General features: G+C 33.6%; 13 protein-coding genes, 1 long non-coding RNA gene and 1 other non-coding gene across 26 annotated transcripts; 7 read left to right on the plus strand and 8 right to left on the minus strand.

Annotated features, from left to right (window-relative positions):
* Positions 1-7,202: 7,202 nt before the first annotated feature.
* On the minus strand, positions 7,203-12,393 carry LOC105198624 (putative peptidyl-prolyl cis-trans isomerase dodo). 2 transcript variants are annotated; one of them, XM_011165397.3, is made up of 3 exons: positions 11,955-12,120; positions 10,665-10,877; positions 7,203-9,866 (listed from the first exon to the last, which is right to left on the minus strand). In XM_011165397.3, exons 1-3 carry the CDS (start codon positions 12,007-12,009, stop codon positions 9,646-9,648), a joined length of 489 nt encoding a protein of 162 aa, XP_011163699.1. In that variant the 5' UTR covers positions 12,010-12,120; the 3' UTR covers positions 7,203-9,645. The 2 variants fall into 2 exon arrangements, with proteins under 2 accessions (XP_011163699.1, XP_039310858.1); XM_039454924.1 differs by lacking the exon at positions 7,203-9,866 and having other exon boundaries at positions 10,665-10,845; positions 11,955-12,393.
* LOC105198623 (presenilins-associated rhomboid-like protein, mitochondrial) lies at positions 12,237-16,006 on the plus strand. Of its 2 annotated transcripts, none has more exons than XM_011165396.3 (8): positions 12,237-12,442; positions 13,467-13,647; positions 13,952-14,053; positions 14,123-14,288; positions 14,389-14,609; positions 14,888-14,989; positions 15,085-15,182; positions 15,424-16,006. In XM_011165396.3, the coding sequence occupies exons 1-8, from the start codon at positions 12,396-12,398 to the stop codon at positions 15,518-15,520; spliced, it is 1,014 nt and encodes a 337-aa protein (XP_011163698.1). In that variant the 5' UTR covers positions 12,237-12,395; the 3' UTR covers positions 15,521-16,006. The 2 variants fall into 2 exon arrangements, with proteins under 2 accessions (XP_011163698.1, XP_039310838.1); XM_039454904.1 differs by having other exon boundaries at positions 12,336-12,467.
* On the minus strand, positions 15,943-17,003 carry LOC105198622 (S-formylglutathione hydrolase). Its single transcript, XM_039453298.1, has 3 exons — positions 16,760-17,003; positions 16,340-16,575; positions 15,943-16,125 (listed from the first exon to the last, which is right to left on the minus strand). Exons 1-3 carry the CDS (start codon positions 17,001-17,003, stop codon positions 15,943-15,945), a joined length of 663 nt encoding a protein of 220 aa, XP_039309232.1.
* Positions 16,812-26,267, minus strand: LOC105198625 (coiled-coil domain-containing protein 39). The gene is made up of 13 exons (XM_011165398.2): positions 25,848-26,267; positions 24,552-24,977; positions 23,867-24,088; positions 23,116-23,307; positions 22,037-22,252; positions 21,460-21,858; positions 21,072-21,326; positions 20,434-20,916; positions 19,751-19,963; positions 19,386-19,677; positions 19,002-19,190; positions 17,326-17,396; positions 16,812-17,054 (listed from the first exon to the last, which is right to left on the minus strand). The coding sequence occupies exons 1-11, from the start codon at positions 25,947-25,949 to the stop codon at positions 19,072-19,074; spliced, it is 2,919 nt and encodes a 972-aa protein (XP_011163700.2). The 5' UTR covers positions 25,950-26,267; the 3' UTR covers positions 16,812-17,054; positions 17,326-17,396; positions 19,002-19,071.
* A 140-nt stretch (positions 26,268-26,407) lies between these two features.
* LOC105198626 (transmembrane 9 superfamily member 3) lies at positions 26,408-31,596 on the plus strand. The gene is made up of 11 exons (XM_011165399.3): positions 26,408-26,772; positions 27,197-27,392; positions 27,525-27,647; positions 27,722-27,757; positions 27,902-28,107; positions 28,206-28,445; positions 28,535-28,819; positions 28,907-29,115; positions 29,188-29,334; positions 29,856-29,939; positions 30,024-31,596. Exons 1-11 carry the CDS (start codon positions 26,689-26,691, stop codon positions 30,166-30,168), a joined length of 1,755 nt encoding a protein of 584 aa, XP_011163701.1. The 5' UTR covers positions 26,408-26,688; the 3' UTR covers positions 30,169-31,596.
* Positions 31,597-32,726: 1,130 nt separating this feature from the next.
* Positions 32,727-35,429, plus strand: LOC105198627 (stress-associated endoplasmic reticulum protein 2). Its single transcript, XM_011165400.3, has 3 exons — positions 32,727-33,045; positions 33,805-33,877; positions 34,588-35,429. Exons 1-3 carry the CDS (start codon positions 32,962-32,964, stop codon positions 34,623-34,625), a joined length of 195 nt encoding a protein of 64 aa, XP_011163702.1. The 5' UTR covers positions 32,727-32,961; the 3' UTR covers positions 34,626-35,429.
* A 1,125-nt stretch (positions 35,430-36,554) lies between these two features.
* On the plus strand, positions 36,555-38,678 carry LOC105198628. The gene is made up of 5 exons (XM_011165401.3): positions 36,555-36,832; positions 37,280-37,524; positions 37,852-38,029; positions 38,115-38,213; positions 38,280-38,678. Exons 1-5 carry the CDS (start codon positions 36,784-36,786, stop codon positions 38,408-38,410), a joined length of 702 nt encoding a protein of 233 aa, XP_011163703.1. The 5' UTR covers positions 36,555-36,783; the 3' UTR covers positions 38,411-38,678.
* A 663-nt stretch (positions 38,679-39,341) lies between these two features.
* On the plus strand, positions 39,342-42,298 carry LOC105196416 (protein AAR2 homolog). Its single transcript, XM_026134401.2, has 5 exons — positions 39,342-39,986; positions 40,108-40,223; positions 40,291-40,444; positions 41,418-41,693; positions 41,795-42,298. The coding sequence occupies exons 1-5, from the start codon at positions 39,814-39,816 to the stop codon at positions 42,201-42,203; spliced, it is 1,128 nt and encodes a 375-aa protein (XP_025990186.1). The 5' UTR covers positions 39,342-39,813; the 3' UTR covers positions 42,204-42,298.
* A 316-nt stretch (positions 42,299-42,614) lies between these two features.
* Trnav-aac lies at positions 42,615-42,687 on the minus strand. Its single transcript has one exon. It is a non-coding gene; the product is annotated as a tRNA-Val (tRNA).
* A 388-nt stretch (positions 42,688-43,075) lies between these two features.
* Positions 43,076-48,665, minus strand: LOC105198629 (leucine-rich repeat and coiled-coil domain-containing protein 1). 2 transcript variants are annotated; one of them, XR_005575827.1, is made up of 9 exons: positions 48,377-48,665; positions 47,346-47,789; positions 47,126-47,266; positions 46,520-46,831; positions 44,679-45,702; positions 44,327-44,462; positions 44,103-44,135; positions 43,682-43,855; positions 43,076-43,201 (listed from the first exon to the last, which is right to left on the minus strand). XR_005575827.1 is itself a non-coding variant. In XM_011165404.3 (4 exons), exons 1-4 carry the CDS (start codon positions 47,769-47,771, stop codon positions 45,478-45,480), a joined length of 1,035 nt encoding a protein of 344 aa, XP_011163706.1. In that variant the 5' UTR covers positions 47,772-47,805; the 3' UTR covers positions 45,358-45,477. The 2 variants fall into 2 exon arrangements, 1 of the variants encoding a protein (XP_011163706.1); XM_011165404.3 differs by lacking the exons at positions 43,076-43,201; positions 43,682-43,855; positions 44,103-44,135; positions 44,327-44,462; positions 48,377-48,665 and having other exon boundaries at positions 45,358-45,702; positions 47,195-47,266; positions 47,346-47,805.
* Positions 45,655-48,110, plus strand: LOC113003736. Its single transcript, XR_005575851.1, has 4 exons — positions 45,655-45,793; positions 47,029-47,221; positions 47,363-47,542; positions 47,636-48,110. It is a non-coding gene; the product is annotated as an uncharacterized LOC113003736 (long non-coding RNA).
* Positions 48,666-54,017: 5,352 nt separating the features above from the next.
* Positions 54,018-59,977, minus strand: LOC120356768. 3 transcript variants are annotated; one of them, XM_039454802.1, is made up of 5 exons: positions 59,836-59,977; positions 59,268-59,533; positions 57,440-57,608; positions 54,817-57,140; positions 54,018-54,738 (listed from the first exon to the last, which is right to left on the minus strand). In XM_039454802.1, the coding sequence occupies exon 4, from the start codon at positions 56,984-56,986 to the stop codon at positions 54,968-54,970; it is 2,019 nt and encodes a 672-aa protein (XP_039310736.1). In that variant the 5' UTR covers positions 56,987-57,140; positions 57,440-57,608; positions 59,268-59,533; positions 59,836-59,977; the 3' UTR covers positions 54,018-54,738; positions 54,817-54,967. The 3 variants fall into 3 exon arrangements, with proteins under 3 accessions (XP_039310736.1, XP_039310738.1, XP_039310733.1); XM_039454804.1 differs by lacking the exon at positions 59,836-59,977 and having other exon boundaries at positions 54,817-55,749; positions 55,828-57,140; positions 59,268-59,406; XM_039454799.1 differs by lacking the exon at positions 59,836-59,977 and having other exon boundaries at positions 57,440-57,605; positions 59,268-59,396.
* Positions 59,819-63,533, minus strand: LOC105198630 (histone PARylation factor 1). The gene is made up of 5 exons (XM_011165405.3): positions 63,164-63,533; positions 62,034-62,594; positions 61,801-61,949; positions 61,436-61,674; positions 59,819-60,410 (listed from the first exon to the last, which is right to left on the minus strand). The coding sequence occupies exons 1-5, from the start codon at positions 63,296-63,298 to the stop codon at positions 60,103-60,105; spliced, it is 1,392 nt and encodes a 463-aa protein (XP_011163707.2). The 5' UTR covers positions 63,299-63,533; the 3' UTR covers positions 59,819-60,102.
* Positions 63,534-65,617: 2,084 nt separating this feature from the next.
* Positions 65,618-69,503, minus strand: LOC105198631 (sorting nexin-2). Of its 3 annotated transcripts, none has more exons than XM_026134439.2 (8): positions 69,150-69,503; positions 68,417-68,668; positions 67,598-67,844; positions 67,345-67,509; positions 67,129-67,250; positions 67,032-67,040; positions 66,486-66,785; positions 65,618-66,417 (listed from the first exon to the last, which is right to left on the minus strand). In XM_026134439.2, the coding sequence occupies exons 1-8, from the start codon at positions 69,249-69,251 to the stop codon at positions 66,070-66,072; spliced, it is 1,545 nt and encodes a 514-aa protein (XP_025990224.1). In that variant the 5' UTR covers positions 69,252-69,503; the 3' UTR covers positions 65,618-66,069. The 3 variants fall into 3 exon arrangements, with proteins under 3 accessions (XP_025990224.1, XP_039310758.1, XP_039310762.1); XM_039454824.1 differs by having other exon boundaries at positions 67,598-67,846; positions 68,419-68,668; positions 69,080-69,498; XM_039454828.1 differs by lacking the exon at positions 67,032-67,040 and having other exon boundaries at positions 67,598-67,846; positions 68,419-68,668.
* Positions 69,504-71,045: 1,542 nt separating this feature from the next.
* LOC105198632 (phospholipid phosphatase 1) lies at positions 71,046-105,457 on the plus strand. Of its 5 annotated transcripts, none has more exons than XM_026134436.2 (6): positions 71,046-71,364; positions 85,465-85,627; positions 99,426-99,580; positions 99,876-100,096; positions 101,068-101,188; positions 101,714-105,457. In XM_026134436.2, the coding sequence occupies exons 1-6, from the start codon at positions 71,359-71,361 to the stop codon at positions 102,104-102,106; spliced, it is 1,059 nt and encodes a 352-aa protein (XP_025990221.1). In that variant the 5' UTR covers positions 71,046-71,358; the 3' UTR covers positions 102,107-105,457. The 5 variants fall into 5 exon arrangements, with proteins under 5 accessions (XP_025990221.1, XP_039310831.1, XP_025990222.1 ...); XM_039454897.1 differs by having other exon boundaries at positions 71,047-71,368; XM_026134437.2 differs by lacking the exon at positions 71,046-71,364 and adding an exon at positions 77,828-78,175.
* The last annotated feature ends 38,722 nt before the right edge of the window (positions 105,458-144,179 follow it).

Below are 144,179 nucleotides of genomic sequence, written 5' to 3' on the forward strand. Positions count from 1 at the left end.
ATAGCTCTACTTTTGCAATTTTTTAAACTGTTGTATAATAAAATAATTTAAAAAATTTTTTATTTAAAATAATTTTATTATAGATGAGATTAATTACTATTTAATTTATTAATTTTTAAAAATTAACAATTTTAGAAAACAATTTTATATTCTGTATAAATTTAGTATAAGAATTTAATGTAAAAATCTTTTAAATTTTGTGCTTATTAAAATGTTAATATTAGCAAACGTAATAAGAGAAGAAAATTAGTTTAGAAAATATGCTAACTAAAGACTTGAGTATAAAATATTATATAAAATATATTAAAAAATTAAAGAAATTTTATTTAAAACAGTTTTTGATGTAATAGTGAATAATTACACATAATTTATAAAAATATAATAATCTGAATTTTGTTTAACTTGTTTAACTTTTATTGCTTTTTTTAATAAGAAATTGTATGTTGTTTTGCAATAATCTATCAATTTACATTAATGTTGCATAATATATCCAAATATAATTGAATATATTGTTTAATATACACATAAAAAATTGGTACCAAAATACTATCTAGACTAAATAACACGATCTAAATAACACGATGACGTCAATTTAAGATAAAACAAATTTTAATGTATCACTCGGAATATATACTTACCTTATGCAAGTTAACTAAAACATTTTAAGTATCTCTGAGATTGCAAGAAAATGTTAACACGTGCAAAAGATAAGTAAACCATTAACATGCACGCGCGGAAAAAATGGTTTTGTTAAAATACCCAAAATTGTAGCTGGAGTTGTGGAAATAATTTTTTGTTGAATCATCAAAATAATTACGGACGTTCAAGCATGATGAGCAAAAACATTTTGACATTCTCGCGATTAGCTCGAACATTTTACATAATAATTTTTATGATGTAACAAAATTATTTTCAGATTATGTATTTAAATTTGCAAACACCGTTCTTTTCGTGTCGTAACAATCGTAACGAAGATCGTGCCCGCCCATTGTAAAAATAGAACTTCAATAATAAATATTGAATAACGTATGTTTCTAATAGAATTGTATCATCGGATATAGTATTGCTTACGTAAATCGAAATGTTGTGTTTTATTCGGTTGCATAATGTTCGTAGCACTGTCACGATCAGTGATTGATATCGTTCGCAACGATGTTTTTACATGTTTTCAATGATCTGCGTATTCCTGTGATTCCTTTTACGAAGCTTATCTCCTTTCTACGCGTACAAGATTTATCGAGATGCTTAATAAAAATTAGTATTACATGTGCATCCGACCCCGTATTTTGCTGGCTGAAGATGCTGCGCTTGCTAAAAATTGAAAGATAAGCTTCCCGTATCGCTTGTAATGCAAGTAACGCTTTCGCGATTTACTCGCTGCAAAATAACTGTGCTGTCGCAGTCAACAAAATTCTGTGAAATGCCATTGTCTTATTTTGGATCGGCGATACAGGTCTATCAACAGTCTTTCACCAAAATTCTTTTTTAAGCGTGAAGGAGGTGAATTTATAAATGCAAAACAAGATATTCCATTCGCAGTAATTCTGTATAATGAAGAGCTGATCTCTCACTGATTCGTGATATATATTTTATATATTGCGAAAGGATCGTGTGAATCCAACCGCAACAGCGTGATCGTACTGCAAAATGTTGTTGTTTATTCTTCAAGGAGAACCGGCGCATATATCGATGTATTACAGCTCACTATCCAGCTCGTTTATGGAAAAATCTATTCGCTTTAGGAAAAAAAAAACCGCACGTTTTAGACACACAAGAGAAGAAAAATTCGTTACACGTACGTGAATACGATGAGCGTTTTCTCCTCACGTTTGCGTGAAATGCGTGTTTTTTCATATACATGTAATTATGTAAATATGTTTTAGTAAAAAAAAGATAAACAATGGCAAGAACGATTCAAATTATAAAGGAATAAACGGGGAATTACCTCTGACTTTAGTACAAAAAGTTCTCCGTTGGAAAAAATACGAAATAATTTTGATACACTTAACGTGTAACGAATCGTAAAATATGAGAGGCAAGGAGAAAGAGTAAAAGGGCGAAGGCGGAAAGAAATTAATTAATTGGATTCGACGCATCCATAAAGTCATTTTCATCGTTGCGTGCTACGATTTTTTATAGGTTCGAATGTCGTGACCAATTTGCAGTAACCGATGGCAGAGGGTCGGTCGCGGACGAAAAATTGAAGTTTGCGCAACCACCGTTGATCGTTAATGATCGCAATCTCGCCAGGGTCGTACGGAGTACCATCCTAATGCGGAGATGCACGCACGCGAGTAATACAAGCGCAGTTTCGTCGCACTCCCGCGTGTCCGGAACGGACGCTGCAACCAACAGTTGCATCGCGCGCTAAATCACCGATTAATTAAGCGATTTGTGCATTTGACGTCACGAATGTCTTTAGCCTTTTTGCCAGGTGAAACATCAAATCGTAATAAGATCAAGGTGACACAAGGTAGAAGTCATTTTTGAAAAAATTATGATGCACTTTTTCTCACTCGATACATTTTTGACGATAATTTTGATGTGATAAAATCTCGATATAATGATTTTTTTAACTACAACTTAAAAAATTTCTACAATACCAGCTAAAGATTATTGAAATTTAAAACCTGCTGCTTAAGTTTATTTTTTCTTTTTTTAATTAATGACAAAAAATTGTAGTCGTAAATACCTGAGATTTAGAACCAATTGCAAAGAAGAAAGCAACGAAAAATTTAACTTAAAGATATATGGGTCATATCTCAAAACATTACCAAGAATATAAACATTTCATATATAGAATATTCTAAGTCCCAGATAGCACAAAATATTTATAAAATATTTACTAAATATTTATAATATTTATTTTAATCTTTTATAAACATTTATGAAAACATTTAATAAATGTTTTTATGGCCGTAGATTGGACTGATCATAAATATTTATCATAAATGTTTCAAAAATATTTATGATTTATGATAATTATTTTGAAAATGTTCGAAATATCCGCATAAATTATATTACACCACATAATCCCACTGAGTAAAACAATATTTCTATATTTTAAAAAACAATTTTCGCAAAAAAATTCCATTCTTAGAAATTTTTTTCGGAAATTCCGAAGCGGTCACCCATCCAAGTCGCGACCAATATTTTAGAAAATATTTTAATAATATTTTTGATAAAAATTTTTATAATCTTTTTCCGTCATATATATAAAATATGTATACAATATTTCTATAATACATATAAAAAATATTTATGATAAATATTTATTAATATTTATCATAAATATTGTGTGCTATCTGAATTATTACGTTTGAGTATCTAAAAATTGACCACAATTCACTTATTAGTTTAAAAGTTATTAAATTTTTTTGTTTACTTTTAATTTTTGTATAAAATCGCATTTTGCAATACTTATTTGCAAATTTGAAGCAGTCAGTCCTTAAGTTTTGTGTCCACGATGCTAGAAATCGGTCCAAAATCTCGAACAGAGAGAAAATTGATTAATCATATTAGGTAATCAGATGATTGAATTGTTCAAATGCAATTGGTCAATTCTTTCTCTCTGTGCGCGATCTCGACCGATTTCCAGCATCGTAAAGGCTTTCTAATAGCTTATGCAGCAAAAATTACCCTATTTTATTTTTAAAGGATTAAGGATCTAAGAAAACTTTTGCACGAATATTTCTTAGAGTTTTATTACTTTATGTATAAAAAAAATATGATCTGATTCGTTAACGTTACTTCGTCATTAAATTTGCAAGTGTTATAAAACGCGATTTTTATACAAGAGTAAATAAAACGTTAAATAACTTTTAAACCAATAAAGGAATTATGCTCAACGATACACAGATACACAAACGTAACAATAAAATACTTAATAAAATTTTTACATGTTTGATAATACATTGAGATGCGACACATACATCCTTAAAACTGTTGCTTATCGAAAATTCATCATCAAATCATCAAAATCGTCCAAAATGTATCACGTGAGATCACAATAATTTTTAAACAATAATTAGATTAGGGGAAAAAATGAAACAAGTTGCACTGAATCTAAATGCAAATTTATAAATTCTGATTACGTAACGTCACAATTGAATCAAAATTGCTACATAAAATACGGCAAACAATTCGACTTATCTCATGAAGTCATGTTCAATGCAATAATAAAATTTCCTCCAAAATTACTTCTACTTGATGCCATCTTAATCTTATCATGATTTTGTATTCTATCTGGATCGCGAATAGATATTTGCGAATGTTCGTGATTTAAAAAATATATACACGGTGTACCGTAATTAAAAATATATATATATACGGTGTACCAAAATTTGCGAATCAAAATACTGAAACAAGAAAATTCTTAAAAATTAAGTAAAAAGTACCTATTCGTAGATTTTTATTTCAAGTATATAGTTTTTGAGTTATAAATATTTAAAGCTGACCAATCACAAACTACGTTTAGACAGTCGCACATTAGTGATCGCATATAACAGGCAATCGCTAATCTAAAGTTTGATTAGCCAGCTTTAAATCTTTACACTTATCTCAAAAACTATTTGAAATAAAAATATACAAATAACTTTTCTTTTTCTTTTAATTTTTCGAGAATTTTCTCGTTATAGTATTCCGATTCACAAATTTCGAAACACCCTATATGAAAAACAGAAACAATTGCATGGATATAATCTTAAATATATCTGTAAAACAAAGAAACGATTGTGTGAACGTAATCTCAAACGAGCGACCGACCGAGGCATCGCGCAATATCGTACCGTACGTCTTTCTCGTTTCAGCTGCAGATGAAGTTTGAAGCCTATCCTCAAACAAAACGTTCCACGTGTACCGCGCATTCGTGTTCGCGCGAAGATGAAAAGGAAGGCGAGCAGAGATAAGTGTAACTAAACGTTTCCGTCAACGTAATGTCTCGCGAGCTTCGGGGAATAAAATTGCAATTGTCGCACAGTTTTGCAAGTCGCCGAAGTCAGCGATAAGAAAGACGGAATTGCAAAAATTATCTAAACGGCTGGGACGAGATGCTCCACGTAGAGCGTCAGCTGTTTATAGGGGATGAATACGTGTTCAATTCAATTAAACGATCGATCCTGTGTCAACCCGTGCTGTCTATCCATTTTGATAGATGGACTTCTTTAAGGTCACACATATCGAATTAAACGTTAATGGGCGCTCTGTACACGCCGCGCGTTAACTACGTATATCGCCCCACAGTCGGAGGAAATCCGCCATTCAAGGACCCCTCAGCTGGGAACATCGCGCGAAATTTGCTCCAAATTATTATGTAATCGCGCGTATCAACACACACATACACACTCGAGCGACCTGGGGACGCGATTGACGTAATACGCAGTGATACGTCGTGTTCGCAGTTCCATGTAATGATAGAGCGTAACATCAATCACCGCGTTCGGCCCGGTTTAAGGGACCGCTATTTGGGAAACCATAGAGATCTTCCGTGCATTGAAAATCAGGCTCAAATGGGATTATTTGTAAAAATTTTCCTACAGAAATAAATCTGTTTCAAAGCTAAAAAGAAAGTTTTTTTTTCATGTACAAGTAAATGTATTTATTTTTAAACTTAAAAAATATTGTTTTAAATTAAAGAAATTGTGTTAAAATAAATATAATATAAATAATATACCAGTAATTTTTCCGTATTCTTGTAGTTTTTTCTACAAGAGGGTACAATTAATTGAAACATACTTATGTTTGAAAGTAATTTGTTGTCCTAAAAAGATTTCGGTTTTCGATAAAAAATTTTCCATGAATTCAAATATCGAATTTTTCAATTACCGATTGATAATAATGCAACGTAATGCAATTAATATAAAAATAAATTTAAATACGCAAAAAATGTAAAAATGCATTTTTCGCCTCGATAAAAACGTAAACTTCGCCGGCGTGATTATGCTTGATACAGCATTATTACGTGCGTAGGTATGCACTAGAGAATCACTCGAGTAATCAGTGTACCGCGCATTACTGTCGATCGAGATAGCGTGAACAGTTTAACCCTTTCGCGTTTAATGGGAGTCATTTTACAAGGCGGCCTCGATTATTTTTACGAAGAGTTATAGGTCATAAAAAAAAATATAATAGTTAATTAAAACTTATTAAAGCAAATTGCTGAAATATTTTGAGAATTCAAAGAATTCTTAAAAAAAAAGTTTATAAGAATCCTCTTTTAAATCTGATGAATCTTGAAAATATCAAAGAATATATCCCAGACAGCACATATTTATAGAAAATTTACAAAATATTTATAATAATTATTTAAATATTTTATAAATATATTTACGACAATATTTCATAAATATTTGTCTGATCTTAAATTAAATAGATTATAAAGATTCGTCATATTATAATATAAATATATATATACATGTACTCTATATTTTATTAACATTTTCTACAAAGATTTTATAATTTCTTTTTTTCGTGTATATAAAATATATATAAAATATTTATAATAAATATATAAAAAAATAGTAATATTTATTAATATTTATCATAAATATCGTGTGCTGTTTGGGAAGATAATAATGAATGTTAATTGGACGCAATGATGATCTAAATTATGACACAATAAAGGTTTATAATTGTTAATTAATTGTTTTTTTCCTAAGATTAAGTAAAAGATAAGATGAATAAACTGAGATAAAAGATAAAAATAATTTACATTGGTAAAAATAGACACGCATTAGACAAAGTAAACAATAATCGTAACAAAGAATAATGAGATCAAAACTCTAAAAAAGGTGAAAGATAAATTGTTGAAGGATACATTACATGCCATTTGTCGATACTGCGATAAATTGTAATAACAACCTCCATTATCAATTATATTAATTTTTCAAAAATAAAAATTTTGTAAGGATCGAGCCACACTTTTTAAATTAAACTGTTATATAAAACTGTTAAATTCTATTATCTTAATCCATTAATTATGCAAAACTTTAATCTCATTTCTTTCTTAAAGAGAACAGTCTGCTGTAAACAAAAATCATTTATAACTTTTCACGGTGCAATAACAAATGTTTAAAATTAAAAATAACAGTAATTAATCGTAAAACAACCAAAAACACAAAGTACATACCTATGACATCACTTTCCAATTATTAAACATAGAATTTTTTTCTTTAATAGAAGTAAAATCAACAAATGCACAGTATATTGACTCAGCTTTAAGTAGCAGTTTATTTGGTGATCGTATGTTTCATCAATCATCACAATTCATATACCTATAATAAAATTAGATGTATAATTAATGATTAATGATTAACGATAGTAATTATAATTATCCACACCTCAATGTCGTGTTATGCTTGAATCGTTAAATCATAATTCAATTAACATCAACGGTAACATTTATTTCCTACAAGAAAACACGACTGATTTGATAAACCCAAGAATCATGAATTATCATAATAGTCGCGCATATTTGTCAATGTGCGATAATATTGCAAATAATTTCAATTCAAATCTTCTACTTTTCTTGCATTTTTTTATATTCCTCGGTAACGTCCCACATTAAAGCTAAAAAAACCAGAATTACCCTAACTTTTACTAACAAATGTCAAAAAATTGCTCCTTCGTTATATTTAATTAACTGTACTTTGTTCTCGCATAGAATCTTACACTTTATGATTTTTTGTCCAGCATACGTAAATAAAGAAAGCAAATAAATTAAGGGAAACTTTTATATTGTAATTGCATTTCTATCTAAATGGGCAATTATGATATACATATATGTATAAATATGTCGGTCATTTCAGAATTAATATATTAATAATCAAATGTACTTGAAAATATTCCAGCAGCTTTAATGGGTACAAAAATCTTATCTTAAATCTGTATGTTAAAAACAAGATGCAAATATTTTCTTGTAATTTGTATTTTTTATATACAAATCAATTAAACAGAGTATTATCGTTAAAATATTAGAGATACTTTCAAGGAAGAAAATGATGAAACGAGTCATTAAAATAAATCAAATTATCGTAAAATTCTAGCGTGTAAAATTACAAGCAAATCTCAGAATTATAATCAAAGTCTTGCTGGAGTGAGAGTTTAACACATATACATTATTCCTCTGCTACATGTACGTTTAATGTCCATTTGAATATAAATCACTTGTAAAATCATATAATAAATATAATAAAATTCACACGTAATATTAATTCATGCAAGAAAGCTGTTTTTCTGAAATCGCACCGATTCATATTTTGTGCTAGACTTACATATTTTACGTTACTAACGTAAATTATGTTCCTTTTCGTAATATGACATTACAAGTTACATGTAACAAGGTTACATTTGAATTATCTATTTCCAAAATTGACTACCTCCAAAAGATCTATGTCTTTCAGAATGTGGAAACATATGTATAGATACGATGGAAACACTTCAAAATATTTCTTTAATTTATTATTCTCGCCTGCACAGTTATTTGAAGAAGATGGGCACTGGATCCCATAATACTATATTAACGACAATAAATTCAAATTAGTCTTGGAAGTATTTTTTTTGGAAATATGTGATTTTCATCCCTTCAATCTGCAATATTTTCAGCTGCTCGTGATTTCTCTTTCCCCCAACATTATATACGTAAAATGCATACATATCTATGATTTCCTAAGTAAGACAAAGTAATGAAAATCCTTATTAAAATAAAGTACGTATCATATTGTAAATGCATACTTAGAATTAAAACGATAAAAAATTGACAAAAAGCAATAAAAACTTATCACATATCATAGTTCATACAACTTATTTAAAGTTTAAACATAAGTAATATCTTTTCACAATATTGATACCGACGATACATTTCAAAGTTTGTGTAAAAACGAAATATACTTTTGGCTTCATCACGAGTTTTCTGTAGTCATGTAATAAAATATATGTAGATTAACTCTGTTATAACTAATCTTTATCATTTGCTTGAATGAGTAAGTATAAAAAATAAAATAAGAAGCTTCACTATTAGATTAAGAGTTGACAAGTCAACGTACAATCAATGTTACAATATAATTTAATTGCTAAAAATATACCACACTGATATCTTTTAAATGATTTTGACTTCACCTCAATTACAAACAGAATTGAGCAATAATCTTATCGTGTAGCTAGTATTTTAATTTCAATTGGGTCAGGGAAGACATTTAATATTAACATATTAGTAGAATCATACACTTGCTACATCCTGTGATAAGATAACATTTCAAGGAATATGTCAAGGAACGTATATTCAAATATTTCTTCTAATATTGAGAATATAATATCATCGCTCTTATATGACAACATTGTAACATGCAATTTATCTTTAAAATGTTAATGATGCCTCCAAGTTTTCTCGATTGCACGATTAATTTATTTTATTGCAAAACGGAAATTTTTTTTAAAAATACTAAAAATATGCCTACAAAATGTCTTTTAAAAAATTATCATTTAAAATAAAGTTAGTTGAATCCCGACTTAAATAAGTATAACGCAACAGCCAGTATATAGAATGTTGGGAGAACACCATGGTGTGAATTTGTGAATAGTAAGATTGAAAGACAGAAATAGAAAGAAGAGATTTCTCGCAAAGTATCGGCAATCCGTTTCAGACTGAGCTTATGCAATTCGTTGAATGATGTGAATTCCGCTATCTGTGTGCACAGGCGACGACAATTCGCCAACTTTCAGCGCAAACGCCGCCTGTTCGAAGGGTTTCTGCATCGCACCTCGACTGAAAGGTCCGAGATCCCCACCACGCTTTGCCGAACTGCAATCGCTGTACTTTGTAGCAAGTTCAGCGAACGTCGCTTGACCAGACGCAATTTGTTCTCTATAAGCTATTAACAAAATATTTTTCATAGTAATTACAATGAAAGGTGTCAAATAACACAGTGCTAGAGTAGTTGCTTATCGAAAAAAAAAATCCAAATTCAAGATTTATCACCTTGCATTTACAACATTAAAAATTTTAAGTAGAAAAATATTCCACTTTGATAGAGCCAAAATCTATACAAATTTAATCCTATGGTAACTGAGGCTAAATAAATCCACTTGCATTGTTTCTTAAAAGACAAAAATTTCTATATAGTATTAACAATAAATAAAAATCAAACAATAAAAATTATAATTGTGTAGGTTCAGTAGATTTAAAAATTAGTACACTACACAAAACGTAATACATAATTAGACCAAATTGAAAAAATAAAATTTAAATTGTATGTGACAAAGATATCTATGTGAAAAACAAATATCAAGTCTTTACAAGGTGTTACAATTTAAATTTAACTTTTTTGGTTCCTTTTAATTATGTATTATTTTCACTAAAGATAAACTTACAGAAATGTCTGAATTTTCTTTTATGTAATTTTATTTATCATGGCTTGTTAACTCTTAACATATTATATTAAACAATAAATAACTTTTAAGAACCAGCCTACAAAATTGAAGTTGAACAAGAAACCCACAATCATTTCTTCTACAAAAAATGCAATTATAATAAATATAATTTAGAAATTGCTTTACTTAGAACTGTGAACAGCACTGAAACAAATGTAGCAACAATAAAAATATTCCACCTGAACAATGCAACAATAAATACTTAGCTACGATAGAATATTGCAAAACTGTAAGCTTACATTTAACCAACTCAAGAGCTTCCTCCTTTGACCTAGTAATATTCTCCTCTCGCCAGGAAGAAGGTCGTCGAGAACCTGAATGTTTCACAAGTAGATGAGAGCATTGCACTTCTTCAGGTCCTTCAGGCTTGCCATTGCCAGATGGATCTGCAGGTTTATCTGGCCTATCCCATTGACTTTCCTTGGTATAAATATTTAAATAATAATTTTGACCTATAAAAATTTTATTAGTTTGAAAAAATCTAAATACTAATATTAATTAAATATGTTATTATACATTACATAAAACATTAAATATAATATTGTACTAATATCAACCAAATATTATTATTATCAAACCTAAATAGAGTTATTAACAATCATCAGTAAACGACTGTTTAAGAAAGATATTAGAATAAGACTTTGAAATAATAATTTAATAAAATCTTTAAATAATTTAAGAAATTGTAAGAAAATCTACAAAAAAGGCTATCGTTAGAACACTTTTATTAATTTTAGTAATTATTATTTCTAAAAAAAAAAAAAAATATTTCTACATAAACAAAACTAATTTCTACAAATTTCTATTATTAGTACAACTTTATACTTATTCATAGAAAACTTTTTCGCTAGTAAACTGCTTAGAAGTGTGTAGAATATTGTAGATCGTTGTAATTTCATGTAGTAATTTCATCAAGAAATTTATAGAAATCATAGAAACGACATACTACAAAATTACAAAAATTTACAAGTATTTTGTAGGATTTTTTCCGCCAGAGTATTTACATTTATACATAAATAAAGTAAAAGTAACCGCGTATTAATTTTTGGAAACTACGTGATTTAAGTAAACAATCAACGTAACATCTCCGATATTTGCTACAAGTTAAAATTAACGAATCGACAGAGTATCATCAGCAAAAAGTCAACCGAAAACGATTGTGCGGGATACTTCTCCAAGTTTTCCGATCGTATCCCGGAGGAGTTGCGACAGCGACCGTCCGTAACTGCCGTACTCTGCACGCTATTCGATCATTTGTCGTCTAAAAATTCCCATTGACCACGATCAAAGGACAGAATTGTAAAGAGTCGCGTCGTGGGCAACCCTCGGCGAGTTTTGAACGCGTCTGCCGCAACCACGGTGAATTGATCGGCGGTCGCGGCGAAATGCCATACGCCACGGGAGCCATGCCGGCGAGAAGGTAACACGGTCGTGGGAACGCGGACCACGCGCGGTTCCGAGTCTCGCGACTCGAGGAGATCATCGTTCGCACGGTGGCGACCACGAGCTTGAGATCCGCCTCAACGTACCGGTCGACCTGCTGAGACGTTTCTCCCAGCCCGCTGGTAGCTCCTCGTCCGCCATTACCGCCGCAGTACTTTCGGACTGTTTTGCTGCTCTCTTCTCCGGCACTTGCTGTATTGTACGTCAAACGACGCACGCCGCCATCGCACTGAACATCGCGCGGAACGGAACGCCGGCGCACGCTGCGCGCGCAACCTGCCAATCGCGGCTGCCAACCTCTGGCGATCGAATGGTCGCATAAGTCGCATTGGTCGCCACTCGCCACTGTCGGCAGAAACTTTATGCGGCGGCGAAACCGCACTGACGCGGAAACGCAGCGAACGTCACTTCGGTCTGTCAGACGTGTGACATGGGAGGTTATCTGAACCCTGCGTGACAAAATTTCGCCGATCTCGCGTATATGGAACATTTATGCATTCTGCAGACGCACAGGAAATTCCGATAGCATGACGGTCAGGACGCTTTTACGTTTGGGCGACGCGACGAACAGATGGTGCGACGGATTTTCAGTTTCTATTGTAACACACTTTTTTAAATTTCTCCCTTATTTCATGTATCTTTCCCTTGTTCCTGAAAGAAAAACTAACGTTTCTAAACGTTCCTTAAAGATTAAGAAATCTAAGATTCCTTATCCATGTTAGAAAAGTTATGATGAAACTTTTTGCAAGATTGACTAAAAGATTATCTTAGAAAGGAGCACATTATCTTTTGATATAAAATTATCTTATTTCTTACATTTGCTGCTACAGAAGCATATCTACACTTGGAGAGATAAACTTAGAATATAAGTCTAACACATAAAATAGAAATCTATACTTTCTTATTGAATTTATAATGAATTGTAAAGTGTTTTAGCCACAGCTGCAGTAGATAAACATCTTTCCCCTCTGTTGATGACAAATCATTTGGCTTGTATAATTTGGCTGTTTTCCAACAAGATGCATAAATGACACAGTGTTACACTGCTCGACAATGTAAAAAGCTAAGTACGAGTGTGTAAAATATGTTACTGTCATCAATTTTCCCAAATATTTTATATTAAACATGCAATAATTATGTTCATAACATGAATATAATTTAAGTTGTATAGAGGAAGAAGATTATTGTTCGCTCATTAATGTATTAGAAATTGAGTCTAAAATTTTAATCATGTTCCAACAAAAATTTTACACAATGGGATAGTGTAACATTAATGTGTTTTAGCTGGAAAACAGCCTTTATAATTCATTAATGTCACTTATGTTTAAAATAATGAAACAGCTAAAAATGTAGCTTTGCTAAAATGATGGATATGTTTTACATAATGTACATATAAAAATTGTAAATTATTAGATTAGATAATAACATTTCCTATTTCCATTTATATTTAATATTCCCTCTTTTTATTTCCTGCTTTAGATTATCTCCTAAAGAAAAAATAAATTAAAAATTACATTATATAAGTATATTGTAATTTTTTTATACTAAACTGAAATATATACTATTTCAAATTGTAATGTGTTTTTATCAAATCTTAGTGTCTTTACAACTGCGCAATACTACAGGCCCAAAATGCAAGTACTACAGTACAGACAAATAAGAAACTTAAAGAGACAGCAGATCTCCTTCAAACCAGAGTCTCCTTTTCCTAATATTCATATCGAGACTGGAACTATACAGCCTGCGAAACTGTGGAAACATTTTGGTTTCACCGTCATGGTAAATAAATAAAACTGACAAAGCATTATTTTCACCTTTTTTTAAAGAATTAACAAATTGTACAATTGTAACAATATTCCATTTCATTTGTGTATGAAAAAAAGTAAATTAAAACAATAATAAAAAAGAAGCACTGCTATTTCTCAATTCCTTTTACTTTACTTTAAAATGGATGATATTAGAATTAAGATTTAATTCAATATTTATAGATATTTTATAAATTCCTATGTATATTTCTTCTATATATTTCTAAAGTGCTTTCAAGTAAACAATCTATAAATATTTTGCACTTTTGTTTCATTAGTTTACTGGAGCCTCCATAGTGGGTGCTGCAATTTGGGAGTATGAACGCATCAGAAGGCAGACGTACAGATTAATTCATCGTTATAGACAGTTTCGAGTTAACGTATGTATTGTTTGAAGAAGCATTTAGCAGATACTTTAATATATATATACACAATAATGCATTGATTAGCGATCAGGATGGAGAGGCGAAATGGAGACGTGGTGGCGGAACTTGACCGAAGGACAGAAAATGTTTGCACCTATATGTTTTATAAACGCGGTTATATTCCTGGCTTGGCGAGTGCCGGCATTGCAGAAAACAATGGTGCGCTATTTTTGCGCCAATCCAGCTTCTAGTAAGTAATACTCGTCGTTTCGAGTAACTGATGCAGAAGCTTGCAGCAGTTTTGTTTTTTGAATTATTCGTAACGTTGATTAGGACAATTCTCATGTAAGGTGTGTCGTGCTGGTCTATGGTGCTCTCCACCTTTTCACATTACTCCATATTCCATCTGGCTGCGAACATGTACGTGCTGCACAGCTTCAGCACGATAGCTGTATCAACATTAGGGAAGGAACAATTTTTGGCTCTGTATTTATCAAGTGGAGTGATTTCCAGCTTCGCTAGTCACGTGTACAAAACTGTGTTTAAAGTGCCAGGCCTTTCTCTAGGAGCGGTAACTATATTTTGAACAATAATAAACATTTTATATATTATTTATATGTATTATGTAAAATTCTCTAAAAATACGTGATTTGCGTTTTTTATGTATGTTTACATGACCATTTTTAATTGAACTTTTTGCACAGTTCATCTTTCTATTCTTTTCCTGTGGGAAGAAAAACAAAAATAGGCTGTGCAAGAAACTTGGCTAAAAAAAACCTTATATATATATTTTCTATTTAGATCTATTGTTATATAAGTTTTAACTTTCAACGGTTGTTTTTATTCTAGTCAGGAGCGATTATGGGTGTTCTCGGATTTGTCTGCACACAATATCCTGATATACGACTCAATATCATTTTCCTTCCTATGTTCACATTTACAGCAGGCATGGTAAGCACCTCATTCTATCTAAATTTTAATAATAAAACCAAACATATAAAAATAGTATTGTACATATTTTTTGTTATATAATCATATTTTTTTAGGCAATCAAAGGAATAATGATCTTGGATACTGTTGGCTGCATCTTAGGATGGAAATATTTTGATCATGCTGCACATTTGGGTGGCGCGTTATTTGGAATGTGAGTTTTATCACACTTGTATATAATTCAAAATACGATTTCTATGAAATATGCAATTTATGAAAGTATAGTAAATTTAAAAAAAAAAGAATATCAACATAAATACTTTCATTATTTTATAAATTTAAATAACACTAAATAAATTTACTAATAAAATAATTTCATTGTTTGTCAAGAGATATATAGTGATATAAATCAATAAATCAGTGATACCAAATACATTTTTTTCTGATAATTGCAGATTCTGGCAAATGTGGGGCAACGCTAATATTTGGCAAAAACGGGAGCCCCTTCTAACTTTCTGGCATGGATTCCGAGAACCTCGAAGGTCACAATGATATTTTCTCTTTTTCTAAATTTAAATTTTGTAAATTTATTATATTGTTTATGGTAAAATAATATTTTACACAGATTGTAAAATTTTAATTATCGTGCAAAGATTTGCTTAAAAAAAATTATGCTATATCTGATATATATATTTTTATTATTATTTATAGTTTTTTTTTTACATGTGTGATAAAATATTAATTCACCATTCCTTGAAGAAACAATATGAAAGATATAGAAGTTATATTAATATCATCCATGCAATGTTTTGTTAACTCGTTTGATAATTACAAATATTTTTTTAAGTATCTTAAATTTATTTCAATATCTCGATTATATATAAGCATAAAAAATAAACTTTGTAAAAATGTAAATTATAATTATCAAATTGCCAAGGTTTTTACAATGGAACAGTAATCTTGGACTCAAACCTTTAACTTTTAAGATATTTCATATGATGCTTGAAGTGATCTTCAATAAATGTGGTTATAAAGAAATAACTGTGATCATAACCATCCTGAAATCGGAGAGTAAGTCCGATGCCGTTATCCTTGGCAGCATTTAGTAGATTCTCTGGTAATAATTGGCCTTCTTTTAAGAATTTGTCCTCCTTGCCCTGTATACATTTTTGTTATAGAATGAAACATTATTGTATAAATTTTCATTACAGAATTACGTTTAAATTAAAAGATTAAAAATAAAAAAGTCAAATGTACTGAAGGAAATTAAATACGAACATATGTTAGAGATAAAAGAAAATATATATAGTTATATATAGATAATTATATAGGTATATAGAACATATGTTAGAGATTAAAAATTATCAGAACCTGATCGATTAAGATGTCCAAAGGTGGGCCATTATATTTTTTTGCGAGTTCCGTAGCGTCCCATTCCTTCCATGCCACATTATCTTCTGATCCTCCCAAATATCCTGAGAAAGCTTTCTTTCCCCATGGGCACAAGATTGGATTACATATGGGTGCAAAAGCTGAAACTGTTTTGAACTGGCCAGGATTTTTAAGGGCACAAATTAAAGCACCGTGTCCTCCCGTGTCCTCCCATACTGAACAAAAGAAAACATGAATTTTATAGATCATATTTCAAAACGTTCCTGCAAATTATTTTTTTATACCTATGGCCCATTATGGACTGTTTGGATGGCAAAATTGGAAATTCTTTGTTGATCAAGGTTGATAATTCTTTGGTGATGTAGCTGTACATCCTGTAGTTCTCTTTCCATGGCTCACAAGTCGCATCCACGTAGAATCCTGCGCCAGTACCAAAATCATAACTGTCATCCTCGCCAGGAATATTCAAACCTCTTGGACTAGTATCAGGTATGACGAGAAACACGCCGTGATCCGCAGCATATTTCTGCGCGCCGGCTTTCTGACTAAAATTATCCACGTTACACGTGAGACCAGACAACCAGTAGATGACTGGCACTGACTCCTTTTCAGCCTGGGGTGGTATGTAGACTGCAAATTTCATCTTGCATCCCAATTCTGTGCTGTCAAACCATCGTTTTTTTTTCAGTATGTGCTAAATATTTTAAGATAAATTCAAAAACACAAATCCTTGTAGATTCCTAATAACTACACATCAAATTCTTATACAAACTGCCTATTAAAAAAAAAACTGATTAAAAAGTAAAATCAAAATAGAAATTTGTTTTATTAAAAAAGCATTCTAAAAATGCATATTTTTTCCATGTTGTGCATACTTGCATATTTTATACATATTCACAATAAATATTTACATAAAACATCAGATGCCTACTGATAACTATCCTTTACGTAAATAATATATTTACCTGTTATGTGTGTACACCTTCTGCCATCCTCCAAAAACTTTATTACTCTCAATTTCTGTTAATTCAGACATCTGAAAATTATATTGAAACTTCAATGAGCAATCTCTCTTTTTACTCAATTAAATATTTCATTTGCCGACAAATCTTGGATATATAGGTTACAAAGGTTAGAATCAGGTAGGATTAGGTTAGAGATAGTTAAGATAGTTAATTAGATAGAAAATGAATATCTCTTGGATATATTCTTGCAAATGTAAAATAATTAACTTTTTACATAATTTAATAACGTATTTGCACAAAAAATAAAAATAGTACTTATACAGCAAGTATAAATAAAATTGACAGATTATACTTAAAAAAAGATTAATTATTTAAATAGAAAAGCAAAAAAATATGTAAAATCTTTTTGTATAAAGTTACTGTTTTAGTGCAAAGGATCTTCTAATCTTTCTGAAAGATTTCACCTACTTTACAACTATCTCCGAAATATGCGGACGACACTTGTGGCTTGGACAGTTTGGACCGAACGATTTAAATTGCGAACTTACGCAACGTTACGTGAAACGGATTCATAAAAGATATGTAGAGTATTTTAAACGTTATTTTGAAAACTTTATGTTCACGGGTTCACAACGTGGTGCGATAACGTAACTCTCTTGATACGATAGTTACATATTATCACATGTCTGATTTTTTTTGTTATAAATGAAATAACAAAACAGCAATAGCAAAAATTCGTCTTTCTAAAAATAAATAGTGATAACAACATACTAAATACAACGAAATTATTCGTCAAAGGTTGAAAAGAAAGAGAAAAAATAAATTTATCTTTGAACAATATTAAATTTATTATTAAAATGTAATATTGGTTTATTATATTTGCAATTGTAATTATTAGTTTTATTAAAAGTATATATATATATATACATACATACATACATATATACATATATATATATATATATATATATATATATATATATATATAGAAACTAGAAAAAAAATACTAATTATTCCAAATTTCTATTTTAAGCATAATTACATTTTCGGTTTATTTATTTAAAAAATTGGTAAATAAAAATGATAAAAGGGACAAAAATACTTTTGCCAAGACAAGAGTGAAAAATCCCATAATACTACTAGGCTTCTATTCTATTCTTCTTTTTTTATTTACGAAATACAAAACTCTCGTGTCCACCGGGTGGCAGTGCCGCGCACTTGGTCGAATATGTTTTTCTTAAGTTTCTCTACAAATAGATTTTGCAAAAAAAAATTTCTTTTCAAATACCTCTTATATTTCTTTGCATTTATTCTGTTATTGCACTAAAGTTTGCTATTACTTTCGTCTCAATTTCTTTACAGATAGGTTTTGTGGAAAAAATACTGAGAAATTTCTCAACAATATTCTCTACAAATTCTCCGAAAATTTCTTTGTGATTCTTAGTTTCTCTTCAATTTTTTTGCAAATAGATTTTACAGAAAAAATGCATAGAAATGTCTTCCAACTTTTCTATAATACTACCTGCAAATTTATCAGTATTTTTTATGCAATTTTGTCAGTAGTTTTTTTATTGATTTCTCTGCTAATATGACTTACGGATAAATTTCTTTGATATTTTTTTCACAAACCTCTTTTGCAAAAAAATAATATAAAAACAATAGAAAAATATTTTTGCCTGGATTGATAGTCACGTAGATGTAAGCTGTCGGTACCCAATCCTAATTATTGAAATGAAAATTATTATATCACGATTTCTTCTGTGATTGTTGCTTTTCGTATACAAAAACGGATCGCTTCGACAAAGCGAGGGATTCTTTGGATGCGGTATTGCGTTTTACAATTTTCCTCGATGCGTTACTTGTTGCTAAAATTAAATGAAATATGAATTAGTAATTAAGATATGATAAAAATATTCGATATTTAAAAAACCAATTGTATCGGAAATTAATTAATAAATTAACATTTTTCTTTTTCTCTTTCCAATTATCTTAACAATCTAAATTTGAGAAAAATATGTGGATATTTAAATCTCAATAGTTTTTAATTTTAATGTACGTACGTTCTTCAAATTGCGGCTCCATTTTAACTATAGTGCCGATGCTTTCTTTCGATGAAGTAAAGGCACTCAAACGACTCGTGCTTTTTAAAGGCTGATCCAGCGATCCTGCTGAACTACCGCAAGGACTGAGAGGCGATCTAATCGATGGAGGAAAGCTTGGTAATTCGATGTTCTTGGCCATCAACAATTTCTTAACGTATGCTTCAGCTTCTACGTGACGAATCGTAAACTCCGCGATGTCTTGAAGAACCAACGCGTTCTGCTCTTGAAGCTCTCGCAGTTCCACTTCTTTCTGAAAGAAATCGTCGAAATAAAATCGTCAAAGGGCATGATTTAACAGCAGATTTTTATCATTTGTTACCGACTTGTTGCAAAAGCACAATGTCATCCCTTTTAGAGATATATAAATTTTGTATATCCTTCTGTGCCTTACGAAGGCTTTTGTCGGCTCTGGATATCTTCTCTCCTTGTTCCGCCGTCTGTTTCTCAATGCCCGATAAGTAACGTTCTTTATTTTCCTTTTCTTCCTTCGTCTTCTCAATAACATCGAGCAATTGAGTATAATCATTCTGCGTTTTCTGTTCAACAAAATTGAATTATTGATTCTCTATATCGCTATTAATTTTATATTATTCTAAATTTATTCATTACACTTGCTTTAATATTTGCTACAAGATATTTAATAGAAATAATTATTTCTATAGTACAAATGACCTCTATTAAATATAAAGGAACAAAACAATAAAGGAATAAAATAACAAAAAAACAATAAAAAAATATAAAAAGCGAAAATTGCTATGTTTATGTTGCTGTTTTAATTGTATATTAATATTAAAGTAATATATACATAAATTGTATATAAATATACAACAATTAAATACATTTTTGTCACAATTTTCATTTTTTATATTTTTCTATTATCATTTCTTTGTTCAAACGCGTATACTTCTACTTCTCATTATCCTAATAAATACTACTTTATTTTTTAATTTTCTATCGTGTCGATGTTTTGACAAGTATAAGAAGGCTCTTATACATGCGAAAATACCTGCAGGTCATCGAACAATCGTTGCAGCTGAGTTTGTTTTTGTAATAGCTTTTGTCGCGCATTATGCATCTGCTCGTCAAGTCTCCTCTGTTCCATCCATTCAGGCCCATCTTGATCAACCGCGCTTATACTGTCCTTATATTTGTCGTTGCACATGTTCACCACTCGCAGCGTGTTCTCCATGCTGCGTATTTCCTGTTCCGTTCGTCTAATAGCTTCGTCCAGCTTGTCACCTTGTTCCCGCAGCATGTATCGCTCTTGTGCACTCTGTATCTTCAAGTACGCGGTGCTCATCGCTACCCCATCCGAAGTAGTACCCATTGTCGCGACGCCGCTGTCGAATCGCGCCTGCAACTGCCGTACCCTGCTTTTTCTCTCGGCAATAGCAGTGCGCAGTTCTGAGCACTCATTGCCGGCGATCCTCTTCTGCACAGCGAGCGCTTCTTTCTGTGCCGTGATTTCTGTTGCACGTTCCTTAAGCGCCTACAAAGGTAAATGAATATATCCAATGGAAGATGGGTCTTAGTAATTTACCATTGCATCGAATAAAATCAACTTTATATTACAGAATCTTCTGTGATTAGATTAACGTTCTTATTTTCATTAATTCTAACGAAATAAGTCAGAAAATGACTTACAGCTTCGAGATGAAGACGATACTTCTCCAAATCATAGACTTTATCGCTCACGTTCGATGTCATTCGCTCAAGCTGCGATACCCGAAGGCGCATTATATTTTCTTCCACTTGTCTTTCCTCGTTTTTGGCTTGCGCGATTTTCAATCGCTTTTCGCCTCCATCTAACAGCAGCAATAGATCCTGCTTTTTGCTCCGTAGCCGTTCGAGTTCGTCATTTTCGCTTGATAGACAGCTAGATACTTTTCTCATATCGTGCTGCAGAGAAATAAACCAATTAAGAGATCAAGTTTTACTCAAGTAAATTTTCTTACTAATTTTTTTGGCCAGCGCATAAAAAATTAATTTTTTATACGCTGTAGAAGAAATGCAAAATGTTATGAGTTTTCACCTCCAAACTGACGATCTGATTTTTGACGATCTGATTTTGTAACAATTTAGATGTGGCCGTTTTTTCTTTCAATGCAGCTTGCAAATCTTCGATTCTCGTCTGTTTCCTTTCGACTTCACTCTTGTCGTGTTCGTGTCCTCTGACCCGTTCGAGCTTCATCTCGCACTTCTGCAGATTGAAATCCACTTGATAAAGAGCTTCCTTCTTCTCTGCCAGAAGTTTGTTTTCCTTCGTGAATAAGGCATTAAATAGATCAACTTTCTTATGCTCGCTCTGAATTTCTATCTGCAGAATCTTTCTTTCATTCTCTAATTCTACAATCCTCTTCGTTGTACGTAAAATCGCGGCTTGCAACCGATTCAATTCTTTGATGATCGCGGATTTTCGTTTCTCGTCATGCTGAAAGGAATTAAAATGAGTTGTTACTCTTTCAAACAAAATTCTTATTATATTGAAATTGATTTTCTTTTTACGATTTATTAGTAACTTGAGAATTGATTTCTCTTTTTTCGTAATGGTAATATGTAAAGAAATATATCTCTCATAATAGTTAAATGTACAATGGAAATTCATATACCTCGATCATTTTCTCCAAACGTTTCGTTCGCTCCTCGACGTTTAACTTTTGATTCTCAATCTCTTCCAAAGTCGATGTTAAATCATTGATTCGCTTTTTGCAATCGTCCACTTTTATACGTTTATTCTCGATCTCGATCCTCTTGCGCTTCGTGTTAGCTCGGATTTGCTGTATACGACGTGCCAATTCTCCTACTAACTTCTTCTGAGTGTGAAGCTGTCTCGATAATTTTCGACAAATGTATGATCATTCAGTAAAGTAAAGAAAATTAAGTAAGGTAGCTGTCCCAATTATGGATCAAATTTGCAAAATTAGATATTTTCTACAGACATACATTCATTAATATTATTAAAAAAATTTATTACAAAAAATTTTTTGTTTTTTAATTCCTTTCTAATTATTGCAATATGAAATCATTTTCTAACTGCTGATATTTAAGGAAAAAAGCGGAACTACTTCTTTAATAACCTTTTAATAAATTCTGTAAATTCTCTAAATACTTCATTAATAATTCTTGAAATTATTATGCTTTTAATAGATTATATTTAATACATTGTTTAACATATAAATAATACAATTATAAAAACGTACATTAACATACATTAAATAAATTATACATTTAATTATACTGACCAATAATTGAAATTATATTTTTAAATATTTTTCCAAAATTTACAATTGGTTTATTGAATATGTAATATCTTTTTAAAAGTATAATATTTATTGCTTATATCTCAACATTACAAACATTATTAACATTAACAACTTTTTAAATGTTTGATCGTTAACTTTACAAGAATTAAAATCATTTTAACTTTGAATGGGACCGTCACCTTAATCAATACAGCAGTTATATTTAAATTAGCACGAAATAATTTACAAAACTAAGACAGATATTTACAGTCCGTTCTTATATTCAAAATTATCTTAAATACAATATCATAAACCAATCAGAACCATTAACATTTTAAGAATGTTCTTAAAAATTCTTGAAAGAGACTGGTCTTAAGAATGGACTATGAATACCAGTTACAATTTTATGGAAAATGTAATTTCATTCTTTTTTCAACTGCCTTTACCTCGATGTTATACACATCAATCGTCTCTGTGATTTTACGCTGTTTTTCTTGGACTTCAGCAAGTTCCCTCTCCGAATGTTTAATCAACTCCTCCAGTTGCTTGTTGTTTACAATTTGATCCTTTAAAAATTGTTCTACTTCTTCGAGATTGTTTTTTTTCTCTTTGTCAATCTCTCGCAATGTTTCGATTTCCTGCAGCAAATTGTACCTTATACTAAGAGTTTGGGGTACGTTTTATATTGTTTTAATTAAATTAAAGTTAACGGCTTATAAATTAATTTAGTTACATTAAAAGTTGCCTAAACAAAAAATTAACTCAATTAAGTTAAAATTAAATTAATTTCGATTAAATTAAAAGTTAATTTTGAAAAGCAATATTCATATTAAATTAGAATATTATAATTTTTCAAGATTAGATATTACTCTAAATATTAAAACAATTGCAATATAAATTATCAAATAAATTTTATATTTTATTTATAAATTAAGTTTATAAAATAATAAAGAAATATTGTTTATTACCTGGTAATGTATTTTTTCTGTTATAATTTTTTTTTAAATAGGTAAATTTTTTAGTTCACAAAAAAATTTATAAACTACAGTTTATGTGTTTTAAAAATAACTAATTAAAGTTAAAAAATAACCCATTTTACAGTTAATTAACTTCATTACTTGATTTTTAATGTTTTAATTAGTTACTATCTAATCCTGCTTATACTCAATGCAAAATTGGAGGAAACATTTTTCGTACTTTTAGACTATTTTGTATATCGTTGTCTCTCTGGCGCAGAATGTTGACGCTTTGCGTCCACTGATTTATCATCTGTCTGCGTTCTTTTAACGCTTCCATGTACAGTTTCGTTGTGCGGTCCAAAACGATCTCCATCTCTTGTAGTTCGCCAACAGTTTTGATAATAGCTTGATGATAAGTCTCAAATTCTATGCTAAGTTTCTGCCGCTTTTGCTCCAATTCCTATAAATAATAATTTCTTAATTCTCATACAGAGAAATCTGATTCATGAAACTATCTTTCACTTATTTTTATTAAATCCCAACTTTATATTTTTTAACTTCTAATATATAGTATTATTTAGTATTAAATTTAATATTAGTTACACAAATATTTTTGAGAATGCTAGAAAACTTTATATCTTAAAACTCATAAAAATAAATATATGACTCAATAAGAATTATATAAATATAAATATTTAAGGAAACTTATTATTGCTAAAAAAAATTCTAATATTTTTTAGTATTTCTATTCTAAATTTTATGTTTTCATCTTATATGAAAAATAAAATGATTAAAAAGCATTACATTTGTACTAGAGTTAACCAGAATAGTTTCTGATAGCACTACTGTAAAAATATTTATATGCATTTCTATTACTGACACATTGTTATTTTTAAATCATATACCCTGCAATCGTTATATACCTTATATTTCTGCGTATCCTGCTTCATATAATCCTCTATCAACTGATTATCCTCCTCCTTCTGCGCAAGCATCTCCTCCCATTTGCGTAAGCTGTCCTCATCAAACTGGACCAACTGTTTCGTCTCGACCAGTTTCTTCGTCATCCTAAGCAGCTCCTTCTCCACGTTCGATACTCTACGATTCACGTCCGCCCATTCATTCTCAAATTCGCGCGCTTCTTGGCGCAGCGACGATTCGGTGTTGCCGCTTAATCGATACAAATGATCCTCTGTCTCCAGCTGAATCGAATGTTCAGTAAGCAGTTTTTGATTAAAATCACGTCGCGCAGCCAAGTCGCCGGTATGTTTCTTGATCATTTTTAGTCGTTCCTCGAGACTCTCCAACTTTGCATTTAATAAGATTTTGTGCTTTGTCTTCCTAGCAATCTGTCCAGATAATGCACATTTTTAGAATGTTTATGACTTTAAAATTTTTTTAATTAACTTTTATTCATTATCACATAATGTAATTACTTGATAATTATCACATTATAAATGACAGATATAATGTTTGCCTTAATAATTAAGTATAAAGATATACTTAATCTTTATACTTAATTTTTGTCCTTTTTTTATTTTTGCCTTAACTAAGAATAAAGATATTTCATATTCAACTGTGAAAAATATATAAGATCAAAAAATCATAAAATGATTTCTTATGATTTCTGTAAAACAATTCAAAAATAATTCTTGCTTATTTAGAATAATTATGCAAATCAAAGTTGTCTTAAAATAAAATCTTTACACATTAATAAAAATTGATGGTCATGGTCATCTCATGTTATATTTAGCTCTTACAAGATCACAACTTATAAGATCACACAATTTTCTATTCTAACAATTAGAAGGATGATTTTCTCAAATATATTTTATGCACTTGTTTATTATTGCCAAAATTATTTAATTCTGAAAATATTAAATTAAAATTTTATATTGTTTTCACTGGAAAATTATTTCAGTGGCAGATAATTTCTAATAAGTTGAGGCAACAATTATTTTCATAAGGGCTAAGGATAACTTCGACCAAGCTCCAACTTAAACAGCAATTCAACTTATCAAATAGCATTTTGCTAACACAAAAAAAAAATTGCTAATGTTTTGTTTGACATGAAAAAAATTATGATTAATGTATATATATATAGTCAAATTTTGCTGCGAGTAATTCTGTCGATTGAATTGTCAATCGAGGCGATAGCAGTCCAATCGAAGTTGATCGAGCTGGTCTAATTGAGCTGAATCTCTAGATCGTGTCTTTACTTCTTCCTCCAGACGTTTGTTCTCCTCGTTAGCTACGGGAATTCGGAAGCCATCCTGCCATCCCAGCTGGTTTAAAATCACGTCTATGTTACTCGTCGCCATGTGTGTCGAAATATCGTCGATCGTTCGTGACAATTTATGACCATTTATGATAGACCCGGTGAGATCCTCGACAACCTCGACGCGGCGACGTTTATATTTGGTAGCTATAGTGACCGACGACACATGCGCAAAAAGAAAAACCCATCTTTCAGTTGAAAATAAGAAAACAGCAAAGAAAAGAATTAATAATTTTCAATTCTGGATCCGTCTAATCACACCAGAGAATTTATCGCTTATACGACATATCTCTTTCTTTCTCTAAATTATTAATTAATCGGTTAATGCATTTTCTAAAGCGACTTTTTTTTGGGATAAACCTGTCGCCCGCGCCGCTAGTGGAAAGGACAAGGCTGAAACTGGAAACGTCGCGAAAAAAGAGTCCCTAGATAATTACTTGTAGGGATTTTATCGCGAGAACGATACGAGTGTCATCTGGCGACGTGGCAGGCGAGACGAATAGCCCCTCGGTCGACAGCGCGTATCTACGGCCGCAGTGTGCATAATACATCTGAATACATCGTTCCGGCATTGCTGATACGTGTCCGTCCGTCGCCGTGTGTGTCCCCGCCTGTGTTGTCAACTGCTAGCAGCCGCTTACGCGCACGGCACATTACGAAATCTATATGGGGATTGTCCGTCGTCGACGCGTCTCGCTGGTGGGATCTCCTCTCGTTCGTGCGTACGCGTAAAGGGCGCCCGGCCGGTCGGCGCGCCTCGCCGTTCACAGGAACAGACGAACATGCGTCGGGGACGGCAGTTGCTCTGCTTTCTGGCGCTCGGCCTCCTCGCGCCGTTGGCCTGCGCCGACGAGCACAACCACGTCGTGAGTATACCCCCGCTGACGACGTCGTCGTCGCCGCCGCCACCACCGCCGTCGCTCACTCCGGAAACGGCCTCCGGAATGTCAGGTTGCCGCGACCTGCTGTTGGCATTTAAAGGCCAAATGTTGCGCCGCGGACACATCCCTTTTTTTTTACGCCGCTATCTTTCTCCGTCTCTCCGTCTGTTTGCGTTTAGATGAATATTCGATGATATCAGTTCTCTTTGATATTTATAGGGAAAAAATCGTTTATCATTGCACTTTGTCACCAATGAATCTTGACGAGTGTCCACAATGTAGCTTCGTACCAATCGCATTGCAACTCTTCGATTCTTTTCCTTAACGAAATGCTATGGCTCGAAATGCAACGTGGATTAGCTCGAATGTTCAGAATATCTTAAATATAGATGTATTATTTGTTTTCCAGTACGAGGATGGTGACGAAGTTGTACTATGGATGAGCACCGTAGGGCCCTATCACAATCGTCAGGAGACGTACTCCTATTATTCCTTACCCTTTTGTACAGGCACCAAGAATGTCATCAATCATTATCACGAGACTCTAGCAGAGGCATTGCAGGGCATCGAGTTGAAGTTTAGTGGTTTAGATATCGAATTCAAAGGTACATATTTATGTACCTAATATATAAAGTATATATTTATAACTGATGATTTGGATATAATTACTTAATCAATATTGTTCAATGAAATGTATATAAAGTACAAAATTGTGAAAGTTTAATGACATGTTTCAGAGGATATCTCGAAGACAGAATACTGCCAGATAAGTTTAAACGAAGAAAGCCAGAAAGCATTTGCATATGCGATAAAGAATCAGTATTGGTATCAAATGTACATTGATGATTTACCAATATGGGGTAATTAACACAAATGCTTCTCATTTGCAGGTATTTATTCAGCAAAACCTGACATTTTAATCATTGTGTTACAGGTGTTGTGGGAGAAGTGGAAAGTGATGAAATTCCAGGTTTGTTCTTTTTGCACATTTTAAAACTAAACTTTTTGCATGGTTTATCTTTTCTTTTTTTTTCTTCAACGTGAAAAAAAGAAAAGATGAACCATACCAGAAGTTCAATCCTGGAGTATGGAGAAAGAACAATTTTGTTGACAGATTATTACATCTGGGCACATAAAAAGTTTGATATTGGATACAACGGTAAACAAATAGTGGATGTTAATCTGACCAGTGACAACAGAGTGAAGCTGCAGCTGGGCGCACGTATATCTTTTAGCTATGAAGTCAATTGGAAGAAGAGTAATATTAAATTTGAGGATAGATTTGATAAATATCTAGATCCCAACTTCTTTCAACATAGAGTAAGTTTTACAGCAACTTTGCTTCTTAAAATAACGAATAAAAATATAAACAGTGATGGTGCGTATATGTGTATATTACATAAACTAAATTTTTTCAGATACACTGGTTTAGCATTTTTAACAGCTTCATGATGGTGATTTTCCTCGTTGGACTCGTTTCAATGATTTTAATGCGCACTTTGAGAAAGGATTATGCCAGATATAGCAGAGATGAAGAAATGGACGATATGGAAAGAGATTTGGGTGATGAGTACGGTTGGAAGCAAGTACATGGAGATGTATTTAGGCCTGCGAGTCATGCTATGCTCTTCTCAGCTCTCATAGGTGCAGGCTACCAGGTATATACATCTCATATAACGGTTCAACATCTTAATTCCTTGAAGTAAAAGAATAAAAATTACAAGTAGCTTTATTTTTGTACGTAAAGGTCACAGTGGTAGTGTTGAGCGTAATTGTCTTCGCTATCCTGGGCGAGCTTTATACCGAGCGAGGTTCAATGTTATCAACAGCGATATTTGTATATGCCGCCACGTCGCCAATCAACGGTTATGCGGGTGGCGGACTGTACGCTCGGATGGGCGGACGCGTATGGATCAAACAAATGATCCTCAGCGCTTTTATGCTACCGCTCATGGTCTGCGGTACCGCTTTCTTCATCAATTTTATCGCCATGTATTACCATGCCAGTAGAGCGATACCTTTCGGATCCATGGTTCGTAACCGCATATTTGATCGTTTCCGCTGCGTGTAATTGCATTCAATTTATGTTAACATGGTTACATCAATTGTATCTGCGCAGGTTGCGGTAACATGTATCTGCATATTTGTGATATTACCGCTGACACTGGTAGGTACCATTCTAGGCCGTAATCTCGCTGGGACACCGGACGCACCGTGCCGCGTAAACGCAGTGCCTCGACCAATACCCGAGAAGAAATGGTTCATGGAACCATTAGTAATCATAATGCTCGGCGGAATCCTACCCTTCGGTTCGATCTTCATTGAGATGTACGAAATTACTTTATTGGTATCTTAAATTACTTATTTGATGTCATTTATCACGTTCGTTAACGCTTTTAGGTACTTCGTCTTTACCTCATTTTGGGCGTACAAGATCTATTACGTCTACGGTTTTATGTTATTAGTATTCGTTATTCTCATGATAGTAACAGTATGCGTTACTATCGTATGTACATATTTCTTACTGAATGCCGAAGACTATCGATGGTAAGTTCATATATACATATGGAAAAATACGATTGGAAGTGAAAACTCTTGCCAGGGTATTTTTATCAAAAGTATGCCTTTGATGTGTAATATAAAGTAAACGCCCAATATCTTATATGTTCAGACAATTAGTTTCGTGATTATATATAAGATCATCTTACTTATTTAATATTATTCCATCACAATTTTACACATATTTTCAGACTTAAGTAAGAACAAGTAAAAATAGAAATAAAGTAAAATTGGTGCTTTGTTGTAATTTTATTTAAATCTACATCTTTCAATCTGATTTTGTTAATAACACATCAGAGAATTTTTTTAACACAAAATTTGTTTCTGATGGATATGTGTCACTAGCAAGAGTTTTCACTTCTAATCGAGTTTTTTCAGTAAGATTATAATATTTAGTGTGAATTTGAGCAAAATAATCTCTCAATAATCTATATCCGAACAATTATTTTTGTGAGTATATATTTATCTATATCCTGCCTTTGTTAATGTAACATAAATATAATCCGTAGGCAATGGACGAGTTTTCTTGCAGCGGCTTCGACGGCCGGCTACGTTTACATTTATTCTTTTTACTACTTCTTCTTCAAGACTAAGTGAGTAGATGCTTCTTATGTAAATATTTCGATAGCGAATATATAAAATTCCACCTACATTTGTTTGATGTTTTATTTTCACAGAATGTATGGTCTCTTCCAAACGGCGTTTTATTTCGGCTACATGGCATTGTTTAGCTTGGCCCTGGGTATTATGTGCGGAACGGTTGGATACATCGGCACCAACGCATTCGTGCGAAAGATATATTCTACGGTCAAGATAGATTAAGAGTCACTGATTGAAGTATTCGCATCGTGGATTGTACGATGTAATTCCTAAAATTGCGCGCGCGACACTAGCTGCTCTTGACAAAATGAAGCGTATGCTTCATTTCGTACATGAAATACTTTATTTCGCTACAAAGCGGCTGTCCGTCACGTCGCTCGAAAGTGCGATTCTTATTTTTCAGCTTGACTTAATGTCCGTTCTAGAAACGGAACGACGTGTGTCCTTGAACGTATCATTACTCTTCCAACGGAACTCACGCCGTCACGTGTCTACCGTTATTCGAACGACGACTCCATCTTATATTCATTCATTTGTCCTTTTCTTTTTCCAATTGTGTATTTCGCTATTACGCAAGATAAAGATACGCTGTAAACGGATCCTACTGTACTAAAACACGTGCGCGTGTCGCAAATGCAGTCATCTGTCAATAATAAAGTAATAATTGTAAGTGTTAGTCGAATCCTATTATGAGTCCGAGCTATTATAAACAAAACTTCTGCAATCGTGTAAATTTAACGTTGTAGTACATTTTTTTATTGATCCAAGTATGTCGATAAATTGTAATAATCATGCATATATATACATATATATTTATATGTACATACCATACATAAAATATAATTGCATGGTCGCAATCATTTTTTATCGCATATGTGTCTCGCTTGCGAATGGCACAGAAAATTGATCGAATTGTACAAAAATCAAGAAACTTTGGTTTGTTTTTCTTTTATCTAGACACTTCAGCTCGGACAATGAAGCATAAAAAGATTATGATGTAAAATAATTTTTCCTGACTCTTGAAGACTCGAAGTAGAATGTTGCAATAATTGAAAATTATAATTAAACTTGCGATAAATTAGACGTGAAAGCATTAATACATTATAATTTATTAAATTCATAGTTTTACGAGACTCTTTCGTTGATATACGCAAACTGTGAATTGAACTGTGACTTAGATAATTTTCTGATTCTGTGATTGTCGAGTCAGTTTGCCAATTACACGTTTCGTTATCAACGGAAAGCCCTTATCCTTAAGCTAAATGGTTCAAAGAGAAAGGAGTAAGAATCGTGAAGTACAATGCCAATGTAAGATCTTGCTTGCGATACGACAATCGCATCATGATCTCGTCCGCATTGTGCTTTCTTTACATTTGAATTTTTGTTTGTAGGATTCGCGAATGAATCCACGCTCACGATTCTCTTCCACAGGCGGGCATTCACCCGCACCATACAAAAAATCACCGTTGAGAGACGAGAAGTTAATTCCGCAAACACAATTAGAAATAGGTACTCGAGTAAAAGATATAACGATGAGAGTATTACGTTTCAGTGAGACTAATGTTGGTGGGAGTCTTCGAAAATAAACGATTTGTTGTTAGATGTAGTGATTCTGAAAAAAATATAAAATTTCTACGTATACAACAACGATCGCAGCTTCGCTTTTCTTTTTCTGCACTCCAAGCACAGATTTGTCATTGAAATTTTATTTTATGCATTCTGTTAAATTCTCAATATTAAAACAAGTTTTTATAACATTTATCAATGTTAAAAGAATTTCACGCTATTTTGTATATTTTATATATTAGACAGTTCTTGATACTTTCAAATGTATTTATTCTTTAAAGTACGTAGATCAGATAAAAGATTATATCTCGCTCGTAATTTTCGTATATTTTAATAAACAATAAAAGACGCAAAAGACATTTTTTTTCTTGCATTGCATGTTCAAAATATCAAACTATTCTACTACATATCATGAACTATTTTAAAAATCAAAATTATTAACGAATTATTTTAACAATAGTGATAAGTTTTGATCTCGTATATTTAAAAAATTAAAATAAACATTAAATTAATTCTAAGGTAAAGTAAATTGTTTTAATAGTAATAATGTCTGGTTTTCATGTATTTAAAAAATAAAACTTTAATTAATTTTTTAAACTGAAACGAATTATCTCAACGATAATAATACATGCTTCGTTCTCTATTTAAAAGAAATTAAATTCTAATCAATTCTTTAATTGTAAACGAAAATGATTATCATAACAATGACATTTCACTTTTGTGTATCAAAAGCCAAACTTTTGATCAATATTTTAATTCTACGATAAAACAAATTATTTTAACAATAATAATGCATACCTCATCCTCTATTAAAAAAATCGAATTTTAATTAATTCTTCAATTATAAATTAACACGATTATTTTAACAATAATGATATCTTGTGTATTAAAAGTCCAAATTTTGATCAATATTTCAATTCTGAAAGTAAAACAAACTATCTTTTAACAATGACACCCATCTCGTCCTCTAATAAAAAAATCAAAATTTTCCCGCCGTGATATGGCGGATGCTCATCCTCCAACTCAAATAAACGTTTAATATATTTTTATTTGTTTTCTCATCTGTTATTTTCTTACATTTGCATGGTAACGCGTGAAAATAAATATCGCGGTTGTTATCGAGAGGAAAAAGAGGTCAACTGCAAAGGCGAGCGCAAAGAACTCGCTCAATTGAGCACGGTGGTGACAGTGTGGCACGAGGGAGCGGGCTGTCGACTGTCGCGCAGCTTCACGTGTCACACACCGCGCATACGTCGGCGAACGTCGCTGAACGTCGCGGGGGATACGGGGATGTACGGGGATACGTAACAACGCGCGTGGACGCCGCGGACGCAGCTTCTCGGACGTGCTCGGACGTACACGTACGCTCGCATACGGTGTGCTGTCGGGCAGCTCTTCCTTCATCTCCTCTGTTGTACTCTCGCCGAGGGAATCGCACGGGCGGTGACGATGGCACCGAAGCAGCGGATGCGCATCGCGAACGAGAAGGCGACGAAGAACATCACGTTACGCGGAAACGTGCCCAAATCGACGGTGAGTTCTCGCCGCCTTAGTCGCCGCGCCGGTCGCGATTTTCCAAATCTCCGGGCCTCCTGCGAGAGTAGCGGTCTCGTGGCTCTCGCTGCGAGCGTAAAATCGCCGCGGATCGCGTCTCGTCGCGGTCTGGACGTTTGACAGGGACATTTTTACGGAGGTCCGTCACACTTTTCGATGACGTTTGAGGAAATGACATATGGACGAGGCTCGAAATAAATGAAACAGAAAGATTTGACGTACTTATATCGGGGATAAAAAGTCGCGACGATTCGATTTGACCGTGAGAACAATTACGTGACTATCACTTCGACATATTGAGGTTATAGACGGTCGCTTACTCCTGGCAGACCGGTGTCAGATGGAACGTTGAACGTTTATTCGAACGTCCGTCCTCCCGTCGTCTTTGCAGAACTGTCGGTTACCTAGCGTCTCGCAACGAACGATCGAACCTTGTGACGAAAGAATCTCGCATGTGTTAACAGGTCAAAAGGTCTACCATATGTAAAGAATATAAAGTTTTAACGTGAAAATGTATCTGTAATAAATGTTGAATTAGTATTGACAACGTTTTTGCCATAACGTTCATTAAACAAAAATATTGCTGACAAGTATCCGATACACATTTATCCATGTGTCCATTCTGTTTACTCAAGGAGATACATTTGGCGCATATCCGATACTTCCTTCCGTATATGCGTTCCATCTGTCACCTGATACTCATGTTTGTAGCTAAACATCAACTTTTGTTATTGCTAGAAATCGCAAGAGGAGGGATCTCCAGTTGGACCTTGGCTCTTAGCTCTCTTCCTCTTTGTCGTGTGTGGGTCTGGTAAGTTGTCACAATCTAGATGCGTCAATGGAAAAATTGAGTTTTCCTATCCTTGACATATGAGATCAAACAAACATCCTATTCTTTATGTTTATTTTTTACTCTTCACTCTGTTATAATGAAATGTAGTAAAATAAGCTAAAAGTAGGCCAAAAATATTTTTATTCTATGTATGCACATGCCAGAGCAGCAGATGTGACATAACTGAAGCAGAAAAGAAGCCACACACAGGAAACTATCGATTTTGCTAGAAAAAGCAATTACTTAATTTACTTTTCTGCTTTTAAGTAACAACTATTTTTAACAAATAATATTCTTTTGATAATAGTTTTAAAATGGACTTATGATAAATTTTTAGAACTTATATATTTAAAAAATAATTTATACTCTTATAAAAAATATATAATTTTATCAAAGAAAAGTTAGACTAATGAGCAAATCAAATTTTCAACTCAATATTCTTCATTGTAGTATTAAATTATTAAGATTCAGAATATAATTTAAATAAATTTGATGCTTATGATAGATTTGCAGATGTATAAACTTCCGAAATATTTGAAATAAGTAACATGTACTAAATTTCAGTAATTTATAGTATTTTTTTTGTATAAAAACAAAAATGTACTGAGAAGAGTTTAGTTGAAAATTTATATATTTTTATTGTTCCATAAAGTACACTTCAATTAAGAACATGACATTGTTTGTTGCAGCCGTGTTTCAAATTATCCAGAGTATCAGAATGGCTTGAACAAAGCTGAAAAGGGAAAGGAGGCGCTACTGTTGATCTTCATACCTAAGAAACTATCTACAATTCGGCGATATGCGAAAGAGACTGACAAACCGTTTTAATATAGATTATAAAAAAGATTGGAGATTACGGGAAACGAAACGTGAACAAAAAATTTAGACAGTAGCTAAAAAAAAATCATTTCTCTTTTGCGGAAAAAGCTCAAAGATTTATTTATAATAACTTAGCATTTATAAGCGTTTAACTTAATTGCGCTACGCATAGACGAAAGGAGAAAGTGCTCGAATCAGACAGAGTGTCTCCAACAATCTATCATTCTTGTGAATCGGAAAAGAAAAAATTAATTTGTTTATATTTAAATTTTTATTGCGTTTCAAACGATGTTTTGGTTTATGCAGTTGTCTACACTATTTTTTCCGAAATGTATTCTTTCGTCTATGTGTATGTAGTAAACAATTGTATATATATATACACATAAATGATTTATCATGCAGATTTCTCCTCAAGCAGATCTATCCAATTGGCAGCACGTAAGCTCGACTCCGATAATTGGACAGATCTGTCTTAAAGCATTCCAATGTAAGCAGTTGGTAGCTTTCTGTTATTATAATGGCCTTTGTATGATGCTTATATGTTACATAGGCAACACATGCGCAGTAGGTCATTATATTCATATACAAATATATAGTATACATCTCAAAGAATGATTTGTCTATATGAAATATTTGCTACTGACAGTGCACACATTGTCTCTTTTAATAAAGTATATTATCAATAAAGATATATATATTGTTTTACATGAGACTTATGTTAAAGCGATCGTTTTTCTAAAAGTAATCCTTCCACACGATTGACAGCTCATTCAATTGCGATCTGTTTTTCAGTCTGAGAAGAAAATACATTTATCTTGTATTTATTATCGCTAATGAATAACTCCCGAATGTTGCAAATTCAGTTGTGTAAACATTGAGAGTTTTTTTTTTGGTTCCTCAATCATTAATTATTTTTCTCTCTTGCATTTTTAAAATATAATTTAATTTTTTAATTATATATATATATATATATATATAATTAAAAAATTAAAATTATATATATATATAATTTTTTTATAAGAAAATTGATTTTACAATTGCTATTTATTATTGTTGAAAAATTTCTAAAGCTTTTAAATTTAGTTGCGTATGTAAAAATTTATATTTTATCCACTTTGCTTATCATTTGTTAATTTTTTTTTAAACATAAAATATAATTTTTTTATCTTACGTATACAGTTTAATCTTTTTTTAGAAATTGCAAAACAATTTACATTTTAGAACTGTCATATATCTGTTATCATTGGAAAATTTCCTTGAATCTTTTTAAATTCCAGTTACGTAAACATTATGTTTTATCAATTTGATTAAACTGTTTATATTAAGTAAAATACATAAAAAATAAAAACTACATTTTGAAAATGTTTGAGAGAAATATAACTAACAAATAACAAAGCGGATAATCAAAAAATCAATCAAATATGCCTTAACATTTTGATTGACTTAATGTTGGAATTCTTGATTTATTTAATTAACGAATTACACTATAGAGAATATAAAAGAACGTATACAGAACACGCACGATCTTGATGACAGACATAAGACAAGTGACACATATGTAATACATAGCAACGATATAGAAATCATATTGAACATGTATCGTTAGCTTATTTCATACAGCACCAACACTCTTTTATATTTACTAGATTAAATTATTAATTCTAACACTTAATTATAATTATAAATATATATTTATACATATTTAGTATGAAAACATTAATTTTATAATTATCAGATTGTAGAACAGATTATTTTAAAATGGCGCCATTCGTAGTTGATTTCTCTGACGGATGGTGGCCAAAATGGCTGTTTTTCTTTAGGTTTTGCGACCTATCTATCCTTTTAGTGAACATAGCGCAAACAAATCAAACGGTTGCTGCTATTGCGCGTGCGGAAATAAACGGTTGTTTTTGTTTTTAAATGTTGAGCACAGAACGACTTGAGGCAAGTTGAGGTTACTTCGCGCCCATTCGCGCCTACATCTTTGATTAAAAGATTGAGTGCACGGATTTATAAAATAATTGCAAGTGAGAATTGCTGATAATAGATATTGACACAGTCGCAAAATGTCCAACATATTTAATTTGTTGGGCGGATTCGCCGAGTCTGATGGAGGTAAATATGTATTTCTGCAATTGCTATTTTTTACACTGCAAAATATATATTGGTCTCTATATTTTTATTTTGGATACAGTTTACATAAATTAGATTAAAAATATTAAATATAATCACATAATATGATTTTGGTACATGTGAATAGACAAAGAAAGAAAAAGAGAATTATTGTACAAAATTGAGGAACATTCTAACAAACATTAATCTTACGATTAGTTTAAATAAGAAAATTGTTTTACTATAATATGTAAGAAATACAAATTTTCTTATTGCTGTACTGGACTGCACTAAAACTTTTTGCTTTTGCCAAACATATATTTATATATTTAACTTTAAATATATAGAGCGTATAATAGTCCAGTTATAAAAGCAGACCACCTATCATTATATTTGACAACAAATATAAATGTTCACAAATGTGTATAATGTATTGAGTTGTATTTGTAGGTCAAATAAAACCTATTGCACGATCTAAAACATCTCATGAGATTAGATTAAATTCCGTTAAGACAATGGGAGGCACAAAACCAAAGGGACTATCAATAAGATCTAACTCTGATATGAATATATCTAGTATACATTCAATCAAGAAAAATGTTCATGATAAAGAACAGGATAGTTCAAAGTTGAAAGTAACGCAAATTGATAGCAGTGGACGTCCAATATCTCCAGGAAAAGAAACACCAGCAAAGGTAGTAAAATTTATTTTTATTAATGTATTTTATTTTATTTTTAGTGTATATTAAATGTATGTTCAATATATATTGAAAACATACATATGTTATAACATCCATTTATAACAAATTTTCTTTCAAGTTTTAAAAAATTTTTAGAAGATTAATGTCGATTTCCACCATTGTAGATTAATTTTGATTTTAGTTTAACTTTATCTTTTTAGTTTTAAACATTAAAAAATAAATAGTAAATTATATTAAAATTAATCTACACAGGTGGAAATAAGCATAAAAGTATTTAAAATTTTTATCCACTACAAATTATTGATTTCTCTTTTTTTGTAGAAGCTGATTGCACAGTCATCTAAATTTAAAGAGTCTGTTCTAAAGGATACGACTAATAAATGTACAAAAAAGGAATTAAATGATGGTATTTTTAAGAAGCCATTGCCTCCTAAGAATATCAAAAAGCTTCCTATACCAGAAAAATTGTTACATTGGCATGACGATCAGCATGATTTTGGTATGTGAATATTTATCTTTATTTGATAAAAATAATTTATGCTGTTAAGATCTGTAATAAACCCTTTTATAAATTTTTTATACAGATTATGGATACATTGAGACTGTAGAAAAAGAATTTAAAGATCTGCTCTCTAAAGAGAAAGAAAACATAAAGCCTTGCGAAGAGAATGTGATTGTATCAGGTATGAAGCTTAATATTACTTGATATTTATAAGTTTGCTTATCAACTATTTGTTTTTTTTCTCTAGCTTCAAAAACCTTGCTCTTGCCAGAAGTCCCAAAACTTATTTTCGATGAAACTCTCGATGAAGATTACAAGAATTTTTTGCCTCTCGCCTTACCTAAAGTATCTGATATATCTGACGATGAAAATTTGTAGTGATAATTATCATAAGAATTGTTTTAATACTGTTTCATATAATTCTTTTTATAAGAGTGAATATTTTAAGAGATTACTAGTAGTATAATAATTTATTTTTCTGTAATTGATATGTATTTTTATATTAACAAATATCGTTAGAACATTAATAATTTAAACATTCAATTACTCTAGATTTAAAGAAGAGATTCGATATAAATATAGTTTATATTACGTTTTACATTTCTGTAACAAAAGCAACATACAAGTATGTGTTTTTTGAAACTTATAATACCGACCTCAGTCATTTTAATAATTTTAATTAAGGTGTTCTTTTCTTATTAGTATATTTTAAAATATTTGTAAATTTATATAAAAATAAATCATTAAAAAATATAAAATAAAACTCGTGAAACTGGCAAAGAAAAATAATTAAAAAGTGTACGAGTCAAGCATGATTTGCGCAAAAATAATATACTCATTACTTTTTGAAATTAAAATGTATTATGAACGTTTTTGCTCTTCTTTCAAGCCATCTTTAACTTATGTTAGCAGTGATTGTGATACGAAAAAATGTATTACTGCACGACCTCAGAGAACTGGTGGATAATTAAAAAAAATTGAATAAAACCATTGAAAAATTATTTTTTAATTATATTTTTTGTTTTAGCTTTTCTATATATAAAACAATGTCATGTTTATGTGAATACATGAAATGACTACATATTATATCAACGTGACTATCAAAAATGTCGAAAAAAGTATTTTATCATTAATATAGGAATTATGGATAATTTATTATTTTATTTCAGTGCGCACTTTGTGCTTTATTATTGTAAATTTTTAGAATATTGTCAAATTTCCATTTCCGAAAAAAAATTGTAAAGATAGGCGAGTTTTTTTAATTTACTGATTAATCAATCGCATTATGCGCAAGTACAGCTTTTACTGAACAAAATTGTATTTGCGCCTAATGATTAATTGATTAATTAAAAAATTCACTTGATGTCGCAGATTAGAAGATACAGACCGTACAGACTAAAGAAATATCGCGCCAAAGAAGTTCGAAATGTGGCCACAGGTATCGCTGCTCGCGAAAAATATTTGTCAATCACTAGATTCTGTTTGAATGTATTATTCAAGATGTTATTTATGGGAATTAATTAATAATACGTAATGACGAAGAATTGCTGCGTTTCATTCGAGGTTCAGTGCACCGTGTTAAACATTTGTCTTTAATACAAATTAATATTTTGTGTCTCGAAATGCTTGTGCATTAAGGACATTGAGGACGAGTGAAAAAGGTTACGTATTAACGTGGCTGTCACTGAATCTTATTGTTATGTCAACAATACGGTGTTTACTCGGAGGATTTATGCTGACTGTATAAACGCGTTTGTAATAAACATATTGTGAGACGCAAAATGGAAATGGATCAAAACGTAGCGCAAGCTCTATTGACACAAGGTGCCACGCTGATCTTGCTAGATGTACCATCGGGCACTGACATCGGCATTGACATAAAGTCCTGGACTGTAGGACCGAATTTTAAGGGGATCAAGATGATACCCCCTGGAATCCACTTTGTACATTATTGGTAATACATGAGTCCCAGTAACTCCAAATTTTACACTGTGATATCAAATTGTAAAGATGCTTCTCGTATATGCAAATACATGTGTTGGATTCATTGAATAATCCAGTATTTATTTTTATAGTGCGGTGAACGAATTTGGCGAATTGGCGCCTAGAGTTGGTTTTTTCCACAACTTCCAGAAGAGTGAATTCTTAGTGAAAAGATGGGATAGCAAGGAAGAAGATATCAGTTCTGAATGTAAGTGATCAAAATTATTAATAGTGCAAAAACCTGTATTCATACTTTACATGAGATCTTTGAACAGCTGTACCTGAAGAGACAGTTCAGAGGTTGAGGGACAACATAAAGGAAGTGGACAGGTACTTAGGACCATATCCATATGAGATGTTAAAATCATGGACAAAATTAACGAATAGGATCACTACATCTATCATAATGAGATGCTCGCCATTATGTGGGTAGGTAAGACACAAGTCTTGTCTTTTTAAAACTTGAAGCTAATGTATAACTGTTGGAACATTTAAATTGATTATTTGATAAATAAGTCATATTTTGTTGAAAATAATATTTCAGTGGACTGCAAAATTAAAGAAGGTAGATACACAATTTCCTTTAAACGTCAAATATTTATTAGGTACTCCTTTCTTAGACATCAAATCTATGAAATTGTCATTCACATGAGAAATACTGAAAAACAGTGATTATATTTTCTTTACAATACACTCTGTAAAAATACTTAGTAACGAATCATTTTAGCATATTGAAATTCAATATTAGAGGAATTTTTTTATGAATTTTTTATTTTTAACAGTAAAATTAAATATCTTAGGATACACTCTATTATTTTGTAACATTCTTAGAAGAATTCTTTACAGTATTTTTTTTTAGGATAAGAAGAATCATAGAAAATTGCTTGTAGCTATCAAAATTATTAAATTGACTAGCAATTTAATTTGTGATTTATATTTCTGATTCTACTTAACAACTGCATTTTAAAGTCCAGTAGTTTAGGGAAACTTGTAAATGTTTGTAAATTCAGGAATTCTAGGAAATTATTATTGAGCACTAAGATTTACTTTTGACTGGTATGGTCATTGTCTCAATTTAAATCTGTTTGATATAGTTCTCGATCATATCTTTTACATTTTTAGAAGAATTTGTCATTACATTTACAGAATTTCCTAATTAAAAAATACTATTGTATATGTACAAAAATGCTTACTTTATTGACAAACATAAGTACAAATAAAAAAAAAAATTTGATTTAATTATTACTTGCTATCTTTATTTATTTAATGAAGCATTCTTTACATATTTCTAGCTATTTTTAGTACTGCAGTTGTAAAAACAAAACAGTTTCTTTCAATTCTCCAAAAATGAGATTTTGTTACTTGCATTGTTTATCTAGTGATTGATTTGTTTGTATTTCAGTTATGTGCGATCTGCCTTGGAATTGGAGAACTGCAGTGACGCTTCTAGGCCACGTGGCAAAAAACCCGACAGCAGACGAAGGAGAACCGGTAGGCTCACAATGGAGGACAAGGAGGAGGAATTATTACCGGATCTGAAACCAAAACCCGGTACCGAACTCAGGCTCACGGAAATACCGGATAAGCATTATCCTGACAATGCGACTCCAAGCGAGATAACGCGACATTCCCTTGATACCAGTTATGTCTTGGATACCATGCTAAAAAAATTACGACAGTAAGTCCAGAATTGAAATATGAGAATCAAAAAGGAAAGGAAATGTGATTCGTAGAAAAAACAAATTTTGAAAACATTTAAAGATAATCGCAAATTTTTAGGCCTGTCGAGATTATCGGGGAGATGCAGTTGACGTTCATCTGTTTCTTAGCTGGTCAGAGCTTAGACGCCTTCGAGCAATGGAAGAAATTTGTATCATTAATTTGTGGCGCGGATAACGCGATATTACAATATCACTCTATCTATATGGAATTTCTACAAACCTTGGAAGTAGAATTATCGTACGTGCCGGAAGACGTGTTCTGCGACATCGTGGCGAGCAATAATTTCGTGTATCGCAATCTGTGCAAGCTATTCGGTAATATCGAGTCGAATTCCGAGGTGGACGGTCGGTTGAAAACATATGCGAAGCGTTTGCAGGGCCGATTGACTACGACGTTTCTGTGGGACTTTTCGAATTTACTCGAAGAAGCGGACGATGAAGCACCTGTTATTGTGACTCTGGCATAAACGCAAATAAATAAATCACGAGGTATAAATTATAAATATAGCGTTGTCCCTTTACATTTATAATTATAAATAAATCATATCTTTTAACGTTTATATTTCTATCTGTTGTTCTTACAATACATGTCAATATTTATACATTTAATTCTCAAGTTTATTTTGATTTTTTTTTTATTATTTTTTCTTTCTCTTTCACTAATTTTACGATTTTAATTTTAATTATTTCTTCAATTTGATCATTTTCAATAGCTTTTCAAAGCACAAGCACAGTTAAAAATATTAATAGTTAAAAATTTACTTAAACTTTTTAATAAATCTTTAATTGATATAGAATAATTGCACTAATTATATATTATTATAGCAATTGTATTAACAGATAATAAAAAATGGTTCTTCAAATGAAAAAAAAAAAAATGTTTCCGCCCGGGATCGAACCGGGGACCTTCCGCGTGTTAGGCGGATGTGATAACCACTACACCACGGAAACTTATATGAGGCGCTCTTTTCGATACAGATTTACCTTTCAGAATGATGAAATGATATAATATACAAAATTTATTTTATTTTAAAATTTATTTTGACACTCTGAATACAGAAAATTTATTACAAAAATTTTATTAATTGTTTACTACATTTGCAATTTATTAATAATATACATGATATTCGATTATAAACATTGTTCTCTCAATGTAAATCATCTAAATTAATATTTTTTCTTACAAGTGATGATTGATTTTGTTTGTTGTTAATTAAGTTTATATATTATTTTTTTATCATTGATGTATTCATATGTATCATTTTTACTATTACTAGTTCATATTATATTTATACAATATTTTTATTATTACTAATTGATACATATATATATTTTTTTTACATAACGTGTCAATATTTTTCAATCCATAAGTAAACATTTATTTTCTAGTAATTATCACAACTACTTGTATTTGGGCTGACAAATCTCTTCGCTCTTTTGCTCCTTAATTAGTATGATTAAATCACTGGAAAATAACAAACGTATAAATTCATACAGCTGTAGAATCGTGTTGCTCATTCTTTTCCATTTACTATTAACTATTTCTTTCTAATAATGCGAGAGAAAATTATAGCAAAATATTCTATCATATTATATTTGACATCAAGTTGAAGTCTTATATTCTGTTTTTTCTATGTGCATTATATTTTAATAAAACCAACATTTAGCTTTTTTAGAACAATTACAAAAAAATGTAGATTAATTTTATTCAAATCTTATACGTATATGTATATTTTCTAATTTCATTAGAAATCTTGGAAGAAAAAAATCAGATAGTTTTATTCGTAGTTCTCGACTAAATATGAAAATATAAATAAAATATCTTATAATTAAGTTTAGTAATAAAAAAAGCATAAACAATTAAATATGTTAAACTTATCACATTGACACATGGCACGAATAAGAAAATAATAAATAAGGAGTCCATATATGTCTTAAAACTTACAGTTTCGACTTGATTTTCTATCGGGATTGATTCAGGCATGTCTATTATTTCGTTAATTTTAATTGTCGGTGTAATTTCAATTTTTGGTGGCACAATGTTGTCTTCGATTTTGTCGACTTTTGCTATTTGATTTACTTTGCTTCGCCTCATATAGCTCATCAAGTGGTTTACACTCTAGATAAGAATACATATACAGTTTAATTTAGAATTTACTTTATATATACATATATACATACATACATACATATATATACATATATATATATATATATATATATATATATATATACACACATACATACATACATATATATATATATAAATTCGAATATGTTATCTGGTTAAGTTATTGCCAACTTCTTTTAGATGCACTACTGTGGTCTTAAAATTGATCGATCTATTGTCAACTTATTCTACTTACAGGAAATCTGAATGTACGGTGTCTTGGAAGAAACTAAAACAGATATTTCTTATTTGGTATGTCTTTAGCATACTTGTTTTGTTAAATTAAAAAGAAGATACATATTTTTTCTTTATTTAAATACTTAAATATTTCTTTAATTCACATGTGAAACTAACATTTATTTATTATAGTATTGCAGCAATTATCAATAATGATTTGGGAGTTAATTTATATAGACTGACCTCATGCGTATCGGATATCCATGGCTTCGAGGATACTACCACAATGCAAAATGCAAGTAAGCATATCGTCAACGTTTTCATCTTTTTCTCTATTTTATATCACGTTATAAAAAATGACGTTTTATGACAAGTAATACTAGAAAAACACATTATCGAATATATTAATAAATTTAATTTCTACGTGCTTAAAGATAAAATTGTAAATATAACAAAAATGAAGATGGTAGAGTTCAAAAGTTTTCAAAAACTTATTCTTTCTTCTTGAACGATTGTTATCATAAAAAAGTTCACAACTTTATAAAGTGAATTACAATTAATTCATTTATTTTTTTTAACGATAATATTTCCTTACTTTATGATTTCACCAGTCAATGGTCACTTTCAAGACAAATTACGAGGAGTAAATTCTTCGAGTTGGTTTTTATAATATCGGTAATAACATTTTTTCACTACCATAAATTGATAACGCAGTTTTATATAACTTTAATTGCTAAATCATTTCTTCGTATTATTCATATCTGCGTAGTACCCTTTTGACACGATATTGACGCAAAACATACGATAAAAAAACGACAATTTTGCAGTTATTTATTTAATAGAACATGAATGATCTAAGAATAAGTAGCCAGAGTAGACAGAGTCCTGTTTCATTGCTCAATTTTATTTATGCTTTTATTTTCTCTTCATAGAAGTTAGTTTAAGACTGACAAAAGTATAATATCGAAAATCAAATAGTTGCCATTCTAACCATTTTAAGAGTTTAATATTTTGAAATTTTAATTCTTTAAAACTGATTTCGAGAATAAATTTCTTCAAAGTTCATTCCAATTTTTCGTTGACTGTTAATTAAAATGTAGATTATAGATATTCTAGTCATAAACAATATTTTATGCGCAGTTTATCTGTATGAATAATATTTATGTATCTACTGCACAAATTTTCAAGATGCAAGCTCATCGTTTGTTGAAATATTAGTTCTTCGAATACTGGCGGGATTGACTATGATTACATTATTGGGAAAAATCCATGGCTACGAAGAAAACATCGTCTTTATTAATACACAGTAGATAACGGAAAGATAAAAAAGAATTTATGTGACATTAATAAAATACATTTATTAATCTCATTGAAAACATGCAAAAGCGTTATCTTCATTCAGGTGCAGAGGCGGCCGTTTCGAGGGCTTGCTTCTCTCTGGCTAGCAGAGTAATTTTCTCGCCGTATTTTTCGCGAAGACTTTGAAACAGAGATAACTGGGTTTCATATTCTTTCTTGAGATCGGCGTTGAGTCGCATCGCCGCGTCCATCTTACTAATCATCGTATTATGCCGATCGCGTTCCTCTGAGATCTTCTTCTCCATATTATCGACCTCAGCCTGCAATGTACATACAATAATCTTTCAATCTAACGATACACATTGTGAGTGATGACGTCATGTAACACTTTGGATCTTTTTAAAAGAATAGGTAAATATTGGAAGAAATTTATTTAAACTGTATGTACGATCCAGATAACAAAATATGTCTAAGCAAAATCTGTGATAGTTTATGATGATGCTGGCAATTTGTCAAGTTACTTGACAAGTTACCTTGTTTTGCAATATAACAACATTGTATAATCGAATAAATTATTATGTAGTATAATGGCAACAGTACAAATTTTGATGATAACGATTTCAAAGTTGCCGGTTGTTAGTAAGTTGCGGTTGAAAATTGTTATCTTGTGAAGGCATCAATTTGCCAACAAATGTTGGACTCAGTTGCTGCAATTTTAATAGCAACACATAATATGATTGCGATTAACATGCCAGCAACAATACAGACACATTGTTATCTGAGAAGTTCTAAAATTTTCAAAATTCATGAATTTCTTCCTATTCTTAAAAAGCCAGAAGATAGCTTGAAGGAAGAAATAAATGAGAGAGAAATTATGAATGCAAAATCTCTTCAAGCTAAATCTTGTTTGAAATATCTTTCCCTTGTTTTTATTATTATTTAAGCATTAACAACAATGCTCAAAAGATTAAATTAATTAGTGATTAATTACTTATTAAAAGCATATTGACTATAAGCTAATATTCAAAATAGATAAATAAAAATTGATCAACTTATAATACTATTAATTTAATACAATGATTTAATACTAGTATAAGGATTTATATTATAACATAGAAAAAGAATGAGATCACTTGCTTGCAGCTGTTTCACCTCCATGTTACGGATCTGCAGCAGATCCCGCGTGATCGATACCACCTCCTTCAACGAGGTCACCTGATTGTTCAGAGCATTGATCTGATTTTCCTGATTCGCGACCACGCGATTACGTTCCTCGTACATCAATGCCGTTTGTACCAATTGTCCGCGCAATTGCTCCACCGATTGTTGTAGGGTATCCTCATCACTGCCGTGACTCATTATCGCGTCGTAAGATTCTTGTAAAGTGGCTAGTTTCGTCTCCGTGTCTTCAAACTTCTTTCGGTAACTGTCGCGCTCCTTCGTTCTTTTCTATTAATCATAAAAGGGACATTAAATTCTGCAGCATCGTTAATATAAAGTATACGAGGAATGGCAAGACTCTGCTCTCGCGAAGTTAACTTTTAATTTTTTATAGAATGTTAATAAGATTTTTTAAAACCAATAATGCTTGAAATATATAATAATTAGAAATAAAAGATGTTGTCATTGTTTTGTATTTGTTTTAGCATTAACTCTGTGGAAAGAGGTACAGCAAAAACGCAAAAAGACACCAAACTCCGTAAGAGAAACTAAAATTTTATACTGAAAACGAGGAGATTTAACTTCTTTATCGAGCCGAGATGATTCGATTCTTTTTGGACAGGGGTCCGGGCTTCCAGAAGATTTTCTCACCCGCACTTCCGCCTCCAATCTGGATATGTACGTTGCATTGTTACCTCTTGCATTTTGCTTTGACGTATCGGTCTAGACACAGCAGAGTGATTGATAAATACTAATTAGTAAATAGTAAAATCTACCAGTTATTTATTGATTTTGCTCTCACCTTTTCTTCACTGGCAGATTTTGACTGCGTTGTTTCTTCACTTTGAAGAGCAATCGCAGAATCATTAGCCTCTTCAACGGATCTTTGCGCCTCGGCTCGTTTCACATCGTCCTCCGCAGCTGCATGAGCGATCTCTACGATTACATTGGTAATCTCTGCAGTATGTGCATCTGGACTAATTACTTCTTCTCCACCAGGTATGTTCGCATCATTTGCTACCACCTCTACTGTTCGCTCGCTTTCAGTCTTTGCGTTTAATACCTCTTTTGCTACTTCTTCCACGAATGTAGGTGCATCTTCCGACGCTACATCGGTGCTTTTCACATCGATAACTGGGACTGTATTGTCAGCGCAATCGATCTTCGTTGCTTCAATTGGAGGTGCATCTCCACCGGCTGTGAGATCTGATTTCTCTACTTTAGACATCTCCCTTTTTCTTATTCTCTACAAGGATGTTTGTAATTTTAATCGCGACGACCAATTAAACGCGGTAACATTGAATCACGAAGAAAATAGAAAAATTTAGATGGTCGACGTTGACTTGAAAAGAAAACAGATGACTGATACTCTTCTTTTGTTTACTACATTACGCTCTCTATCCAAGTAAATAAAACGTATCGCGCTAGAGTCTTTCTAATGCAATATCCAGGCTATATTACGATATACATATACTGCTATAAATCATAGATGAAAATAGATTTTACATATATTATATATTTTCCATATTAATAGTATATAACTGCAATAAATATTAAGTGACAGTGACATGACACCAAAGTTGTAATTTTATAATCAATAAAATGTAGCTTAAATACAACATTGTGTATTACATTACATTTATATTGTCGAGTATAAAATTATAATAGATAATATAATGTTACTGTTTATTAGATAATATCATTGAATAATAACTTTTAACATTTGTATTCTCGAATTATTAAAACTGTATGAAAAGTTTTAACGGTAATATTTCTAATAATTTCTTTAATTTATAGCATGCTGATCATAAATAGTTTGTGCCAATAATGTACCAGAAAGGATATATCTGTTATTTTTCAACTGAAATAAAAACACTTTTATCGAAGAACCACTGTTAACCGGAACGACTGGACATCGACGACTAAGCAGAAGCGCAAAGTATTTTTAACCGTTCTCCGTTCATTCTATTTCGAGCGGCGTCTCAGTTGCACTTTAATAATATTCGTATACGAAGTCACATAGCATAAACACTTTGTTTACGGAAGTTGAATTACTTTTACACACGATTCTCATTTTTTATTAATGAATTCAATATTAGATTATTCTAAATAACAAAACAATTACAGTATAGTTCGTGAAATAAATTTGACATTTTATTTGTAAATTAAGTTTAGTACACGAAATAACAAATATTGTTTCTATATGGGAATGCATTTTCTTCTTTTATATAGATACATTTTTAATTTAGGAACAAATTTAAATAGATTTGTTTTAAAAATAACTAATTAAAATTAAAAATGAAGTTATTTGAAATTAGCTAAGTTAAAAATTATTACCTTTTTACCTTTATTGTTTAATTTTTAACTTTTAATTACTTTAGTTACTATTTAATTAACTTTTATATAGTTACTATTCAACTTTGCATATCAGGATATTTACTTTTTTTTCTTTCAAAAATTGCTGACTTACCTGTGCGAGTTGTAGCTTTTTACACTTTCAATTCTTGTATATGCGTGGCATGATTTTTTTAAAAATCAGTTAAAGACTTGGAACAGATTTAATTATAATTTCATTTATGATTTAATTTGTATAGTGTATATACATTTGTGGACAAAAACTGCAAAATTACTTATTTTATATATATATATATATATATATATATATATATATAATTTTTAAAATTTTAACACATCAACACAAAAACAAGTTTACTTTTAAATCATCTTTTTATCTATGAGTACATGTATGCGAAATATAAATTTCAACGAAAAAGATTTATATTCTCATATATTTTTACAAAATTCATATAAAAAGATCTCTCGACATCTCGATTAGAAATATACTTAAATAATAACTTCATCTATTTATGTTAACACTTTGCTAATGCCATTAGATATAATAAATCAAGTATCAATTTTTTTTCCCAACAAAATTTCTAACAAAATCTTTCCACACAGTATACGTAACATTTCTCCATTTGAGGGAAATTGCAATATTCATATGATGTCATATGATATCGTCAAATCGACAGTTTAAGTTCTTAAATATATTGCGCTCCGTTAGATTAAGTGATTTATTTTGATTCAGAGATTTTCTGTTTTCATATGAAAAATTTAATAACATTTCTTAAAAAACATTTTCTTCTATATATATATATATATATATATATTATTATATATATATATATATATATTGCAAAAAAAAACAAATTAGGTACTAAAATTAACTTAAATTTAAGAATTAAGTAAAACTGAAATTGCATTGAAAAAAATTTAGATAATTGCTAATTTTACATTCATTAAAATTTAATTTCAAAATAGCATCAATAATTTTCTTAACAATTTTTTAAAAGCATCTTATAAAAATTGCAGTATAATTTCTTCCTTAAAAATTAATATGAAACTTACTTTCTATATTCACTTAATAATCTATTTACTAAAAATTACTTTATCACTGAATACATTCTTACAATCGCAAAATATAACTATTCGTAATTTTCTTGCATTATTGCATTAAAATATGAATATATTTAAATTAACGATGAATATAATTCAAGAGAGCATAACAGTTGATGACACATGATATGCTTACAAATTTAAAGTAATTTTGAGTTGAAATAATTTTTCAGAATAATGTACGATATGAAAAAGAAATAATAAGGGCGCGATTAAGTTGATGCTACAAATGCTGTAAAGCATCCTTTGATCAGTCAATTTATAAAATTCTTTGTTCTGATTCGTTAATGAATCACTTCGAAGCATTTGTAGTGTTTAATTGACCGCAACCCAAGATAAACAATCATTTTATTTTGAATTGATTCAGTTATATTAATGTAATCTTTATGTTCAGTTTTGAATTTGTCATCATCAAATCTCATTTCAATTATATCATCTTTGAACATCTCGATTTAAGATGCCTGATATGTTTTGATTAGATACGACAAATTGACCAAAACGATAATCTGATCCAGACATGATAGGTCATTATTAACGAATAGGTACTAACATTAACGAAACTTTGTTAATAGGTCAACTAAAATCTCCAACGACCGACACTATTAACTGTTTTACATGCTGCAACGTCTCGATGATCAGTTGAACAGGGATAATTAAAACCAAGAATAGCGTCCGTCACAAGTGAATGATCTTGTAGCCAACGCGGAGACCACATCTTCAATACGTCGGTTTGATGGATTGTAGAAGTGTAAACTAATTGAGACTCATTTCCTTGACCAGAACCGAGATCAAGTGTAACAAAAGCATTCTTCAACTTCTTCAAGATATGTTCCTTTAGATTAGCATAACAAGTAACAATTTTATCAAATGCTGGAACAACCGGAGATTGTGTTGGATTGCAGCGATTGTAGCAGCGACGCCAAGAGTATTACCATGCATCAATGAAGGGAAAGATGTCCAAGCAGTGTTAGTATTGTAAAATCTTGTAAAAGTTCATAGGAAAAATCGCTTACGTTGTTAAAAACTGGAACGAAAACTTGTTTACTAATAAAAAACCATCCAATCTGGTCCACAATCACAGCGAGAGGCACAAGACCTTCGTTCAGAAAAAAAACAGTTCGTTGTACACATAGATCGACGTTATTAATGTAATTCTGAACGAATTTAATTCCACATCTTGCGTAACACATTTTACTTTCAATCTGAAAAGCTGTCACCCATTTCAATATCTCAGCATCTGTAAACTCGTTGTCAAGTGCAGGCGACATCATACACGCATCGTACAATATATTAGCAGTAAGCTTATATATCATCAATTATATCACCAAATTGGAATTTCAATCTGAGGACGTACTGTTGGATTAAGGTGACAATCAGCAATCATCTTGATCCACTATTCTTTGCTCTTTTTGATTTGCTTTTTACTTCTGGAATGGAGGGCTCCCTTTTTTTTCTTTTTGGCAATTTTGGTTGGTATTGAAATACCTTGTGAATCTTGATTTGCAATTGTAAACGAATGCTCTACAAATGTAAAACGCTTAAGTCGGAATCTTTCGGCGTGTCGTGCTTTAGCTCCTGCAACTTTTTTATTTTTACTTTTTACTTCTGTAATTAAGGGCTCTCTTTTTTCTTCTTCAGCGATTTTGGCTGATGCCTTGGATGAAGTGCCTTGTGAATCTTTATTTGATATTCTGAAAGAATCCTGTGCATGTGAAAAATGCTCAATTCGAATTTTTTGAGCCTGTTGTGATTTAGATCCTTTATCATACTTATTTTTTACTTCTGGAATTGAGGGTCTTCTTTTTTCTTTAGTGATTTTAGTTGATATTGAAGTGCCTGGTGAATCTTTATTTGATTTTTTGAAAGAATCCCGTGGATATGAAAAATGCTCCATTTGAATTTTCTCAGCCTGTTGTGATTTAGATCTTTTATTATACTTATTTTTTACTTCTGGAATTGAAGATTCTCTTTCCTCTTTAGTGATTTTAGTTGATGTTGAAGTGTCTGGTGAATCTTTATTTGATTTTTTGAAAGAATCCCGTGGATATGAAAAATGCTCAATTTGAATTTTCTTAGCCTGTTGTGATTTAGATCCTTTATCATACTTATTTTTTACTTTTGGAATTGAAGATTCTCTTTTCTTTTTAGTGATTTTAGTTGATGTTGAAGTGCCTTGTAAATCTTTGTTTGATTTTTTGAAAGAATCCCGTGGATATGAAAAATGCTCAATTCGAATTTTCTCAGCCTGTTGTGATTTAGATCCTTTATCATACTTATTTTTTACTTTTGGAATTGAAAATTCTCTTTTCTCTTTCGTGATTTTAGTTGATGTTGAAATGCCTTGTGAATCTTTGTTTGATTTTTTGAAAGAATCCTGTGGATATGAAAAATGTTTAATTCGAATTTTTTCAGCCTGTTGTGATGTAGATCCTTTATCACACTTATTTTTTACTTCTGGAATTGAAGGTTCTCTTATTTTTTCTTTAGTGATTTTAGTTGATGTTGAAATACCTTGTGAATCTTTATTTGATATTTTGAAAGAATCCTGTGCATGTAAAAAATGCTCAATTCGAATTTTTTCAGCCTGTTGTGATTTAGATCCTTTATCACACTTATTTTTTACTTCTGGAATTGAGGGTTCTCTTTTTTCTTTAGTGATTTTAGTTGATGTTAAAGTGTCTTGTAAATCTTGATCTGACATTCTGAAAGAATTTTGTATGTGTTGAATACGCTCAATTAGTATATCAAGAGATTCTTTGTATTTCTGTTGATCTTGTTCATTCGGTGAATCCTTTGTATATATACTGTATGTGCTCAACCAAAGTGTGCTCAACCAAAGAGCCCAATCGTCTAAACGATCATATAGTAATTTATGCATGTCTTGTGTTTTTGTATATTGGTTTTTCAGGTTCAAAATTGATCGTTTAAGAACCATTCTTTCAACCAGATAGACGTAGGTGTCCCAAGAATAATCTTTCAATCACAATCTTGATCCAAAATATTCTAAAGGACTTTGTGGAAGAAACCAAAATGGCCGCATTGCATGTTAGCGAAATATGTCTCAGCCGACCATTCCCAAATATAGCCAGAAAGAAAGTAGCGGTGTAATCAAATGTCTCACAAAACAAGGAGATAATTATTTAGATGATTAATCCCACGCTGATCCAATTATCAATTAATTTCTGTATAGACACAGGGAAGCAGACCTTACAACCTCTCTCAACGGCATCGGCAGCTGAATCTGGATGAATCTGTGGGGACTCATCGTCATGGTTCAGTTGCGTTGCATTTTGGACCGATTTCTAAGACGCTGCTTAGAATACTCCCCACCTTCATTCATAGCTTGACAGTCGAGCGGGTCGAGTCGCCGATTGCATATGTGACGTTTTCATGTATCTCAGGAGCGTCCCAATGTAAAAAAATATGCTCAGAACGTATCTCCCGGCAAATGTGTCATAAAAGATTTTTCTTTCTTACATAATTGTTATCTTCATAATTAAACTAAATTAAACTAAATAATTCATGTTCTACAATAATATATAATTGACAATAAACGACATTTAAAATTCACAATGCTACATTCTTTATAAAAAAAATTCAGATGCATTGCTACATTCATTATAATTCTACATCCATTGAAATCTAATTCCAAAAATAATTTTCCTAAAAGTGTTTTGAAAGTATCCTATAAAGATACTGTATAATTTCTTCTTTAAACATTAATATGAAACTTTCTATATTCACTTATTGTTAGTGATAATCTATTTTAACAGAGAATTACTTTCATCACCGATTACTTTCTTATTACTATAAAAATTATACAATTATTCAGAATTTTCTTACATTAGTGAATTAAAATATGAATATTTAAGTGTTATCAAACAAATATAATTCAAGAAAGCGTAACAGTTAACTCATAATATATTTTCAAATTTAAATTAATTGAGTGGAAACAATTTTGCAAAATAATGCACAACATTGAAAAGAAATAATGTAAATAATTTTGTGTAATTTCGAATTGATAATTAATTAATGAAATCTTTATTTTCAGTTATGAATATAATGTTATCACCCATCTAATTTCATTGTACATTCTTTCATTCTTGAACTCGCACTTTCTTCTTTTTTTTCGAATTTTCTTATTCTCTTTTCTTTGTCCATTGTTTATATTTCTATGTTTTTATTAACCAATCATTTATTTGTTTCCCTATCAGTATTATTATGTTTTCAATACAGAAGCTCCTAATTATGTGATCAAAGAGTGTTAAAAACTAATGATAGCTCGAAAGACGTACATTATTAAATTTGATAACAAATACATACTTATAAATCAATAAAATAAAATAATTCAATAAAGAAATACACCAACGTATATAACAAAAAAATAAAAAATATGTGCGTACGCGCATTCAAATATATATTAAAATAAAACACATTGTCCAGCAGAATATTCTATAAAATTTTTAAATAGCCAAAATGTTCTTAATTTCGGAATATTATAACGTTCTATTATATATAAAACATTATAATATTCCAAAATCAATAATATTTGGCTTTAAAAAAAAATTTTTTTTTTAAACTAATAAAAAAATATATCTTTGCCTCAATAAAAGTATAATAATAATTATGGTATTGTCCAGCAGATATTTGCGTTGAGAAGCCAACCTCATTCTTCACGATAGTCAGTCGAATATTAATCCCATGCCTCATCAGCAAATATTGTGACTGGTAGATACGCTCTGAAACAAAAACCATGCCCAGTAAGATATTTTCGCGCATAGTGAATACATAAAAATTATTAATCTTTTTTAACAAACCTGTCAAGTTGGTTTTTTTTTCAGCATACAAAAGCCCATTCGTTTAAACAACTGCATAGCGACATACTGTGTACATCATTTGTATGTTGGTAAGATGGTTTCATACGTGTAATATTCGTCTGCGAATTTTTTTGCACCTGTTGCATCTTATTTATCTTATTTTTTCTAAGATTTGTTTTGCAAGATTTTCCATTTGTACTTTAAAATTTTGATACGATTTGATATTGATTTTAATTAGATATTGAAAATAATGCGCAAAGATAGAATCTGGTAAAATATTTTTCTTTGTCATAACTTGAATCTGACGTTCTATCTGTATTGAAAGCTCTTCTTTTTCTATGAAATCCGTACTAGTTGGTTTTGGAATAAGACGACTCGATATTTCAGCGTATATACGTTTGGATTTTATATATTTACGATAAGGTATATAAATTCGTTGTGAGTCACTCTCGTTATCGTCATAATAATTTAGTTCGAGAACTGTATTCTCGTCTTTACCGTAATATGTTGGATCGTCCCATTCGTAACTAATATAAGCCATATCCCAACCATTTCGTCCATAATTGCCATGTTTCCCTGTTGCACCGTTCTTACCATTTCTGCCTACGTTGGCAATTATAATAATGCTAGAACATCCAATTATTTTACCAGCATGTCCTCCTTGACCACCTAATCCCCCCATACCTCCACGACCTCCAGGTTGTCCTACGGAGCCTTTATACAATACAAGATTTTCATTAAATTTGGAAGCAGAAAAATAAATTCTATGACCTTCTTTAGTCTCAGCTTCTATGTATATATCTTCATAAATTTGAGATTCTGAAGATTTCTTTATTAAATTGTTAATTGGAAGATTTTTACCATTTAGCCATGATATATATATCGTTCCTAAAGATTTTATTGTATGTAGTGTTATTTGTCTATTTTCATTTCCTGTTAAAAAAAAATGTTTTGCAAACATGTTTTTCAAACAAAAGTAAGAAATACCCGTTCCAGCTTTTCCATCTTTACCATCTCCGCCACTTTGACCATCACTGCCATCTCCGCCGTTGGATTTTATAAAAAGTAGCTGTGGTTGAAATATATTATTTGCATGGATGAATACGTTTCCACCATTTTCTCCAGATTCTCCACATTCTCCATTTATGCCATTGCCGTCCTCGGCAGTGCCTGCTTTACAAGGTTTTAAAGATGTCGCAGATTTTCCAGAAACATCCCATGTAACTGTGTCGCAAACTCTAATCGCCTTAGCGTACACGACAATGTTTTTTCCGTGCCACATACAATTCTCAAAATCTGCATCGACATATATAATACCCGAGCAAATAAAACGTACTTCTTCTATATTCGGATCGTTTGACAAGAGTAATTTTATAGGATTTGCAATTTGTTTGTCGCTTAAACGAAAGTTTCCTCCTTTTATTTCGATAACTGCTCGATTGTCAATCATCAGTTTTGTTACAGTTATCGGCTTAAAGTAGACCCCGATGATTTCTTTATATTTTTCCATTAAGGTAACATATCTTGCACCTAGTAAAAGTTGTGCCGTAATTTGTAATCGTTTCAATTTTAAATCATGGTCGATAGCATTAAAACTCATAATTAGATTTTTGACTGCCTTAAAAAACTCATCGTTGGATATGTCAGCATATAGGGCCAAATATTGTAATTTTGTCATATCCAAGTGCCGTTCAGATTTCTCATACATATCTAGAAATTCAACCAGTGCTATCAGAAAGTCAATTTCTTTAAGTACAATGTCAATATGAATAAGTAAAAGCTCCAGAAATTTATTTTTAAAACGTCTTAGTAAGGCCTCTTCATTGTGTTGTATCAGAAGGTCGTGGTGTTTCATCAAAAGCTTGTAATATTTTGATTCATTAAAAGGACTGAGAATTTCATTAAAACTTTTAATATTACTCACATCAATAAATTTCTTATATGTTACTTCATTTTCGATTTCTACGTGTTTACTTAAAGAATCATTAATTTCATCAATCAAATGTTCCAAACAGTATTTAATGTACTTTCTCTCTATATACGCGTAATCATTAGCATTTAGCTGATTATTTATCCTCTGATATTTTTCTTTGATTATATTCTGTATTTCCTTCAAAGAATATCTATCTATATTTGTGTGTATTACTTCCTTAATATTTATTATTTCCATTGTGATTTTTTATGTTTCTACCGCATATATTGCAATATTTAATGCAGTTTTTACTCGATAACTCTTTAGTTATAAATATCAACTGGTCGTATATATACACTCTGAATGACGTATTAAATACTTTTAAAACATTAAAGCTCTAAGATTTGCAAATCTAAAAAAGAAAACATGATTTTATAATAGTATAATCTGTATTATAATATCTATATATTATTTTTATTATAATTGAAACAAAATAAACCAACTAAAATATCTAATAAATTGTTTTTTAAGAATAAGACTAACTTCAACCAACTTTGATTAACTTATGCAATTTCTCTGCAATCGTATTCTACTAGATTCTGTTATACTTCTACTGGCACTCTACTGACAAAATTTATTGTATTTTGAAAAAATTTGCTTTCGTCAGATTTAACTATTTGAAATAAATAAAGTTGATGTTGGATTCTTTACCTCTTCTATTGCTTCGTTCTTCTTTGTCTGATCCAAAATATTTAATTTCCGATACAATTGAAGAGAAATTTCTAGCACACGTCAAAAACAAACAGAATATAGTCTGCAAATTCTTTCTATGCTATTTTGCCTCTTCACACATATACGACTTATGTTGGTAGATTCGCTGCTATTTTTTGAAACATAAATTAAACAGAAGTTATTAATTTCGGGCTAATTTGATTATAATTTTATTAAAAATTATTGTAGTGTACAGTTGTAAACGATTGAGGTCATTTATTCGAAATAAAATTATTTTTTAAGATTCTAGCACATTGCGAAAAATATAAATCTTCCATTCCCGCGTGCGCGAGCATATGTACAATATTTATAAATAAAGGAGAATTATCTTTGCAAATGTTGTATGAAAAGATCTCTCGACATTTCAACGGGAAATATCCAAGTAATGAAGTTTATCTTTGTTGGCATTTTGCTATGATGTCATTAGAACCTAACAAATCTATCCAATCTTTCTTAATAAAATTTGTAGTAAAATCTTTGTAAAATTTGTGTCAGACAGATTTGACTGCCTGAATTCTCAATTGAATTGCGCTTGATTGGATTATAGATAAAATTATATTGAATCAAAAATCTTTTATTTTAATAGGCAATTTTTACTATCAATGAAAATTTTATTATATATCTTAAAAAATATTTTCTTTTACATATATATTGTAAAAACGTATATAAAGTATTAAAACTTGACGATTACGTTGCATAAAGCACGAGAACACAAAAATCGTGTCATTTGTAAGATAGGTCACTATATGCTACACATATTCGATATAGTGTGACGTATCAGGTTTTGATATTAAAGATATAGAATGTCTAATAAAATGTTTTTCAATTACGAAATTATCATCCGAATGCGTAGATACTGCGACGCGGCGACGGGCATAGCAGTTCGCCGAATAAAAAAAAACAAAGTCCGCCGCCAATTCGGAACATATTAGTGTTCAAGTGCACGAAAATTTTGCCGCGTGACCTTGTATCGGAATCAAGAAACGCGCAACGATCAACAATGTTCGACAAGGTCAAACGCTTTGACATGAGTTAGTCAACAAAATTATTCAATTTAAGGTGATCTAACACACCTTTGTAAAGTTATCGCAGTTATCCGAAATCAGAAATGTGCTATCTACACACATTTTAATATTTTCGAATACATTAAAAACAGAATAAGTAATTAACAGTATTGGGCTCAAAGAATTAAATTAAATGTATAAAGATAATATGATACCAATATTGAACTGACACTGTTCGTGTGTAATGTAGAATTTTATTCGATAAAATTAACAATGTAGACTTTTTGGTTCTACGGTTTGAACAATCTTTACTACAAGTTATTGACAATTATAGTGATAATTACACGAGTAATTACAAGACGGACAAATGATCAATTAATAAATGGTTGACCATACGTTTGTGTCTTGTAATTATCATTATAAAATTATCAATAATTTCTACTGAAGATGGGTCACACCATAGGACCGAAACGTCTACATTATTAATTTTATTGAATAATAAAAGTTTTATATTACATATGAACAACCATTTATGTAAAGACTTTTCGTAACACTCTTCTATAATAATCTCATAATTAAATATCTGAAATATCCTCCCCCCCCCTCATCTTATTTATTTATCTATTACAACTTCTATAAAATTGAATAAATAAGAAACAAATTCTGTAAATAGTCTTATTATTGTTCGTTAATTTAGAATATAGAGAAATGTGCTACTCAAGCTATACAAGAGCATAAATATAAAATTATATCAAATTCTTTACCTGTTATTTTGTTATTATTCTATCCAGAATATCAAAGATAAAGTAAAATCAAGAAATGGTAATTTAAATTGGTAACAGAGTTTGAAATAAACTAAATGTAGTCTGCAACGAGTTCTCAACCTTTCCTGCTGGGTAATATAATAACGACCTCGTGTCTCAACTCTCAACTGTAAAATAGACAGAAGCTCAATGTGGCTCAATGCCTCAGGTGCACGTGGCTCTCGGTAGCATCTCTTTCTAATTCCGATCAGTTCCAGTGTAGTATTCTACAATAAGTAAGAAATTGACCAATCACAGTAAATGTGAAATAATTGACTACGATTGGTTCATTTTTTATTAACTTAAAGGCTGGTTTATGCAGGCCGTAACCGCTAACTTATGCCGGAATCTGTAAGAAATTGACCAATCATAGTCGATTATTCTTCTGTAAATCGATTATGATTGGTCAATTTCTTACAGATTCTGGCAGAAGTTAGCGGTTACGGACTGCATAAACCAATCTTAAGGCTTACTATACATTGTAAGGATGTATTTTGAATTATGCATCTGTGTTTACTGCTTTAACTACCTGTAGTCTTATAATCAAAGATTTATCGCATACATATACGTAACGCACGATCAGATCGCTCGGTTTACTGCTGCTTTCTTGAAGTTTCTTTCGAAGATGGATAAATGGAGATTATCGGCTTCAGACAAATTTGATTACAATTTCATTGTAATCAGGATTTAAAGATCTGATTTATACAGTTTGCATTTATGGACGAAAATTGCATGTGTGGCAATGTTTTCACAATAAAGATCATACTTAAGATTTTATTTAAGATATATATGCTTTTTAAATCACGCTTAATTTCAACCCACAATCGTTTTTTCTGTTTTTCAAATGTGCTTTAAGTATTTTTAATAGTTGTGGCCTTTTCAAGTGAGTATAAGCAATAGATAGCATTTGCAGGGCTCTAGTTTGTACATGAATCCCGCCGTTTGAGAAAAGGTCGTGTCCTAGCTCTAAGCAAGTGCCAAAGTCGCATTCATCCGCAGCAATTGTCGCCAACCTTACGATTTCATCGAGTTTCGCAATTGGCGTTTTTCTCTCTTCCGGAGTAGTAGCCTCCTCTATCTGCTTCAATATCTTTTGTAAGTCATCTATGGCATACCAACCAAATTTATTTATATCGCATATACTTACACATATAATTGGGCAAAATATATAAATATCAATCAAATATATATAAGATTAAATTATTTAAAACTAAAGTTAAATTAGAAAATGATGATATAAAATATATGTATGTATATGCATTGATGAAATCTAATGTAATTACATTCATAAGAGTATTTCATAATACATTTATATGAGTTTATGATTCAACAGCCAACTAATACAATATTTTATTGTATAATTAATATTATATAAATAAAAATATTGCTTAAGTATTATACAAAACTTTAAACATTGTGAGGCACGTTAAAGGTATTCTAGTTTAAATCATTAAAAAATTTGCTTAATTTTGGGAATTTTTTAAACACTGCCATACATATTTTTTCACACTTTTATACATCTATTTGTACATATTTAATAAATACCTATAAATTTTGATATGACTCAATGTTTCTTATTTTTTATGTTGCGTAAATTAAAAGAACATATTTTGCAAGTTGACTGATAGGATTTTTCAGAACCTATTAACTTCGATTTTCATGTATGTGTAAAATACATGTATCTTTATCACTCAACTTAAGATTGCAATATCTATAAACTATTTTTTTTATACATGTTAATTATAAAAAAAAGTTAATAAATTTTGTTAAAAAATCGATACCTGTTATTTAAAACCAAGTTATATAATAATTTATTAATTTTTTAATTCTAGTTTAGGCAATAAACTAACATGTATTTTAAATATTTCTAAAAGTTGAAGCCAATAGCTTTAATAGTTTCTGAGAAATCATGTTAGCCAACTTAAAAAATGTATGTTTTTAAATTTACATGATATAAAAATTAATAAACATTTAGCCCTACAAAAATTTGCAAATATTTGCTAAATATGTACAAGTAAATATGTGAAAGTGTAGAATAGTTTTCTTTTAAAAAAATTCCCATAAATAGGCTACTTTTCATACTCTAGACTAGAATGCCCCATAAATATCCTTAGTGTAATTGCACTTACTGTCTGTTGCCGCCAAATCTCTGTAACCCAACTGAGTCTTTTTGTCATAAGGAACCACAATGCCTGCTTTGTGAAAGGTTCGCGCTACAACCCGTTTCTCTCTCGCTCGCATGTCTATGGTATTTTTCTCAAGCGTTATATTGTGTTGTTTGGCAAAATTCTTCAATTGTGAATGCAAACGTATTATGCTGCTCTTCTCGAAAGGATTAGCTAATTTCGTTCTATTTTGCAAATAAGCGCTGTAATTTAAATAATATAATATATATAACATGAGAAAAATATAAACAAGAACTATAAAAAAGAAATAATAAGTCTATGAATACACAGATCCATGTTAAAATTCTAAAATGATTATATTTACTTACTCAACAGCACCAAATAAATTTTCTGCAACAGGTTCAAATATACCATTTACGTTTGCTTGATTCTTTGCTACAAATACTGGTTTCTCCACAACATCATCTCGCCAGTAACCAAAATGTAAGCCCTCTTTATCCTCGCATTTTATAACAGTCTGTCAACATAAATCATATTTAAAGCTATCTTTCTTAGCATATTTAATACAGTGCCAATTGTAGAATTAGTCTAGCTTGTATACCTGAAATTCCGGAGGGTCATAATAATATCTCCAATGTGTCAAATACTTTTCCTTATCATCCTCATTTGAGGAAATTTTTATTTTACCATTTAACACATCGTATGGACCTACAAGTTTCAAGCGAGCAGACTTACAAGCCAAAAGAGGATTATCTTTCGATATACTTTTACAAAACTCATAGAATTGATAAAAGTCTTTTGGCATCTCAACTAGAAATAGATCCATGATAATTTTTTCAGCATCCACATCAGATATCAATATGTTTTCAGCAACATTATGTTTCGTTGGCTCAGGTGAATTATGCCCATTCGGTGATATTCTTTCAATCGATGTTTCTGCTTTTTCATTAACATGTTCATCATCATTCTTATTATTATCTTTGACATCAGTTCTCTCTGGACTTGGAGAAAGATTATGTAAATTTCTGTCGGAAGAAGACTCATGTGTTTTCTGCAATTTTCTTGGTGGACTTTCTGATTGTGCTTTACCATCATTTTTAATAGGATTCTTTCTTTTTTCTCTAGTAATTGTCTTCTCAGTTTTCTCTTCTATGTGTGGAGACTAAAACACAAATAAAAATGAGAGAGGTACCATACATTAGGGTGATTGTGATTAATTGACAATGTAATTCAATAGAATTATAAAATTTTTTAAAGCAAAGTTTCAAACTATATAATAATTTGTCATCTTCATTTTTTCCATACATCAAACAAAAATATAATAGCAAAATGATATAGAAATAGTTTACTTTTTAATCACCATTCAAGTTGATCAATATATATTAATACACATTAGTATGTTAACATTAGTGTGTCAATTATAAATGGCATTATGGGCAATTTAAAGGTATGTTTGACATAAGAGCTTTTATTTTTGCTTACAATTGTGAAATGACACGCGTTTCAAACATAAAATAATAATTTTCAAGTATTAGAAGAGAAATTCATAATGTAAAAATATTTTGTTACATAATTATTCATATATTTCATTAATTTATAACTTCCGAATAAGCTTGACTTTTATGTGAGTACTTATGAGTTATTTATTGTAAGTTAATACTGAACGTTAACATATCAATTAGCATATAAACTGTAAATGTTGTGTTTTGTCAGTTAGAAATTATACGTTACCTTCTCTCTTTTTGGCGGGTGTTTGTACTTGCTGTGATGCTGTTGATTTTTTTGATAGCATTTAATACCGTATTGACAAGGAATTCGCGGATCGTCTTTGTATGCCTGCAATCGAGTGTCTTTATCGTCAGACATCGCTGGAAAATATATTACGACCTTTGAACACTGGTTTCAGGCATCTATTTATTTTGTATCGCCTGCAAATGCCTGAGACCGGCCAGTCGCCATGCTCAATGCTCACGATTAGAGTCCTATATAAAGAGAGAAGCGACATTGATATCCGAAGTTCTGATTGGTAATCTAATTGATACTTGATTGGCTAAGCGAGCAGCCATATTGTGACTACAGCTGTTTTCAGAATGATACGAATGGTGTTTGATGACGTTAAAGCGGTCCCAAAATGGTGGTGGAGGACTCAATTGGATACTGAAGGTTGTGGTGGGGGTTTGATGTCGCTTCTCTCTTTATATAGGACTCTACTCACGATATGTTTCGAAACGCCACCTTTACAACGTGGACATACACTACGAACTACGAATGCCGAACACCGAATGACGTAAGGTTAGATCTTGGAAAGCACGTCACCCGTGACTGTTGGCAGTGTTGGCACACCTGGCGAGCGCGCGTAAGTACACACGCATATGTCAACTTCAATCGTTCCTAACCGTCTTCGCGCGACCGATTGATTCGAATCGTCTCGTCACACTGATCGACAATAATTTACGCGAACGCAATGGGGACGAAGCGAATATCGAAATGTAGGGGGCAAATACAAATATAAATTGACTCACCGTTTATCGCTGATCGCTCATCCGTCCAGCATCATCTCGACTGCAGCTCTAGGAATGTTCGAGCTCCAAGATCTTGGATCGATCCTCCTCACGACCGTTCGGAAGGTCGCGGCGCATTTCAACTTGTATCCTCGTTGTCCCGTTCGAGTTTTTGACGCGAGCGAGTATTTCAGTATTTCGAGAGTGCCCCGTGCCATCCCGTGGAGTATCGAAAGTGAAGTGTGAAATGTCGGGCGTTCGTCGTGTCGGATACAATATGCACGGTGCGAAGTCGTGTCGCGTTCAATCATATTTCGCATCTTCTCCGTTACGTCGTATCTCGAGTTTCCGTCACGCGCGAGTACCGTGAGTGCCGAAAGCGAAGAATCGCGCGTTAATGCCAAGTCAAGACGAATCGTCGTGAGGAGGCTCTTGAATCCTCTGTTGTCGCTTAGGTGGCAACAGTCGGTCGAGTCGGTCGGTCGGGACGGCACGAAGTCGCATCGCGCGTTCAATCGCGCCTTCTCCATTGCTTTGTATCTCGAGTTTTCGACGGGTGGGAATACCAAGAGTGTCGAAAGCGAGTATCACGCGTTTGTGCTAAGCGTGAGTCAAGAGGAGGAGGAGGAAGAGGAGGAGGAAGAGTATTTTGGATCTCGAATCTCGAACGTTCGAGAAGTGCGGCCAAGAAGGAGCAGAACGGAGCGACCAACGGTGAACGATGAGTCATTTCATTTGTATCTACTATTTCGCTTTCACGTTTCAGTAATTGCGTCCTGTCTCGATTGCGTTCGCATAAATTGCGACAAGACGACTCAAAGAATTCAGTATTTACGCGAAAGCTGTTAGCATAAGAAAATTTTGAAGTTTGTGTACGCGCGCACGGCGCTTTCTTCGCCAGGTCTGCCAAAGCCAAAACAGTCGCGAGTGACGTACTTTTCAAGGTATTGACCGATTGTATGTATACATACATTGGCATCATAGTGTATATTCGTGTTGTAGAGATGGCGTCGTATGAGCTAAATCGTGGAGCATGGCTTTTCTCAGGCTTTTCTCTGCGTAAAAGTGCATTTTCGAGGTTTGCTTTAAATGTTCTTTTCTTTGTGGCTAAATTACACTATACTTTCTGTACTCAAAATAAGAAAAATATGTAGTTATTGGAAAAAAAGGATGGTAATTATGAAGGAGACGGTCCTTCTCACCGATTTTGATAAAATTTTACATATTTGTTCATTTTGAAACATACATCAAGAATCTAAAAGAAAAAATCGTCGCTCTCAAGGGGATAAAAAGTTATAAAGTATTAAATAACGACGTTTGTGAGGTTAGGAAATCTGTCACACAGCAAAATTAATTATCGCACCTGAAAGTAAATGCTTAAAAGGGGGAGGGGCGAAGCCCCTCCCCCCGCCCCCCCCAAATCTAACCCAACCCAACCCGTGTCCCAGTTTTAATTCAAAAATTGTTTTGCGTGGAAGTTGAAAACCCATGTGGCGGGGGGTTTTCCCCACTCAATCTAATTACTATATAACACTAATTTCCCCACTCAATCTAATTACTATATAACACTCGTTATTAAATTACATTGTTAAATGAGAAATTACAACTAACTTGGTGTTTGCTGGGACTTCTTAGATTTGGGAATACATTCATCTTATTTCGCTAGGTAAATGGAATGCAAGCATTTATATAACCATGATTGATCTTTATTATTTAGTAACATTCTTTAACAAATGGTATATTTCATACGTTTAGTTACGTATAATGTATATATAATATGGATATAAAGTAATCGTAAAGAATTAATATATTATATATTGACAATAATTGAAATGTAATAAAAATTTGAAACTTCTAGTTACGTTCGTCTAATTAGGATATATTCTTCTCCTCCATCACGCTTCTAATAATCTAGCAGTACGCCTGACTCGTATGTTTGTCTTTCTTCTAATCCTTCTTTTCTCTCTTAACGAAATTTAAGAATTCTCTTGATAAGAACGCCACCACATCGTTGATATTAAATGAATAACTTGTCCCAATTTGTCTCGATTTATCTCGACGAACATCACAGAAGTTACTTTTCTCCTGTTATACGGTAGATATCGGCCTTATTATCGGTTCTCTTTAACGGAATGTTTATGCCACCGCTCGTGCCTCTGGCAAGAAACTCTCCCAGTACTTGACGAGTTGATTCTGATGTTGTAGCATCGACTCCAGGTACTCAATTAGCTGCTTCTTAAAATCTTGCACTCTAACTAACTCAAAGCGTTCGACTTCCTCCTTTATCATCTTCGAAATATTGTCAAATTCCTCTTGACCTCTCTCCACCTTTGCCTCCCATTCTATGACCTCGGTAGCTGCTTGACTTGTTTTATCTGTTCGGCCTGATTGTTCAAGTCGCGCCTTTTGTTCGCGTTTCTTGTTCAACATCAACTGAGCGTGTTGCCAATTTTGAAAAACTTTTACTCTCTCATGAAAAACATCCTGTAAAATAAAATGTATGTAGAAAACAGAAAAGCATCAAAAGAACAAAAATGCAATAAGACACCAACTTTAATAGCACCAATGAGCGCGACATAATCCCTCAACATTTCTCCAAATTGATACAGATCGCTGTTGCTTTGCGTTTTCCTGATCACCTCCACTTTTTCTAGAGTTTCGGCCAATTGCGCCAAAGCTCTGCCGAGAGACGCTCCCGGTTCGCCGTGACCAAGAACGGCAATCGATTTCGCTGTGGCACCAGTGCAGTTTGCCAATTCTCTTCTTTGATTCGTTAAAGAATCGACCGCGGAATGCAAGGCGCGTAACTGAATATCAAGGGAATCTATTTGCGACGTTTTCTCTTCGAACCACTATAAAAGAATACAGATTCTTATTTATTTTTTTTAAATAACAAATAATATGCATGCGTGCGTACTACACATTATTGTTTTTAAATATACTGATGAATTATTACAATAAATATATTTTTACGATATATTATGTGATAATAATGTAATGATACTTTGATAATTTTGTTGATGAACAATGTAGGTTGAATTAAAAAGATACATGATAAATAATATATGAATCGATACACTGATTTCAAATGAACGTACCTTACCCTCCTATTGCAAGCAACAAAAAATTGTTTCACGATACTTCATAGGAAATACATGCAAGAAGATATATGTGTTTACATTGAAGAAATCTCACCATATCACTCTCGTCCATTTTATATGTTATTTTATTAACAGTTTCCCCTACTTTGTTGAAAAGCCGCATTACTCCCTTACCACTCAATGCAGACGTATTGGTGGCCTTAGGTAATTCTACATCTAGAAAAAAAGAATGGTTGATATTAATCGAAAGAACTTTATTTGTCAAAATTTTATATAAATTTATTATTTATACTGAATATAATCATCTTACCAGCTTCCAAAAATTCTCTGAAATCAGGATCAATACTCAGAACTGGATGTGCAGCCGTTCTATTCAAATACCTCTCGAGTGCTGCTCTACGTCGTTCAAGAAATTCTGTGGAACTTGAATTTTGTTCTTGGTTTTTGTCCCCGGACATTTTAATTTTCGTCGTTCCTGTCGATATACATTCATATTTCTAGGTGACTTGTCTAATCAATCAAGAATAAATTTAACAAAATATGATTTTCATACTCCTACTTACCAATTACACTTTTCTCTGGAGCTGGTGGGATTATTCTGCCATTCCTAAGATATTTCTCTGTCAATTTATCATGAAGACCTAGAAAATCGCTAAAGCGCCGAATCACGCTAAAGTTCCTTTTCTTAAAAATAAGCATATTTGTTCTCGTTTCAACTTTATATGCAACATAGGCACCCATTCCATCACCTATCTTTTGAGGCGAGGTGACAGTGATCTTTAAGAAAACTTCAGACGTATCTGCCGGAACCTACACATAAATACATAGTATCAAAGTTACAATTAAGCCTATCAAATTACACAGAGATTGAAGCTCGCGAATGCTGTTATATTGTTAGGTTCTAAATATTATAAATGTAATTAAAAATTGTTATAAATCAATTCCTTAAAAATATAAATACATTTTTCTCCTCAAAATTTTGTATCTTGCTATACAATCTCCCATGATGATAAAATCCTAATTTAAAGGAAAATTTCTTAATCTGATTAATATTCTTGCGAATTGAAGATTTAAATTCAATTAATCAGTTAATTTTAATTTTAATCTGTGATTGATTGAATTCTAATTTCTTCTCAATCTTTAATCTCTAATGAATAGTTTGATGCAGGTATCATACAGAAAAATATCAATTCTATTACTAAGAAAAACAATTACTCAATTTAATTGTATCATATACTTATTACTTGTTTAAATAAATAATGAGTATTTTAAGACTATTATAAAAAAATATTTTTTGTAAAGAAGAAAACTAATATTGAGTAATCTCTTTTCTTAGCACAGAATATTTTCTACATGTATGAAGCAATCTACCTCTTCTAAAGCTCTTCTAAAGACCGAGAATGAATAATGTTTGTAGACAAAGTATCCGCATTATCGTTGATAGGAACATCGTGAAGATCCCCAATATCTGTGTTCATTGGCCCCAATGGAGGACTCAATGGACCTGGAGCAGGGCTGGACATCGAGGAGAACGAATTCTCCTCTGGCATGTCTCGCAGAGACAGCTTTGGCAACTCTGCTTGAACCTTGGACACTCCGTTGAAAGGTGAAGCATCCTGCAGCTGGTTCTGCTCCTACAACCATGTCAATATTCCCAATTTATCACTAGCTCACAAACCTGCAAATTTTTATTCTATTTCTTGGCGCATTGTGCGACATCGAATCAAAATGCAGAATTGATATGTCGTTTCAGATAGCACACGATATCTGTAAAACATCTACCGGACGTTCTAAGGGCATCGTAAGTTTTAGAACGGATATGTCTAGGATGTATGTGCTATTGGGAGTTGATATCGAATCGAGATACATAGTTATCTTTCACGGTACAAAGATCGGACGAATCTTGATCGAACCGACGTAGATTTAACGAGTTTAATTCCCGGCGTCGAAGCGACACGTCTTACGGCGATTATCATGCATCTATGCGTAATGAACACAGAACATTGGCGTAGCATCACGGTATGCGAGGGATTACAAATCTATGCCTTTTCATTCCTTTCCCTCGCAACGTCTCGACTCCCGGCGCGGTCGATCGCTCTCGCTGTACGATGATACCTGCACCGCGGACGCGAAGATATCCTCGTCATCGTCCTCCAGATCGTCCAACTTTGTCTCGGTGTCGTCGAACAGTGGCGGCGATTCCGTCATATCGGCCATCTTCTTCGGTTCTGTCAAGCAACGACAACGGTTACGCTCGTCGCGATCCGCCAGGGATCGGCCCCCTTGACGACGATTACGTCGACGACGTCAGTTATCGCTGTCGGTATCGATACGGCTGTATCGGCACACGAACATGAAAGCTGCTCCCGCACGAGAGCGAGACTGAACTCGATTTTAAAATCCCATTGTCCTCTCACTTGTCCGCGTGTCTCTGTCAACGTCAACGCGGCAGCGGCGCGGACCGCAAGTCTGTTCGTTTTAAAAGCATTTCCTGTCTCCAGAGTTTGTTCCTTCCAACTAACACATTCTGGCTGTGTTCCGTTTTTACTGGCAGTACTGAAAATTTATAGTTCACGTCACATATACTATACATTTTCAGTACTGGCAGTTAATATCGGAACACAACCTCTATATACTGTTTTTTAAATTTTCGCGCTTTAACCTTTTCATTCGTTCTTTTTCTCTCCGCGAAAAATATATGCTCCAGCTATTTATTTATTTCATTTCAAATGCGAAAAATTTATGTGAAGAAAACCTGTTCCTTATATTGCATTTAATATGTTTTTTTTTAAATGTGTTCTCTCTTTCTCTTCCATTTTCTTTCTCTATATTTATTTCATAATATTAGATAAGTACATAAGTACATTTGCATAAAAAGTGAACTATATAGAAAGATTAAAATGCAAGTAAAATGTACGTAGAGGCCCAATATTATTTATCTTTTGCATTTTAATTAAAAAATGTATTTACTAAATTAACATTCGAGAAGAGAGAAAAAAAAGGAGAAAAAATTGTTCTTGCTTACTTTTCTGCTTTTATTTAAATAGAAAAACAATGCAAGAAAAATTTAAAAAAACAAAATTGTTCTTACATTTTTACAATAAATTTCATGTACAAGGTGATATCTTTTTTCTTTATAGCATTTTTTTTGAAATCTTAAATAACTTCGTAACTATATATTGCAAATAAAATACAAGATAAAATTAAATTTTATTTGAAATTGATTAAAGAATATAATTTCTTTATCCATTTTTTCTTCCTTATCATTTTTCAAAAGCACTTCATTGTTGGTTGTTAATTATTTCAATTTATAAGTGTGGAGAAGAAAAATTACATAATATAGTAATACTTGCTAAGTAGTCTGATTGAAAATAATCTTGTTAACTTAATTATAGCGTTATACTGTGATTGAATTAACAAGATTACTCTTAATTAGGCTGTTGATAAACTATTTTATTTTTCGCGTATACTTATTTTCAATATAAAAATATCTATTTTCAAATCAATGACAATAAAATTTATAACGACAAGAGAATGCAGATTTCAGTAAGAAAATTTTGGAAGAAGAAGTAAACAAGAAAAAAAAATAGACAAACGTAAAAACCACGACTGCGAAATAAAGAATTAATAGTTTCCACACTATTTCTGATAAGATTCGAATCTGTTATTATTTCACTAATATTGTGTGACATAAATGACACGGAAAATACAATTTAAATATTGTACACATAGTATAAATTAATTATTAACATTTTACGCGTAAAAGTCCAATCCTGATTTTAAATCCATTTAATTTGAATTGCAGAAGGTGCAGCCAGGTGCAGCCAGGTGCAGCTACCGGATCAAACCTCCACGGTAGGAACCTCCACGGTAGGATAGAAATCTTCCGTACCGACCGTATCGCGGAACGCGATGCGCGCCGCAAGCAGCCGCGAATACCGAACGGATTAGCGTCGGAACGGGGGAAAAGGGATGGCGATCCCCCGCTTTCACCTCGCGCGGAGTCGCGCCTCACGGTAGTTGAATCCAGTTGAATCACGGCGCGACGGTGACGCGTCGCTTCGCCTAGTCGAATGCGTCAGTGTGTGTCACAGCGTGCTGTCAGTGCTGTCAGTGCTGTCACGTACGTGACAGGTCGGTGACGCCGCGTGACTTCGCATCCGGGCGCCACTACTTCATCTGAATCCTGTGTCACGAGAAGGAACATCTCTGCGATCGGGACAGGAGACAGGACAGGTGTCCGTGGACCGGATATCGCCAACGAAATATTCGCCGATCGTACTGTACTTGGGATATTCGCGAGTCGCTAGAGGGCTCCAGAAAGATGCAGGTAGGTTAGTGAGTTTTTCTATTTGTCATTCCATGCATATTTTTACGCGCGATCGAGGGAGAACGAGAGAAAGAGAGAGAGAGAAAATCGTGTGAAAAACGGTCGGAAACACGTCGACAAATACCTCTCTCCTTCCTTAGACCGCGATTGAGAATTCGCGGTTAACTGCGTCTCGTGAATATGCAACGGACGTTGCGACGCGGACGCGAGACGGTTTTGGAATTTCCCGCAATTCGCTTCGCGCGGTTACGGTTGCGCGAAAGAGTTTCCCTACTGAAAACGTATGAATTATAATATGTGCTAGAGAAATTACTTGGAAGAAATTTTAGAAAGATATGTAATTAAAAAAAAAAAAAAAATTTACAAAGTTATGTTCCATAATAAGTGAATGCTTATGAATTTCTCACTCTTTCTTCGACGGTTTTGCAATTTCTTGATTTTTTTATTTTAAATCTGTCGTCGATTTAACAACACAGATATCCAAGGGAAAGAACGTGCTTGTCTTTCATGGAGAATTGGTATTTTTTTATTTAGAAGAAATAAAAAGAAACTCGATAATGTTGAAAATCTCTTTCCGATTTTATGTGTCTCTGTCATGATTTTACGGAGCTAATTTCTATCGATTTATTTTAAGCCACTTTTTGCAGAGAAAGTTCTATTCATTAAGCAGAGATCGGTTATATTTACAATAACGTTGTTTAAAGCATATATTTAAAATAAAATAATTATTTACTATTTATTATTTTAAATAACTTATGATCTATTTCATTATTTTTTGTTTTAAATAGAAAAAAAGAAAGAAGTTATTTAATTCTAAATCTTATCATTAAATACTCGCAAGACTGTCGTTAAGTAGCATCCATTAAAACTATTTTGTATTTGAAATTTATTATTTAAAATACATATTTCTTATTTTATATTTTAAAAAAGTTTCTCAAATCTATTTCATATTTTTTATTTTAAATAAGTGGTATCAGTTATTTTATCCTTGTTCATTAAGCGATAGTGATTTTCATATTCTTCGCGATCTTGAAATTAATCAGTGTCTCGCAAATATACAAATTCCCTTTCACTTGGTTTTAACTATTGATCTTCCAGCGATTAATGAAAATAATGACCATGAAAGTAATGATTAGTCAGACTAATGATTAATCATGAATACTAATAATCATTAGAACAATTATACCTATTTACTACTCGATTGGTTAATTAGAAAAGACCAATGATTAAATAATCTGATTTAAAATTGAAAACGAATGTAATCTACATAAACGTATAGATTTTCTAATCAATCTGTTTTTTTTTTTTTTTTTAAATTTGAGCTTGTCTATCTTAATCATTTTTGTACGTGTAAATTGCCGCACATTACAAACTTTTCATTGAAAACATCAATTTTAATATAAAGCTAAAATTTATAATTTTTAAATTTTGAATATGTGTGTGAGCACAGAATATATTTAAATTTAAAATGGATGTAAATTGTAATACACAAAAATGACCAAGCAAAATTAACCGAAAAAAACATTTATATTCTAATTTCGAAATATGACTATTATATATTTTTGTAATCTGTAATATATTTGTCATATCAAACATAATTTATTTGTATGCGACTATTTGACGCTGATTAAATAGAAATAAAATTTGCTAAAATTATTAATTACTCATGTCACTAAGTTACAAAAATTTACTAATGGTTTTAATTAGCTTTTATATATATATATTCAAAAAGCGAATAGATGCGAAATTAATCCATTTTGCCATCGATATGATTTTTATTTACGAAATCCATGAATTTTTAAGCCACTATTTTTTAACTCTTTTAATGCAGTCATATGGTTGCTTATTTAAAATTCTGAAAAAAATATCATTGCCGTTACGATTGTCAAGTCTTTACATTAAGTCTTTATGTTTGTAATAGTAATCTTAATATGTATTTTAAAACTACTCATAAAATAAGATAAATGCTTAGCTTAAAAAATTTGTTATCTGTTGCTTGCTGTTACGACTGGTTGGTGATAGGACTTATCATAAATGTAGTAAGATCATACAAAATTGTAACTTTCTTGAAATATTGTAGATGAACTTTCCAAAAGTAAAAAAAAGTTTTATTTTGTCTAATAACTTTACCATGTAAATCATTATACGCAGTTACAATAGAAATAATATGTAAAAAAGTCCTTAAATATTTTCAGAATGTTAAAATATTAAATTGCTTTTATTTTGCCAGACCTAAAAATACATAAAAATACAAATACTTTTGTATAGTTGTTAAATATTTTAGGAGTGGAAGAATTAATATTCTGCTTAACATTTTACAGATTGAGATAAACTTTTTTCTAAATATGAATTATTAAAAACTACTTATACAGTTGCTGCATAGTAATGTGGAATATAGAATATTATTTCTTTATTATTTTTTTTTTATTTTATTAATATAATGTAAATATAATATAATTATAATATAATAAATAGTTTTATTCCTTTATATAATTTGAGCAATTTTATATAATCCTTGCTATTTTACTATAACTTCCGTTTTACTTTTTCCTTATTCACCTTTTGCAATTCATTTTGATGTAATTAGGAAGATAAAGTGTATGATACATACTATTCGGTGACCAAGCAAAATTAACCGAGCAAAACATTTACATTCTACTTTCGAAATATGACTGTTGCATTGTACTTTCGTAATCTGTAATATACCTTTCACATCAGTAAACGTAATTTGTCTGTATGTGACTATTTGACGCTGATTAAATTTACACTTTTTATCTGATGTACAGAAGATGTACACATGTTATCACATACAAATAATGTTATGCAATTATGAGTATGCAAGTATATACTACCATTCGAGTATTATCATATTTCTGTTCAACTTTATCTTGAAAGTTAAAAAGTTGCGAGTGACAAACTCGGTTAATATTTTCATTTAAGTAAAAGTGAATTCTGAAATAAATAATTTAACATGAAGAATTGCTTGTTCGTGATTTCTGAACAATTAAGAAGCACTCCAGAGTTTACGACGACGTATTGTACTTTTCAAATTTTCTGTTTTTGTATCAATTGATATAAAATAATATTAATAGAATGACATTGAGACATATCTATTGATTTTATTCTTAAAGCTGTAGTTGTTTTAATTATATTAAGTTGGAAGGAAAATTGTCTTATTTTTATCTTAAAATTAAATATTTATATTAGAAGTTCCAATTAGTAATGTAATGTCATTTTTTTTTTTATAATCCTTTGCCATCTTTTGCGCATAATTTCTCGCACGCAGAACTCGACTTTTTCTCAGCGAAAAATGGTTGAAGATATTTTTTATAGTACTACAAAAAAAAATGAACATTTTATCACTAAGAAAGTTCTGCGAGGATCGGAATAAATAGTAAACCGAAAGAGTAATGTCCGATGAATATGCTGGATGCGATAGCATTCTATATTTTCTAACCGAGCTGTAATATTTTTTTCGGTTGGTTAAAGTAACACGAGATCTGGCGTTGTTTTAATGAAATAAAACACTTTTTCTATTCACCAGTTCTGCACAGAAAAAAATTTAATGTCAAATCAATCTTTGTTTCATATATAAGCAAGAATATAAAATCTTCTTGGTAGAATTTATAGTCTTAAACAGACATAATTTGCTTAAGAAAATTTTTCTCTTCATGTAAGCAAATCGTGTCTGTTTAAGATTATAAATTTTTTGAAGAAGATTTATATTTTTGCTTATATATGAAACAATGATTGTTGATTTGATATTAATTTTTTTCTGTGTGGGCGTTTTTTTCTAATGGTTTCCTTTAGTTTGTCCAATTGGGCACAGTGCTTATCCGAATTAAGGCGTTCTTTGAAAGGAGCTCATAATACTTGACACTCTTCCAGTCTCATCAAATGTCTCACACAGCACGATCTTCGAATGAAGCCCAAACAGAAAAAAAATAGTATCAAATTAACAATTTATTGTTTCATATATATGTGAGAATATAAAATTTTTTTGATAGAATTTATAATCTTAAACATAATTTGCTTACATGAAGAAAAGAATTTTCTTTATGTAAGCAAAATTATGTCTGTTTAAGATTATAAATTCTTCCAAGAAGATTTTATATTCTTGCTTATATTATATGAAACAATGAATTGTTGATTTAATAATAATTTTTTTCTGTGCAAGAGCACAGAATTGGAGTGGTCACCAGCTTTTTTGTATATTCTGAATATTTTTTCCAAGACGATTAACGTACTGTATTATTGTAAACAACTCATTTTTCATCGCCCGTCACGAGTCGTTTCGAAAATCGCTTATCTTTATTGCATTTAATTAACAAATCACCACAGATAGAAATGCAATTAATTAAATTTTTGTTTCATAAATTATGTAACATCCAGATATTAAGATGATTTACGTATCCCGGTTTATGCAAATGCTCAACGACGATTGTGTGTGATAAATAGTGCGTCTCAATCTTCCGCGTCGTGTGCCGCTGATTAATCGCGATGAAAGTCTTAATTTGATCGCTATCAGTGATAGAGTCGATTGACCAAAGCGCTCATCTTCAAATGGATTACCTAAACAAAATTTTGAAAACCATCTTTGATACTGTTCAGTTTCAGCGTTTATATCCTGATACGGCGTATTTTTTTTTTCTTTTCTTTTATTTGTGCCGCGTTTTTCCCCTTTCGGAAATAAAATAGCGCCAAACAACGAAAATACAACTTGTTTTGCCTCATCTTAAATGAATACAAACGCTTCTGCATTCGATTTCTACACACTCAATAATGTTCAAATGTTGCAGCTGTCACAAAAGCATGCATTTACGTCATTTGAATTACAGTTTCTTTCTAATAACACACACAAATTATCTAACAAGAAAATACATTATTTTTCTTTCAACTCAATATTAATCATATGAAACATTGACTGCGTTTAGCAGAAAAACCAGTTTTGTAACTTTGCAAGATTTTTTAATATGAACATTTGTCTTTAATTCTTATAGAATTTAAATGTACAAATCAATTATATTAAATAGTCTCACAACAATTACAAAACTGCTTTTTTTCTTGAAGCCATGCAGCCATTATATAATATATGTGACATTTGGAAGGCTACATATATAAACGAAGAAATATAAAGAAGATTATTCATTAGACTCTGTATTACTCTGTTATTAAAAATAGTAAATTATAAATTGGATAATTGACTTTTACAATTTAATATTTAGCGTAATTGCTTTGTTTATTTTGTTAGAAGTTAATAAAAATTACACTCGATCAATGAGAGAATAAATTAAATAAATTCACTTTGTAGACAGTAAATTGGATTCAATCATTGATTGTGATTGCAAATCGGTGTACTTAATATAGAGATAATGGTAATACTTATTTCGATGTAAACGATCAGCGTATAATGAGATGTCAAATGCAATTCACTAATAATTGTTAATTTCGACAAACGAAAAAATAATGATTTTTGATATTTTGTCATTTTAGATCAAAACAATACGTTTTTTATATATCCATTTATTTTTATATTGTTTTATTAAAAATAGATGGATATATCTACTTGCGTATTTTTTATATTAAAATTATATACTAAAAATAAAACGTACTTAATAAAATTGAAGTAGAAACGTTTTTTACAAATATTGCTTAATATGACATTTTATGTCTGCTTTGTTTAGTTGTCAAATTTTAATTATTGTTAAATATAATTAATATTAAATACTATATCTAAAAAAACGAAAAAACACGAATTAATTATTTTATATGACATTCTAAACTGACCAATGGTATTAAATATTAATTAGAATTTTTATTCTGATCCATACATCTAAAAAGATTTTAAAAGAATTAGAATATAATAAAAATTAGAAATTTTCAAGTATGTTGTTTTCACAAAAGAAATACCTAAAGTCATATTTAAAATTAAATATGATTTAAGCATATTGTTACATACTTTTTCTACTATTAAATAACCCGAAATCTGATAACCCGATATACGAGCTAATAAATTAATGTCATCCCGCAAACTCGATAGATCTATAAATCTATCAAACAAGCCAGAATTAATTCTTCCTTTGGTCCGCAACGTATAAAGACTCCGGAAAGGTCGAATGAGGGCAGAGAGCACATCTGCACGGCGCGGGGTGATCATTTTCGGAGTCGACCGAATCGGCCTCGTTCACCCCGGGGTCCGATGTTTCCAAGAGGGGGCCGGAGGATGCGAAGGGCCCCCGATAAAGAAGAGAGGGTCCTACTCGCACAATGCGCGACGCAACTGTAGACCGTGAACAGCGAGTATGTACACGCGGAATCTATTCGACAACGACATCCACGACGACGACGACGTTGGTGGTGATGGTGATGGTGGTGGTTGGTGATGGTAGTGGGGAAGCAGGGTGGGTAGAGAGAACATTTAATTTGAGCTTGCGAGGAAGTAGTTGATTGGAGATGCGAGGTACGGCTCGTTGGCGGGCGAGCAGTTGCAACTCGACCGTCGGTCTCGTTGGACCCTCGCCCTCGTCTCGTTGAGATCGCGAGATCGATTTCGCGGATGCACGTGCGCGCGCGCGCGCGCTTTTTGTTCCTCGCTACGAGATCGCATCTTTTGTTTTTTTACACGAATATTAGGCGATGAGCCTAACCGATCGGCCTCGTTGTCTCGCGCAAGTTCGCAAATTTCACGTTTATCGAGCAGCCACGTGAGAAGCGACAAATTTGCGACGAGCGAACCGATGGTCGATTCACTCAACGACGATGCGTCGCGATGATAAATTCTAAATCTCGGGATTGAACGCAACTCTCGCAGGTATTTCCTCGCGTTATCATACGGGATTGTGGATGATAATTTGTATGATACGTTTAATGCGCTTCATGACTAAAATTTCACTCTAAACTTGGCTCTGGACTTTGATTCTGTGTAGGATGTATATGTCTTCTCTCTCTCTCTCTCTCTCTCTCTCTCTCTCTCTCTCTTCCTTGTGCAATCTACTTTCATGCTTAATAAAAATTTTGGCAGATTTGGAAGTGATACGAAATACATATTTCTATCGATTTATTGTCGTAAAATCTCGTTTCGCAGGCAATACGAGTATGTTTGAAAAAAAAAAATTGAAAAATAATATGCCTCTTTCGTATCAGCGTCATAACTCCCTTATATTTTTTATAATACGTTTTCAGTTTACCTTTTTCAATGGAATTCAGTTACATGTCGAAAAAACTAAAAGAGAAGGTGAAGCGATATATTGGCAAAAAAAAAAAATGCAAAAGATGAATGTAATGTACATGCAATCGTAAATATGCAAATTTAGTATTGTACCTCTCGCAACACGCCCATACATGTATTACACTCGTCTACGTAATTCAGCCCCGTACGTAACTAATTAACATAATAGAGCTCGAATTTTTAATTGTATATGCCAGTTATAATTAAAATAGCTGGCGCGATCGCTGTACACATCCTTCCTTTTTTATTTCGCCGCGATATCGTCGCGACGTGGCAGTTTTGTTGCCGGTATTTCACCAAACATTGAGCCGACAAATCGACCGTAAAAGTGTTTTATCTAACGGAACATATGAAAACGAATATTCTCGATAACAAAAAAATATAACGCGTATATCTGCAGAATTACGGTTCGAAAGAGATAGTTCGTAATAAACCGTAATGATTATTTGCCGCGTGTCGAAAAGTTACGAGAGAGTTCGGCCGAACATAAATATTCATTTTTTTTCCTAGCGACGAAACCGTTAGAACATGCACATGTTCGGAATAACGATGTCAATAGCACCTGTAGCTTTTTGCACGTTGAGTGGTAGATAATTCTATTTATCAACCGATAGAAAGCACATCTGTCGTATCTTGATTGATTATTTTTACTAGAAAAACTCTCGCAAAATTTTCCAACGCAGTTGCAGTTATTACCGCAATTTATCCGCGAACGATATTATACGCGCGACACATTAAAAAGCTAATGAGAAACTTTGGCAATTTGCAAACTTTTGAATCGGATTGTGGGAACTGTTGTCTGCTGATCTGTCGAAATTGATGGTGCTATTGTGCAGCAATATCGCTTTCAAGACGGTTTAACTATCCGTTGAATCTTTTATCGCCCGTCAATACGCGCGAGAGAGAATTCAATGAAAATATTTCTTACAAATACAATTAATCAATTAATTGCAGTCGTCCCGGCTTTAATATTCAAGTATAAGTGAAGCTTAATCTGTGTTTACGTTCTATAAATTTAAATCAAATCTTGTTCGTCACATTAATATTTGTGATGAAAATTCTGTTTGCGCATTATTTTTTCGCAATTTTAATAATTAGCTTTTTGACGATAAAGCTACTTATTTCTTGCGATTAATGCGTTGAAAAAAATGTTTTTTATATTCAAGTAAATATATTTATTTTAACATCCTTGAATTAAAAAAATAGTTTTTGAGTTTAAAATTGAATTAATTTGTAGCTAATAATATTTATCTAAGTCAAGAAAGTGATTTTAAAATAATTTATATTTGCTTAAACATAAAAAAAATTTGTGTATGCAATTCTCTTATAACTATCCCGCTATATATTTATTATATTAAAATTTGAACGATAGGAAAATTTAGAGTAATTGGAAATAATTAAATAGTCATCTCACTCGAAAATGAGGCATTACATTCGCAACTGCATTATGCACTTTCTATTTTTTAATTGCAAAGATCGTATCTTATCATCGGTGAGTAAACACGCGCGTGACGATTAACAATACATGGATACAAATGGCGCGCGCGAGATTGGGATTGTGCAAATATACGCGGCGGACGTAAAAAGATTAAAATTTATCATGGGAAAGGGAAATAACGACACGCAGGAGTCTCTCGAATTGACGCGGGTAATGAAAAATGACGCGCAGAAAGTCGCAGGAACGTGTACACAACGTTGCTCCCTCGCGTTACGTACGAAACCCTTCGATGTTGTTCGACGGGGCCCCCGTGCTCGCGTTCTCCCTCTAATTATTTCATAGTGGATGACCGAGTTAGACGCGCATCTAGTCCCCCTCCGCGAAACGCGGATATATTATCGGGTTTTATAGCGCAAGTGTTGTTAATCGATGCACCATGCACCACAATCTACGACCACGACGTCCGATTAACCGCCGGATTTTCCGCTTGGAACGCACTCGATCATTATTGCCTCTATTTACAAGCGCGACTGACGAAGGATTATATCCTAGTTTCGAGCTCGCACTATGGTAAATTGTAGAAAAATCGTGGGTAAATTTACAATAAAATTAAAATACGATGCAGAGATGTTGTACATGTCCATCATATACATCGTACCTGGGCAACATGAAGTAGAATTGAGAAAAATAATAATTAAAAATGTCTATTTTTAGTATATTAACAAAGAGAGTCATCGAGATGATCAATATATAAATTAAAGTGTTCTTTGATAGATTATTAAAAAACTACCATCCGTCTAAAATTAAAGTTGATTCTGGTAATAATTCTCAACTCACATACTAAAAATTTAAATTGAGAATATGAATAATCAGTGGCAAACCTCTGCATAACAATAGAAGAAAATAACTTGATCATATCCATTTAATGTACGAACGAGAAAATCCACATTATTTTGACTCATTTTTGGTCCTTGTATTATCAACTTATTTAAATTTTAATGTCTATTCTCCTTGGTAAAATTTTGTCAAGATCCTTAAGAAATTTATTTGAATCAAGTAATCTTTTTTTATCAGTGTATCGGATGGGCTGGCAAAGCTGAGAACTCGGATGAAACCTGGCTAAACTTGTAGTATTTCTTTTGCTCTTGGTAAAAGAATTAAGATTATACTCGAATTGGAATCTACAGATAATCCATGTTACTGAGAAAACACCCTTTACCAAATAGAAAGAGATTCTTATTGAGTCCCCTTTCTTGTACTAAAAGAATTTGTGTTTCTAAAAAAATACAAGCTTGAATTTGCTGAGCGAAAGAATTTTGCTGAAAATTATGCGGGAAAAAAGAGAGGAGGATAGACTAAACATTTTGTGTCACTAGTATCATCATTATCTTGTAAAAGATATAGATCCCAAGGCTGTTACTCTCTAAATCAGTGTCGTTCCGAAAGGCAGTGAGTAGCTTGATTTCAGTGCTATATTTATAACTATATCAATTAGCGATACTGCCTTTCAGTGATAATACACTGATTCTGATTAGTGATAGTATCTGCCTCCCTCTCCTCAGAATCACTGAAAGACAATGAATAACCACCGATAACCACCGATCACAGTTATAAGTGTAGCACTGCGAATCAGTCATATTTCATCGATTCAGAGAGTATTTCTCTAAAGATCTAGAAGAGAAGGAGGTGAACAGTCTCATAAGCCTAGTACGTACGTGTATAATACTTAACTGAACCTCAAGAATCAACGGGGAGTCACAGTAGAATTTCTTCTCAGACTTAGGTGATTTTAAAAGGACCGGTTAGTCCCATCCACGATCGCTATTACTAAGCACTGCGTTCTGCATTCACAATCCACGTATTGTTTCTTTCTTTCTTTCTTTCTTTTTTTTTAATTGGAAGAATTATCAAATCCATTTGACCTCACGAACGCTATTTTGCCGCCAAGGAGTAAAGAAAACGGATCGTGGGAGTGATTTAGAGTTGTACGAATGAAATAGGCTGTAAAAGAAAGCCGCGGATCCAACAGGTGGTCGAAATAATTTCTTTGCGTCGTCGCGCGTTGGTGGGAGGAAAACCAAGGACAATGTTTCTGTTCTTTGAAAACGTGCGCGTATAACGACTGTGTTTTGCCACAAAGCGCCTCACTTATACGCGGCTGTTCTTCCGTTTCTCGAGATTTAAAAGGTATAATCACACACTGTCTAGCTTTCTTCTCATAAGCACTTTGCTAAGACCTTGGATAATTTTGATTTTCACGAAAATGGCATTTATAAAAGTGTACCTATTTATTGCTAAGAATAATTTTATTTCATATAAATACGAATTGTGACAATGGTATCCGGTAAAAATTCTTTTGTGTATAATTATTATAATTATATATCAAATATGTCCATATCTATTACAATATACAGAGTGATTATTAATGCTTGTACCTACTTTTTACCATAGGAGCATGATTTCCCGACGCATTTGAAATTTCTAATATAATAATTATAATAATATGTTAGAAACACATATTCATCGGTAAATTATGCTTCTATGGTAAAAAGTGGGTACAACCCACTTTAATAACCCTGTATATAATTATTATATATAATTATGCATTAATTTTTATATTTAATTATATATATATGTAATTCTATACGATCATGTACACTCATTAACAAAAAATAGGAAACACTTAGAACGTTCCATATTACACATTATTCAGATCGCTATAACTCTGTGAAAAATTATCGTAGAAAGAAAACTAAAAAAGCATTTTGAAGCTTGAAATCTCTAGTTTCGAGATTGATAATTTATCAAATGATTTACAGATCGTTTATGAAGTTACATGGGTTCAAATAGGGATGCGTCAAACTCAAAATTTTTTACAAAATTTGCAATGCTCCACGGCGTGAAATAAAAATTGCATGCAAATGCGATTCAGCGTTCAAAAGTGCGACTCTTTACCTTTAATTTGCGTACTTGTTGAGCGTTGTATGATTTTTTTTCTGAATTATTCAACACTTAAGCAAAAATGGCTTTTTTGCTTCAATTATCCAAATTGATTCTTCTTGAAGATTCTTTTTTTACATTAAGAAATGAAGTAGGAAATTCAAGAAAGATTTAAAAAAAATTTTGCAAATGTATGAAAAATTTTTTATAATCCAACAAAACATCAAAAATATTGTAGTTTATTTTCTACTTAATAAATCATTTTAAAGGGTTTCTTTAATTTCAATTTCATGTTAATTTGAAAAAGCAAAATTTGCAACTCTGTAGATTTGTTTAAATTTGCAAAATTTTTTATTTTTTAAAATCTTTCTTGAACTTCCTACTTCATTTCCTACTGCAAAAGAATCTTCGAGAAAAATTAACTTAGATAGGCTTTGCTCATTAAAGTGATCCCGGGAAGATCGATTTACAATTTTTTTTTTTTTTTTTTTTTACAAAGTTTAAATATCGACTTCAGCAAAAATAAAGTGAGCGTTGAACCGCAAAATTAAAGGATCACCTACAATTACTCTCTAAAAGATAGTGTAATATCTACAAAAATGATAAATCATAATAAAATTTTTCAAAACGCATTTTACAGTTTAATGTTTCTACACATTTTTTATATCAACTTTGAAAACATAAACTGATCTTTTAGGGAGCTATACGAATACAAATAAAGATGCGGCAAAATTTGTTATAAAATTTGCGAGTTTATTTGACGTGAATTAAAAATCGCACACAAATGCAGTTTGCAGCATTCGAAAGTGTAAATCTTTAATTTGCGTACTTGTTGAACATTTTATTCACCGAGTCATACAACGTTGAACATAAAAGGCTGTTTTTGCTTCAATGTTGAATAACTCAGTGAAAAAAAGTACAACGCTCAACAAGTACGGAAATTAAAGGTAAAGAATCGCGCTTTTAAATGCTGTAAACCGCATTTGCATGCAATTTTTATTTCACGCCGTGGAGCTTTGCAAAGTTCGTAAAAAATTTTGAGTTTGACGCATCCCCATTTGAATCCGCGTAACTTCGTAAACAATCTGTAAATCGTTCGATGAATTATCATTCTCGAAACCAGAGATTTCAAGCTTCAAAACATTTCGGCGAGCTTCTATTCTCATCTTGGCTTTTATTTCGATAATATTTGCGAGGAGAGCTCTACGCTACGAGTAACCTACACGAGACTGAACACCGCCGAGGCTGAGTTTAAATCAAATTTGTCGCAATTAAATTTAAATTTCCACAAAGCATTAATAGAATATTACATTTCTTTAACAATCTCGTTTTCCTTCTTTTCAGAATGAATAACTGTTTTTCGCAAGTATGTGTGTGTGTTTTTCTTCACATAAAGTATATTATACTATTAAAATTATATATAAATAAAGTATAATTATACTATTTAAAGTATTGCTAAAAAAGTTTGCGTTTGAAATTTTCAATTTGTGTCCACGAAAACTCTAGAGTTTTCTCACGTCGGAACACGTGAGAACACTTCGTGTGAGAATTAATATTTATATCAACGCAAGTAACATGATAAAGTCGTCGTTTTGTAATATCGCGTTTAGAACATTTAGATATAACAAAGCTTAATGTTTGGGGGCGACAAGTATGCCAAGGGCGGCTGAAAGCCGCTAAGAGGTTGGTTCCTGTTGGACGTTGCGAGCAGCGTGACAGAATTCCCGACATCTGCGACATGTTAATCGCTATTATTAGTAAATAAAGCATTATTATCTTTCTTCTAATATATACCTAATAGCGAGTTTTAATGCGCAGGCTGCATGATAAAATGTTATTGCGCTGCTTCTGTCAAGTGATAACATCGCAGTGATACGCAGTTAATGGAACTGAAGCCGCTCTATGTTTTCCGACAAAGCGTAATTCGATTAAGTCGTCGTGTTCTCGAAACAGGCGATCCGTCGACGGGGGATCGTTTTACGAAAAACGCACCGCCACGTTGAAAAAAAAAAAATAGAAAAAAAAACTAACCCGCTTGCATCTCTGCGGCTTGCGGTGGAAAACCGATGCGACCGTATATCGCGGATCGGTATGTAACAACACGTCATGTATCACGTTACTCAATCCGTCGACCCGCGCGTTATTAGAAAACTCACCCCGTCTTTCAAACTGCGATGATGTCGTCGCATAAACATGAGTAATAGAGCGCTTATTCGATGTATACAAGTTGTAATCAATCCGACCGATTAATTCGATTATCTAGATGATATAACGAGAGTAGAGTATTTAGAGATATAGTGTTACATAATGTATAAGTATACAGTTATGTAATAAAATATATGAAATATGATGTTTCGGAAGGAAACGTGCGCGCTTCTAACTAGTCTGCGTATTGCCACTGCCGTTTTGCATTTCGTATTTTTAAATGCTTTAAACGATGTTTGTTTGTCGGTATCAATCGTTTGATAAATTTGTTTATCTTTTTTTTTTTCAGAGATCCACAGAAGAGCTCACGCGGGTCAGCACCGTAACGTTGGCGGAGGAATTCGCGGAGAACACCAACAGCGTAACGGCGTCTCGTACTCAAAAGATCATGAGTGTCTGCAGGAAAACGTTACGCTGGATATACATGGTGGACCTGGCCCTGGCGTTATCGAGTAAGTACCGCTTGAATCTTATCTTTATGGTCCGAGTACTTTATTTTCAGAATTTATAATTGATAGATATAATCGTTTTCGTTTTCTTCCTAAAGCGTTTGAGAATTTTTGATACGATTCAAAAGGAGTTTTTAAATGCTTAAAAGACAGGGATTTGAAAAATAGGAAATACCTGAAAAAAGTATCAGGTACAATTCAAATCGATTCCGATCGAAGAAATCATGAAACCAATTTCTGTATAATGGCATTTCTTTTCCTAAAATCCTTATTTTTTTCATGCTTGATCTAGACAGTTTTTTGTTTCGAGTTATGCAAGGCTATTTTAGATTCTTTGGAGAACAGGTAGATTTATTTTATTATATTAGAATATAATTTTGAAAATAAAATGTCAATTTCATAGATATAAATTTCATAGATATAATAAAGGGTAATTCTCTTGTAGAATGAAACGCTCCTCTGAAAGAACGAAAATTGAGTTTGTACAATTTTTAAAGCGATTTGTCACTCTACGAGACTTGGAGAGTACAATTATAGTTATAATATTTTTTTTCGCTTATTCTTGTTTTTTTTTTTTTCGACATTTTGTAACTATTATCGCTAGTGACGAAAGCCGCGACGAAGAGGAAGTCACTGTCAGAAAAATTATTTGTGCAGCTACTCTGCAAATATTTAAATCGATTTTATTTGCTTTCTTTCGTATAAAAGAAATTACTTGAATATTTTTCACAACGAAAGCTCGTAATAATTCCTCAGTAATAATTTCTCCATTAAGTGAGGAATTTTATTTCACACGTTTTTGCGAGATTCATGATTAAAAATTGCGTAAATAATCATTTTATTACATAATTCCCGTAAATTGAATTTGGAAGTTTTATTTATTGCGTTCCCGTCGTGAATGTAATTTCACGTTTGCACCGAAATTTCACGAAGTGAGTTCGAGGATTATCCGCACGTACACACACACACACACACACACACACACACACACACACACACACACACACACATATACATATATTTGATAATTTTCAGATTTTGATACACCCGGCTTCGCTATGAATCCATAGCTGGCAGATTTCTTTCAGAAAAGACTCCCTATCCCTTGCCTTTTTATCAAACATATCCTTCTCCCGATGAAGAATTTTAAATTGAATTTTGCAGTTACTTCCACGATGCAAGACACAAATATTTTATGGGGCTAATAAAAGCCATGCTGCAATTAAATGCAGCATGGCTTTTATTAGCCCCATAAAATATTCGTGGTCGGCGAATGTGCATGTCTTTACGTCCGACAAGAGCAAGCGTTATCTTGTTAACTGACGCGACTGGCGTTATTGCATTAGCAAGCAAACCGTGAATAGTCGGAAGTACATGCCGCGCATTCTTCCTGAACAGCAAAAGTGTAAAACTTCGTGGAAACTGGCATGCTATTATAGTTAATTTAATCGCAAGCGTTCTCGCAAACAACTATCTCGTTTGTAAAGTTGTGAAATAACTTTCTGCTTGATTGAAAAATCATGAAAAGGAATTATATGTTTATAAATGAGGAAAAATGAAAAGAGAGGGAAGTTAAACAAAACACAAATATCAAATAATAAAATCTTATTAATGTTTTAAAATGTTTAAAAATTTATTTTTTTGGACTGCGATTCTTGGTGTTAATGTTCTGTAAAAAATAAAGGACTCGTACTAGATTTATTTTTCTCTTATTATTTATTATGCAGAATGTTTACTATCGGAAAAATCGGGAAAACCTAGAATTTTTAAGGAAGTTTTTTTTTATTTTTGAAAATCATGGATTTTTATTTTGTTGAAATTTAACAGAAAATTTTTGGAATTTTATATTTAAATTTAAATTCTACCTTGCTCTTTCTGACAAAATTGTTTCTTTTTAGCTGTAAATATGGAATAAACATTCATGTATGAAATAAACGTTCTCTTGTGACTTGCGAGTTTTTTCGTTAAAAAGTCAGTTCTAAATTGGTTTTATGTGTTTAATCGTTTCATATTTTATATTTTTAGTAGTATTGCGGATAAATCATTAGATGTCATTTATTGTTAGTTCATATAATTTCTTTTTAGTATTTTCTCAAATTTTACCCATTTGTATTTGCTCGTTACATTTTAACGCTACAAATTGTGATTGATCAAATTATAACTTTTAACTAAAATTGCCAAGATTTTCTGTAAAATTTGAATAAATAAAATTGTTTACAATTTTAATTATCAATAACTTTCTTGAACTTTTGTAACACTTGTGAATCGTCAAACATACACACGATTAAATACATGTGCGATAACATTTGCTCATCACGCGCAAAGTAAAACTCAGCATTAATTTATGATGTATGCATATTACGATTCCTTTTATTTTTTGATGTCAAATTAATGGGAAATTCTGTATAATGCGAAAAAATTATTCAATTTTTTTCATTTTTTAATTTTTTTTTAAATATTTAAAACATTCAACCATAGCAAAAACTATTCGTAATTTAATGAAATACGAGAATAGTTTAAACTCGATAAGTTAAAAAAAAAAACGGATTTTTAAAAACTTATTTTAGATGTGTAAATAAATTAATCGTAAGTATTACACGGTACTCGGCGTATGAGATAACGATTATTATTTTTTCCTTTTTGGTGTTTTGTGCAACTTCTTAATTACATTATGCGTCGAACGTGCGCGTTTTATCCAACGACAAAAAACCTACAAGTGATTCGACACATGGCAGGCGCCCTTGCGCTTGAGGCTAAACCTTATAAAGTTTCAAGTCTGGAGAGAAATCGCCGTTTTTCGAAGCATTATGAGGATTTCTTAGTAATTTTTTTAGAAAAAAAAAAACTAATTTTTTAATGGAGGATTGTCGCTCTTGAAGTTGATAATTCTTTGACGTGTTTGCGATAAAAGTTTAAATATTTACATAGACACTTAAAAAAACTACATGCTGTTTTGAAAATTTTTATTTTTACAACATTATACAGTTTTGTTTAACGATAAAGTTTGCCTTAAGTTGCTGTTAAGAATGAACAGCTTGTTACATCAAACTTATTAATAGGTGATATCATATGCATGTAAAAAACGTACACATGATATGTATGTACGTGTGTCTAGGTAATTCCAATAATTTGTGAGAGAAATACAGAAACCTAAAATCAATAATTAAATTATGTATAGCGAATTGGACGCACTCGTGCGTACTAATGCATATTAAAGCCGTCACACTCAAATCAATGTAAAGATGTGTGTTTAATATAAATATATACACGGGTCAAATTATGAAATCTTATATATATATATATTTTTTTTTTATTATATTGTTTAGTAAAATATATGTATTTTGTTATTCAAAATATTTGCATTTAATTTTTACACTTACATTATATCAGTATACAGCAGCTTTAATGTGTAAGAAAGATAAAACTTTTGCTGTTGAGATTAACTTTAGATTTTTTCTTGGTCACTTCTAATCAATCGTTATTCGATACGTTAGACGAATCGCAGACGCGGAATAGAAACGCGAGAATCGGATTCCGACCGAGAGTACTTGCCTTCTTTTTTCCCTCGTTCTTTTTCTGTCGCTTATGCGGTACGAGTGCAGTCTTTTGCATGGCAGCGCATTCGCCGGCGGTGAAACCACGCGTGTAATGAAGCCTGACAGAGAAACCACGAACTGTGTAATGCAATATTACGGACGAGTGTTTGACTAGAATTTTTACGGGTGTGCCGCTTTGTGTAATGCAATATATTACGGGCGGGTGTTTAATTAGAATTTTTACGAGCGTGTCGCTTTAAATACCTCTGTGCATCTGTCGCGTAACGATGGCAATGAGCTGCACGATCTCGTTCTAAGCGTATACATGCGAATACAATACAGGCGTACGAATATTATTTAATGGAAAAAATTCCTTTTACATGTAGAAAGAACGTCCGAACTAACGTACGTGATAAGAGTGGTATCCATTTCAAGTAATAATTCAAGTTGGACGTTTCTTCTACGTATTAACGAAAACATTTTTTCTATCTTACTTGAGAAAATAAAATATTTTAAATAGGAATTTGCATAAATATTCCGAAAATATGAAAATACTAAAAGAAGACGTAATTGGAGAAATTTCCTTTAAACTTCCAGATATCTAGAAACTGTAAATTATTTATATTAGATTCAGTTAATTTTTAATGATTCTAGTTTAACAAAAATCAAGACTACTATATAAACGAGTGAAAACTAAATAAATTAAGTTTAGATCAATGTAATTGTCGCGGTGACTAAACTTCTTTATTCTGTTCTTTTATATTCTTGCGCTTTCTCAATCATTTGTCGCGAATGAATTCAGCACAGATTTTCGCTGAAGAAAAATGATGAGAAGCAGAAAAAATATCTCGAAGTATTAAATAGGGCTTTAACCTCTCAATGATTACAACGGCGGCCGTGCATGTCGCACTAGTGGGTGTTGTGTTCTCCCCCGCAACGCTCGTGGCATACAGATGTGTGCCACTCATCGCGAGCTCCTCTCCGACTCGCACATATGCAAGCGAGCGTGACACGCACGGTTAGTCAGGCTTGGATTAAGGAGAGAACTCAAGACCAATTTGAGTTTAGGGATTGTCCTAAGGGGCGTAAATGTGCACGCGCACATGTACGAGCGGGCCGACCGATGCCGAACTACGCGGAAATTAAATAAACCGTCGCTCCATTTTCTTCATCACGATGCTGGATCAGGCGACTTGAGGTTGCCCGTCATCGCGCTAAGAGTCCGGAAAGTGAAAAATAACTGCTTTTGTACTGAGATTATAATTTTTCGCAAAATTAATCGAGATATTTTCAACGAAATTAAAAAATCTAATTATAAAATAATATAATGCAAATTTAATAAAGAAATAAAATAAAATAATAAAATAAAAATAATTAGTCTCGATAATAAAAAAAAAAAAAAAAAAAAAATGAGTGCAATAGTGAAATGTAATTATGTTAGTATATAGAATAATAAAAAGCTTAATAAATAACCTCAGTATTTTTATACTTTGACGAGTCAATTGCGGTCAATCATAAATAAATATGCCATAATTCAATTTTTAGAACATCCTCAGCGAGTTAACACATCACTGTTTCCTAACTTACATAACTTCACGTCAAAATGCATTAGGAATGAATCACGATGCACGTTGCAATTCTCTACTTGTCTACTCGTTTTTCTCTCCGTCGCGATGAGACATTTCTCGCGAAAGTGTGACAAAGGGGCACTTAATCTCCGTAATTTGCTCGTCTCGTTCGTGTCATCGCATACGATGGTAATAGTCACTTGTGGACGCAAAAGATCAAGGTTACCGCAAATCCGGGGATGCATTGCAAAAAAACGGGTGGATATTTGATCAGGTAGGACAGATATTTGATCCCGAGGCTCCCGAGCAAGTTTGTCTGTTCTTAACTGAAGATAACATAATCGTTGCGAGCAACTCGATGAGCTTTTGTCTTCATATAAAAACGAAAAAAAGAACATTTCATATCTACATATAGACATTATGTCTACGGTGGTCTATCCTTTACTTTTTTTTTTTTTTTTTTTTACTATTAACCAAACTGTGAACGGACCGCTTGCGTGAGAAAAGGACAGACTCCCTAATGTTTTGGGGCAAACGTTCTACCAAACCCACTTGAAGTGTTAGAAAATGTATAGCATGCGGGGTCAATCTTATATGTTTAGGGACCCCCACGTTTTAGTTGTCTTGGGGTGCAGACATAATAGAAGCAATAAGGAACAGGGAACAGAAACGATATGTTGAATAAAAAACGTTTTATATGTTTTTCTTGTTTAACATATTGAACTATCCCCTATTTCTTATTTCTTTCATACACATATATAATTTATGCTGATTTTTTAAACGTAACTAATTCATTTATACATGAAATATATAAAACGATTTAGTAATCGATGCGTACTTTTAAATTTAGTGCAAAGAGAAATACTCGCACGTGTAACATACAGCAAAACTGAATATTTGCCATGACTTGATAAGAAAATGAACAATTAAAATTTGTTGAAAAAGATTCCGCTAAATTCTGCAATAAATTGTATGTTGCACGTGCGAGTATTTTTTTAGATAAGATGAGTCAGGCTAAATCCAAGATACATAACAAAATCGTCAATTATTATTTGCGTAGTGAAAGATTTATGTGCTTAATTGTTAAATTGATTCCGAGAATATTAAGTAGATTCGTCATCAACATCATGCGGAATTTAAGCGCATTTATTCTCGACTCTTGGTGAAATTTGCATGTAAAGAATTTTTATTACTAACGCCATAATATTAATTTTATATTATATTTTAATATATAATAATTATTATTTAATAATTTAATAATTTTATTATTATTGCAATATTTAAAAAGTTATATTAAAATAGGTATAAATTATGTGTATTTAATGCAATAATCAAAAAATATATTATTAATTAACGCGAGAGGCGGAACTTGCAAGACTTTGTGGTATTATATTTAATTAACACTAATTTTTCATTTAATTTTACAACTATCACTATGTTTACAGATGATAAAGTGTTTATCATGAATATATTTGCAGATTGTAAGCATATTTTATTATCTACGATAAACGATATACGGTCAGTATGCTATTAATTGGCATTTATTACTCTGCTAGTATAACATTATATTGCTGGTAATGCTCAACTTGTCTTTTTTTTATCATCTTGTTATAGCTCTTTATCTTATTTTCTATGTAAGTTGTGAAATATTTTAAACTAAAATGAGATTTAGATGTTTAATTGTATCTTAATTGCTGTTAAAAAATTTATCACTTTAAATCCTCATTTTATTTGCAAGAATGCATTTTGACTATTCTAGATGAAGATATACAATGCATACAAAGGAAATATTTATCCAAGAAAGAAATATATAAAGTGATATTGTATATTGTATCAAATTGTCGGAGATTAGAATAGTTATTTTTAAAAAGTAACTTGTTATCGTTACTTAAAAAGTAATGCTACTTTTTTTCATTGTTATTTTAGTGTTAAAACAAGATAAAATTAAATATAAAATTTATTTCGCTAAAATTTTGTTAAATTTTTTATTAAAAAATATTAATAAAAACAATTAATAAAAACAATATTATTTTGTATATTAAATTCGCAAGACTACAAAAAAAATTTAAAGGAAAAGATTTAAAAATGTTTAAAATCCAAAGTTAAAAATTTGGGTTTTTATTAAATTTATAAATATAGCGAAATTTATATTTTTTTTGCATTCTTAATTTTGTTTTTAAAAATTTTTATATAACAATTTCAAGCTCAAGAAAATTATTCTTAAAATGAATGTGACAAGATAATAGTCTTTTTGACGTTTTAAAACTATGTTTCAATCTTAAACGTAACAATAGACTATGAATACCAATTGCTATTCATAGTCTATTGTTATGTTTAAGATTTAAATATAGTTTTGGTGGAGTAATTTAAGTCTTAAACGTAACAATAGACTATAAATATCAACTAGAGGTTAAAGATTAAACACACACGTACACAATGGGAATTGTCACTAAAAGGTTTAAAATGTAAACAGTAATAAAATAACTATTAAACAGTATAAAAATAACTATTAAATTTGTTACCTTTACTGAAAAAAATGTAATCACGTTACTAATTGCAGTATAGCTACTATGTTAAAGTTACTTTAAAAAAAAAAAAAAAAAAAACGGATTGGCATTATTTTTCTTTTTTATCATATCTTGGATAAATGGACACTAATCTTATCACGTGTGTTACTTAGAATGTTTTCTACGTGAAATTTTATCCATTGGGTAATATTTGTACTTGCCTGTATACTTTCCAATCCTACAAATTGTGATTTATATCAAATTCACTTTTAACTGAAATTGCTGAGAAAAATTCTGCAAAGTTCGAATAAATAAAATTATTTACGTTATTAATTTATCGATAACTTTATTGAACTTTTCTAGCACTTGTGACACTGTCACACATGTAAATGTTTAAATACATGTGCGATAACGTTTGCTCACCCCGCGCAAAGTAAAATGCATTAGCAGAAATTTATGATATAAGCGTATTACGATTTCTTTGACGTCAATTTAATAAAAAATTCTGCATAATGTTAATAAAATTTTTAATTTTTTTTTTATAATTTTATTAAATAATGAAACATTCCACGATCGCGATGGTTGTAATTTAATGGAATACGAAAATATTGGAACGCTCAACACGCTTTCTTACAAAAATGTTATTAAACACTAATTTGTAAAAATGATGTGTAAGAAAAGTTAATTGTTTTTAAGATATAATAAACAAACGATGCAGCGATGTCATGGACGATTGTATTTAATTGCACATTATTTGAAAATATTTTATTTATTATTTTATTTATTATTAATCATATAAAGCGAAAGCGTAAAATATATTTTATGTAGGTCACACTTTGGAACGTTATGATTGCTTATATCACTCACTTTTTTGACATAGGCGATAATCATAATTATCACACGGTACTCGTCGTATGAGGTAGCACATTATTTTTTTGTGCCTTACGCAACTACCTAATTGTATTATGCGCCGAACGTGCGCGTTTTATCCAACGACCAAAAGGCTACGAGCGACACGTGCCCTCGCGCTTGACGGAGCAAAACTTTATGAAGTTTTTCATGTAAAAAATCCGTTTCAAGTCTACTGAGAAATCGTCGTTTTTCGAAGCATTATGACGATTCTTCGATCTATTTGTGATTTGTACAATTGCAACAAAAGCGAACAACGAATATACTCGACATCGATAGACTCGTTATATGCCGTTATATACCAACGGCTTAATAAAATTACAGATGCGTATATGCATTGATGCATATATTGCATAATTTACCTATAGAATTATCATTTAGGTAATTAACTAAACCATTGTTCGCTTCACCGAACGGCTATGTTATTAATATTATTCGCGTTATATATATACGCGCTACACGCACAACCGATATTCCTGAGTATCTAATATTTACGACTAGCTACATTGAAATTTAACTAAACCTGGTTTTGTCTCATGTACGGTCAGAAGCGGAAAGGTTGCAACACTTTTTTTTCGGCGAGTTTCGGAATGCAGTCTGATCACCCTAGCGATTGGTTCTTACTTATGGATCTAACCAGTTGCGTTTATCCGCTCCACGAGCAAGGCTAAATTCCGAGACCCGTCGAAAAAGTGTTGTAGACTTTTTGCTTCTGACCGTATAATATACATAATTTTATATACATACGAGTATACGCACACGCATAACAGAAATCAAATCTCTTGACATGTTTAAATGTGTCCAGGAGAATTATAAAATTAGTAATTTTTTAACTTTTTGCTGTATGATTTACATCACGAATTTTTGAAATTAGTAATTTGTAGACATTTTATTGCGTATTTATTTATATTTTATGTTATATTTTATCACATAAAATTTATTTATTATTTTGAGAAAAACCTAGATTTTAAATAAATGCAAATAAACGGATAGCTTCAAAAAGATTGTTGCCGCTAAAATTAGAATTAAAGTTTTTCTATTACGTTTTGCCTTTAAAAATAGATTAACGTTTATATCGATAAATTGTAGGCAAATCTAAATACGCGGATAATACAGGTTTGAATCGTCCTTTTATCTTTTTTCGCGCCATCTTTCTTGTTACTCTGAAAGCAGAGCAAAGTGTTTTTTAAAGCTTTAGAATGATCTTCCGTGTGTCTCAATTACGCATGCGCGCTAGATCGCGTCAATGATAATGTGACGTGTACAATCTTCTCGCGTTCAGAACACTCGCGTCGCTCGTCGCTCGCGTGACAAGCGAGCGAGTGAGCGAGTGCATCGACGCTTTATCGTCGAAACAACGTCGTTTTCCTCTAACCGCGGGATGCACCTCGTCCGCTCGTCGGAAGAAGATGCACTGTCGCGAGAAAAATTCTTCTACCGTGAACGAGAGAAGAGAGGGAGGCGGAAAAGAGAGAGTCAAGGAGAGACGGAGAGTGACGTCGCGTCTGCCGATCAAGTGGTCTCTTCGTAATCACTTCGCCTTCGGTGCGTACGAGAGAAAAATATAGAATCTGACGCATACATAGAAGATTAAGTGTTTGTCATGTTACACGTGCGCGCACGTTTTATCCGATTATAATCCGATTATTATCCGATTGCGCTGTAATCACGCAGAGACCCTAGGATACGTTTCAAAATATACCGACAGACTATTGTTGACGGAAACTCTATAGGACACATAACGTAAATTATTAAGTTTTTCAATCGATTTCAACTTTAATCGATGTAATACGCAATAATTTTATCAGATTATCAATTATATAATTATAGTAGGACGAAATTGATCGTTAGAATGTTAATATTTTTGCAGAATTACTCATTTTTATGCTTATCGTCCTTCATAATTATTTTGATGATTTCAACAAAATTATTTTCAAATTTGAATTTAGCAAAATTTTTAGATACGTCTGCAACTTTTGCGTGAAGTTAATCTACGTTGACAAAAAATGAACACGTGCGCACGCATTTTTATCAATTATAAATTATGATGTGTTCTTTAGCATATTGTCGATATATTGTAATAATTTATACATAATTTGTCAATATATATGTTATTTACTTAATATATTTACAAATAAGCTGCGAAGTTGAAAGGCTACAATATTTATAGTTTTAACAAGAAAAAGTTTTTTTAAGCCTGTACTTAAAATCCAATTTTTTTTTCAAGATAATGATAAAATATAATAATATTAAATATAAATAAATACGTTATAAAATGTCCGTGATAAAATCTAAAAATTATTAATTTTAAGATTTTATGATATAATCTACATTGATAAAAATGTTTGTTTTTATCAATGAAGATTAACTTTGCGGAAAAATATAGTATTGCTGAAGCATCTAAAAATTTAACCAAATATATATCTGAAAATAATTTTTTGTTAGAATCCATCAAAAGTAATTATGAAGGATAATAAGCATGATGTAATAATTTTAGCAATCAGTTTCTGTGTCCTGCGTAATTATTTTAATGATCTAATAAAATTATTTTTAGATTTGTATCCAATTAAATTTTTAAATACGTTAGCAAAATTATTCTTTTCATGATTAATCTCGGTTTAATTTACTTTTTACCTTTTTACAGTTCTAAGAATTAGAAAAAGATGAAAAGTACGTTTAATCGAGATTAAACACGAAAAGAATATAAACATTGTAATCCGGGAGGTAATGACACCAATTTTTTACCAATATCGACAAAGCTGATTTTCATTTGTACTTTTGTACAGTTGTTTTCGTGTTACAAATGAATAAAATGACCGTCAGCCCACGATTCCGCGGGGCGGGGGGGTCCCATAGTGTCTTCAAATAGTTTTTTTATTATAACGACTAAAGTATTGAAGTTAGGTAAAATATGTTTATAATCTTTATTATAGAGCTTATCACGAGCTTCATTGTTTGTTTGACCCTTTTTTTTATAAAATGAATATTTTTGGAAATAATTAAGAAAAACTGTTTTTTTTTCTCTAAGTATATCTCGAAAACTGTACGAGAGCGTTAATTAATTTATAAGAAAAAGTTGTTTAGTATCCTTGCCTCTATAACATGTATCAAGGTCAACGTGATTGGAACTGAGTCGCCTATACTGCATAATTACCTTATTTTCTTCATATTTAGTATGAGTGACTGACGCACGACGTTCCGTAGTTGCCGCAGCTGACGATATCCTTTCGACATTTCATGTTGTTAATAGTAAGTACAAGAATTTTCAGCTTTGTCGATATTAACTTTTCGTTAATATTATTAACACTTCTTTTTTTACAATGTTGAGACATTGCGAAAGCCCGCCGTCCCGCGGGATCGTGGGCTGACGGTCATTTTATTCATATGTAACAAAAAAACAACTGAACAAATAAAAATCAGCTTTGTCAATATTAGTCGAAAATTTGTGTCATTACCTCCCGGACTATTGGTGGAAGAGTAGCGCGCAAGATTAATGGCGCGTTTTTTACATATCGACTATTTAAAAGTCCATAGTTCACATTACAAATGCTGATTGCTATAGATTGTCAATGCATTTCGGAGCGTATCTTCAGTTGTCGATTATGATTACAACGTGATTGGATAATTGTAATCAAATAACGTAACGTTAATTTATAATACGTTCGTAGAAATGGACGTAACTCGACAAAATGAACTCTACGAAATGATCGATGGTGGATGAACCGCAAGAAACATATTGGTCTATCTTTTGATACGGCATTGGCTTCATTTGCTCGATCACTAAATTCACTAACATGTTTGCTCGTCTCGATTTGCACTTCTTCTGTTACGCAATTCGTAGGAATTTAAGCGACTCATTCCATGATTACTCATCTCTCAAATAAATTGATTTATGAAGGACAATCTTATCAGAGAGATCACCGACGCACAATGTAATCGTGAGCATACATTGAAATGACGGAAGTATTAGACTTCAGGAGTATTACACGGAAAAAACAATTTTTCCGCAGCAAAAATTTACCTAGACAAATAGGATAGAGCCGGATTTTTCAAAGAATTCTTTTATTATACCTCATTTAAATAAACATCCTGATGATGAGCAATGCTGCTTTTGATATTCTAGTAACTTGAGCATCCTGCATTTTGCAAGTAATTGTGAATTATAGGGGACCCAGCTCTAATCATGTTGACCTTGACATATGTCATAGAGGCAAGGATACTGAACAACTTTTTGTTATAAATTAATTGGCGCTCTCGTCTAGTTTTCGAGAAAGAAAAAAAACAGTTTTTCTTAATTATTTCAGAAAATATTTATTTTACAAAAAATGTGTCTAACCAAAAATGAAGCTCGTGATAAACTATAAAAAAGGTTATATATATATATATATTTTACCTAACTTTAATATTGTAGTTGTTATAGTAAAAAAAACTGTTTTAAAATAATTTTTTTTAATTTTGAGTAGTTTTGCGTGAAATGTAGATGCTTGGGCGAGGGAGGGGCTTTGCCTCCCCCGTATTTTTTCTAATCTAACTTAATCTTATTTTAGTTGTAATTTGGATATCTAATTGATCATGTTGCGATATTAGATTTGAAATTATGGCCCACCCTCTCCCGCACCCACCACATCATTAGTGGACCGACTCAAACGAGGTGAGTTAGGTTAGAAAAAATACGGGAGGAGGTGCAGGGGGAGGGGCGGAGCCTCTCCCCCGCCCACGCGTTCTCTGTACGACATGTAAAAATTTAAATTTGTCAGAGTTTTTAAAATGGTTTTTTGATTATAAGTCCTAAAGTATTGGAGGTAGATAAAATATGTATAGAACCTTATTTATAGAGCTTATCACAAGCTTCATTTTTTGTTTAACACATTTTTTTGTAAAATGAATATTTTCTGAAATAATTAAGAAAAACTGTTTTTTTCTTTCTCTAAGTATATCTCGAAAACTATAGGAAAGCGCTAATTAATTTATGAGGAAGAGTTGGTCAGTATTCTTGCCTCTATAATACTATATATGTCAAGGTCAACATGATTGGAGCTGGGTCCCCTATAGTGCACAATTACCAAATTTTTAAATATTTTAACAAAACTGTTCTTAACTGCCCAGTTACATACTTGTGCATTCATGAATCAGACTTTATGTGTTTCGACTAGTTTGGATTATAAGTTAGTTTTTAAGTATTTGTGGAAACATTGTCTCGAAGAATTGTAATTCCTGCGAATAAATTATTTATTTATTTTGACTCGCGATTAGATTATTTATTGATTTTATTGCATTTTAGTGAGCGTAATCCTGGCGGTTGTGGAATTCAACGTGGTACCGCATCAACGAATCGGTTTCTTCTGCAATGATCCAAAAATCTCATTTAAATTCACGGGCGACACGATCTCCATGGGCGTATTGATAAGCTTCACTTTAGCCATGCCTTTAGTAGTAGTAAGTACTCTGGTTTCTCATATTTTTGCTTCTTTTAGTCTTACTGAAACAAAAATTGTTCATGGTGATTAAATTATTTTTTTTTATTAAAAAATACATTTTCTAAATTTAAAAATAAATTAAATTGATTAAATTATTTTCTTGATTAAAAAATATATTTTCTAAATTTAAAAATAAATTATCTTATATTTAGTTTATATATTTTATATGGAGAAAAGGAAATTTTTAGATAATCTTTTTTTTTTAAGCCAAAAGCTTCGAGAGTAACATAAGAATTTTTTTTGGCCGATTTCAGATTTGGATCGCAGAATACGTCTGTTATCACCCTAACAGTTACGAGAAGGTGTCATGCTATGGCACCCGGGGCAAACAAATTTGGCGTTGGTATGGACACTACTTCGCGGGAATTTCGACGCTCACGCTCGTCATCGAAATCATGAAACTCCTGATCGGTGAACCGCGGCCGCACTTTCTCGACACGTGCAAACCGCGCGAGGCGGCCAACTGCACCGATGAGTAAGCACCGACCTCTTCCACCCGTTTCTTTCTTTGTCCCGGCTGGCTCACCGCCTAGGCGCAATCGGGTCGATCTTTATGTCGTCGGCGTGTAGGCAGACCGGCGTGGTGGACGCGAATGGCGCGTTCGTGGGTCTATGTATGCGACGCGTAAAGAAACGAAGAAATATGCATGCCGGGCACCTACGTAGAAGACACGATAATTGCACAAGTTCTCAGCAATGCCGAGAGATAGTACGCGAAGAGTGGACTTGTTACTTACGCTTTGTCGTAAAACAAATTGACACGCAAGTTTATCTTTTTTTTTTTTATTGGATAGAGTGATACAGTAAATGGCTCAGTTACTGACAATTTGACAAATATTAGAAATCCGATCTTAAATACTTTTCTTTTTTTTATTAGAAGAATAAAGTGTTATGTTTAAAAAAATATAACAGTAAAATGTTATAACAATTAGACTCCTTAATTCAAGTAAAATTAAATACAATTATGCCATGATATAATTTAAATGTTTAAAAAAAGCATTTAGGATGTAATTTCCAGTATTTGGCACACTAATTGTTGAACAATTGTTATTGGGACACTAGTTGATCAGTAATTGGACCATTACTCCAGATCTTTTTCAGGTAACAAAAAAAAGTATAGTTGCTCGTAGATCTATTTATCAATCGCGAGGAAGATAAGTTTGCTCACTGCTCGGATACATGCGGTCGGTTATATAGAATCCTATAATGCGTTTAATATTTTGCCGGATTATCTGATCTTTTTTTACGTCACTTTTATGCCAGATAACCTCACGATAAAGCAAAGTATCCGTTGTATTGGTACTAAAATCGCAACTATAAAAGCTATATTGGAATTTCGCTCTCGGAATATTGCTCAGAATTTTTCAAAACGTTCGCTTTAAATTTCATCCGCGCCCAATTTGACACAGCAGAGACAGTGACGTTTTTGAATTTCTCTTTTTGCAGATACTTCAGTTTTTACACGTGCACGAATACCGAGTTTTCTACGTGGTTCATCAATGATTCCAGCAAATCCTTCCCCTCCGGCCATTCGGCTCTCTCCGTTTACACGAGCATCTTCTTGGTGGTAAGAATTTGAAAAATTTTTCTTTTACAACGTAAAAACTTGACAAATTATTCGTTTTAAATATAACGTAAAAGAAATTGGGGTGAAAACAAAACGTCCCATTAGTTTATCCGTAAAGCTCGGCAGCCTGTTGGCAATACAGAGAACTGCGGTGTCAGCGTCGAGTACTTCCGGTCCGGTATCGATAGTCAGTACCTGAGCGACGAGGGAAAGAATGCACTAAAAAAATGCTCCGGTGGCATATCGATTTTCACGAGACGCGCGCGACAATGTAGACGAATACGAGAAAGCCGCGAAATAAATTCTCGAAAATGAGCGTAACTCGCTTTGAAACAAAAGAGCGAGAACTTGGATTGAAATATATTAATTGGTTCCCTCTCGCATTCTTTTTCTTTTTTGCCACCGAACAAAAAAACATAATCAAATGCGCGGAGAATAGGATTTGTCGCGTAAATACGCGTAACACGAGAATTCCGTTTTTTCGTTTTGTAAAAACGTGTTCGCCTTTTGTCGGATCGCACACAGTGGTATCTGCAGAACCGTCTGCCGAACCGGACGCTGTTTCTGAAACCGTGGCTGCAGTGCCTGATGGGCATGTGGGCCGTTACGTGCTCGCTGACGAGAGTGGGCGACAACCGGCACCACTGGTGGGACGTTCTCGTCGGCGACGTCCTCGGGCTTCTGTTCAGCCTGTTCATCGTGGTTGTATCGTGCCAGCACTTCCGTCTCGAGCGCGCCGCCGACGCCGACGCCGACGCCGCCGCCGCCGCCGTCGCGGCGACGCACGCCCTTAACGAGCCCCTGGAGAACGGCTACGACGTGCAGCGCAAGCAGAGCGTCAAGAAGCTGCTCAATCCTACCGTCGTCAACGTCTCGGAGGGCCGGGAGATGAAGGACGTCGCGAACTGGAGGGAATGAACGGGGATGCGTCGCGTCCGTCGCGAACGACGAGGGGGCGATTTCACGAACGGGAAATATTATTATGTAGAATAATCGCGCTGGTCGAATCACTCGTTTCGGAAAAAATCGAACCACTCGCTCGTTCGCAGTATATTTTTCCTGTACCTGATCTTTCCTTAAGTAATGATAATAGTACTAAGTTAAACTAGACCGGTATATGAATAATACAAACGAGAAAGTAATGAGCTTTTTTGCTCAAAGCGGATCTTAACTTGATCATTTTTGTTTGTGCTTAACCTGGAAAACAAAGTTTTAATATACAAGGTAAACGTACCGAATTACGCCACTTTAAGCAAGAATTCATTTTTGACAAGTTATTTTTAAAAAGTAATAAATAATATTAGGTAAGACTAAATTTTATCTAAAGTTCATATTATAAATTAGCGAAAATCTATACAAAAATTGAAAATATACATAAACATTTTTATGTTTTAACGAACATTTTACGAAAGAATTAATTGTGGATTGCAAATGTCCTGAATTACGCCAGGTGTTCTGATTTACGTCACTAACTTGTATCAAATGACACCACCCTATCTGTGCGTTGGTAATCTTTATTATATTTTACAAAAACTATATAATTATATGATTTTTTTACTATTTTATCATTTTTTAAATATATTACTCATGCAAAACTAAGGCTTTGCATTACAATTCAAAATTATTCATTTTATCATTTGACAGATTACATTCCGTAATAACAATTTAAGAATTTAGCCATGGACAGTTAAAAGTGATAGATTCTTGATAATGGTTTTTGGAAACTTTTTTACAAAAAAAAAACATGCATTTATTTACTTTTATGGAGCCATTTAATGCACTTTGATGACTGCTTTCTGATAATATTTAGATATTTTTAATCAGTTGTACTTTATTATGGACACAAAACAAATTATGATGGCATTATTTAGGTCAGTATATGGCGTAATTCAGTACATTTATCTTAATTATTTATATTTTAATATATATGAACATACTTTATATATAATTAAATATAAATATGTGTGAAAATTATATAATTATATATAAACAATTTTCTCCGCGTAATAATGCTTAATAATTCCAAATAAGTATTAAAACATTTATTTACGTCAAAATATTTATTTATTTAATTATTTAAAAAATTGAAACTTACACACTTTCATCCAGTGTCTGCTTTCAATCGGCATTATACTCACATGATTACTAACTTTTTGTGTGACTTTTTACATACATTTTTCAGTTCCGCAAACTGCGCGTCGATCGTTTTGTCGGTCTTGCGAAACGCACTTCTGAACTGAAGCTGTAACAGTGATATCACGAGAATTAAATTACATGTCTCAATGATTGAATCGGTAACGACATCGCGTCTTTGAAAGTAGGGAGGTCCGGCTTCGAACCTTGAGCTGAGATGATGTTTTTCGTTATAAATTTTTTACAGTGCTTTAAGATTCTTCTTGTTCGCATTATTACTAAATTGTTTACCAATTCAATTCGAGATATTACTATTTTTAATTAGAACTGTGTTTCTCAAGCGACCGACGAAAATTATTGACGCACAGTTTGCAGAATTGGAAAATGAATAAAAATTCGCACAAAAAATATTATTAAGCGTTAAAAGATCCGTTCTGGGACCGTAAAAGGCTCGCGCTTTTTTATTTGTAATAATATCAATCTTATTGAGTACAATAGTGGTTCGTAAAGAAGCGGAAGTTTAATAGAAAGTTGCATACCGATGAAGCCTCGGCAATGATATCTCTTTTAAGCACATACCTTTATGTTAGTAAAATTCAAAATATTGAATCGTGCATGTGAAAATCGAAAGGACAACGCAGACATGCCAAGAAAAGTATACGTTAATTACACTAGTAATAAAAATATAGGAGCAATGTCAAAATAATTATTAGTTTTGGCTCACTGTTTATTAACAGTACGAAACACGTACCCACGTCCACGTATATGTATTTCCGAGTAAATACAACGTGTACAAAAGGATTACACGTAGATAGGTGAAGAAAATAAATAATAATGGAATATAATAAAGATGAATGTAGATATTAAGTAAGAAATAACATGAAATGATAATAAATAATGTAAATATATCATGAGAAATGATATACAGAGGAATAGCTGATTTGAAGAATGAGAGGAGATGCACCGAGAGAGAGTATCAGGAGGTAAACGAATTAAAATATTTTACCGCAGTGTAAATAGGCGCGCGTCCGTACAACAAATGGCTGCATAGCGGCCATTGATCAAGCGACAAGTAAATGAGATAGTGACGGATAGCGGCTTCGTACGATTGTATCGAGGCTGACAAATGCTCTTGGCGTTTTCCCGAGAAGAAAAATAAGGATTTTTCGGAGTAACGTTCTTTCCGAGGCGATTGATTCGATCAGGGAAATGCGTAATGTGCGAGCTCAGTGGTGGTTTTCCCTCGTAGCCGGGGGATCAAGTGCCGGGACGCACGGAGATTTATTTTCGTATTAACGTACAAATTGCTCAGTACGAAATAGTCGAACGTTTTACATTCCACTGAGAGGGAACGGGGGGAAAGGGCAAGGAGAGAGAAAGAAATTCGCATATCAGAGTCACGGACGCATCGATCGCGAGGTTCTTGCAGGTGCGAAGTGACGGGGGCTGGGGCCGGAAGAGCCCCCAGCTCGTACACGTAGGTACGGACGAACTGCCTACTACCCACTTGCACCGATCCGATATATATATATAATGTAAGAAACTCACGGGGGCTTGCAAAGTATCGAGTCAATTAATCGCACGGGATGATAATCCGACGGGGGAGATAACTTAGTGGATCGTCCACTCGAGATATTTAATATATGCCTCCGATGTCGATGAACTTCTCTCAAAACATGCCTTCGCTCGTTCTTATCAGTAATTTACACTTACACTCCCACACTTGATTGCATTATTTAACAAACCGTACCTTTAATCTTTCGATGCACTTTGGACCCGAAACGGGGATAAGTCGCGCGCGCCAATTTTTTATGTGCATGCACAATATTGTAACGTGACGAAAATTCAGTCTGCTTTAATTTATATAGGGCACAATTTTTTAAATGAAATTTGAAATGAAAATTGAATAGAGCCAGAAGATTGCGTCGGTCGAGAGGATAACTGGAAAATAAGTTGAACGGAAATTTTTTAATTTATTCCACTAATATATTTAACGATATTTTTGTAGGTATAAGAATGTTTTATTCACATTCCATGCGCAGCTTCCAAATGTACATACTTTGGCGAGAAAATGTTCTTACTTTTTTTTGTTCTAATTTATTTACGCACGAACGAAGGATGGAGGAGTAACAGTGAGATTTGTACATTACTACAAAAAAAGCCCCTTTACGGGAAACGAGCATGTATTTATAAATAGTAGTATTATATATATATTTATAGTTACGTAGTAATTTTGTCGCCTAGTTTTATCATCTTCAGGCGGTATAGACCTTGCAATGGAGGAATAATACGCTGAGAGAAACAAATTTTTTAATGAAAATACATTTTCTTAAAAACATATATTTTAATGCTACCATTTCTTTACTCTGTGTTTCAGTAAAAATATTTACTTCTAAATAAACAGACATATTACCTTAAGTATATAATTTTGTATTTTTTCATTCTCTACATTTAAATAATGATTTTACATATAAAGTAATAATACTATTAAATTTAATTAAATTGTTTTTTCAGATTAAAATGTCTGATTATCTTGAATATAAAAATAGTCTAACGGTAAATATTTTATAAACCTGCAAGAAAAAATTATTTTTTTATTTTATTTACATAAATATTTCGATTAAGATATTTCTAATTTGACTGCAAGTAAATAAGTTATTGGGACTCACCGAGTAAATAATCTTTTTGTGTTGGGTAAAACTTTTTGTAAGATGGTTTTTCTCTCAGTGTAGACAGGAATAGAAATTAGAATTAGAATTTTAGAAATTAAAATTTTAGAATTAATTCCCTCAATAAACACTATAAATAAATAATAAGTTATGCTGTGTTTTGTACAACACATTTATGTGTTACATCTTATTAACATTCGTTGTGTGTTACATTCAATATCCATTGAAGAAACTGATTCTAAAATTTTAATTCTTATTTCTGATATTTAATATTTTTTTATTGCATGAAGGTCTTAAAAGTGAATGTTAATACGTCACAAATGGATTTTCTATTTTTTTTTGTTTTTTATTGTTAAATTGCGCACGACACCACTTTTACATTGGCTTTTTAATCGATAAAATATACAATATAGTTCAATAAGAACATATATTCTTCGATGAGTCTCGTGCTCGAATACTTTCCGGAATGATATTAAATAACGTATATACGCAGGGAACGCAAAGTTGTTCGTCTGTCGAAGTTACGGAGCATAAATACAAGTAGTGTTTATATACTACAATGCAGCGACACGGTGGTTGGTAAGTTACGCGAAATTAAAGTGATTACATCGTGCGCGAGTGCGCTTTAATGCTGCCGATTGTTATTCTTACGGTGCATGCCTTGTGCCGCGTAAGAAGTGTATTATTTAATGCACCTGCTGATTTCCGCCACTGTGTAATCGCGCAAACGCGGGATTGTACATATATCGTTGAAGATATCGTATTTTTAAAAGAGCGAACGGCGTCAGTCATAAGATAACAGACCGGGATTGTAATTACTATATGTAATTTAATTAGCCTATATGCCGACCTACCGTGTAATTGTGATATGTTCTTTCGCTAGCGTGTACGTATGTGCGCGTGTCGCTGTAAATGTATGCTATATTTATTTTTACTCAAGATTATTTTTTAAAGGAGCCAGAACTAAAGCAGTGCCTTTTTTTTACAGCCTCGCAATCATGAAACATCGGAATTTACATATACACACATACACATACATGCGTCTCCATTATATTAATTAATTCAAGAATGTTTGTAGGATTAAAACAAAAATAGTTGAAAAAATGTAAATATTATATACATAGATAACGTATCTTCTATAGTTTTTATATTTTTCAATTCTTTCATCATTTTCGTGCCGAGATCGATAATTCGACTAGTCAATGTTTGATGGTTCATGATTTGCCTTTTGCATTATCTTACACGGAAAAGAACGATTTTGCTAATGCATCAAATTTAATTCTAAAATTTTAGCTATCTACAAATTTGAAAATAATTCTGTTAGACCATCGAAATAATTATGTAGGATGTACAAACTGGTTACTAGAATATCAAAACATTTTGCAGCATTGCTCATTTCTATTTAAACGTCCTTCATAATTATTTTAATGGTACAACAAAATTATTTTTAGATCCGTATCTAGCTCAATTTTTTAGGTACTTTAACAAAATCGTTCTTTTCGTGCACTGAGAGAAAAAGTTGTTAATATGACTAAATTTTTTAACTTGATTAAATTTCTTTAGTACTTATATATTTCAGTTAAATATATAAATGCTTAAATCGAAATTCAAGTATTTTATGTGTTTAAGTCAAATACGTAAATACTGAAAAATTTAATCGAGTTGAAAAATTTCGTCAAGTTAACAACTTGCTTTTCTCAGTGCACAGTCTTCTGTACTGAAATTCTCGCGTATAAATCGCATATTTAAATTGAAATAGATAGTATATAAATTGTATATGGAATGAAAAAGTGCTTTTTTTTATCGCGCTGTACGATCCAGATCCGGGGAGCTAGTTCTCTATTGTCTTAACATCTTTCACGTGTACAAAATAGCATGTAATTATTCGTCTGTCATAAAATGAAAGAATTAAAAAGAAAATGTTTCTTTCCCTCTCTCGATCGAATTCTCCCCTTCTTCAACCTTACACCGAATGAATGATCGCGCTCCCTTTGAAATCCCACGTTTCCTCCCTCGCCCTCGTTTTCCACCCTCGTGTCGTCAAATAAATCTTACAGGACAGCAATCGGTATCCTTCGGCATCGTTGGAGCGAGCGACTACTGGACTATACCGCCGCAGCCCGATACTAAACCGGGCCGTGCGAAAGCGCTCTTATTCAGCAGCTTGCGCGACATCGCTTTTAAATTTTTAATCACCAACGAATGCACCAAACAGAATATCGCGAAAGCTTCGATCTTAATTTTAACGGGGGACCCAGTGATTTCCCTTCGGGCGAGAGTCGTCGTGCGGATGACTTTGGAATGTTCGGCATTAATTTTAGTAAGAATGAGCCGCAAATTAAATTTCGCGAGGAATTAGAGCCCGCTTGGAATGTGCAGTACGGAAAGGATAAGATTTCATTATCGAATTGTATTACAGAAATCTCGATTCGCCAGAACTTTTTCACTCTTGTTGCTAAATAATTTTACAATTGAATCAGAGAATTGTGATAAAGGGAAATTAAAATTAGATATTGCATAGTCTTCTGTACATATATGATGTTCCAGGAAAGATTTATTCTACAAACAAAATGGATTTTATCAACTGTGTGTGTGTGTGTGTGTGTGTGTGTGTGTGTGTGTGTGTGTGTGTGTGTGAATTATAAACATTTTTTTATTTTAAACAATTTTACCTTTAAATTATAAACTTATTTTTTATTGTACATGATTTTTTTACGAAACGCTATCCTTATAGAAAAATGTATACAAAAGTCGATTGAGCTAAATGATATAGAGATTAACGTTATTTTAGGCTCTGCGTACAATAGAGGAATGAATATTAGATGTTAAGAATAGGAATAAAAATTTTAGAATCAGTTTTTCCAATGAATATTAAACATAATGCACAATGGACACGAATAAAACGTAGAACATAAATGTGTGTAAACTATAATGTAACTTATTTATCTATACAGTGTTCATTGAAGAAACTGATTTTGAAATTTTAATTTCTATTCCAAATATTTAATGTTGCTCTATTGTGCAGGGCCTTAGAATTTACCATCTTTTTTATCGCGTTCCTCAAATATATTATTTGTTATTAGTAAAGATTATGATTATGATTTAATTACTAATAAATAAAATTATAACAATAATTTATCAGAATATAAAAATAATTTATTAAAATTATTAAAAAATGATTAGATGGAAATAAGAACATAATATCGTGATAATTTGAATGAGAATGAAATTTCTTTCAAGAAATAATAAAAATCTTTACAACTATTTCATTTTCTAATAATTTGTACATTCGCATTGAGTTGGGTTTAAGGAATTTTTCACGTTTTTACTTGGGACGTTTCTCAGGCAAAATCTCGAATCGACTTTACATGCGAACTAAATGTAACTGTAAATTAGATGTGGCATTAGAGAAAAATATCTTTTCATCGTTTGCTTATTTCGTAGACAGAGGAGAAAGAGCGACTCATCCGTATTACAGTCTAAGATAAGTTTAAATCCGCCAGCGAACGCGGCGCAGCGCGACCGCGAAACTCGTCTCTCGCGACGTAGATCGCGGAAAAACCTGTGGCGTTTTCTGCAAAACGGTCCGCACGCGTTCCAAGATATCCCATGAATGCCATCCCCATCCCTCTCGCACCCGCCCGCACCTTTTTTTTTCTCGCACGCGGACGGACGAACGGACGGATGTGCGACCGAAACAACGAGCGATTTAATTTGGTGGCCACGCGTATGCAACGCGACGGACGGACGGACGGGCCGAAGCATTTTTTCGTCGGGACAGAGTTTCTGTCTCCTTTTTTTTATTACGTTTCGTCCTTTCCCTTCTCTCTCTTTCGTTCTCCTTTTTTTGCTTCCCCGACGAAACAATTGGTTGGGGGGGTGGAGTGCACGCGGAAGGGCGCGCGCGGGTATGGGGTGCTGCTCGAGGCGGGCGCGTGTGAGGGTGGCGGATGAGGAGGAAGAGGAGGAGGAGGAGTAGGAGGAGGAGGAGGAGGAGGTGGAGGTGGAGGACCGGGGGTACGATGGGATGGAGTGAGATTGGCGCGGTACAGAGAGCGCGCGCGGAGGTTGGATGAGAGAGATGAAGTGGCAGATTAACGTCAACCGACGTAGGCCATTCATAACTGGGCTCCACGGCCGCGGCCGTGTGTATGGCAGCGCGCGAACGAGGCGCGCGAGTGGGTACGCGCGGATACGTTTGCGCCTACGTGCGTGCGTGTGTGATACGCGCGCGCGCGCGCGCGCTCGGTTGCTGTGTACGAGCCGTGGGGCCGAGCACACGACGATTTATAGAATTGGAAAAACGATATCGGAAAAATAGTAAACTTTATTGATGAATCCCTTCCCGACCTCTAAGCGATATCACAACGAGCGCGAGTCGACCGCATTCCCGCGGTGCTACAGGTGGCATGTAAGCCAATCGACGATTCCCTCCTCTTTCTCCTCCTCCCGCCCCATCCCACCTTCCCCCGCGGTACCCCTACCGCCCCCTCCCCCCTCTGTGCTCTTTAACTGACGCTTCCCGTCCTTCGCAAAAATGCCTTTGAAATTTGTCGAAATTAAAATCCTCGCGCGAAATAAGGCGCGTGCCGCGCGCGATTCGCGAGGGCTCGGAGGATTTTCATCGAGCTTCCTCGAAGCTTCTCTGCTCCTTACGCTCGAGCGGACGGAAATAGGTTTATTATCACTTTCCACGCATCTACGCTCTTGTAATCAGCAAAACTGATTCGAACGGCTAGAGAACGCGATGACTGAATGGCAGATTTGTAGTTTTCTATTAAATTGCATTAAAAAATTCGTTTTTTCAAATAAGAACTGCTTATAAGTTTTTACATATGTATATATTATGTATAAGTATATAAATGAGCGTACGAATATGTAAATAAATAATCTTGTCAAAGCTTGTATAAAGTAACATATATGTATATATGTGTGTGTGTGTGTGTATGTGTTATTTTTTGTTGAAAAATTTAGCCAAGTTAACGGCTTAAGAAAAACGTGGGTTTTCTTATTCCACGAGTTAATGTTCTTCAATGATATTTTTACGATACAAGATATTTTAGGATACAAAAAGTTGTGTGCATCGAATTCTGATTTTAAGCTTTCCAACGTTTCCGATTAAAAACATGGTTTTTTTTGTTTGTGTTTTTTTTTAACTCCATACAAGAAGATCAATTAACATGCACCGCGAAATCAGTATTTGTACCGAGGTTCTATTGGGCGGTAGCACAATGTCCGACGCAGAGTGTAATCGAGTTCGATACGGTAACCACGGGTGATTTTATTGTTATCGTATTTTGGCGTAAACCTCGTAACCCCGTAACAACGCATTATCGGCGACATCGAACATTGTTGCTGCATGTTTGCCGATAAATAGCGCCTACCGCGTTTTAATCATTCTTGCCTCCTACGCGCGATTCTCTTTCACCTATATGCATTCTTTAGATTCAAAAAGGTCCTATCCGCGTAATATTCAAACGTTACACGCATCAAAGGTACATCGCCGCCATCTTATAGTTTGTATCGAAGAGTTATTAGAACATACCCCGATAGAATAATATTTATTAAATTATATGACGAAATCTCCAATAAAAATTATAATTTGCAATCGTGTAGGTGTATTTACACGAATAGATGCAGAAGTATTGACCTTTTAAAAAAAATTAATAACTGATTTCGCATATAATTTTGAAATAGTATTTCGGCGAAACTATGACGACATGTCGATTCATTTGAATGGTATATTTGCAAAATTAAATTTAAAAAGAAATTGTTTAACAATTGAAAAAATATTTTAGTTTTATTATATAAAAGTACACAACATTTAGAAATATAATTAATTTATATATATATATATATATATATATGTATATTTAAAAAAACTGCATAAATTATTCATAAATTATAATGTAGAAATATTGCAGCATGAGATATTACATATTCAAATAATCAAATGGTTTTTTAAATGATTGTAAAATAATTGTGCCTCGAACTTAGATTTGTCTAATTTTTGATAAATATTATTTAGAAATTTTATTTAAAATTTATGTAAAACTTCTGCGTTATAATTATTGTCTTGTTGTTAGCGCAATATTGTAAAATCTTTATCAATTCGTGATATCATTGTGCAATATTCGCACAATGTGTCTCTTGGAGTAATAAATCTTTTTTTTTGACAATTGCAGGATTTTATTAAATTATTCTTCGAGAATTTAGATGATGATTGAAAGATTATTTCTCGATTAATTTTAATTTAATATTCACAAAGTTGTCAAGATATTTAATATCGAAAATGAAAAAGTTGCGACAAATATGAAATTCGGATCCACGCGATAATTTTCGTCACGGAGAAAAGTCGGAAAATCGGTCACAGAAACGGCGGAAAAACGGAACGGTCGAAAATACTAGGACGTTATATATAATGTTTTATGTCCGATTCGACTCCGAAATTCTCAAACGCCCCGCTCATGTATAATGTGGTGTATTTGTTCGCGTTCGCAGTATACAAATGATGCGGAACGTGAGAGAAAGAGAGGGAGGAAAAGAGAAACAGACAAATGGCGCGTAGCCCCGAGCGTAATTTCAGAAGGAGCGTGACGCGGAATATAACGAAATAATATCTTCATCCCTGTACGTGTAGTTACGTGTGCGTGTGTACGCGTGTGCCGTATCCGCGTTATCAGTCGGGGCCATTTTTCAAAGAGCAACAAAAACCGGAGAAACTTCCGCGGAGATATATTGCCAAAATTACTTTCCGCGGCGATAACGCTCGCGCAGCATGCGCGCGTATCCTTAGTCTCGGAATTGACATTTGCGACCGATGCCACGTCGCTCCGTTTCGCTCCGCTCCGCTCCGCTCCGCTCCGCTCCGTGCCGTGCCGGTCGGAGCAAGCCGCGAGGGATTCCTTCAGAAAAGAGCAAGAGGTACGTCAGAAAAATAAGAGATAAGAAAAATTATAATAAATCTAAATTTTATATGATACATCTGAGAGAGAGAGAGAGAGAGAGAGAGAGAGAGAGAGAGAGAATACGTATTTACGTGAGCAATGCGAGACTCGGAGAAAAGCCGATCGGTAAGAAAAGAGAAATTTCAGGACCGTAGAGAAAGTCGCGTAAAAGGAAAAATGGGTAAACGGCAGCACAAAGAAAAATGTAGCCGGAATAAGTAAAATTTAAGTTATATAATTTATAGAAGGTTGCACAGAGAGAGAATATTAAACGTTGAGAGTAACACGGCTTCTCGGAGGAAGCCATTTTTCGAAAGGGGGAAAAAAAATGGAAGAATGCGAACGTGAAAAATAGATCGGTAAAAGTAACGCCGTACGCAAGATCGTTATAAGTAATGTAAAAGAAAAAAAGATTGAGAATTAAATTATACATGTCGAGTGTATTCGCGAGAAAAAAAGGAAGAAGGAGAAAGAGGTCGAGAGGGTAAAGTTTTTCCAAAGTGTGCTAGTGCCGTAAAGTACTCGTGGCGCTCCATTCGCCTCTGGGAGAGAGCACTTTTTACATGTAAACGAAATATATTCTAACAATCGCCGGGGAAACGCTAGAACAGAGAGAGGGGTAGGCGGTAACCCGATATTCGTTTTGAAAAATGATTGAGTTCTCCCCCCCCGTTAAAAATTACATCTCGCGATATCGCGTACGGCGGACGGCGCACGGCCGTATATCGACGCTAAACAACCTGCCTATTATCGATCGCGCCTCTGCTCGATAATACGATCGAATATTGATGCGAACCTTCCGTAATTAGCATAGGGGATGGACTATATACTTTGCTCACGCATCGTAGTTGTGTATACATATCGTTCTGGACGGGAGGTTCAAAAATTTCTAATGAAAGAAAAAAATCAAAAAGTCAAAAAATTGCCTTTGACGTTACTTTTTGTCACTTTTAGCCGAGTTTACCAAGTCAAGAATGTTTTTGTAATTAAAATTTTACATTTTTTAACATTCATACCTGTAGATATACGACAGAAGATGAAGAAAAGCAAATGAGGTTGAACCACGTATCGTCATTCAGATGTATTCTTTTGGTTTAAAATAAAAAAATATATCCGATTGCTTGCACACATTTATATATTGTGAAGAATATGAGCGATGATCGGTCGTTGTTTTGTTGATTTAGCGTAAAGCCGGTCGCTTCTTATGAATTTAGCTATCCGATAGCGCGAGGTGTATTAAAACAAAATGCGACGATCGTTAATGAAAATTTAGGAGAACGTTACGCGCGCCCCGTGCAAAACGCATATTTTTCGGAAAGTAGCGTTATAATTTCGACGCGGACACATCGCGAGTATTTATAATGATATTTTATATCCAAATTCATCGCATCCGACTCAGGTGGGGGGTGGGAGAAGCGCCTTTTTTTTCCTTGTCTCGTATATTATAATAACATTCAGGGCGAGAATGTTAGCTAGTACCGTAATTATTTACGGTAGAATAAACCCGTTCTCTCCTGCCGGCTTGTGCGCGGCTACGCGTAATATGATGTACGTATAAGTTTCTTAAGAATTTTATTACGCTGTAACATTATATTAGGAGGAAACAGCGTTACATTAGCGTATAATTATGCAGCGTAATACTAACGAAATTATGTTACATCAGCGATACCAATAAGCTCCGAAATTTACTTCTATACGAGGCGCTTTACCCCGCGTAACAGCGCGCCGCGCCGGGCGAATCGCTTTTGCGAATCGCGCGCGTGTCATCCCGGTCCCGGGTGTAAGAAAATTCGATTTTACGCGGCACGCGTAAAAAATTAACCAGCCGTGAAATCAATCGGCGAGTATTTTTCGATTTCCGGAATCCGCGTAAAATTCATCGGCGGCGGATTTTAATCGTGGCGCAAACACATCCGCCCGTAATCGCGTCAGGTATCCATTAATACGCGGGAATAAATTAATAATTAATTAATTCGCCCATTAGTAACCTACGACCCACGTGACGCGCTGCACCGATGTATTTATGATATACTGATGGCCGCCGTTTCGCCCGGAGCTTACCCGGCGCGCGGCGCCTGCCCTGCGCTTACGGTCGTCTGGGAGTTAGACTACTTTCCCAGAGTGAAGCTTAACTTTTCGACATGCAGGCCCTGTATAGCCCGACTAACGTCACGTTCATTATCTTTTCTCCAAAGCCATGCGGGCCACGTCGTTCTAGACTGTGTCGAACCATCTCCCGAAGTCGTCGTCTGATAAATACGACAGCAATCTATGCCTAAAGAACTGCCAATCTATGCCTAAAGAAATACAAACTTCTTCGTGTAAAACTACTTTATTACAATGTATACTCTCTGAATCGGAATCAGTGAAAAACAATGAACATTCTCATTTCAGTACTATTAATCAGTGATGTACATGTATATACACTGTTAAATATTAAAGAATCAAATTTAAACTATTTTCTTGTGTTAAATAACGTTTTGTTATTTTTATCTTCTATGTGTGTCGAAATTTATTATTTTAACGCAAAACATGTAGTTGAAAGAACAACCATTTAATCAACCCATTTCTGTGATTAAATTGCTTAGTTTCAAAGTAAGCAGTGTCTGTATTAACGTAGGCACCTAGTAAATAATAAATTAAATTTGAGTGAAATTTAACATTTTTAAAGTCAACTTGTTTAACTTTATTGCTTTCAATTTAAATGACGATCGTATTAAGTAAGAGCACTTATAAAAATGATTAAAAATAAATCAAATTGGATAAAATTTGACACTACGAATTTAACAGGGTGTACCGTTTTTTCAGTGACAATACACTGCGAGAGTATTTATATGCCTCTCGATGCCTTTTTAATCGGAATCACTGAAAAACAATGAATAGTCACTGATGATCACAGTTATAAGTACACTCAAAAAAATATTTTGCTGATGTAGATAGGTTTCTAGGTGATAAAACAAAAATTTTTATCGTTGTTTTTTGTGTCTTTTGCTAAAATATCGTTTGTCACATATAGAATTTACAACGGCAACATTTAACAATATCTTCTAGAAAATTTAGGTCTCGCCGATTACAGTCAAATTTTATAACAAGTATGATTGGCGTCACCGAAAAATTTTCATTCTAAATTTAACAAACAGTTCAGATATAAATTCTGTTATTTAGATTAATAAACATATGCGATATCACGATGTATGTTAATCATTTATCTCCCTTAATTTTTTGTAGCCAAAAAATTGTGGCCGTATTTGCAAAAGCATTTTGTTGAGTGCGTAGCATTGCAAATCAATAAGATTTCATCGATTCGAATTTAGAAAGTCTTTCTAACACATCGCTTTATACAACTTGCGACATTATTAAGACTTTTATCGTTCTTGTCATTTCCTCTTTATTATCAGTTTTATATCGTTCATCTTTGAAAACGTTAACCTTAATTAATAGCTGGACGGAAAATATTTCCATTTGGAAATAAACTAGTGCAACATTAAAATATATACCTGAAACGGATCGCTCGTATTGTCCGAGCGTCGCCGACATCTCGGACGTCTGTGCCCGTTTCTGAACCCTTTAGCAGCGGGTGGGATTTTTGCGGGCGAGGGCGTCGTCGCGTAGGCATCGCAGGCAAGCAGGCAGGCAGGCAAGCAGGTAGGAACGAAGGACCGTTGGGTATTTCGGGGTGCCGCGTCGCGCACCCGGCGGGACACCGCCGTAGCTCTCCCTGTCTCGCGGGCTTTAATATCGTGGCATTCCCTTTATTCCGGGAACGGAGCGCAACGCGAGATCCACTTTAATCCTAATATACCATACGTAGCGCCGGCCGGGAAAGTGTTGTCGCGGCGCGCGAGCCGCGGACGACGCCCGGCGACGCTCCGCGACGCGTAAGAGTCGCGCGTCCTCGCGTCCTCCGCGACGTCGAGCGAACGCGCTCGCGACGTCGCCGCGATCCGCTCGCGGCCGCGTCGGCCGCGAAACGCGCGCGAACGTCATCCGCGGCCGGACGAAACATTCGCCGGCGACGATGTTTGTCCGAACCGGCGGGCGAAGTCGCGCCGCGAGCGTCGCGACCGCAGCTCGCCTGGCGGCCCCGGGCGGTGCCGAAAATTAAAAATTTATCTCTGAGAAGTTAGATCTGGTCGCGCGCGTCACGTTTTCGGCAAGATCGGGCGCGAACGCGCCGTCCCGGTAATTATGGAAAATATCGCAGGTCGCGCGCCGCGACAATAGCATTCCGGCCTCGAGCGGCGCGGCCGGGGGAGAGCCCGAGCGCGCCAAGCCCAGAAGGACGTCCTGTGACGCATTCAATTGAAAATCTCAAGGCACCCTCGTGCACCGTCGCAGGATAATATATAGGGTTACATTACGTGCAAAATCGATCGGTTATTTCGGCCGACGAGAGACACGGAATTCTCTCTCTCGCTCTCTCTCTCTCCCTCTCTCTGTCTCTGTCTCTGTCTCTGTCCCTGTTTCTCTCGCCCTCTCCCTTAATGAGACCGCCGTGGTTCGCTGGACGTTAATTTGCGTCGTTCGCTCGCGAGATTTTGCCTTTGCGAATTTTTGATACGGGCGAAAATTTCAGCTCGCCCGGCGCACGAAGCTCTCGATGAGAAAACGGGGCTACGAGATCGCGCGTTTTACGGTCTGTTCTCAAGGAATACGAAGGTTTTGGCGGAAAATAGTTAATTAAGCTTTGAAAATTATTCGCCTACAAACCTCTCGCTTGTCGCTCTATATTCCTAATACATCCGAGTGGTATAGACGGGGAACCGACGTTCTCCAATTTTCTATGATATTGAATTAGGAGGGAAGAGGTAGAATCTTATTTTGCATTTTACTGCGCTCCTCTCGTTTCCGGGCAAAAGTACATAATAAAATTAACTTGAGCGTTTTTAATACAATTTTGAAATGGAAGAACATTCGAGCACTCTACCGCCCGAATCTGCACTCGTGTGACAAGTTTTATCGATCTTACCTTCCGCCCCTTACGGAAAATCTCGAAAAGTGTGGAGCTTCGAAACTTCGTTTTTACATCCCTGGCTAGAAGGAAAAAAAAGAGAGAGAGAGAGAGAGAGAGACGCGTGTGCGTATAAAGTTAAAAACTCGAAATCACTCGGAAATTCGACCTTTCTTTCGTCGGCCGTTTTCTCTCGATGCCGATTGATTCTCTTTCCCCTTCCCCGCCCTGCATGTGCGTGCGTGACTCCGTAAACGACCGTGCCGTTGTAAAGATCGCGCATTTTGTTCGCCCACGGTTAAATTTTTACCTCGCGATTGCGCAACGTAAAATACACAATATTTTGTCAACAATATAATTTTCTAGAAATTGAAAAATTTAACGCGCACGAATGGCGCACGCTCTGTATCCTACTCTAATAAATTTCTCTCTTTCCTTTGAATTTTGGATTATATCCGCGACGCGAACTCTCATGTATACATACATACATACACACGGTATGTATGCGGCGTACACGTACACGCGCTCCACCGCATTGTTATTGTTATGCTATAGCGAGCGAACGCGTTCGTGTAAATAGGAGCGCGCGTACGCTCTAATGGAAATAATATTCCGGCTCGTAATGAAATTATGTTTTCCTATGATCGATCAGGTGTGCGCACGACGTTGTGCCCGAGTGACGATTGTGTTGTCGCGAGAGAAGTTTACTTGCTCCGAAAGAGACAAATTATTCCCGATATTTATCTCGCGTTTTCAACAAAACCGCAGATCGCGATCGAAATATAGTCAGTGATTTTTTTCGAAAGATGTGCAAATAAACGTTTTATTGATTTCATCTGATTTAACAACGAGCAGCCTCCGAGAATTGACGAAAGAGCCCAGGCGCAACGTCATTATTGCTCGCGAAATTTGGAATCCGCTTCTGTGTGTGCTCGCGCGCGCATGTGTGTGTGTGTTAACGAAAATAAAATATTACATGTTGGATATTTTTTCTCAAAATACACTAGAAATTGGAAATTTAAAAAAAAAATTGACATTGAAGCTACCATCGCGGTATAATGTTATGAATTCATTTAATTCTATTAAATTTCTATTAATGCTACTGCACCGGTAATATAGTAATTAAGGAAGACAAAAATAAGTCAACGTAAAGCAGTGCGTCGTATACTAAGAAAAGAAGTTGTCAACTTGACTAAATTTTTCAATTCGGTTAAACTTCTTCAACTCAGATATTTATGTATTTTAATTAAATATATATGTAGTTAGATAAATAAATGGTTAAACCGAAGTTTAAGTAATCAATACTTTGAAATCAACAAATTGGCAAATTGTTTATTAAAACTTCTTCACAACATTTCGACCTAAGGTCCTTTTCAAGTGAGTCGGTTAAACGATATTACATTAAATCACTTGAACAGGAAATACGACCGTCCATAAGTTCTTTCCAGAAAATTCATTTATACCGTAATGTTTTCAATGTCAAAAATAAGTATAAATCACTAAAGCCTGGCAAGCCTGCTTCTAAAATAAGCCTGCTTAATATCACATATCCCGGTTTCATGACTGTGTTTCAAGTTCAACGAATATGCAGCACGCAGTTTGAATAGGTTGGAAATTGTAAAAATTAAAAATTATTATTATTAAGAACCGCTGTGACTGACCGCTAAACCTATTTATCTTGTGTGAAAACATTTAATCAAGTTGAAAAAATTTAGTCAAGTTAACAACTTTTTTCTCACGGTATATATTTATTGATATTAGAAACGAAATAGTGATGTTTATGAATTCCATCTCTTTTTCTTCTGCCCTTTCGATCCACAACTACGTAGGAACCAATGCAGGACTAAATTATAAATAGGAGAATTCAGCGGGGGCGAGGAGACGCGAGGCGAGACGTCGCGTTTGAATATTCCCTTCTCGAGTCGAGAGAGGGGAAGACTGACTTGCTAACCCCTTCGTTCCGCGTGACTGCGGAATCAGCAACGAAAATATTACGGATAACAATTTATATATTTATCTATATTCCTATATTCTCTGACAACTTTCGACGGAAAAGAAGCTAAGGTACGTAAGGTGCGGTCGTTACGTAATCTCATGTTAACCGTATCAGGTGAAGTATTTAGAATAAGGACGGTATCTAGAGATACAGACGGCTCAATAAACACATTTTGATTAGAAATCAATCGAGAATGTATTCGGTTGAGCGTGGCGGAAGGCGCAACGATTGCTCTCCGACGTTAAAATATTATTCTAGTATTACGGAACGCGATGAGATAGTTGAAACAGTTGCTAGATTTTACGATTTTAAAATATTAAAATTTATTTTAAATAATATCGAGTTCTTCTCTCGGTAAATAAAAAATAGTCTACAAAAATCTAAAATACCGATTTATTTACTATAAAAATGATTAATAATCATTAGCGCGCTTTTTATTAATTAGTTGTCTGACGATAAAATATTTTCTGTCCATCTTTTATTCGTGTTTGTAAAATGCATATAAAAAGAATCTTTAAATATTTTCTTGTGCCACATATAACTTGTGTAATATTTATTCCTGAAATATCGAGCGACCAAATATACGAATTTTATAATTTTAAAAATATATTCGAAAAAAGGAAAATAACGTAACACAATTGAATTAATACAATTTTTATTGTATTGTACAAATAATTTATTTTTATTTCTCATAAATAGTACAGTGTTAAATAAATATCTTCTATTTCAATCTTTATTCATGAAAGTATGAATACTGAAAAAATTTAACCAAAATTGTTACATTCTAAAAATGTATCAACATTTTATCTGTGATAATTTTATTTTTTTTACTTTTTTCTTATTTTTCTTTAATTATTTCAGCAATAAATTAAAAATTAAAAACTATATCCATTATAATCCACTTTATATTTGCTTAAAAATTTATACTATAAAGTTAATTTAATAGAATTATTAATATCTTTACTTACTATTCTCAATCAACGTTTCCTGAAAATTTTACTTGTGTTTGATAGTTTTGGTGTGTGTTTGATAGTTCTGGTCTGTTCTGTAAATTGATGATTATATAACCTTTTAAAATTAAATATTTTTATTAATCTGTTCTAATCGATTCATTATAAAAGATATAACTTATAAAGACTTACTTACATTCTTCTATTTTTAACTTGATACAAACATTTTTACGGAATAATTTTATTAAAGTATCTATTAAAAATTTTATTGAATACAAATCGGGAAATAATTTTGTTAGATCATCGAAATAATTATGTAAGTTACTCAAACTGGTTGCTAGAATATTAAAATATTTCACAGCATATTCGTCATGCTTGATATGAATATCTATAATTATTTTAATGGTTCAATAAAATTATTTTTAGATCTGTATCTAGCTTTGTAGACATTTTAACAAAACTATTTTTTCCGTATATGTATATATTATATGCGTATGATATAATTTTCATACAAATATAATACTTAAATAAAATAAAAAAAAATAATATGTCACTCACTGGTACAATGCGTAGCGGCGGAGTTGTAACTAGATTGAAACTACGTTGAAACTATAAACGGGAAATATGTAAATTGTAACAACGCTGGGAATAATTACTATCTAAAAGAATAATTGTAGTCCACACACAAAATAATTATAAATAATTCCGCTTTAATTAATAAGTAACAAATAAATGAAAACAAAATTATTCATCTCTACATATCTACAGAAAAAAATACTGGATTCAATGTTACTACTCTTCTATGTATTATAATATAAGATTGATATAGGGATAATCATAATTATTGTTAAAAAAAATTATATTTAACATTAGATTGATCTGAAGAAAATTTGAAGAATTTTTTGCAATAAAATATCGCAAAAACGATATCCCACAAGGAAGTTGATTTATCTAAGTTGATATTTATATGTTATTCTTGTCTCAAGACAATGAGTCAATCTTACGTAATTTAGTGGAGGAGAACAAATATTATAGACCTCATCTTAATATTGCTTTATATTGTATTACATAAGATTGCAATAAGTGCAATCAAGAACACACAAAAAAAATTAATTTTGTATTCACGTATATTTTTATTCTTGAATGCTATTTATTTTCATTTAAGTATGAAATGCTCTCTTCAGTTACAACTGTTCACTTGCATCAATAATAAATATATCTGTGCAAAGTATATTTTATTCTTAAAATCGTATTCTTGTTTCTAATATCATATTGTTCTCGCGACAAGCTCAATCACATTATTTGAAAGCTATTTATTCTTTGATTATAAATTATATATTTCTGTTTTAAAAATAACTAGTTAAAGTTAAAAATTAAATCATTTAAAATTAATTAAGTTAAATTAAAAGTTATTAACTTTATTATTTAACTTTTAATTTTTTAATTACCCAACCCTGCAGAGGGTTTGTATCGCGGTGCAATGAAAGATCGTCCTAAAAGTCGTTGCGGTAGTCTCGCAGCGAGAGACTTATAAGCCAAGGCGCGCGTACAAGCCGGTTAATATTCCCCCTTCTCTAATAATCTCCCCTCTCGGGTCGTTGACCGCACGCGGTCCCCGCCAGACAGAAGCACATGTGCGCTGTCTGGGCCGCCTCCCCACTCTTCGTCGGCCTGATAGAGTGGGGAGGCGGCCCAGACGGCAAACACGTGCGCCTGTCTGACGCGGGACCGCGTGCGGTCAACGACCCGAGTAGGGAAGTACAATATTAACCGGCTTGCACGCGCGCCTTGGCTTGTAAGCGAAGTCTCTCTCGCTGCGCGAGACTACCGCAACGACTTTTAGGGAGATCTTTCATCGCACCACGATACAAACTCTCATACCTCATTTGCAGGGTTAGGTAATTATAAAATTAAAAATTAAATAATAAAGTTAATAACTTTTAACTTAATTTAATTAATTTTAAATGATTTAATTTTTAACTTTAACTAGTTATTTTTGAAACACATGAAAGATTAAAGAAACGCATAAATCTTACACTTGAAACATTGTAATATTGTATGAAAATTACAAAAGATTTCTGTAATGTTACTACAAGCTTTCGATAACGTTGAAATGACCTCAATTTTAAACCTAAAAATCTTTATTACGTTTCGGACTATTTAGGATCGTCTGGTTTTACTGGTGAAAAATACGAAACGCAACGCCAGCAATTTTCACTTCTACCAAGTGCATTATTTTTACTAGTAATAATCAAACCTATTTTCAAACAGACTATCAAAGCATGCCTCCTAAATGTAATTCATACTTTCAAAAATAAATAAAATGTTCAGCTCGTCCTCACCTATGTCCATAATTAACAGACGGCCGACTTTGTCACAGCGATAGAGAAACGCCGATTGCCTGTACACACAGGCGGATTTGCCGTAGCGGATCTGCTATCCACAAACAACATGAGTGAAATGTGCAATGAATTCATCGCAGCAGATCCGCCCGTATTGAAGAAAAAATAATTCTAATACAAACATATTTAATGTTAAACGGGTGCAATTCTATTCTTTAAAAAAAGTAAAATTTGTTTTTAATTAAGAATATCTTTTTGCTTTGTTTTAAAAATAATTTATTATCGAAGATTATCGAAGATTATTTATTCTTGACGCTATTCTAAGCATAAAATATTCTTAGATTAAAGTATTTATGTATTTCTTAAAGAATTCATTTTTTTGTGTGAATATTTTCAGTCTTGTTATTAGAAATCCTTTCTGAGAGAGCATATTCGTTCAGCCGTCGCGCGATGCCTCCTTCTCTTATTAGATTCGTTTCCTGCACTTGACAACACAACACACGCGAAAACATGATTATAATTACGATCCACGTGTAATCATCGAAATAGGATAGTCACACGGCACTTTGCACGGCGTTTCCAATGTTAATCGCAAGCGAGGTACACTTTATTATTGAACACTGCGAGACACAAAAATAACGTGAAAAAAAAATACAAAGCTCTATGAGCCGCTATACATCCGCGAATCTTGCAAATTAGCACAATAAACGAAATGTCGAATGTCTGGCGGTTTGTATGTTATTCCGTTCGAAAGTGATGAACAAATTCAAAGCGCGATGCGAGATGCATTCGAATATAATTGTTAAAAAAAATTATTGTTTCGTCCGCGTGTACAGAGATATCGTAATAAACAATAATCTGTGATTCACATCCCTCGCCGCGCTTCGATTTCGCTAAATGAACAAATTGCGCGGAATACTTGCTCCAATAAAAGAAACGATAAATTTACAGTCATTAATCGCCGGAGATAATTAATTAACAGTGCCCAACGAGTTTCGTATACTATATCTTACCGTGCGCACGCCACAGTAGAATTTTCATTATCATAAGCATATAATAATAAAATATAATATGATAAAATAAATAGTGTAATGTAATTAAATAAAACTATATTCTCATGGATAATACATTGAATAATATACTTTGCATTGTTACCTTGCGATTTATATTATTCCAAATGTGTATAAGCATTACAATATTAATTATAAATAATAATAATAAAATGTTCAATAATAAAATTTTATTTAGCATTTATTTTTTACAAGTTTTTTAAAAATAATGTCGATCACTAATGATTACCAGAACTAAAAATCAAGCGCCAGTTCTAAATTATAATTCATCATGGAAGTTAACGTATTAATCGCGCAGACGATAATATCTAATTGTTCGAGGAAAATATCAAGGAAATGTATGTAGAAACGAATCGCGAAGCCACGCTGCATCGACCCCATATTGATAATCGATTTGAAACGGAAGAAATGGAATATTTAACGTACATTTATTTCATAACGTTAAATATTTGTCGTGCAAGGCCAAACTGGCTGGTATTCGGCTTTGGTGTGGTTTATTGTGGTTCGGAAGATCGCTGTGCGCCGTCGCGCCGTGTTGTCATTCGCATTGTTAGAAGGATAATCGTCGCTCGTAAATAACGCGAAATAGTGATTTGTTATTCCCGTTCTATATCGTTCCGAGTCTAAATGATAAATCGCACGAAATATCTGCTTCGACAAGCAGTCGTCCCGATACGCTCACGAATTCTCGATCGCGCGTAATTATTGCTTACTGTAATAACCAGGCGCAAGGTATATGCACGTTGGTGTTCGATACCTTCCAATATTCTGTCGCGATTTCGAGGGCTAATACGACGGCACGTACGGAGCGGCTTGTGCCATCTACTCGCTTGCTCGAGTCTCGCCGTGAGAATGACAACACGCACTGCGACCTGCGTACGTTGTCAAACAAATACCAGGCTTGTATGCCTCAGTCGGTCTTGCTACTCGAAATATTGCACTTACTATGAAATAAATATTTGCAGAATATTTCGTTTCGTGTGCTTCAAACTGATTTCAATAAATTAGCACATTTTAGTTTTACTACTCATTTTGTGAATTGATTAGCACTGTCTAAGATAATGATTTCTACTGAAAGAGAATGGAAATATTGTTTTTTAAATTGTTTCTAATTTATCGGAGAATTTTCTTCAATCTAGTTGTTGATATGTATATTAGTAAGAATAAATTATTTAGTCTATCACACGTGAATTATTTCTTCTCTCAATAGCAATTTGCTCAATCGTTTGATTAATGGATCTATTTTAAAAAATTAATAAATCTGTTATTTAGAAAGCAAAGTGTACCTTCGTTTTATTCGGAAAATAATTTTAATACTTCAAAAAATCTCTCGGATTTCAAAAGTCAGGTTTTTTATGGACATTATTATTTTATCTCATATTTCTCTCGAAAAAAATATGAGATTCAACATTAACATCTATATGTATATATATGAGCTTTCTCTCTCAAGAGAATCAGTTATTAAGTTGCGAGAAATAAAACTCGAGTTTTGTCTCGAGACAAATTTTATTTGAGTTCTTTAGTCGATTGCAAATACAACGTAACGAATAAACTCACGAGATTTATTTATTAAATAGCATCACGTCACGTACACTAGAGAGAAGAAGAACTTATTAGAAAAGAGATTAGAAGATGAGAAAGTTCAATAATAAATATAATTTTGCTTTGCGTCTTTTAGAAAAGTTAAGCATTTGAAAGAAGAAATAACGTTATCATATTTTTACTGTAATTCATAATCAATTCCAATGCCAACTATATATTTATAATTGTTTTAACCGTACAAATTATAGCTATAATAATTATTATTATAGTAAGTACGTGTTAAAAAAATAGTTTTATTGATAAAAATCTACGTTAAGCGATTTAATAAGAAAGAGTACAATTTAATATCAATTTACTAGGAACTAAAAAATAGATATGAAAATGCTACAAATGCTAAACAGCTTTAAAGCTCTGTTCCAGACTAACGTTTTAAAAAAGGCCTCGAGTGCCATTTGTAGCAATTACGTTAAAACAATTGTATCGCAGCGTTTTTATGTAGCATCGACCTTAAATTCGTCATACTTCAAAATTTGATTTACGCCACTTTTATAACAAAAACGACTCGTACGTTAACTCTAAAGAAGACTAACGCGAAAACGCGTTAATGTATATGGATGCGAGGCGAATAATTTGAGTTACGCGAAATTCACGACTCCGTTCGTGTTTCGTTCGCGCGTATCCCACCGGGATAATGCGATGTAACGCGAAGTAATTTCGCGGCTTTCAGATTTCAATTTTTGCGCTACGGAATTAGCGAGGGGGAAGAGGAAACGAAACAAGCGCTTTGTTCAACTCTTAACTAATATTTTCTTCCACAACGATGTGGTCTCTCGCAAATCGTCATTATTAAAAGAGAGGAACAACTTTGTTATTAGAAAAGAGATTAGAAGACCGATGAGAAAGATGTTTGGTAATAAATATAATTTTGCTTCGCCCTTTTTGTGAAAAGATAGAGTATTCGAAAGTCGAAAAAAACGAAGGAAATTTGAAGAGATGAGTTTTTTGAAATTGTCGTAGGATCATTAAAGATGTATTATCGGCTTTGAAACGTGACTCCATCTAACCCTTTCCACCCCCTTCCGCTCCGCCCTTTTTCGAAATTAGATGAGATGATTTGTCGTGACGGAGAAGATAATCGTTTTCCCTTTTTTCGGAAACGAATGCAAATCACAGGGAGAAGAAAGATGTGGAGGACAGAGAGAGAGAGAGAGAGAGAGAGAGAGAGAGAGAGAGAGAGAAAGTGGGTGGGGGAGGCGCGCGTAACGCGGAGAAAATAAAAACTCGCTTTAAAGGGGATGGAGTCGCGCGGGAGTGTACGCTCTCTCTCTCTTTCCTGAAGATCAAAGAAAAAAAAACCACGCGGCGCGGTTTTGTGTACTTTTTAAAGTTAATCCAGTGCGCGTGGGTCGCCGGCCTTCCGTTTCGAACGGACGGAGAAAATCGGTTTCGGTGTTAAACGCACTCTCTTTTTTTTTTCCTTTTTATCTCTTTTTTTCCGTTGCGTGACCGACAGACGGACGGACGGACGGGCGGACAGACAGCCAGCCAACCAACCAACCAACCAACCAGCCAGCCAGCCAGCCAGCCAGCCAGCTAGCGCGCAGTGACGTTTTCGCAACAAAACCCCGGTTTCGTTCGTCCGCCCTAATGAAATATCATTTATTCACGGAATTTAGATCCGGTGTGTGGTTCCGTCTCCCCCCCCCCCTCTCTCTCTCTTCCTCGCAGCGTACGCACAGATTATTTTGGGACGTATACGCAACGAGAGAGATCCCGCGTACTTTTCGCTCATGATTTATTAAACATGTTCTACGATTTCGCGTGTAAAACAATTATAATATTGAAGAATGTTAATGGTGTCCCAGAAGTATCGATGTCGGCAGCGCGTGGTTTAAGGTGACGTTTATCAAACTTTCACGGGACTGATCTGTGATATCATTACATACATTTTGTTTGCAAAAGCTGAAAGCTTTTTCGATTCCCGACATTTTATTACACGCAGAGAGATATAATACATGTACACGACAGAAAGAACAGTATATGCGCGATGCAAAATTAATGTGTTATTTATTTTATAGTAAAGTCTTTAACTTTCTTGCGCAAACACGGACTCGGCAAAATTTGTTGAAAAATGTTTTGGTAAAAATTTGAAACGGTGTAATGAATGATATATAATATTTCTCTTTCACGTGGGAGAGAAAAAAATATTTCGCTGGTGAACGCGATGCCTTTGACATTCTTAAAAAGGTATTTTCGCGAATTAATAAAAACTGCACCGGTGCACAGCGGAAAAATGCGTATCTTATCCTGCGTGCGCGTGCGTTTCTAGGTCTCGTGTATTCCTGAACGGTTGCACAACGGCTGCGCGCCGATGATAAATATAGCCGTTGCTTTCTTGCTCTCTTTATCAAACTGCACGTCAACTTGCATAATATGCAACGCAATGAAATAAATTCCGGGTGACCTTATTACACGTTCACTCGCGGCGGCCGGCCACTCAATAATTTTAGTTTTAATCGTAATATTTATTTATTTATCGCCGATGATAGACCTTGTATCGTTACCTATATCGTTACTTATCCCGTTATCTTCCGTACATTCTATTTTAGAAAGGACGCCAATGTAGCTTGAATACCGAAATGTCATTGAAAGTTTACAAATTTAGCTCTTCTTTTAAAGAAAAAAAATTATTTCTCTGTTACGAGTCATTTTTAAATCCAACGAAAATCTAAAAATGTTAATTCTGCAATGATGTAATACTATCAAAATTCATTATGGAAACAATTATAAGACAATTATAAGAATTTTCAACGATTAGACCAAGAATAGATAATCGTATATTAGATAATCACATACTCATAGATCGTTCTTCGGATTATTTTCACAGAACTTCGGTTAAAAATTATATATTTAAAAGATCTATTATTTTTCACGATTCATAATTTACAAATAAAAAGCCTTCGTTCTTATGTAAGAATTCATAATAGGTAAACTCTCTTACTTATTAAGTCAAATAGTCGTGAATATATTAAATTAAAATATACGGACTCTCTCTCTCTTAATAAGAGCTAATTAATAAAAGCTTTTCTGTCAAATAAAATATGTTCTTACTTTCGCTCTGTGTGTACGTACATGTGAATTATTGCGTGGTAGAGGGATGTGAGAGGCGAAGTGTCATTGTGTGCACTATAAAAATACAAGACACAGAATGTAAGGTACAGGATGTGTGACGTATGAACCATGAGGTGCAGAGTGCGGAGATATGAAATGTCAGGAAGTACTAGTCGATACTGTAGATTCGATTATGCACCTTTTGGAGGGGTGGGGGGGAAGGCAGGGGAGAAAGATTATTATTTTATTTCCAACTTATATAATAAATATTAATTTTCTAACAATTTATTATGTTTGACTATATATAAAATAATAATAATAACATAAAACGCAACGAAATGAAGAAGAGTGTAATTAAAGAAACAAGGTAAAATTAATTGAAATTTATCACTCATCATTTCACGATATCCCTCGACGTCCACTAATGCATCTTCCGCTGCAATCACATCTGCAACAGTAGTCGGAAGTGATTCAGGAGCTTTCCTGTGTCGTCCCACGTCGATTGCACTCTTCACTTTACATAATACACTCGCGACGAGAAATTCATAAACTCACAACTTTAACGAATTTCCTGTAACAATGTACATATGTTATAATTAATAAAATTGTATCGGTATTATTCAATTTGTAAATTTGTATAATTAAAAAGACTTTTATATTTTTATATGATTATTGTAGAGTTTATTTTATATTATTTTATATCGTACACTTTCAACACAAAATTTGAGAATTTATTAAGATAGTTATGATTAGAGAGGGAAAAAGGAGAAAAAGAGTGCGAGAAGGAAAAATGTAAAGGAAGAAAATTAGAAAAAAAAATATAAATTGTGAAATCTATTAATGCTACTAGAATAATTATTAATTAAAAAATTTTTCGAATTTTCACAAATGTAATTCTGTGAAGTTCGTAATTTCTCATATGCAACTCGAATTTTATTATATTATATAAAAAAGTAAAATTCAAAAAAATGTACAAAACAATATGAAATCTAAAACTGCGAAATCTATTAGTGAAACAATAGTAATTTCTAATTCGCATATAATTGCTCACGAAATTAATAGTTAGTTTTAATATCGAAGAAGTCTATGAAAATTGTACCATCGAAAACAGTGCTGTGTATAAATACATGGTTGTAAATCAATAATGATGAATTATTCATATTTTCAAATGATATCTCACGTTTAACTATTTTAATCAATTATGGGCGCAAAGCAAAATACAAAATGAGATACTAGAATTAGAAAGACGAATATGGTAACATGTGTAAACGATAATACGCTGCTACAATGTGATGCAACGAGAATATCTTCCGATAATAATCAACGATTGTATTTGCGATAACATAATCCCCGTGCAGACAGAGTGGTTATTTTTTCAGTCATATAATTCTATTTGCCTATGAGAAATTCTAGAATTTACGTAAAGCCACAACAACATTTCGCATCATGAGGATACTTGGTATTATTTTAATATCCTTGTGTATTAAAACATTATATTTTACCGCAATTCCTATTTTTCTCCTTTCCAGTCTGACAAAAAATGGGGCTTTGAAATCAGACAGGCTTGACAAATCTTTTCGTTAGGCGTATAAAGATACTGGCTCTCGAATTTTCCTATTTTCTTAGCTTTAAAGTTTCGTATTCCGAAGCAGAGGAAAATGGAATTGCGCCGCTGTTAAAACAGCGCCCTTCCCTCTCCCTCGTCTTCAACCCTCCCCATTTATAATGCGAACTCTCCTCGTCTGTTCGCCCCGCGGAGGGGGTGAGAGCAAAAACAGAGAGCGAGCGGAGGAGAAGGAGGAAACAAAAACGCGTACGACGCGGACGCGCAGAATTTTTGCGCCCCGGCGGCGCGCGGCGCAGGGTGGCATCGGTGGACCGATCGGAATTAGAAATGCCGGCCACGTATCGAAAGTTCGCGACGAAGATTAAAGTGCGCGTTGCCGAATTTCGCGGCAACCGATTCATCGCGTTGCGCGTGCCGTACGCGTCACCGAAAAATCACGCTGTTTGTCGCGCCCAGCTACGGAGTAAAACACGACGAAATAAAAGAATAATATATATATATATATATATATATATATATATATATATATATATATATACACACGCATACATGTAACGATGGAATAGAAATAAGAGGAATAAAATGGAAGTAGGAGAAAAGGAATTAAATATTATCCCTTTAATTAATATAAAAACCATTATACCATTATATGCATATCTGCTTCTATTTCCAATTTTTACTACAATGTGATTAAAAAGAGAAGCAAAGCTTCTCAGTTCGTGCCTTCCATCGAACTACTCGCTTTTGCTTCCCGATTATAATTTACCTCATATGTATATTTAAATCGAAAAACGTATAGGCGAGAGCTGCCAAATGTGTACCATTTGAACTATTTTTTTATTAAATTTCGCATTTCGTGCTGTTTTGGATGCAAATCAAAGTTCGAAAATCGAAATTGTTGTTTTAATCATCTATTATTACATGTTAAACCTTTCAGTAATAACAAATTAATTTGTTACAAGCTTCTTTGTAACATGCTGCGAAAGGGGTAATTTAGAAAACCGGTCGCCTAAAACGTACCTGTGATCTTTTAAATCGTATATCGTCTTCGAAAACATCGAATTTATTAATTGAAGTAATTAAAAATATAAGCAACCATTAACTAATACTTATTTTATTAATTGAATTTATTTTTATAATTGACGTATTTTTATTCATAACAATTATTAGTTTTGTTATTATCACTTATCAATTTTACATTAGTATCACTTCTTTATAGTAAAATTTATGATGGTACGAATTAAGAAACTTAATAGAGTTTAAAAAAATATCAATCTAATTTGAATAATAATTGTAAATGTGTATATACATATAGCGAATGTAAAATATTCTACAACAGAGCTTCTTTTATGAAAATGTAACAATTCAAAATAACAATTGTATGATTATGTTAGTACCCGCTATATAAGTTGAAAAATTTACATCACAGGATTTTCTAAAATCCTGATGACATTGTACAAAACAAAATAAAACTTGTTAAATTTTTGCCTTTTACTCATTTCTTATTTACTTTTGATTTTTATCACTAAACGTTGCTTATATCAAGTGAAAATGTTAAATATTAAATAGGTGCGCTTTAAGAAGACCGGTGCGCATTCAGCAACTTTCCCCTACCTAAAAACCATTCGCACGTTGCCCGGTAGAATTATTGTTTCAAGATCGATCGGGCCATGCGGAATTATCGTTCCAAAATCGCTCTGCATCTCGGTGAGGTGTGCCGAGAATCGAAGCGGCGCGCGAATTGCGAGCGCACAACCAATCGCGCGCGTGCCCGTCGCCCGTGATTATTACTTTTTATACCGACTGTTATTACGGCACGCTCGCGTCAAGTTGCCAATCGGCGAGCAGTCGCACCGGTAGCACGGCAGTTGCCGGCGCAGGAGCGCCGGTGTCGAACTTGACTCCTTATACGCGCGGCATGAAGCGAAGGATCGCGTCCTGAATATTAAGATATCGGATGCATTCACGATTTTTCTCACACTCCTCTCTCTCTTTCTTTCTCTTTCTTTCTGTACGAATAAGGCGCGCGCGAATAAGAGACGTCAAAGAGATGTGTCAGCTAAACGTAACATTGTTACGTGATCATCGGAATCGATCGCGCCAACAATTATTACGCTCCGCGCGCGCAAAGCGTTGTAAATTCCAGCGTATTTACGCCAATGGCAAGCACATTGCACGAAAGTAAACGTAACGGAGAGAAACGAGCACCGCAACGCGACTCGCTAACCTTCGTGCCACATGTTCCCGATCGTTCGCCCCGAAAAAAAAGAGGCGCGCGCGCGAGAAAGAGCGACGTCCGGTCCGTCCGGTGCGGAGGGGCGCGGCTATAGAGGGGCAGGGGGATAGGGGGAAGCAGGCGAAATAGAGGGACCGGGAGCAGAGCGAGGAAAAAAGACAGTCTCGCGCGCCCGATGGGGGTACTTTCACCTGCCGGCCCTTAAGGTCCCGACTCCCGACCATGCGACGCGGCGGGACCAGATACGAGAATATCGAGGTGACTCGGCGAAATTCGTGAACCCTTTCGCTCAAGGGTGCCATGCCGCCGCGACGTACGTGCGTTCGTTCTTTCGTTCGTTGCGCAGCCACGAAATTTATATACATATCTCGCATTATTTTTTTGTAAGCACTTGTCAAGGAGCAAGGTTTTTCATTCCAGTTAGGTTCGAAGAGCGCGCTATTATCGCTATTTCATCATTCTATCTTTATCGGTCGTTAGACGTAAAATAAGGATAAAATGACGCAATAACTCTGATAGCACGCTCCGTGAACGCAGCCCCTGTCGCGATCTCGAAGGAACGCAAGAAGCATAGAAAACGAGGGTTGCGTCGCGCGTTCGGCGTAATTACTTACGCAACGTAAGTATGGAGAGAGAAGGCTGATCTTACTCCGGGGTGCGACAGTCGAGCCGCCGAGAGCGTGTTTCTCCGCGCGGCCGAGTCCTAACCCTCTCGGCCCCGCGAGATCGTCCGCGCCCAAAATCGCATCGCATCTCGTCGTCGGTGTGGATTTCAACGCCGCGCGATCCCATCCCGCGCCTTGCACGCAATCCTCCGATTCGTTTTTTGCTCGCTTGGAGAACGAGATAAATCGACAAAATCGACTCCGTCGACCGGTCGATCGGTCGATCGGTCGGGGGTGCGCTCCAAGATTCTATTCGAGCAACTTGGAGTGACCAATCAGGATGAAGAAATCGAGATTTCTTAAGATTTCTTCATCCCGTTTGGTCACTCATAGTTACTCCAGACGACGAGTAGGAATTTTGGAACATACTCCAGTCGCTCGGTCGGTCGGTCGATCGGTCGCGGTCGGTGGAGCCGCCCGATCATTCGGAACAAAAGTCATCGCGACCTTCATCGCGCGGATGACTCACCTCCTCGTGTCCATCGGCTCGGCGAGTTTGGCGTGGAACGTCAGAGACGTGAACGATACGGCACGGCGAGCGGCGCAGCGCGGCGAGGCGGGTTAATTTGGTGTTATCCGCTTTAACGGAAAGGAGGTTGATACGTTCCCTTTAATATATACAACATAAAAAGTTTCACGACGAATAAAGCGACCGGGGGAGTGGGAACGAGCAAGCGCGGGAGGGTATGGGGAAGCGCGAGCGCGCGGCGGCGGAGTGTGAGTCGGCAGCGGCAGCGGCGGCGGCGGGAACGGGTGCGGGACCGGGAGCGAGAGCGAGAGCGAGCGAGGGTGGGCCGGAGCGCGCGCGCGAGGAAGACGCCGGCAGCATCGGCGGCGTGAGCGAGACGCCGCGCGGCCGAAAAGATTTGGTCGGTGCCGTTGGTCGTCGTCGAGGACGACGCGACGCGCCGGCCTCCTCGAGATCGTGTCGCTCGCCGTCCGTGCCGTCTCGGCGAGAGTCGACAACGATGACGACGACGACGACGACGACGACGACGGTCGAGGCGAAAGCGACTCTCGACGGGCCCCGCCGGTGCACGACGACGGTCCTCCGTTGGCCGGCCGGCCCCCGGCGCGGTCAATAGTTGCGCGACCGGCGCCGTCGAGCGAGCGAGGAGATCGCCGAGGAGTGGCGGCGGGCGCGGTCGGTGCGGGCGGGCGGGCGGGCGGGCAGGCGGGGACGGCCGTCGCCGCGGTGCGGTGCGGCGCGGTGGTGCAGGGCGAGACGACGGGTGGTGGTGGTGGCGCGCGCGCGAGCGCGAGCGAGAGAGCACGAGGCGAACGGGCAGAGACGATGGCTCCGGGCCACGGCGGCGTTTCTATTGTCCGCGCATCGCCGCGGGCGCGCGCCGCTCGGAATTTCGGGAGTGCGCGCAAAAAGAAAATTTCTCTCTGGTTCGACGGGCCCGGTCGCGCTCGACATTCTCAGAGAGAAGTTTCTTTTTTCGCGTCGGCCGGATAAATTCTACAAAAATCCTGGCCCGCCGTGCGACGGTCAATTCCTTTCCCGGTCGGCCGGGTCTCGTTTATTTTTGCATTTTAAGGCATTGAAGAAAAGAAAATGTTAAAAAATAGGAAAAAGCGAGCGCTCGGGCATAGGGTGGGCCGGTGAGAGAGGGCGGTCCGGAGGTAGGTGGAGGCGGCGGACCGGCGATATAGGGGCAGAGGGGGAGGAGGAGAGGAGAGCGGGAGTGAGGTAGAGGGCCGGGGGCAGGGAATGGGGAAGATGTGCACAAAAACGTACCGACGAACGTACAATGAAGCAAAAAGGGGCACCTAACCTACCGGCGCGCGGAGTTGAAGTCTCGTAGGCCCAGAAAAGAGTAGTCGGAGATGGAAAGAGAAAAAGAGAGAGAGAGAAAACTATGGAGCATGAGGGGAGGGGGGCGAAGGAACCCATCGTTCGTCCATAGACGGGTTAGTCCGGAGAATTCTTCAAAATGTAGCTGCCAATCGCGGCCGCGGGGCGAACCCATACACTCGCGTTATCGCAAATCGGTGACGTAAGAACAGACGTATTTCGACCGTGGTCGCCGCGCCGCGCGCGCCGCGCCGCGTCGCAACGCGACGCGACGCGACGCCTGCTCCTTGCAATTTAAAAAATACACATACGTCGAAAGTAGATAATTATTGGTACTGCGTGCGTATCGAGCGACTCTCCGGAAATTCGCGCGAGCTGCCACTTCTCTACCGGACGACCGCCGGTAGAAAGAAGCTGTTTCTACGCGAGGGAGGTGTCTCACCATCGCCGCAAACGAGATCTCGATGATGGATCCCTAGATAATTTGCGGCGAATGAGGAGAGGGGTTGATGTGCTTCCACGGAGAATATTTCGTCGGAAGTCCCATTACGCGGATGTGTAACAGCGTTGGCAAACGGATCTTGTTTCGTCAAAACGAGTAATGCGATTGTCATAGGTCATAGGCAGGAAAAGAGGGAGAGATTCGTTTTCATAGTTGTTTTAATTCACAATTATTAAACCTGATATGTAAAAACTTGCTTAAAATATAAACCCAAGATACATTTTTAGGCTTTGCGCCGAGAGTAGGAATATTACATGTTAAGAACAGGAATTTAAGTTCCAGAATCAGTTTTCTCAATAAACACTATAGATAAATAATAAATTATGCTGTGTTTCGTATAATACATTTACAGGACTTTAATGGGCAAAAAGTATTTCAAGTACAAAATACAAAATATTAACAATTTTGATTGGAAATACAAAATATAAATTGTATTTTGTATTTCAAATTAAAAGATTAAAAGTAGAATTCTGTATCTTATAATTCAAATACGAGATTAAGAGTATTTTGTATTTTGTATTTCAGACACTTTTTATTTAGCCCTGCACATTTATGTCATATCTTATTTCTCGTGCATCATGCGTTATTCATTAAGAAAAAATTAAAATTAAAATCGAAAGAAGGTGCCAGCAACGGTGATCGCGGGATCTTAGTGTCCCACAAATATTTCTTATGTGATTTTATATACATTTTCTGATTCATTAAACTGCGTGTCGTTACTTTTAGTCTTGAACACAGCTGTTAAATTGAATCAGAATAGTAATATCACATAAGTGGGGGACAGTACATCCCACTCCTGGGAGATATACGGTAAAGATGCAAAAGGGTTTTCTAAAGTTTTTTTTTCAAATATGAAAAAATAAATATTTTATATTTCTAATTTTTTTGGTAGTTGACACCCTGAAGTTTTTATTGGTATAGTTAATTTTCTTTAAACATAGTAAATATAATAAAATCCTTGGTAAATAAAATTTTAGTTGGGTATAACATGTATACTTTAAGGAGTTATTCTAATATTGTGATATTACTATTCTGGTTCAATTTAAAAGTTGCGTTCACGACCAAAAGTAATGGCACCCAGTTCGGAGAATTAAAAAATGTATACAAAATCACGTAAGAAATATTATCAGGACACATAAGATCCTGCTATGATCATTACCTGAGCCTTTACTTAATTTGAATTGTATTATACACATCGCAGACTTACTCCAGTTTTATTTTTCATTAAGGAAACTAAGGTCCTGGCGCTGCGTCTAAAATTTTAGAATCAGTTTTCTCAACGAATATGAAACGTAACGCACAATGGATACAAATAAAACGTAAGACATGAATGTGCAAGATACAGTGTCACTTATTTATCTATACGGTGTTCAGTGAAGAAACTGAGTCTAAAGTTTAAATTTCTATTCCTAATATCTAATATTTCTCTATTGTGCGGAAGGCCTTACAATTGTTGAATTCCTATTCCTTATATCAATATTTCTGCAATATTCAGTGCAGTAATATCGTTAATCCCGAGCTTAATACTTGATATCGCTCTCGCGACCATGTTTATCTCGCAATCCTTGTTTTTAAGGCATCTAGGACGGCATTACCCTCCACTCGTCTCGGAGGAACCCTGTGTATATACCGTCCGTGGACATCGGGGTAAGCACCATCTCGTTGCTTCCGGCGTGTCTCAGTGTTTCGGTCTTCGGTCTCGCCAAGTGTATTTCAGTGTATCCTCTCTTTGGCTGCGTTCAGATTCCCCACCCGAGTGCACCCAGGCACCTAAAGAGCGTTCAGATTCCTTTAGAGTGCCCCTACCGGACATTAGGTGGGTCGTTCACTTTATCACTCTGTCTATCCCGAGAGAGTGGAAAAACCACATGGGTCCTTGAGCCGGGTGAAACGGGTGGGTGACGTAAAGGTGCGTTCCAAAATGTATCGCTATAAAAATTTCTATATATTTGTGATAAAGCTCGTATATTTAAAACAAATTTAAAATAAAAAAATAAATTTAATTTAAAATATTATAGTAAATAAAAATTAAAATGTATAAATAGAATAAAGAAAAACGTTAATAACCAAGTAAAGTTTAAACGTTTTGTTTATTATTCTGTTTATGTAATTACAGATTAATAAATATTAATCTTTTATTTTATTAATGTAAGGTTTCTTGGTCTACAGTCTCACAAAACCGTTATATAAATATTTATATTTGAGATTAGTATGTTAAAGATTTTTAGTATTATTAAATATTTTCTGATACTAATAAAATATACTGTTTATTTTCTGTTCCTGAACTCCCTGAATTAGTGTGCACTTAAAGTGAAATAGATATATATTTGAAAGTTAGTAAAAACAAGAAGGAACGTTCCAGTGCAGTCTAGTGCAGGAATAGAAAACAAGCCTATACATAGAATAGACTATACATAATAGATGATATGCGCAATATATATCTACATCTAATTTGTTAAAATAAAAATTTATTTTCATTGTTTAAATTGATTCGTCCTATTCTACTAACATTTAATTTTCATCTACTTTAGTTATATTGATAAGAATATTCATAGTAAAATATTTATGTATTATCTTTATCGTTTATCTTAATTTATTATGTAATTTATTCTGAATCTGAGATATTGTTACTATTTCTCAGCGTTATTTGCTAAACACACCCAATGTTTGAGAGTGCGTTCAGATTCCATAAACCACTACGGAGCTTTTCATTAGCTCCGCCCATTTACCCAGTCACCCAGAGATCACTCACCGGGTGGAGAATCTGAACGCAGCCTTTCGTGGCGTTATTACGTACGGTTAGCGTATCCTTCCCATTTCCCCCGTCGACGTACGGTTTTCACGTAGCACGTGCACGCGTACGTATGTACCGCGTACATACGTACGACGGACTTGTCGAAACGCTATTCTCGCGCTTTGGTGTCCTCCTTGCCGTATACCGAGCAATAAGTACGTATATATTAACGCTGTGCGGAGTTAATGGAAACGAGAGATAGACGCACAAAGAGATGGAGAGGGATGAATAAATGGAGAGAGAAAAAGAAAGACAGAGACATAGAGATAGAGAGTACGAGAGTGAGAGAGCCGAGAGCCGAGAAACGAGAATTCCACGAAATGTATCCGGCCGATGTCGGGAGCTGTGCGCGCGCGAGCGTCCGAGTGACGTAAGATCCATAACGGACGAACCCAGCGTGCATGCACCGAAGCGGCGGCGGCGGCGGCGGTGGATGCGGCGGTGGCGGCGGCGGTGGATGCGGCGGTGGCGGCGGCGGTGGCGGCGGCAGAAGCACCTTTTTCTACTACGTTGAAATCGAATCGCTCATTCCACAAAGGACTATTCCGAAAATGTCGAAAATGAGTTTTCGCTGTACGTGCTCGCCTTTTATGCAAGCACATTTATTTGTTCGTTTGAAAAGCCTCCAGTTCCAGCTTGTTGGTACGGAGGAGCTAGATGGATAGCTATAGTATAGGAAAGATAGATAGATTAATTCGTTCGCGCTCTGAAACAAGTAACTTCACGAGCGTTGGTGTTCGAAATATAAAATTAATTACATTTAGATGAAGAACGCAGAATTAATAAAAACTGAATAATAATTACAATGTACAGAAGCATACAGGAAAATATAAATAAAGGACAAAGAGAGAGGAATATTAAGAAAAATATTTCGTGACCATGAAGAAATTTATAAAAATGACATTTAAAATTATTTATCTGCAGCTCGGAATTTTAAGAGATAATATGGAAAGAAATATGGTCAAAATTTTTTTCTCACCACTGCTCGTCATGCTTGTGTGCCTACTTATTTCGACGGTCCAACAAAAATTATTTTTAGGTCTACGTCTAGTTTTTAGATATTTCAGCAAAAATTTTTTCCCACGAAATTATTCTATAAGAAATAGAATGAAAGTTTTAAAAAGATTAAAATTTTATATATAATTATATCATAATTATATCTATTTCTATTTTTAAATGAAGCAAAAATGTTGAAACACTATTTTTTTAAATGGCTAATTTATTTATTAGATCGTGTTCCATGCATGGGGATTTATTAGTAATCATTATAAACGTGATACTTGGACCAATCTGTAAAGTTTTAGAATACCTGCTAAAAAAACTAAAAATAAAAAGAATTTCCTTTAAACAAAAAGAAATACCAGTGATAAATGCAATTGAAAAAAAATAATAAGTTTCAGAACACTACGCGTACGGATATTTTTCACATACACAGCTGGTATTGTTTAGCAATAAAGCAAATGTCGTGCAAAAAATGGCATAGATTTTATTTACATTCAATCTAAATCGCTTGTTCCCTAAAGGGATATTCTTGTGTATTTTTACACGCGCATTTTTTTTACAGCGTATGCGCAATATTGTTCTCCATTACATTTGCGTGGAAATCATTTTTGCAGCTCTATTTGGTTATTCGAGAAAAATTGGGCAAAAATTGCAGAATCCGTTAACTTCCATTATATCCGAAATTATCAGTTTACTATGTATAGTAAACAAATCGTGTTAGACTGACGCAATATATCGTATGTTTCCTATATTAGTTTACTATAGAGTAAGAGAAGCTTCGATCGTTTTATTTACACATATATCTTTAAATAAACGAATTTTACAATTAAATCGACGCAACATATTGTTCGCGTGTTCCTCTGTACGCTATAAGATTTCTCGTTTAAATTCAAACTGGTATGTCCAATTAAATCATCTTTGTCGTCATTAAATCATGTTATTAATATTATATACACGCGTGTTTCCCACGGTAATTTTTTAACCATTCTGTGTAAACGAAAATCATTTATTTTATGTAATATTTTCTTACACGTTCCGTCTGTTATTCACGCATCTCAATATCCACGAAGCGATGACGACATTTTGGATACAGTTTCAGCTTCGAAGCAACTTTGCCCGTGCCGATAAACGCGTTACTTGCGATAATGTCGTGATAACTTTATCATTTATGATATGCATACGTCGAATCTTAGGAACGACTCTTTCGTAGAAACATCAGGCCACACGTTTTAAACTGAAAACTATATTGTATTAACTTTCAAAATTAAAAAAATTACGTGTTTTTTTAAATAAAATACTGATTAATCGCGTACTATACTCCAGCGACGTGATAAATTGCCAGTTTTGTGACGAGCTTGTCGAGTCATTTACTGATACATCACGGCATCAAATAAATATTCATAAGTATTCCAAAATAGAAAATAAATATGTACAAATATACGTGTTTATTACGTGTGTATGAGCTTAAGGAGGGAACTTTGAAAGTTTACTCGCTTCAAAAAAAAAAAAAAAAAAAATCGAAAACCTCCCTTGCTTTAATCAATAATTGTCCATGTAAAAAATATATTCCGAAAGGTACAGAACGAAGTTTTAGTGAAGGAATTTACAGTTCTTTCTTGCATGTAGGTATATGGGTGGTACGGCAAGACATGCGTCAAGACCCTTTGCTCGGTTCGGTTTATCGTAACATAAGGGGCAGATGTTTTCTCGTCGTTTGTGACATGTATTCGAGTGGACAGTCGATTCCGAAATTTAAAAAAAAAAAAAAAACAGGAGAAAAATTGAAAAGGGGAAAGGATGATTGACGTTCTTATTTTTAAAAAATTAAAAAAATGTTATAGATTAATGATCAGGAGAAATATTGCTTTCATCGATGAGGCAAAAGCTGTAATGACGACATATTATTATTTATGTACTTATATAATAAGAAACCAATGCACAAAAACTGCCCACTAGGACCTAACAACTGGTGCAAGTATCGTGTCGCTCAGGCGTCGGATACAAATTTCGACCACTCGCTTGCACTTCATCCAGATGTCGCAAAGCATTTGTTAGCAATTTATCGAGATCTATAAAAAAAGATTTGTTAGAAAGATAGTTACACGAAGTGCCAACGAGAACTTCAATTCCATCGTTTATAGCATCTCCCTTAAAAACAAAGAATTGATAAAATGTTCCAAAATGATTATTATATCACTGACTGATGATACCAACAGTATTATTAATTACCGATGTAGTAAATAATTGATATATCATTGATGTGTTAGTTTATTGAAACACTATCAGTTCTTTTTTTCAAGGATTAGCTACGAAACACTTTAATTCCGACCTAAAAATCATTGAAATTGCCGCTTATATAGCTACTAGCATCTTCAACGAAGGATATTATTCAATATTAAAAATAACGAAAACCTGAAACTAAAAATTGAATAAAAATGTAAATTTTTTGCTGATGTACACAATGCGAATGACGAGGCCGCGGTTTAAGCAGCACTAAACAGACTCGAATGAAAAGGAGACAAGAACAAAACGAACTAAACGAGTTCTATGAGAAGATAGTCTCTATGGAGATTTGCTGGTCTGGAATAGCAGACTAGCGGAAAGTTTCCAAGAATTACTTGTCTTTTTTACTTTTCGATATAAAAAATTTTTAACGCGTTTAAAAAAAAACTTTTGAAATTAGCAGGAAAAATTACTCGGAAACTATTTGATCAATCGAGTTGTCCCGGTGCATACATGTTGTTTATTAATATAATTCGTTAATGAACGTAAATTTAATAAAATTTACTAAAAATCGATAATGTGAACACAGTAACATTATCGAAAATCTATGAGAGCTCTTAATACAGTTGAAAAGTATAGATCTTTTTCCAAGTTTATCTAACTCAAAGCTTTGCCGCTCCTGCTTGTCGAACGGAATATTCCGTTGTTATTCGTGTATTGCTAGAGCGTTGAGTTAATGCTTCGCGATTTATAAAGCCTATTCAGACAATTGCTGTAGCATACTTTCAAATGCGATTGCAAAAAAAAGATGTTTTTTGAAAAATAAACACTATCTCATTTAAAAATGCAATTATTTAGAAATGTTGACTTTCGAAAAAAACATTTCTTCTTTCAGTTAGGTTGTCATTTTAATTCACAATGCGTTGTTCCGAAATAACTTCATTACGTCACGAGAAAGCACCGATCTCTTTCTAGAGGAAATTATCGTTAGAAGGGTCCCGGCCCCTCTTGTTAAATTATTGGGGTCCAAGGGCAATGCGAACCGCGCATCCTTTTTATTGTCAGTCCGACGTTGACTTCTCCGCGTATATTCGCATGCAAAGCTTCTCTAGCGTCGCTGTTTCATATAATATTACTCGAGTAATTCTCAAGATACTGAGGATAGAAGATAGTCGTACATTTAGAAATTCCATGTTCTGCATATCTCTTATCTACTGTCTATACGTTTGAGTTATCTATTGCTCAATCGACTTTGTCGAATCTAGCTTTTAATCAACAAATTTCGTGTATCTACTCTGGAAATATTCAGTTGACACCAGTATATATTCCATATAAACGAAAAGATGTCGTTTAGATTTCTAAAAAATGTCTCGCAATTTTCGAAAAGCTTTGAAAAAACGAAAAGTTTCGCAACATTTCGAGATATCATTTCGGATATCTGTGAAGATATTTTGAAGATATCTTTCAAAAATCTAAAAGACATCTTATATGACATATACGTTAAAAATATATTTTAAGATATCTTTTTGACATCTTCTAGAAGTATCTTGAAAATAGAGATATCTTTAATAAGATATCTTTCAGATATCCACAAGACTTGAATGTTTTCTGAAATTCCATCCTGCGTCACCTTTGATAAGTGTTTCGGGCCTGAATTTCTTCTCAGCGGAACATTTCCAAACGAACCTAATTACAAATATATTCGATGTTGAAATTACTCTCATAAATTAAGCTTCGCGAGTGTAACAAGATAAATAAGAATACCTTGGCACTCGATTAATTTTAAGTAGACTTAACTTCGGCTTTACCTTAACAGAAAATTTCATTTGACGCTTAATCGTCGGGATATTGAATATTGGAAGTCGAGAAAGTCGCAACGAGCGCTGACGTACCAAATTTTAATGAAAGATCAACTCGAAACTCGTTTGAGAATCTAGCATTGAGATTCCATCTCGCGATATTCTATATTAATTATTTTCCTCTATATATAATATTATTTATTATTAACTCTCTTCGTTCATAGTATAACGTATGTGTAACGATATTAATTTCCACATTGCAAAAATGTGCGTTATCGTACAATATATTAACATCTTGAGCATCCTTTTAGAGCAATTCCTGTAGGTATATGTTATTCCTGTCTAAAGTTATCGACTTTTCATTAATATACTTGATTACGTTCATGTTTTGGCGCAACTTGATATTGAATTGTAGCTTTTGGGTAACGAAAGCAAAAAGATCGATAGTACCTCTACCATCTCTATATGCAGGTACGTAAAATCGGTTGCATTTACCGATATATATATATATATATATATATATATATATATATGTAATATGTAACGTTACGTTAATGTCGTCGCGGTCGCGCGCGCTTTCGCGCACGCACACGCACCTTTCGAATCCTGATTAGTTAATGAAGTTAATAAGCGGTCGGGCGTGGCCCGTGGAACTCGATACGCGATAATGCAGGTAATGGCTATAATTTTT

The sequence above is a fragment of the Solenopsis invicta genome, chromosome 1 (genome assembly GCF_016802725.1).
Source record: "Solenopsis invicta isolate M01_SB chromosome 1, UNIL_Sinv_3.0, whole genome shotgun sequence".
Lineage (NCBI taxonomy): Eukaryota > Metazoa > Arthropoda > Insecta > Hymenoptera > Formicidae > Solenopsis > Solenopsis invicta.

Coding starts and splice junctions, on each gene's coding strand:
- LOC105198623 (XM_011165396.3), top strand. CDS start 12,396: ATGACGGTCAGGACGCTTTTACGTTTGGGCGACGCGACGAACAGATG. Junction 14,289..14,388: donor TTGCGCCAATCCAGCTTCTA/GTAAGTAATACT, acceptor TTCTCATGTAAG/GTGTGTCGTGCTGGTCTATG. Junction 14,610..14,887: donor CAGGCCTTTCTCTAGGAGCG/GTAACTATATTT, acceptor TTTTTATTCTAG/TCAGGAGCGATTATGGGTGT.
- LOC105198626 (XM_011165399.3), top strand. CDS start 26,689: ATGCGTCGGGGACGGCAGTTGCTCTGCTTTCTGGCGCTCGGCCTCCTC. Junction 28,108..28,205: donor CCAACTTCTTTCAACATAGA/GTAAGTTTTACA, acceptor AAATTTTTTCAG/ATACACTGGTTTAGCATTTT. Junction 29,116..29,187: donor GGTTCGATCTTCATTGAGAT/GTACGAAATTAC, acceptor TAACGCTTTTAG/GTACTTCGTCTTTACCTCAT.
- LOC105198631 (XM_026134439.2), bottom strand. CDS start 69,251: ATGGCCGATATGACGGAATCGCCGCCACTGTTCGACGACACCGAGACA. Junction 67,845..68,416: donor ATTCTCGGTCTTTAGAAGAG/CTTTAGAAGAGG, acceptor ATTTATGTGTAG/GTTCCGGCAGATACGTCTGA. Junction 67,251..67,344: donor CAGAGAATTTTTGGAAGCTG/GTAAGATGATTA, acceptor CTTTTTTTCTAG/ATGTAGAATTACCTAAGGCC.
- LOC105198627 (XM_011165400.3), top strand. CDS start 32,962: ATGGCACCGAAGCAGCGGATGCGCATCGCGAACGAGAAGGCGACGAAG. Junction 33,046..33,804: donor GAAACGTGCCCAAATCGACG/GTGAGTTCTCGC, acceptor TGTTATTGCTAG/AAATCGCAAGAGGAGGGATC. Junction 33,878..34,587: donor CTTTGTCGTGTGTGGGTCTG/GTAAGTTGTCAC, acceptor TGTTTGTTGCAG/CCGTGTTTCAAATTATCCAG.
- LOC105198630 (XM_011165405.3), bottom strand. CDS start 63,298: ATGTCTGACGATAAAGACACTCGATTGCAGGCATACAAAGACGATCCG. Junction 62,595..63,163: donor ACCCGCCAAAAAGAGAGAAG/GTAACGTATAAT, acceptor TTTGTGTTTTAG/TCTCCACACATAGAAGAGAA. Junction 61,950..62,033: donor ATGACCCTCCGGAATTTCAG/GTATACAAGCTA, acceptor TTATGTTGACAG/ACTGTTATAAAATGCGAGGA.
- LOC105198629 (XM_011165404.3), bottom strand. CDS start 47,771: ATGTCTAAAGTAGAGAAATCAGATCTCACAGCCGGTGGAGATGCACCT. Junction 46,832..47,194: donor GATTGGAGGCGGAAGTGCGG/GTGAGAAAATCT, acceptor TATGATTAATAG/AAAAGAACGAAGGAGCGCGA. Junction 45,703..46,519: donor TGGAGGTGAAACAGCTGCAA/GCAAGTGATCTC, acceptor TGTACATTGCAG/GCTGAGGTCGATAATATGGA.
- LOC105198628 (XM_011165401.3), top strand. CDS start 36,784: ATGTCCAACATATTTAATTTGTTGGGCGGATTCGCCGAGTCTGATGGA. Junction 36,833..37,279: donor ATTCGCCGAGTCTGATGGAG/GTAAATATGTAT, acceptor TTGTATTTGTAG/GTCAAATAAAACCTATTGCA. Junction 38,030..38,114: donor TGACGATCAGCATGATTTTG/GTATGTGAATAT, acceptor TTTTTTATACAG/ATTATGGATACATTGAGACT.
- LOC105198622 (XM_039453298.1), bottom strand. CDS start 17,003: ATGAAATTTGCAGTCTACATACCACCCCAGGCTGAAAAGGAGTCAGTG. Junction 16,576..16,759: donor ATTCTACGTGGATGCGACTT/GTGAGCCATGGA, acceptor TCTTTTGTTCAG/TATGGGAGGACACGGGAGGA. Junction 16,126..16,339: donor TGGACATCTTAATCGATCAG/GTTCTGATAATT, acceptor AAATGTATACAG/GGCAAGGAGGACAAATTCTT.
- LOC105198632 (XM_026134436.2), top strand. Junction 99,581..99,875: donor TAGCCATGCCTTTAGTAGTA/GTAAGTACTCTG, acceptor GGCCGATTTCAG/ATTTGGATCGCAGAATACGT. Junction 101,189..101,713: donor ACACGAGCATCTTCTTGGTG/GTAAGAATTTGA, acceptor GATCGCACACAG/TGGTATCTGCAGAACCGTCT.
- LOC105196416 (XM_026134401.2), top strand. CDS start 39,814: ATGGAAATGGATCAAAACGTAGCGCAAGCTCTATTGACACAAGGTGCC. Junction 39,987..40,107: donor ATCCACTTTGTACATTATTG/GTAATACATGAG, acceptor TTATTTTTATAG/TGCGGTGAACGAATTTGGCG. Junction 41,694..41,794: donor ATGCTAAAAAAATTACGACA/GTAAGTCCAGAA, acceptor GCAAATTTTTAG/GCCTGTCGAGATTATCGGGG.
- LOC120356768 (XM_039454802.1), bottom strand. CDS start 56,986: ATGGAAATAATAAATATTAAGGAAGTAATACACACAAATATAGATAGA.
- LOC105198625 (XM_011165398.2), bottom strand. CDS start 25,949: ATGGCGACGAGTAACATAGACGTGATTTTAAACCAGCTGGGATGGCAG. Junction 22,253..23,115: donor TTGATGTGTATAACATCGAG/GTAAAGGCAGTT, acceptor TTATCGAGACAG/CTTCACACTCAGAAGAAGTT. Junction 19,191..19,385: donor GGAGCCGCAATTTGAAGAAC/GTACGTACATTA, acceptor ATTTAATTTTAG/CAACAAGTAACGCATCGAGG.
- LOC105198624 (XM_039454924.1), bottom strand. CDS start 12,358: ATGTTCCATATACGCGAGATCGGCGAAATTTTGTCACGCAGGGTTCAG. Junction 10,846..11,954: donor ACGTCTCAGCAGGTCGACCG/GTACGTTGAGGC, acceptor ATTTATACCAAG/GAAAGTCAATGGGATAGGCC.